The following is a 103,527-nucleotide window of genomic DNA, read 5'->3' as shown; positions in this document are numbered from 1 at the left end:
GAGATTCAGCTATCAGTCGGACTCTCTTCTCCAGTACCCTCGCATAGACCTAACCAGGAAGGCTGAGGAGTGTGATCCCCCTATAGTTGGAACACCCCCTCCGATCCCCCTTTTTAAAAAGGGGAACCACCACCCCAGTCTGCCAGGCCAGAGGCACTGGCCCCGATGTCCACACGATGTTGCAAAGATGTGTCAGCCAGCACAGCCCCACAACATCCAGAGCCTTGAGGAACCCGGGGTGGACCTCATCCACCCCCAACGCCCTACCGCCAAGAAGTTTTCCTACTATGTCAGCAGCCACCTCAGCCCCAGTGATAGAAGAGCCCTCCCCGGGATCCCCAAACTCTACTTCCTCTGCGGTGGTATTGAGAAGATCCTTGAAGTATTCCTTCCACCACCTAATGACGTACCCAGTTGAGGTCAACAACTCCCCACCCCCACCATAGACCGTGTTGGTGGAAAACTGCTTTCCCCTCCTGAGTCGCCTGACGGTTTGCCAGAATCTTCTCTGAGCCAGAGAAGCCAGGTGGGTCCACCTGGACTACCTGGAATCATTGGGTGCAAAGTGGGAACACACCCTAGAGGGGGCGCCAGTCCTTCACAGGGCCAGTAATGACACGTTCACCAGAAATTTTATTTAAATATAATGAGAGAGAGAGGAAATGTTCTGTTTTCAGTTATAGTTTTAACTTTACATTGTTGTGCAGTGAATTACAGTGGCTCTCATTGAGTGCAAACATATATATTATAAAATTAATATTTACTCATGGTTTGACGTGACGACATAAACTCTAGTTATTTTATGGAATGAACAAATGTTGAGTAAAGAAAAAAGTTCCATAATTAGATTTGTTTTGAATATCATCCATCTTAGTCACAGCAAACAGGGTGAATTTATGCTACAGTGATACATTATTTTCCTCTGAAGTACTACTTTTTCTATTTTTATAATTCTTATTTAGAGACTCATTCATATGACGACACTGGGTAAGACTAAAGTGGATCATTAAAAAACAACAATACATTTTTTCCCTCAACTTTTATTATGGCATTAAATAATAAAGAAAAAAGTTTATTTTCAAATGACATACATGTATCAACACTGAATCCAAAAATATGCCCATACAAATTATTTTTAAATAATCACTGTTTGATATTACAGAAAACTGTAAATTAGATAAATATAAATATTTTTTTCCATGGAAATTCATTACTATAAAGACTGTAGCTTTCTGTCAGTATTTATTTTCTTAATGTGATTCTAGATATAAATAAAACAAAACACAGAACACCACATTCAAACATACTTGTTCGGCCCAATCCATTTCAAAGCAGAAACACACTTCTATATGAAGTGTATTAATGGGAAGTTTGTTCCCTTTTTGCTGTAGAACCCACTTCTTTTCTTCTGGGGATTATACCAGGAAATTGAGCATTTCTGTGAGGATTTGATGGCATTCAGCCTCAAGCACATCAGTGGCATGAGGTTTTTTTGGCCTTAGATAATTAATTTCTACAACTTCACATTATCCAGGAGGTACTGGATGTACTTTATATATATTCATGCAACTTTTCCAGAGCTTCCCATTCAATTTCTCATAATTATACAAGCTGTACATTAATAATAGTAGACCACTACACTAATTATAAGGTGGGTACTTTTTAGACATACAGTGTACAGTTCTAAAAAATTAAAGAGAATAAAGTGAAACAAATTAAAAGAGAAAAATGATCCATTATAAAATTTCAGTAAGCATTTTTCCAGTGTCTGTAGTGCTTGCTGGTTCACTACAGGATACATTTGTAGTCAGCCCAAACAGTAACCAACTTCAGGAAGTCAGTTGATGTGATGCAGACAAATGAAATCAATTCACAGATAGGATCTTTATCTTTTTTCCTTTACCGCATTTGAAGTCATGTGAAATAATTCCTGGCATGATGTATTTGTTTTGGTTGTGCCTTAGCGATGCAGAGCACATGGCTCTATTTTTGTAATGTTTCTTCTCTTAAAACACATTAAATCACTTTAGAAAGTGCTTTTGGATACAACAATGACACACCGGCCTCTGGGCGTGAAGGTTTTGCAGAAACGTGACCATACATGGCTTCAGGAACAACAGGCTAGTGTTCTGTGGACAAGCAGTGCAGCATAGCATTCCATGGTAATACTTTTCTCACTATTAATCCAAGTACAGAACTAAGGCTGGATGATGTAGAGGAGGAAGCCACATTGTGATGTTTTACATTTATGTGATATAAAAAATATATTTTGAAAAATACATTTAAATTTACAAGGGATACATCTATATAAGAAATCTGCTTCAATGGCAATATTTGTCTTATTCTCAGGGTAAAAGATTAAAAAATTTTGAAATTAGGACCAGCTTCACCAAGATTGCTGCCTTTATTGGATTGGTTTGGAAATTTTAAATGGTTCCCACTCTGAATCTAATCTATTTTAACTAAGGGCAGCTGTGAAGGAGTTATCAGAATTAGCTGAAAGTTCTAGTCAGTGGCTGTGGATAAGGAGATCATAGATTAGTTAGTAAAACACAGTGTAAATGTGTAATGGCTGAGGTATACTTTAGGTACATAGAGGACAGGGCAGGCAAGTAGGGAGCCATGACATGTTATTGCGGTTGTTGGTGCTGTTTCACGTAAAGCTCACTTGGAACTGGTGACACTGAGCATACATTAACGGTGCCAGTGGGGCTAGGTACATTCTTAGTCACCATGCAGGCCAGTGTGGGTTTACAGTTGTTGATGGTTAATTATATGGTAGAAGGCTGTAAAAATAGCTTGGAAGGGGTGGGTCTGGGACACCAGACTTCATTGCTGAGCTTACTGGAGGGGTCATGGGCTTAATTCAGCGAAATAATGTTGAGGGAAGGTGCCTACCTCATGACCCTGTGAAGAGCTAATGATGCAATGAGTTGTTTGGGTACACATCGGCTGAGCCAAATGAGTAATCTTAGCTGTTAGGGGTAGCTGGCTGCTGACTGGGATTATAAATGTTCATTAATATGTAAGAAAACTAGTCAAAACAAGCCTATCATTTTGTTAGCGAACAGCTTAGTATGACTAATATTCTCACGAATAGACCAGTTTCAAAAAGCCCTGTTTCTCTTAGCTACTGTTGCTATGTCTTTCCAAGGTTGTCATAACTATGAAGAAAATTAGTGCTAATAAAGGTGCATCTTTGGATCATGTTGAAGTGCACACTGGAGTTAATCAAAGCAATGCTAGATGTTCAAGGACTCTTTGTCCCTTGCATTAAAACTTTCAGCAACCATTAAAGAAACAGCAGAAGCAACGTGAGGTCCAATTTTGCTTCATATCTGGGTTATGTCGAACTTTGTGACGCTTCTGAAGATTTACAACCTCTGTTCCAGAGTCTTTGGGTGTTGTTTGAACCTTCTAACTCCAAAGCAAAATATTTAACTTTGGAAGAAACACCCAAGAGATCGGTCAGATGCCAACTTGGCACGTGTGGCAGTTCCTCTGACCTGAAAACAAGGCACTAGAAGAAAGGGTTAAGACACATGCTTCTGTATATTCACAAGAGGCAGTCTGTCATTGCCAGAAGCACACATACAGCTTGTCAGGCTCAAGCGATTAAGACAAGAAACAGTCTTCATACACTCCTTACTGACAAACAGAGATAGAGTGTGAGTTGTTTCTGTGTATATAATTATTGGCTAATTCATCAGAAGTCCTCCAGTGCCACAGAACTTTTGGGTACATTTCCCAAAACAACCAGAGAACTGGCCAATTCATACAGCTTCCTTCCATCATGAGACCAGAAGGAAAGTCAGGGAAACATTCCCGTGGCTGGAAGGAATGTGTGGTGCACGCAATTTGCAGAACAAAGAGTATCATTTTGTACATAAACCTTGGTGTTGTTTCTATAGGTCTGTCAACATTTCCTGCTCTTTCCTGCCTAGAACACAAAGAGAGGGAAATACACACACACACACAATTTTGGGATCAACAGAACAAGCTGGTCAAAGAGACAGATGTAAAGGCAAAAGACATACACACATAGACACATTTGTATTGCAAATCACAGTTTGCAGGTGGCTTGTGCCACTTTGGAATTAGTTCTTCTGTTGAGGGAACGGCAGATGTACAAGCCAGCGTCCATCAGTTTGGGTAGATCCACTCCCTGACACACACACACACACACAAACACAGTTTAGCTCATACCAAAGGGTAAACACTTGATTAAAAAGTATAAGCAATGGAAAATCTCAGCTGATAGCGTAATTGAATTCAAAACAAAACTACATCCCTATTTGGAAACCACTTGTTTCAAACTGGCAACCCAGGAGAGACTTAGTAAACAGCATCTAATCAACTGACTGTTGACAAAATTCAGTGTCCCACAACCTTTAATTACTGTTGCTATGTCTGTCAATCTTCCGTTCAGGCTTTAGTGGTGTCTGCAACACTTGTGATTACAGATTAAAACTTCTGTTGCACAAAATTTGTAAAGGTAATGTGTAAAGTCTAGCATTAATCGATTTCAAAAGATCCATTCAATTTGTTCACAATGCATTTTGGAGCAAAACCCTTCACTGATGAATTGTAAAAGAATCAGTGCCAGCCAAATCCAACCAAAATCTGATTGAATAAGATTCAATACACATCTAACAGAATTACCACAAGTTAGATTAAAATGACTAGATCTTAAACACAGAACAGTGCAATGAGCTAAAGAATATGTCCAGAATAGTGTCCTCTCCCTAAGCTGCACATACAAACTGCTTTTATGTTCAAATAAAACAAACACGTCCACATATTTTTTCTACATATTTTGTGGGCAATTCCATTTTTTCTGTCAGAATTCTCTACAGTGTTGGTGATTGGAACCAGATGCTTCTAAAAGCACCCTCACATGTAGTTATGATATTAAATGGTTTTGAAAATGCTGTCTGATGTTTGACACACTGCAATACTGACTACATTTTGCAATGCAATGTTCATGCAAGAAATTCAGAAAACAAAAAATGATGGTAAGCTCACCGTGTGAATGCCTAGTCCATGTAGCATGTAAACTACATCTTCTGTAGCTACGTTCCCAGAAGCCCCCTGGGCATATGGGCAACCACCTAGTCCAGCCACTGAAGAGTCCACCACATTTACACCATTCTGCACCATAGCAGAAAATGTAATCATTATTAATTTCATTTTTAAGAAATAATATAATGTCTATACTTTACAAGCCTTTATTATATAATGATCCAAGAGTTCCTTCCCATAAATAAACTTTATACAGCAAATTCCATGCAGGTTGTTAAATGACTTGAAAATATCCCCAATTCCATCAAACTCCCAAATAACTCACTGACAGTAAGTGACAGCTATCATCCTGCTGCTGTTCTGCTGGCACCTGGCAAACTGTGATTAAAAGCCCCGTGTACTACAGTGGCACAGAAGCCACTTGAAAACCTTCCCAATTTTGTGAACGTTGTTATGCCTGACCTGCAGGGCTACCAGGATGTTGGCAAGCGCCTGGCCATACGTGTCATGACAGTGGACAGCCAGAGCTTGTACAGGCACCTCCTTCTTCACTGCCTCCAGCATCTCAGCCATACCGCCAGGGGTGCCCACTCCAATGGTGTCGCCTAGTGAGATCTCATAGCAACCCATAGAGTACAGTCGCTTAGCAACCTCTGCTACCTTTGCTGGGGATACCTTGCCTTCATATGGGCATCCCAGGACGCAGGAGACATACCTGTAAGAAAGGGGAACATTATGAAGTACGTTTACCTGCTACTACTTAAACAGGTCAAGAAGGTTCTGAAGACAGCCTAGCTTTTTTGATGGCCCAGAAAGAAGGCTGCATTTCCCAAAAGCATCTTAGAACAAAAAATAATCTTAAGTGGTAGAGTGAGCATCACACTGAAAATTTTTCTCCCTGTGAAGATCATCCTAAGAGTAATGGCACTTTTCCACGGTATGGAACCTACACAACTCGACTTGACTTGACTCTTTTGCTTTTCCACCAGCCAAATCTGGTCCTTGTTCCATTGAACCAGGTACTTTTTAGTCCCTGTTCACTTTAGTCGAGTAGGTATTAAATCATGATGCGTAAACCCTGCAGAGTGCTGATTGGCCAGAGAGACGTGTCAATCACCATGAAATGCAGAGCTCCAGAGCAGCTTTCATATTTGTTTTTATTCGACTCTTAATGGAATCTTGTAAGATTACCTCGAGTGTTTTTGAAGAAGTTCAAAGGTTGCTACCGTTGTTGTGGTTTTTAAAATATGCAGTTCCCATTAGAGACAGGTTTTGCAACATGACCGGCTCCACCAGAGGAGATGTGCTAGTTGAAAAACTACCAGTTAATACGAGCCAAGCCAAGTAGAATCGAGCTGATTCCATGAACTGGAAAAGCACCATAATTAGTTTTTGGGAAACTGGGTGCAGATCATATATTCCTGACAGCTTTTACACTAGATATTGAAATCTGATGGCATTCAGCCACAAGAGCATTAGGTCAGATACCGAACACACTCTGCTTACATAAGATGTCCTACCCTCTCACAGGAATTCCCTCTTGTTTTGCAGCCTCCATCACCTCCTCAAATCTCTGCAGACTCTCCTCCACGGAGCAGTTAATGTTCTTCTTACTGAAAAGCTCAGAAGCAGCACCAAATATCGCTACTTCAGTTGCACCAGCAACCCTCTGAGAATTACAGACAGAGGCAGAAAATTTCTTTCTTTTTATCCCATTTTTTAATAAACACACAGTTTCATAAACACTAGTCAATTATGACATTATACTCTCAAACTGAGAGAGTGAAGGCTAATCCCAGACATGTGCCACTGCATCTTTTCAAACTGCCACTTCAAACAATATCATTCAATCTCAACAGGCCTGGGGGAGAGTAATACCTGCCAATTCTATTACATCAGGTAACAGATGCCCATGCTGACAATACAGTGCTGAGTGATGGAGCAAGAGTGAGGATGACTGTGAAAACAGTACTTACAGCAGCTCTGTAGCCCTTCAGGTTGGGGGTCAGCACTGGGTAGTTTACCCCAGGCTTTCTGTGGATCCCACGCATCACTTCTTCTTGATCAGCCATCTGTAAATCCAAAATATCCACAGTGAATTAAAAAACAAGACTTTTGTTCTCTTAAATAAATTCAACATAATAATAATAATAATAATAATAATAATAACCAGTATAAGATAAATGCATCATCCCACCTGAGGGACCCACTTAGGTGAGACAAAACTGGTGGCCTCGATAACTGGAAGTCCTGCCTCTGACAGCATGTCAATCAAACAAATCTTTGTCTCCACCGGGACGATAGCCTAGCAGTGGGAAGAAAGTGAAGTTACTAAACTGGACACTGACATCCATTTCCTTGGGTTTCAGTTGTGATTTCTTTATTTATTTTTTTGCTGTGGCTTCCATTTTGGGGACTGAGTGTCTGGACAAGTGTAAACAGATGTAAAAATGAATATACGTATCTCACACACAAGCCCACCATCACGTTGCATCAAGGGGGCATTAAGGAGGAATCCCACTGTGTTTCATAATGAGGAGGAAAATGCTGTTATCCTCTGATAGGCATATTAGTATTTTCATAATAGAAAAACTGTTAGTACACGCCCCCATTGTATTTAGCTGCTATTGTGACAGTTTATGTTAGTTATTCATACATAGACAGATCATATACAAACGTCAGTAATCGTGTTATTACACGTGTTTATTTTAGCAGGAAAGAGACTACAAATGCAAGCCACATATTCTTTCGTCTCATTATTTCACCCTGTTAACAGGGCAAATATTCTGATCACATTGCCCCTGTGCTCTCAGAGTGTTACTGACTCTTGAAGGATAATGTTTTACTATAAACATCTGCCTAATTATTTCTCTGTTTTGGCTTAAAGCTGAATAATGTACTTCTCCTCTTCTGAAAATGTATATTGATCAGTGTTCCACTGTTTCCACTCCACAGTGAAAAAGAGGGTGATTCTCAAATGTTTTCCTCCACCCTATGTAGTGCACAGTGTTGGTCATAAAAATAACAATGGTTGCACTCATGTAGTATGTTTTATGTTGGATTGTTAAACCATTTCTATGTGGCTGTATGCTTCACATCTCCTTGTAAAACTATGTGCAATATATGGGCGCAGCAAGGCAAACGAACTACAAACATTTGAGCATTGCTAGCAAAAGATGTTAATTTTAGATGATAAATTTTTGCTCAGTGGTGATGATAAGCTTTGGGTAATAGAGCTCAATAAACCTTAATCTCTACTCCCAGTTAACACAGCCTGCTGCACGCTATCAACGTATAAACGTATGAGACCGCGCAAACGTGAAAACATAAACAAGACTATAATGGGTTTAATTCAAGTGCTTGTGTGTATGTATTAAATAAATAGATTAAATGTTACAGTCTCCTGTTCACTCTGTGTTTTGGGCTGTATTTTTTCGTTTTTGGTATGGTTACCCCCTGTCAGATCACAAGTGCAGACTGTGACTGACTTTGAACAAGGTGGATTTTTCTTCACTCAAAGTGGATTTTTCTCCCAGGAAATGTTTTCCTGCTTGCGAGAGCACTGTTAGAGTAAGGAACATTTGATGTATTCAGTCTACTGTTTTAGAATTCATTTTTAGGATTTCCTTGATCACGGTGTGACAAAATGTTAATATTATGATAGAAATTGAGATGGATTAATTATCAATTTACAATAACTTATTGTGATAAACCTTTGGCCCTAGCGCCCAGCTCTATGATAAGGTATATCTCAAAGGAAGCTCATACCAGTCACTGAAGAGATGAGGGGATTAAATGTCATTTTTCAGAGCAAATGTTCAGGTTTTAGGCTCTTTCTCTAAGGAAGCTGTTTTATAATTAATTTTTTGTGCAGGGAAGCAATAAGGGTCAAATATGTTTAACAATGATTAACTACTAAGCACAATCACTTTATTTTTGTTTTTTATCTATAAGTAGTATATTCTCATTTACAAAAGGCGGGCACGGCAGAAAATGTTTGGGAACCACTGCTCTAGTACATGGTAAAGTATGAAGAAATGTTCATATACTTAAACCTTCTCGTTCTGTAGTCCATCTCTGGGTCCGACTTCCACTATCTTCACCGTTTCTGGAAGCACCTTTGTGGCTGATAAACTGACCTATTAAATAATTGTTATAAAATCTATTAGACATACACCATCACATCAGAGATCATTAAAGTAAAAATATTTTTTAAAAAGCTTCACATATCCTACAATGATAGCAGTAGTGAGAACCATACGATTGTATAAAACACAAAACCTGCTTTTAATGATGGATCTCAAAGGTGGTGGAATATTCATAGGATGGATATATGTGGAAATTTGCACTAGCTACCAAAATGCATTCCCATAAATGCAAAAAACTAAAAATTGTTATTTATTAACTTATAAATGTACAAAGGAAATATTTTCACTCACAAGCATAACTGTATTTTGTAAAAAAAAATATATATATATATAGGCAGCATGGTGGCGCAGCAGGTAGTGCTGCACTCACACAGCTCCAGGGACCTGGAGGTTGTGGGTTCGAGGCCCGCTCTGGGTGACTGTCTGTGAGGAGTCTGGGGTACTCCAGTTTCCTCCCACAGTCCAAAAACACACGTTGGTAGGTGGATTGGCGACTGAAAAAGTGTCTGTAGGTGTGAGTGAATGTGTGAGTGTTGCCCTGTGAAGGACTGGCGCCCCCTCCAGGTGTATTCCTGCCTTGCGCACAATGATTCCAGGTTGGCTCTGGACCCACTGCGACCCTGAACTGGATAAGGGCTTACAGATAAAGAAATGGAAAAAAAAAAAGAAATATATGTATATAAAAAGTGATGCCTATAACACTAAAAAAAGTTGGGTCAGAGGCAAAAATAAGAAACACTGTTCTGGAAGGTTCCACATATAACTGTTTCACTGGTAACAGATGAAGTCATCAAGACTGAACATAAAAGGAACACTCAACAAAGGCTTAGTCTTTGAAGCAAGGATGGGTTATGTTTCACCACTTTGTGCCAAACTTTTGAAGAGAAATGTCAGTCAGTCCAAAGACACTTTCTCAGTGCAAGACTGGAAAGAATGTAGGTCTTTCTTCATCTACAGTTCATAATATCATGAAAACACTCAGGGAGTCAGGGGAAATCTCAGTGTGTAAAGGCCAAGTATGGAAACCACTGCTGAATGTCATCTGAGACCATCAAGTTCTCAGACAGTATTGGATGAGAAACCGTCATATTACTGTGATGGACATAGCCACATGGGCAAAGGAGTACTTTAGAGAATCACAGTCACAAGTGTGCCACTGTATCAAGAAATGAAACCTGAAACTGTATTATGCCAACAGGAAGTCATATAATAATTCTGTGCAGAAATGCTGGTTCGTTGGACCGGAAACCATCTGGAGATAAAGGTAATGGAAATGCATTCTGTTGTCAGACAAGTCCATGTTTCAGCTTGTTTACTGGGAAAACGGGCATCAGATTCCACGTGCCAAAGATGAAAATGACCATCAAGACTTACCAGCACAAAGTGTAAAAACTAGCATCATTGACGGCATGGGGGTGCATCAGTCCCCATAACATGGGTAATCTGCATATGTGAATGTACCATTGATGTGGAAGCTTATTATAGGTATTTTGGTGAGACATATGCTAATGGATTCAGGATGACGATTTACCCAGGATCTTCATGTCCGTTTGAGTAGGACAATGCCAGGCTTCATTCTGAACAAGTTACAACTGCATGGCTTCATAGACTTAAGAGTGTGTGTGCCTGATGCATCTGCCTGTAGACCAGACTACTACTAAAATGCTTTAAATGTACAACTCTGATTTACATTTAAATCGGACTATAAAATGACGACATGTCCGAGGTAGAAAAAGTTGCAAAGTTACATGGGTATTGTAGTTTTCAATAGATATATACATTTAAAAACTCTCATCTTTAACTTACAGCATAAATATCTCCCCACACTCATGGGGAAAAACAACTGTAGTGGTATATGATAAATTAAGACAACGGGATAATTATTGTATTTAAACAAAACGAATGTATAAATGAAGTTGCCCTGCTCAGTTTTGAGTTTCATAAAGAACGACCACAGCTCTTCAGGGTTACAGCGGGTGTAGAGGATGGTTCATGAACGCTGCATTAATGAAGTGAACAGACTCACAGCTCTGGAGCCGAAGGAGAGAGACCGCGGAGAAAGAGAGGGCATAAACCTCATCAGTGCCGCCGCCATGTTCAGAAACACTAACTTACTGTTCACCAGAGAGGGAATTAGAGAGAATGAGAGAGACATCTGCTGGACTGGAGCGAACTTATGCAAAGCTGCTCAGTAAAACACAGTCCCCATGACCGAGGTATCAAGCTTAAATTTACTGATAAAAATGAACACTATCACCAGTTTATTCTGTCATTAATAGTTTAGTTATTAGAGCATAGATATAAGAGTGACGGAAGTAATGGGGATTAAGGCATTAACGATATTAATAAAACATATATATTAGAGATAGATAGATAGATAGATACATAAAGAATGAGATTGATTGCGAATTGTATTAAGAATGTGTTTCAAGTCAGAAACATTTTTGTGAAATTGTACCAATTTTATTCAGGTTTATTACAGATATATAATAAAAGGCAATAATTAAATGTACATATTCTCTTTTAAAAAGTTCAAATATAATAAATTAACATCAATGATTTTACACAACAAGGGTAATTATTAATAGTACGAGTGTAAATTTTTTTCCACAAAACTGAAAAATAATCATGACACACAAAAATGACACTTTGATTGTTGGTGGTGTGAAGAGAATCACTTGAACATAAATATTAAAAACTTGACACTTGTTTTAAATAAGTTCCCTTTTTTGTCATATCCTTGAGAACAAGTAAAATCATTTGGCAAGGTGTGGACAGGTTTAGATAAAAGCATATACTGGTTTTTACAAAATAAAACTGCAGAAAAGGTATCAAGTATCTGTCCCATATTACCAAGATGAATATAACAAGCTGCATTTTTGAAATATTCTATTTATGTTCATTTTTATATTGCAGCTATGAAAACGTGTCATAGAACCCTTGGCCATTTACAACTGTGTTTTCCTTGATCAACGTAGGTCAGTATTTAAAGAAACTCAAGCAGTGAGGTTAAATTGACACAAACTTCTTGTTCCCCCCCACCCTCCCACTTCATTTTGTAGCAGAGTCCTCGTCACTGTCATCCACCTCCTGGATGATAAGGTCAGTTCCAGTGTCTTCGGCCAGGTCGTCATCATCTTCCACGGCCCAAGGAACGTTCCTATTCTCATCCAAATCCTCCTCCACACCCAGCAGCAGCCCTGCTTCCTCTCCATTTGTATCATTGGTGTCATTCAGAAGGCCACTCTCCTTGATGCACATCCCACACAGCCGATAACGACGAGTCCCCTCACACACTACTCGGCCAGTCAGCTCTGTCACCGGGCGCTTACACTTCCGACACACCAGCTTCCGTGCCTGGTGAATCTGAAAGGAGAACAGATATGTAGGGTGAGGTCCTGTGTATACAGTTTATATACAGATGCATGCACAAGTTTGAATGCATCTGTTCAAGGTACATATATTTAGCTGATTTTCTAAACAGAAATTTTTAACAAAAGGCATTTGCTTTTTATGGGGCAAGCTTTCAAACACAAATGAGTTAAAGAGGACATATTATGTAAAACTATTTTTTTCATTATATTAGCACATACATTTGGGCATATGGAGCTTATTAACCCATTTGTTTGTGGTCTGCCTAAGTCAGTAAACAAGGGACGGTGCTGGATTCATGAGCAAAGGTGGCGTTAAACTGTGTACAACATAGTGTGACATAACCAGAGAAGAGAAATGAGAAATCAGAGACGTCAAGAGCAGAAGAACCATGTAAGAGCCAGTAAAACTGGTGAAAATGAGTGGAGAATGAAGAGAACCGTGCAAAACCAGCAATAACGAGCAGAGAAGGAAAACAAGAGTTCAAATGGAGCTTCTGTGCTGCTGAGCCTCTCTTAACTCTGCTGCTTGGCATCGTGTGTGAGCTCACTGTGGCTCATTATGGTTTAAAGAAACTTGTGTAAAAGAAGTATACTTAGTCCACTTTAAGTTGTTCTCACAACTTTGAGTTTTTTATAGTGTTTTCTGTAGGAAGCTGGGTATTTCTCACCGTTTCGAAATGGCTGCGCAGGTGCTCAAGGCGGGTGAAGCGTTTACTGCAGGCCTGGCACGGGTATGGCCTCTCGCCTGTGTGGCAGCGCAGGTGTCTCTTCAGATCCGCCTTCCTCTTCACCGTGTGAGTGCAGAACGGACATTTAAAGCGCATAGAGGGGCTGGAGTCTGAGGGAGAGATTTTGTATGAGCAGGTGGTGATGTGGAACAGTGGCCATGACAGATGGCTAAGTCAGAAGAACCAGGAACAAGTCTAAATGATGAAATAACAAAAGTGCCCACATTTTCAGTGTTCATTGCTACTCATAAAATAACACACCACAACATCCTTTCAGACCCATAGAAGTGCGTTGTCTTCTCAGTGGAAGTAAATGTTCACAAAAAGTTTTCTTGTATATAATCTCAATGAATTGTATAAAATAAAATAAAATTATTTTGCACTGAAAATTATGAGTTATGCTCTCTAACTTACAGTAATAGAATCAATCTTTTACATTCCAATAGATAAAGGAAGGCTTGAAAATGGTTTGATTATAAATGGATATTAGATGTGGACTTAAGAGACAAAAAGAAATGTTGAGCTTCTATCTCACCTTTATTGAAAACCCCTACAATGGTGGGCATTGTAGCATAGAGTTCATCTGCCTTCTGTGAGGTGTGAGTGGATGTTGCTACCCTCTGCAGGTTGATGGGGGGACTGCTGTCAGGGGTGTAGCGATGATTAGCTGTTCTCTTTCTGTTTCCTCTTCTTCTGGGTTCTTGAAGCACTGCTGTAAACTGGACTGCCTGGTCCTCCTCTTCCTCCATTGTAGACTCCAGAACTGGCTGCGAAGAAGGGCTCTGGGAGAGGGCAGATGTTTGTGGACTGCTGATCTCTGCAGGGTACTCGTATTTAGGCTGGGCCTCGTTTTCGTGGTCCCACAGGATCTGTGAATCTGTGCCTACCTCACGGGAATCTGGGGTTTCCTGGGATCGTTCCTCACTGTCCCTTGGAGGAGTGCTGTCTGAGAGGCACAGGAAGCGACTGTCATCCTCCTTGGCGCTGATCTCCAGGGAGGATTTGATGAAAGACTTGCAGTACGCAATCACGTCGTCCATCTGCAGGTAGCTGGCGGCAGACATCACCTCAATCACATTAGCACTGTCCAGCTCCAGCCTGCCGGAATACACAAAGTCCAGGATGACATTGAATACGTCTGAGCTAAAGGCATCAAACGAGGTGCTGACAGGTTCCAGGCTGGTCTTAGCCCCCTGCGAGAGAAGCATGCGGAAGTAGCCGCTACTGCCAAACAGGATGTTGCGATGCGCCCGGAATAGCTGGCCCTCCACCAGTACGTTACAGTCGCAGAAGAGCTCCTGTCGCCGCTGCTCGTCCAACTGCTTCAGAAGGCAGCTCTGGTGATTGGCCGACATGTCCACACTTGTCCATTTGTGGACTGTTCTGAAATACATTTTTTTTAAAAATGAGCCAGACTTTTAGAGTAAGGCAATGTAATGCAATATTTGCAAACCAGATAACTTCATCCCTCTTCACAAAGGGTGGGATTTATGCCAAGAACACCACAAAAGTAAATGATGCAAGTTGTAAAATGGAAAGACCAAGTCATAGCTAAATCTTTGCATGAGACAGAACGACAGGAATGTAGACATTTAAATTTTTAGCCCTGTCCAGGGTGTATTCCTGCTTGATGATTCTGGGTATGTGCTGGATTCACCACAACCCTGAATTGGATAGGTGGTTGCAGAAAATGAATGAATGATATTCTGTAGTGCAGCACTGCATCTCTCAATTTTTGACAGAATTCAGTTTAGCATTGTCTTCATATTTTTAATCTAACAGTGTTCGTACAGAATGTGCATGGGTCAATAATAAAAACTAGGGCTGGGCAATTGATCAAAAGTGAATCAAACTCCAGAATTATTATTTCAGAATTAATAATTGACATAATCTTGCCAAAAGCAATTAAATAGATTTTTCTTTCATCCTTTCAATGTTCATTTTTTACATATGTCCCCCACTGCATGTTCATCTAATGTACCTTTAAAACCACACTACTGCGCACGTAGTTATGCGATCCTATCCTGGATTTAACATAGAAGAGAATCTAAACACTGATGGCAACCGAACAACTTGTACCAAAAATAATGCTGTGTCTGTGGTTTCGACAAGGCGACACTGAACATAAAGAAATCAAATGTAAACACAGTGACCAAAGTTAATACCACCAGTCTATTTCAACATTTTAAGCACAATCACATCACCAAATATGAACAGTGCATGGCTCAAAATAAATAAATAAATAAAAAAGAGCCCAGAGCAGCATTAGTAAAAACAAATATCCCACCTTTAGTACTTGAGCATATTCGCAGTACAAGCCTTGTCAGTTAAATATGAGGGCAAAAAAACAACAACAAAATAATTATTTGTTAATCGTAATTCTGATTTTCAGTTGCACTGCCCACTGTTCTTGTAAAAATAAATTACATCCTCTCTTGCCTGTTTATATAAGCACCAGTTTTACAAACACAAATTCAAATTGAGTGATTTTAATTCTGACCTGTGCCAAAGGATTTTGTGTCAGCTCCAAATACACTATGACCATGATCAGGATGAATGGTTACAGAGGGTGGAAGATTAAATGAATTACACTAATTAATGTACATTTCTACTAAGACCCCATAACGAATGATAACACATAAACACTAAACTGTAGTATTACAACACTGCCGTATAATTGTAAGAAACAACAGATTGGTTTTTGGTCATCAACACTTTTCTTATTCTCCTGCTATTTATATACACTGTATAATGGTATTATTATTATTATTGCCAGTGAAATTCTTCAGACATGGTACAATTTAACCAAGTATCCAATTTCTGGGCCGTCATCTACTCTCCACCAAAAACGCTGAATCCTTTGTTTTCTCACAGAATATAATCAGAGTAAAAAATAAACATCCTATGTTCTGATTGGCTGAAAGGGCTGTAAATCAAACGCTGGCCCCGAAACAGAGAGCCACACCTCGTGAAATTTGGTTTCCACCCGTATTCAGACAAAGCCCGCCCCTGCTGCCCTGCGACTATTTATTAGTCGAGGAGGAGAGGCTGTAGTAGCCAATCAGCGCAGGCGGAGAGACCTCCCGGCCAATCGTAGCGGCATTTGTCTGAAACCGAGTGGGAAAGAAAATAACTAACACCCACTCTCCCGTTTCTCCCAACGGGCAACAAGAACTGGGGTGGGGGTAGGCGAATAAGGGGTAAAAAAAAAAGCGTCAAACGACAAAAATGTTAAGCAGGATTTGTTTTTAACAAATATAAAATGTATTCATATATAAAGGTTGCCACCATATGTTGTTTCATGAGTACACAGGCAAATTCATACATTTTCCCAGTAAAATACATGAACTGGCATTAATACAAGCCATTTTTCTGGTATAATCGTCCACATAAGGGAGGTAAAAATGAGGTCGGTGTAGCAAATGAGAGAACACCACTAGAGGGGAAAAAGAGCACATATGTAACGTTACACCCGTCCGTGCGGTACACCCGGTTGAAAGCCAACAATTTACGTCCATATACATCATGAAACTGTAAAAGTGAAACATAGTGAGAAGAAATAGGCGTAGTATTTTTTAAACGCTACTGCGGAAACGGGTAACGGTAAGGTTAGCCCATGGAAGCCCTTGACGTTTGAGCCCCATCGAGCGAACGACCTTTTCTGTTCATTTCAGAGGAAAAAACAACGTTTTTCAATCACTAATGCTAACGTTTCGAGCATTATTAAAGAAATAAAGGTAAATAGATATCGAAGGTTTGAAAGATTGAAAAGGCGGATTTAGATGTATCGCCACCACGCCCGGGGTCGTGAAGCTGAAGTTGCCTTTTTTCGGACTCTCCGTTCCACCTTAAATGGTGCGGCAACTACATTGTAGTGCCTCAGGCGCCAGAAGGTAACTGCTGCACAATTTAAGGTGGAACGGCGAATTCGAACGAGTAGCAGGCGAATATGAAGCCAATTTCACCCTCATGTTTGAGGGATATAAAGTCCGCGGTTAAAACGTTAGCCCCCTGTTTGTGTTCTGTTTTATGTGTTTTTTTCATCTCAACCCTTAAAACAAAATGAAATACTCACTGACGACCCGGTGTCCGATACGGTTTAACGGTACACGTTCCACTTTCACAAACCATCTCCATGTCTTTCGACTACTTGGGGCGTTTTTAGTGAGTGGTTAAAGCCCCTTAGCTTTAACCGACCACTTCCTGCTTTAGCCCGAAAACCCGTTAGAGTGTGTGTGTGTGTCTGTGTGTGGGGAAAAAACACAAGGCTCTTGCTGACGTGGGTGTTCAGAGAACCCGTCAGCCCTTCCATACACCTACACACACACACACTCATCATACACCACACACACTCATCATACACCACACACACTCCTCACAAGACCCGTTTCCCATTTTGATTAACCACTGCCACTTCCCAAAAAGCGAGCATTTTACACCCGCACTGAAAAAAGTGAATCACCAGCACAAGAGTCAATTAGAAATGATTCGAGCACCCGATGAAGTGTTAAGTTTAATGTAGTTGAATCAAACTGATTGTCCGAAATAAACGCTGACGTGAATTCTAATCACACGGAATTAATTCATGAGAAATTCATCATCCTGATCAGAGTTGAGGTGGGTTCAGAGCCTACCCTGAGTCATTTGGTGCGAGTCAGGAACACACCCAGGGCAGGGTGTCAGTCCGTAACAGCGTCACCAGTCACTCACACCCACAAATGTGGACGATTTCATACAGCCAGTCCAACTACCAACATGTTTTTGGATCGTTGGAGGAAGTGTTTTCACCTTATAACCTTCTAATTTTGTTTATACCAACTCAGCTAACAGGAAATACCCAATACATTTGGTCACACTCCATGTTGGATGTGGGCGGCACGGTGGCGCAGCAGGTAGTGTCGCAGTCACACAGCTCCAGGGGCCTGAAGGTTGTGGGTTCGATTCCCGCTCCGGGTGACTGTCTGTGAGGAGTTGGTGTGTTCTCCCCGTGTCCGCGTGGGTTTCCTCCGGGTGCTCCGGTTTCCTCCCACAGTCCAAAAACACACGTTGCAGGTGGATTGGTGACTCGAAAGTGTCCGTAGGTTTGAGTGTGTGAGTGAATGTGTCTGTGTTGCCTTGTGAAGGACTGGCGTCCCCTCCAGGGTGTATTCCCGCCTTGCGCCCGATGATTCCAGGTAGGCTCTGGACCCCCCGCGACCCTAAATTGGATAAGCGGTTACAGATGATGGATGGATGGATGGATGTTGGATGTTCTAAAACTTTCCATTGTTTCATTTGACAACACTGTTGTTGGGGCCAGGTTTTCATACAATTATCCAAAATGCTTACAGCTCATTAAGGTCTGTAGGCACCCCGTTTTAACTGCAGATTCCTTCGTATCTGTAAGTTGTTTCTTTGTTACAAAGTAACAAAATTTGATTACAATTATTCCAAAGTTAATACAAAATAAGTCAAGTCATAAGCATCTGAATGACTTCAAGTTGAAAACACTGCATGAATTCATAAGTGCACTTTATGATCTTTCTTTTTTTTTTTTAGTTATTTACATATATGAATAGACTACCACATTTAGATCATCATCCCTTTAATTGCATAACTTTCATTATATGTGTTGCAAAAAGAGCACCTGTTTTACTTTTCTTGATTTAATTTAAATGCAATTATGACAAGGAGCATAAATGAAAATAAAGAGAAAAATCTATGAACGATTAAGTAAACCTTTATAAAGAATTCAGTTAATTTATATATTAAGGGATATATCACAGAACATGTATCACAGAACACACATTGTAAAGCTTGGTCCGGTAAAAGGAATTAGATGAGAAATTAAATTCAGGGAATCATTCATTGTCTCATGAGGTTTCTTCCAGTAAAAAAATCAAGTCTTATAACAGTGAAGGACTTCATGGCTCTGGGTTTTCTTCATCTTATCATCAAGGTCCCATGGGTGTGTGTATGTTTGTTTGTTTCAAAGTGGGCCGTTAGTGAAGCCAGTGGGATTTTGGGATTGCCAACGCCACAGGTCTTCACCTGTCACACCACAGAAATAGAAAGTGACAATCACATTTTTACACTGAGTATTGAGTCAATATAAAGATGCTCATATTATTTTATTAATTTGTACAGCTCATTAGGATTTATTAATGAATCCTAAATTAATTCTTCTATAATTATTATTTATTCTAATAACTACTTTACCAGGAAAGACATCAGATTGTATACGTACACATTCTCTCCAGGCCAAAATCAGCTTTCCAGCCGAGCTCTTTCTCTGCCAGGCGAGGGTCTGCATAGCATGACGCAATGTCTCCACTCCTCCTGGGGGCGATCTGGTAAGCAATCTGTGGCAAAAAAACTCATGTCATAAACAGATTTTATATCTAGCTACTATAAATAGAATCTGGATATGAATTATGAATGTTGTTTTGATGTTTTAATGGTACTTTGGCATGCACAATGATATTAAAACCAAGTCAGTAGCAGTAGATATACATTAAAATAAATAAATAAAATAAATAAATAAATAGCACTGGACAGATGCTATTTGATGATGCATTTGTTGTATACCCGAAGAGCAGAACGTTTCCATAGATATACTAATCTAAAACTCCTCTATTTTATTGCATTCTTAACACGTAAAATAAAAAAGTTGGGAAAATTAGTAACGCAAAATAAAAAACAGAATCTGTGATTTGTTCCTTTGCTTAAAACTGTATTTATTGGACAAGAAAACAAAGAAAAAAATACCAATGTTTTCACTGGCCAACAAAATTGTATTTATAATTTGATGCTGGTAACAAACTCAAAGTTGGGACAAAAGCATGTTTACCACTGTGATTAAACCACCTTTCCTTTTAATTATGCCTTTTGATTGTTTGGGAACTGAGGATATTAATTGCTGCCTGGATTGTTTGGTGATTTATTTGGCCTGTGGTGGTGGTTGTTGTTTTGTTTTTCCTCTTTATTATTTGTCAAACATTTTCAGTAGGATACAGATCTTGACTGCAAGTAGGCCAGTAAAACACAAGTACTGATGCTGTTGTAGCACATGCAGACTAAAGCCTGACATTGTCTTGCTGAACTAACCATGGGCTGAAATGTCTCCTTATTGGCAGCATATGTTTCTCTAAAATCCAAATAAATACCTCTGTGTCAGTGTTATCTTCACACATATAAAAGTCACTCGTGCATAGATGCATCCTCATATTATGACAGATGTTGGCTTTCACACCTATTCGTACTAGCTGGAATACAAACTCCAACCAAACACAAAACACTTTTGCAAGTCAATCGAGATAAGAGCATCTGCTAAATGTCTTAAATGTAAATGTGATAGTTTGAATAGTCTTTTTCATCTTTGTCACAGAGCAATCAATGATTGTTTCCAGAGACTTTGAGTGTTCCTGTGTAGAATTGATGCATGTCATTCTCCATGAGTAATAGTGTTTTAGGTTGCCTTTCTTGATACAGATGTGGACTGCATTAAGTGACAACTACTTTCTGAAATACAATTTCTTGTGCAATGTCATCTGAGGACTCAAAGGTCACACATTCTGCAGTGGTTTCAGGGCTTGTCCAACCTGGACAAAGATTTCTCCAGATTTCCTGAGTCTTTTCACAATATGAAGTATTACGGTACTTTCCTTGAGTGTTTTGCAGGTATCAAATCCAAAATAATATATTAACAAGATACAATAAATATGGTAATCATTTCGTTGTATTTTTTCCACTAAAATAAAAAGGTACTATTTATTGCCTTTTACAAAATGTCCTAACTTTTCCAGAAACAGTGTTTGTAAATGTAACATTTCTCCCTCATGCTAATCCAGGTAGATCAACATATTGTATACTGGCACTGGCCCACAATTCTCATTTCTGTGTTCTCTAAAAATAGTGCTACATAATAATGGACAGTATTCACACCTGTTTTCCAGAAGCCTTCTCCATAGCCTTCACCATCTGCAGCACAGAGTAACCAGTACCTGTTCCCAAATTGTACACCTGTAAAATAAAGGAGGATAAAGTAAGAGGGAGAGAGTGACACTATAGTTGAGTAAAATATGTATGAACAGAAAAGAAAATGCAACATGACATAGGATTGGAGAAGAGAGGAAAACAGAACAGAAGATTACGAGAACAATTTGAATAGAAGAGAATTTGAAAGAGAAGAAAGTTATGGCATAGAGCAGAAATGAGAGGGAGGGAAAGGACCAGAAGAGAGAGTGGAGAGAGAAAAAGTTTAAAAAAAAAAAAAAAGGGCTCCACCTTGCAGCCGCAGTTGTCCTTCAGTTTCTTGAGTGCAGCAATGTGTCCCTTTGCCAAATCCACCACATGAATGTAATCCCTCACACCTACAGAGATAGAAGACAGTGACGTACAAAACAGTTATTCTAAACATCTGAATTATGGTGTATCTGTATACACTATACATAAACATATCTCTCCACCACCTGCTGACACTGTATCCACTTTATTGGTCATTACCTGTCCCATCAGCTGTGTTGTAGTCATTACCAAACACGTTCAGATGTTTTCTTCTCCCAATAGCCACCTGGAAAACCAAGGTGTATAGAGCCATTAAAAAATCTACTCATAACTTTTGGTAACACATTACTATAATTGTTTATAAGACCACGTAACTGCTACGTAAGCCATTCATGACAACAGCATTTATAAAACCTTATTTCAACAAGAGTCATAAACACTGCTTTAGTCAGTTTTGAGCTAGAATCTTTATGTCAACTACTGATGCTTGCTGGGATTAGCATTTGTAGATGTGTATACAGGTTTTTGTCATAGGGCATAAAGGCTTATGTGAGTGTTATGTACCCTTATGAATGATGAATTAAAGTAAAAGGTTTTACGGAATCTGTAGTGTCTGCAAAGTAACTTTAATCCCAAATTTACTGCTGATTGGTCAGAGGGGTTACCTGGGCCACATATGGTAGAAGGTTATTTGGTATTCCTTGTGGGTCCTCTCCAATCTGCCCTGAGATGTGAGCACCGATTGGGTTAAAGTACCTGAGTAACACAGCATTCCAGTCCTGGAGGTTGAGTAATAAAAGTGTGGTATTTATCATCCAGCAGATGTTTTTGCAATTTACATGCTGCCACATACACCGAATGATCACTGGATTAGGAACACCTACCTGGTTCTCAGCTCTAATGAGCATACAGGAGCTCTTTGTAGTTCTACAATTACAGACTGTAGTCCATCTGTTTCTCTGCATACTTTCTTATCCCTATTTCACCCCACTCTTCAATGGTCACAACCCCCAAAGGACCACCACAGAGCAGGTACGATTTAGGTGGTGGATCATTCTCAGCACTGCAGTGACACTGACGTAGAACAACAGATGAACTACGGTCTATGACTTGACATCTACAAGGCGGACCAATGAGGTAGGTGTGTCTAACAGAGTGGACAGTGAGTCGATACAGTGTTCTCTGAGACGCTGATGTGTCTGATCCACTCATACCAGTGCAAGACTCCACCACCATGTCAATGTCACTGCAGCGCTGAGAATGAGCCACCACCCAAGTCATACCTGCTCTTTGTTGGTCCTGACCATATGTAGGATATTTCTGGACAAATATGTTATCAGTGCCAGTAATGGAGTGACCTTACAATACACCAGACACAGCTTTTTACCCACTTTTTCTGCACAGCACTGGTCCCGTATCATCTCCTCGATGAAGAACTTGGTCTTTCCGTAAGGGTTTGTGCAACCTCCAGCTGGATGCTGCTCATCGATAGGCAGTTTCTGAGGATCTCCATACACTGTCGCTGAGCTGCTGAACACCAGATTACGAACCCCTTGAGCCTGCATCACCTGACATATATAAACCAATACACTCATTCCACAGGCTGCACACACAAAAACAAACTTTTTTTTTTTCAAATTCAGATCATAATAATATTTCACATGATGCACCCACACATATTGCCAATGACACATAATTTGATACATAATCATGTCCTCTGGCTTGTATCCTAATTTCATGACAAATACATCAATACAAATGCATCCCAATTATTAGAAAGTATCCTAATAATATTAACTGTTAATATAAGGTAAGGGGTGGCGCAGTGGCACAGCAGGTAGTGTCGCAGTCACACAGCTCCTGGGACCTGGAGGTTGTGGGTTCGATTCCCGCCCGGGTGACTGTCTGTGAGGAGTTTGGTGTGTTCTCCCTGTGTCTGCGTGAGTTTCCTCCGGGTGACTGTTTGTGAGGAGTGTGGTGTTCTCCCTGTGTCTGCGTGGGTTTCTTCCGGGTGACTGTCTGTGAGGAGTGAGGTGTGTTCTCCCTGTGTCTGCGTGGGTTTCCTCCGGGTGACTGTCTGTGAGGAGTGTGGTGTGTTCTCCCTGTGTATGTGTGGGTTTCCTCCGGGTGACTGTCAGTGAGGAGTGTGGTGTGTTCTCCCTGTGTCTGCGTGGGTTTCTTCCGGGTGACTGTCTGTGAGGAGTCCTCCCACAGTCCAAAAACTGGATTTGCGACTCAAAAAAGTGACCGTAGGTGTGAGTGTGTGTGTTGCCCTGTGAAGGAATGGCGCCCCCTCCAGGGTGTATTCCCGCCTTGCGCCCAATGATTCCAGATAGGCTCTGGACCCACCGCAACCCTGAACTGGATAAGCGCTTACAGAGAATGAATTAATATAAGGTAAAGGGGTGGGGGTATTTTTAATGGACTTAGAAGGAGAAATAATCCAGTGACACATTAGGGGAAATGTTTAAAAGCCATGGGTGCCTTTAAGCATGAAAACAGATTTGTAAACATGGTGGTGGAATGAAGCTCACCTCCATTAGGTTGATGGTTCCTGTGAGGTTGACCCTGTAGTAACGTAATGGCTGGTCTACTGATTCCCCAACAGCTTTCAACCCAGCAAAGTGCATCACTGCATAGAACGAATGCTGAAGAACACAGAGTCATGCATTAACACAGTAACAACACTAGAGACCAGTAAACATTTTAACAGCAATCTAAAGTCTAGACCTTTTGCTACACTACCCAATACTTAATGCTACATTAAAATGAAACCAATATTAGCTATAGAAGAGGAGAGGGACTTGTTCCAGACCTGTTTAAAGATCTTCTCCAGGCCGGGTTTGTCCAGCAGGTCCAGTTCTTGGAAGTCAATCTTTGTGTCCAGAAACTTCTCAATCCTGCGTATGCTTTCAGGGACATCACCTTCTCCTCAATACCAAGCACATGATAACAATAAGCATCACAAATAGAAGTAACAAATAAAGACATGTACAAAAAACTAATTATCTGTGACTTAAATCAGTGGTTCCCAAGGTGGGAGGGGCAGACCTACTGGGAGTGGTGGTTTTGGGGCAGGAGGGGTGGGGCATCAATGCAAATGAATGGGGTTTGTTTGAGCACTGTGTGTCAGAGTTGAGGGGGGTGGGGTGGCAGGGTGGCAGGGGCGTAGTCCCTGGACTAAGGTGTAGCCAGTCAGCCATAGTGAATTCCTGCATGTTAATGTGTGAAGACATACTCCCTTGCACACATCCATGATTCTGAGCTGGAGTGCTGGATTGTGAAGGGAAGTAAGGGGAGCACAAGGTACATGAGACACTACTGCTGCTTTTAGTGAATCGCTCACACACCCAAATACTAAAAGATATTTAACTTATAATAAAATGAGAATGACGTTTGGAAATACAGGAGCTGTCTGGATACAGAAAGATCCCATAAGTAAACAGTTGTATCTAGCAAGGGATACTTACCTCGAACAGCATTACTGAAGTTATCGATGACTACAGGCTGATAACCGGCTTCGATCAGCTCCACCACGCAGTGACTCCCTATGTAGCCGCCGCCTCCTGTAACCAGCACCTTCTGCACCATTTCGGCAGGCTGACACACACATACACAGAGACACACACACACACAAATTAGAGCATTACATACAGAAATAGTACTAGGCTGAAGGTAGATACTACCACTTGAATCAGCCAATCCATTGTTCTGAAAACACAAGCAGATGCAAATGTTAAATTAGCTTTTCTTAGTAAAGGCTTCATGACTACATCTCATCCTTTCAGACTCAAAGGGTTGAGTTGTCTTCTTACAGAAGGAAGATGGACACAACCAGCTCTAGGTTTGTTCGGATCTGAGGCCAAATTTAAGCTTCATTTTCTTCTCTCAGAGGAAAGCTTTAATTTCTATATATCTGATTTTGGTGCTACAACTGATCTTGTAAGGTTAAGACTTCCATTTTCTCTGTGCATCTTTACAAACCTTTTCTTTTTGTTAAAGAGGAAAAAGCCTATCTAATAAAATTTTATATGTAGTGTTGTTTTTGACTGGAAATGAAATATATCCATGAGTGGTGCTCTCTGACTCTGCACAGTACTGTAGTTAACGTAATAACTGACGTAAAACAAACAAGGATGTGCGGGTGTGTCTACTCTGGAGGTGTGTCTACATTATCCCTCACTATTTAATGAGCATGAGTGTATAGTATTTGTCCCCACTGAATCATGCTCATGGCTAAACAGGTGAACTACGTGGCGTAAAGCTGTTAAAACAGCCAGACACCCAAAAGTCTTCCCATAGTAGGAGTGGCTTAGTTAAACTGCTGTATATGATCTTTTTTGTGTGCTGCAGGATTGGATTCAAGGGAAAAAAACAACATACGCTATAAAATGTGGTTTGTGTCAAGTTAATGGTAACAATATTGTGCAAAAGTCTCTAATAAAATGAATGAAATGCTAAGAGAAGAAAATGGCAGAAATGTAGACAAGTAATAAGAGTTATGTCAGTCATAAGAAATTTTTAAGCATCACCATTAAGCATTTATTCTCATAAACTTTCATATCAACATACTGACAGAACATGAAATGGTTGTATATTTTCTGCTGAAAACATTCTGTTCCTAAATCAGAAAAGTAAAGAAAATATATAAAATATTCAAATTTAAATAATTAACATAAATATATGTTTTTTTCAGGTGCTACCATCTTGTTTTGGAAATTATAGATTTTGAAAAGTGAATATTGACGTAGATTTCTTTTAATTTCTGCATTGAAAAGGTAACATATCAATGTGCAAACACCATAGTGAGTATCGTATCATGGAATGTGTATCGCTACACCTCTAAGCACAATGCCTGTCTATATACCCACTTTCAAAAACCTTGCCAGAACTAGAGCAGAGCTGCACGTACATACAATTTAATAAATGGTCCTTTATGGGCACTGAAGCAAATGTTTGAATGGATAAACAGCTCTAGGGCTGGTTAAAAGCTTTTGGTTAATAAATAGAACAATTCTGTCCAGAATGTAGAGTGCACTCATGAAAAATAACACATTTTCATGTTACAGAGACTCATTACAGTTCTGTAGAGAAGGATGTTAAACCGTCTTTCAATCAGAGAAATGCTTAACAGTGGTTATTTAAAGTATTATGTTTATGTATAATCCTCGCTTTTAATTTATAAACTATAAAACAGATTAATCCCTTAACCAACACCTATACAGCTAACATAATCACTCCATAAAAAAGTACTATGTGAAACATGCAAAAAACAAACAAACTCATCACTTCCTCCGAGATCCGCTAGCAAGGAAACACAAGTTTGTTTGAAAGTTGATAATATTTTATTGCGAAATGAAATAACGATACGTCAAACTGATAGGTGTTGGGTAGAAAGACGAGCTGATCCAACACAACACAAGATAATCATATTAAAAAATGACTGTAGGAGTTCTCACAAAATCCGTCTCAAGAGAGCTACAAATCCCTCATAATTACACTGAGGAATCTCAAAGTTAAAGACTGAGAAACTGACAAAACAGAAAACAGAACAGAAACCCTCTTTACTGCAGATAAACAACAACAAAAAGAGGCACTCACGGAAAGGAATGAAGACTTGTCGGCAGGTTAAGGCTGTGGTAAAGTGGAGAGTGTTGAGAGAAATTATATAAATGAGAGGGTTCAGCTCTTCATTGGTTACAGTAATTCATTCATATCTCTCTCTCTCTCTCTCTCTCTCTCTCTCTCTCTCAGACGTGGACCTCTGTGAAGCGCCTACAACTCCTTTCATTTAATCGCTCATTGCATCAAAATAAAAGTCCCGATTCGCTCAAACAACATAACTGAAAAATAATAATATTATTAACCATAAAAATAACTCAGCTGGTTATTAAATTATTTACAATGTAACTTAAAGATTGTCAAGTTTAAGTTATAGAATGTAAAGGGATACATTTAATTTTACATCGGAAACTTATTTTAAATTGAGATATGTGGTGATGATGCTATCTATTTGTTTGTGTGTATGTACTCAACAACCCCTCTCTCAAGAGCATGAATGCTGATACAATATTTAGTTTTGCTATTTATCACAAAACTGCATTACATTCAGACAGAACCATATCGCTATAGCATTATTGCGATTTTTATGAGCACATTTATTTTAAAAAACAAACAAGGTTTAAAGTGGATTTTGTATTAAAATTGCCGGCTTCTCTGTGTTCTGACGTTTTCAGTCAGGTGCTGTGTTTCTCTTTTTTAAACCAGGAAACCAGTCTTCACGCTCCACCTCAGGAAGATCCAATAACTTTCATTCATTCATTTATGTTTTTCCTGTAAACACTTAATCCAATTCACGTTAACATAGGGTCCGGAGTTCACCTGTAATCATGAGACGCGGAAGCAAGTCAGGATTTAGTAAAATGTGATAAAACCAGAACACACCTGAGGCTCAAGGTTGAAAAGATTAAGTGTTTTCACTGAACAATAGAATTTCATTTTGTAATAAATATAAACAAATTGACACTCCATTAAAAAAACTGGACAAAGGAAAAATAAAGAATGAAAATTTGTCAAATATTTAAGATAAATGTGTAACTTTAATCATTCTATAATAAGCAGGTGAACTATTCACAGCCGAGTGTATCATGATTGGCTAGAAATGGAGCTCATTCTTTGCAAGGACTGCTTTGTAAGAGAATTGTCAAACAATTCGGGAGCCAATATTTAATAAAAGGTTTAAATATATTTCACCAGTCACCGTTTATAATGTTAAGAGATTGAGGTAATCTGAAGAAATCCCCGAGTGTAGGTTATTACTGCTGAATTGCATGACCTTTGGGCCTTCAGATGGCATGGCATAACAAACTGTTATGGTACCGTAATAGCCAAATTGGTTTCAGAGCACTTTGGGAAAAAAGGCCACATTATAAAGTCCACTGCTATATAAAGAAATGCAAACTGCTACTCCCTTACACAAGAAGAAATCCATACATCATTTCTATGTGGAAACTGTAATGAATTCCGGGCCAAAGCTCATCTCGGATGGTCCAGAAGACAGTAGAACATTTGATGTGGTCAGAGGAGTAGGTGATTCAGCTTGTTTTAATGAAAAATGGATATGGTCTTCTGTGGAAATGATGAATTGAACCATTCTGAATGTTATCAGCAATTGGTGCAAAAGCCAACTTTTCTCATGGTTTGGGGGGTGGGTGCATCAGTGACCACAGCATGTGTGACTTACATAAGTGAGAATTTTCAATTGATGCGGAGACAAACATTGGAGTTTTAGACATTTGCTGCCCTCATAATGATGTTTGAAGTCTGTGGTTACGTCAACAAAACAATGCCAGGCCTCTGTACGTGCTTCAAAAGTGTGACTTTGTAGACACAGAGTGTTTGTGCTCGACTGGCCTGTCCGCTGTCCAGATCTGTCTGCTTTGGTCATCATGAAGATGAGAATGAGGCAGCAGGGTCCACAGACTATTTAGTGGCTAAAGTCTTGTATCAAGCAAAAATGCAAAAAGTATTCCACTTGCAAAACGTTAAAAATTGTATACCCCACAGAGCAGGTATGAGTTGGCTGGTGGATCATTCTCAATGATGCAGTGACAGGAAATAAGTTTCACAGAGATTATTTATGCATTTCTTATTATTAATACTGCATTTACTGCTGCTGTATGCAAACTGCACTGTCTTGGTGCCTTTAAAAATTAAGAACGTGCACAGAAACTGCCCATTCCTCATCTTTGACTGAGCTGCCTCTCTGCTCCAGTTGTGGATTTATTGATACAAGTAGTCCAGATTAGACCAAATAATCATAAGACACATCATTCAAACGTATTATTAATGTTGGATAGGCCTGTCTCTGAGGAGTAGAGATAGAGCTACACAAAGCCATTAAAAAAAAGAAAAAAAGAAACCACACACGCAAAGCAATACATATGCTCTGGGTCACCAAAATATGTTATACATAAGTCATACAGATGTGCATATTCTTTTTTAGCCTTGCCATTTTGTTTTTTTTATATTATTGGAAAAAAACTTAGTTTAGTCAAGACAATGAAATAAAATATTAAAATATGTTTTTAATTAATATAAAATGTAGAGGAAAATAATAAACCTAATATATATATATATATGTATATGTATAGGAGGCGATTGCTCTAAGACTGCAAGGGAAGCTCAGCTTCCCCTAAAATAAGTAATCAAATATATACTGTTGTGTGTACATGTAATTGAATAAATATGTGAAAATGAAAGTTCAGAATCAGCTTCTTATCACTGGTAAAGGCGTGGCTTTCCTCTCAATCATTCCCGCAGCTTCACAGTGATTTAAACAGTGTGGGAGTTCAATAGCAAAGCCGCTATTGAACTCCCACAGTGTTTAAATTGCAGCGAAACGAGACGAGCCATTGTATAAATGTTGGGCTTTGTCCCGCCCATCGGACGCTCACCGTCTTTGTGGGTCTATGGGGCAGTGGGCGACCAACTTTGAAGATGACCAACTTTTCAAGATGGGTGGTGACCATGGCGGCTATATTGAAGTCGGCCATTTTGGATCCAACTTTTGTTTTTTCAATGGGAAGAGGGTCATGTGACACATCAAACTTACCACAACACCGCAGGACAAATGCTAGCACAGGATTCTAGTATCTGTATATATCAGCGGCAATTGCTCTAAGACTGCAAGGGAAGCTCAGCTTACCCTAAAATGTAAAAAAATAAGTGATCAAATATATACTGTTGTGTGTACGTGTCATTGAATAAATGTGCACTACAACATGCTCAACTTTTGTTCAGAATCAGCTTCTTATCACTGGTAAAGACGTGGCTTTCCTCTCAATCATTCCCGGAGCTTCAGTGCTTTAAACAGTGAGGACGCTGAGTGTCCACAGAGTTCAATAGCGAATCAGCGAAGTGCAGCGAAACGAGACGAGTCATTGGATAAATGCTGGGCTTTGTCCCGCCCATCGGACGCTCAGCGTCTCTGGGGGTCTATGGGGCAGTGGGTTGGCCTCGGCTGGCCCGGACGCTCATCTTCTGCATGATGATTGGATGATCTGTCTGAGGCTGAATCCCTTTTTGATTGACAGCGAAATGAGCGAATCAGCGATCCTTTGGTGTAAAGATCCGGGGGAGCACAGGCGGACACACTTCACATGGGCCAAGGCCGTTTAAGCAGCCTAGCTCTGCTGGACATTGAGAGGACACTAGTCAAGTCCCTGGAAAAGACGCCTTGTTGGTACGACAGGGTCACAGATCATTTTCTTAAAAAGGAACAAAGGGTAGAATTACGTATAAATAATGGACACATTTTATGATGTAGGCCGAAATTGAACTTGCTCTCCTTGAAAGACCAGCATCCGCCACTAGTATATATATATATACTAGTTATTTATTTAGCATTTATCAAATCACTCATCTCGTTTCCCTGCACTTCGCTGCTTCGCTATTGAACTCTGTGGACGCTCAGCGTCTGCGCTGTTTAAATCACTGTGAAAGCTGCGGGAATGATTGAGAGGAAAGCCGTGTCTTTACCAGTAATAAGAAGCTGATTCTGAACAAAGGTTGAGCGCGTTGCAGTGCATGTTTATTCAATGACATGTACACACAACAGTATATATTTGATCACTTATTTTTGACATTTTAGGGGAAGCTGAGCTTCCCTTGCAGTCTTAGAGCAATCGCCTCTGATATATATATATATATATATTTGAATATTATGGGAAAGCTGATTGTCACGCCCTCGTCCTGTCATGCCTTTGTTTTCACCGCCATGTGCTCTCTCTGCACATGGCTCTGTCTGTTGTTCTTGTCTCCTCCCATGTCCCGCCTTTTTTCCGCCTCCTTGTCCTTAACCCTAGTTATCTGTTTCAGGTGTGTCTCATCTGTTCATGTATTTAAGTTCCCTTTTGTCACTTCCTTTGATCGGTCTTTTGTTTTGCTATGTTCCTAGTCAAAGTCATGTCGTTTTGTGTCTTTCTCTTTCAAAGTCATGTCGTGTTGATTCTTTCCCTCTCCAAGTCAAGTCGTTTTGTTTCCTAGTCGTTTCGTTGTGTTTTCTAGTCATGTTCCTCTTCCATAGTTGCTTGTCTTTATTTTGTTATATCTTTTGTTATTAAAGTATATGTGTTTAGCAAGTGCGTCCGCCTCCGTCAGTCCGCCCAGAGAATCCTGACAGAATGACCAATCCTAAGGACGCAGCTAACACGGACACATTACCGGAAAAGAACATAAAAATGGCAGAGGATATACTGGCCATAAGGGTGGGTAATCAATCTGCTATTTTGCAATCTTTTCTGGGAGTACCAGCGGAATATTAAGGAGGTCCCAACTGGAAAGGATTCATTTTCCAATGCAAAAATTATTTTGAATATTTAACTTGTCCTCCTCCTGCATTTCTACAAGTCATGTTCATGAAATCTCTCCTTAGAGGAGAGGCGTTACGGTGGTCAGAAACCGTAATTAAGGAAAGAACCCATGATATTAATGTAGAGACATTTTTTGAATTTTTTACTTTGAGATTCTCCCGTTCTGCTCCCGAGGATTACCCCCTCAGGTCCGGGGTAATTTTTTGGGGGGGGGGGGGGGGTTGAGGGTTGGGGCTTTTAGCCTCAAACTACTGGATACGGGAGGTTAGGCTAAGAGGGGCGCATCTCCGGGGGAATCACGGTTGAAGAAGTCCCTCAAGAGTGCGCCCATCAGCCCCCCTAAACCCGAAAAAAACTCCTACACGTGCCCGGTGAGCAGCACAAACCCCTGCCTCTGTGGACGTCTCTGCTCCTGTCTCCGTGAAAGCGGCACCCGCCGCTCCTGTCTCCGTGAAAGCGGCACCCGCCGCTCCTGTCTCCGTGAAAGCGGCACCCGCCGCTCCTGTCTCCGTGAAAGCGGCACCCGCCGCTCCTGTCTCCGTGAAAGCGGCACCCGCCGCTCCTGTCTCCGTAAAGGCAGCACCAGCCACTTGTGCTCCTGAGAGGGCGGGCTCCATGGCTGCTCCTGTCCCAGAAGGCGGCCATCCAGTCAGCTCGTGCTCCTGAGAGGGCGGCTTCCTCAGCCGCTCGTGCTCCTGAGAAGGCGGCTTCCTCAGCCGCTCGTGCTCCTGAGAAGGCGGCTTCCTCAGCCGCTCGTGCTCCTGAGAAGGCGGCTTCCTCAGCCGCTCGTGCTCCTGAGAAGGCGGCTTCCTCAGCCGCTCGTGTTCCCGAAAGGGCGGTTTCTTCTGCTGCATCTGCTCCAGAGAAAGTGGAGTCCCCCGCCACTTCTGTTCCAGCAAAGGCAGCCATCAAGACCACTTCTTTCCCTGAGAAGGCAGTCTCCCAGGCCGCTCCCGTCCCAGAGAAGGTGGCTTCCTCAGCCGCTCCTGATCCTGCGAAGGCAGTGTCCCCCGTCGTTTCTGCACCCGTGACTACGGCTACGGCGACTTCTGCCCCTGTGACTATGGCTACGGCCACTTCTGCACCCGTGACTGTGGCTCCGGCCGCTTCTGCACCCGTGACTGTGGCTCCGGCCGTAGATCGGCCCCTAGGACTTCGGGGCCGATTCCTATAACTGTGCCCAGGCTGGTTCCCCACAGACATTTGCCAGTCCTGGGCATCCCCCAGTTGCCCTCGTCCTGTCATGCCTGTTTTCACCGCCATGTGCTCTCTCTGCACATGGCTCTGTCTGTTGTTGTCCTTGTCTCCTCCCATGTCCCGCCTTTGTTCTGCCTCCTTGTCCTTAACCCTCATTATCTGTTTCAGGTGTGTCTTATTTGTTCATGTATTTAAGTTCCCTGGTGTCACTTCCTTTGATCGGTCATTTGTTTTGCTATGTTCCTAGTCAAGATCTTGTTGTTTTGTGTCTTCCTCTTTCAAAGTCTTGTCGTGTTGATTCTTTCTTGTTCCTAGTCATGTTGTGCTGATTCTTTCCCTCTCCAAGTCAAGTCGTTTTGTTTCCTAGTCATTTCGTTGTGTTTTCTAGTCATGTTCCTCTTCCGTAGTTGCTTGTCTTTGTTTTGTTATATTAAAGTATATGTGTTTAGCAAGTGCGTCTGCCTCCGTCAGTCCGCCCAGAGAATCCTGACATTGATTAATTTCTGTAATTACATTTATAAAATTAAACTTTCATAGATTATAGATTCAAGGCCCACAATTTAAACAATTTCAAGTATTTATTTGTTAATTTTCAAATAATTTGGGCTTCCAGCTCATAAAACCCACAAAAACAGGATTTCCAAAAATTAGAATACTATATATATATATATATATATATATATATATATATATATATATATATATATATATGGTATTGTAGCATATTTATAGTGTCCATTTGGGGTCGTTTGCCTCCCATCTAATTAGGATGAAGTAAATCTAAGGCTAAAGCTAATTAGAGAAATGTTATGTGTTGAGTATCATTTTATCATCTTTATTTCTTAGTGTTTTAATACCTGAAACATTTAATAAGGCATTAGATTATTATGTCATTTCACAGGTGAAATGACAGTGTGTGTTGTAGCTCAGTGTATACCACAAAGTGATAATGCTGATGTGACACAGCTTGTCGTGTCATGTAGATGCAAACGTGTTTTGTGTACCTTAGATAAGGTGAGTTTGTACTATGTTTAGAAAATATGAGAAAGAGAATATGCCATTTGTTCAAAATTAAGTTGTGAAATCTACAGCACACTCAAAAGTCAATTTAAAGAAAAGAAATGATATAATAAGGACGGGTCAGTATATTCTTTTGTGCAGTTTTATTTAAAGTTATAACTGAGAACAATCTTGATCTATAATTCTCCTCTTCCTCTCAGATTTGGTGGTGTCCTGGCATTCTTTAGAGAGGGCGTGTTTAGTAGCAGTCCCAAGGTCCAAAAGAGTTCCAATTTTTCATCGTAACAGGGCTCATCTTTTCCCTGGAGCCCCAACTCATCCTCAAGTCCTGGTCTATCAGGTCACGAGTCAGCTTCCTGCTGTCTGACTGTGCCTCTTGCATGCTTTGCTTTTTATAGACAAGAGGCACGTTCTGCTGGTTGATCTTGGTTAACTGGGTGCGATGGGCTGGAACCTCCTGGACACTTGGCTTCAAATTGTACACTATCTCTTGCTTTTTCAAAGGAGCATATTCAGCTCTTTCACAGCTTGCTGCAAACGTTGGTGCAGATCTGTCCTCCTTAGATCTGGTGGAAGTCACAAATCTCTGCTTACGTTGGGTCCTGACTTGCCTTTGGCTTAATTTTTCTGCAGGAAGCTCTGGCAATTTAAGCAAAGTTGTCTGCTTCTGACTGATCACTTCTGATGAACCACTTCTCTTTCTGTTAGCTTCATGCTTGAAGGACGTGGCTCCCTCTACTCCATAGTTCCTATTAAAAGGTTGCGGAAACTGGATAGCATGCTTTTCTTTGATGGACACTCGGGGAAGGTCTGTGTTCCTGTACAGAGCTCCAGCGATTCTTGGAAAGAAAACACTGCTCTCATTTCCACAGTGATTCCTCGGCTGAAACTCTCTCCTCAGTTCAGGGAATAAGGTTTTCTTCATGGTGTTTTCTTTAAGATCAGCACCGAAAACCTGCAGAGTAAATTCAGTGAGTGAATGTAGTAATGTGTCGTTACAGTGAGTAATGTGTCAATCCTCTGTTTGGTCTGATACAGAATGAAGAAACGTATCATGCCTCAGTGTGACATCACATGTAGAATGGAATTCAACAGAACACTCTATAGACTGAAAAAAAAACATGACATCATAAAGAACTGAGCATTAATAAAGGAGAATGATAACACTATGTCTCTCTCTCTCTCTCTCTCTCTCTCTCACCCACATTTATAACAACCAGCCATAACATTAAGACCACCTCCTTGTTTCTAACTCCAGGAGCACTGCTGTGTCTGGTCCACAGAACACACACAAATAGACCAGTTCATTGCCACTGTAAGGTTGAGAATGACCCACCACCCAAAATATACCTGTCCTCTAAAAAGTCTGAAAAGGGCAAACAAAGCATGCAGAACAACAGCCAGACTACTATTTGTAATTGTAGAACTGCTAATGGATGTTATTATGGGTATAAATAGTCATAACTATCCATCATCATGTGACAATTTATAAAAGATCAGTTGTATTTATTGTTTTTAATCTAAATCTGTGATAATATATAGAAGACTTTCAATCCCTGTCTGCAATCCGTATCATGTAATAAAAAGTAATCCTAACAGCCATTTAGGTGTACAAAAAGGACTTAATAATGTCAGTCCAGGTTTCCCTTCACCCTTTTAGCCTGCCTTATACTCCCAGTCAGGGAAAGCAGGTCTCTCCATCTGAAAGCTTTGCCAAACCACAGAATTTCACATCTCTACAGAGCAGCAGAGCCTCAGGAGCGAGAGGTAGGAGAGGGGAGAGAGGTGAGATGGAGCCAGAGAAAATGACCAAAATTCTACTCATCATTCCACAAACCTACTTCTGTATTTTCCTTCCCTCTGTTGACACTCAGCACCTTCTGTGGAGAAATCTAGCTGTCAGGGAAGTGGGTAAATGAATGAGTCTGTATTCTGGATTCTTCTGGTGTGCTTGTGGCCCCAAGGAGAGGACAAACCAGTGCAGAGCTCTTGAAATACCAGAGACAAGAAAGAGGTAAGCAGCATACGACTCTCTGTAAAGTTGTCTGTTCAGAAATGAAGTGTTTTTTAAGAACTAAATTAAGTAAAAAGTGAAACAAAAAGCAGATGTTGAGGACATTTTAAGACTAAAAGGCATCTTGTAGACAGCCCTTTACTTAATTTAGCTACTTGCAAGGGCATCCACTGTGGACACAGACATTCTGTTGTGCATTCCCAGGTTTTCTAATCTTGAGAGGAAAGCATTGCTTTTGGCCAAGAAAATGAGCTGAAGGTCACCATGCACAGTTCTAAGTGTCAGCACAAAAGATATAACACCAACTAGAGCTGTGAAGCAGTGCATATCTAGCCTTGATTTTACAGAAATGTCTTTGGCAATTATAGTAGTATAAGGCTGTAATCTTTTCAGCCTAAACTGCTATTTTATTTGAAGGATGGTCTAGGGGTGGTCTTCAGGATAAGGATCTAATAGATAAACACATCTTGTTTTTTTAGCAAAGCTTTTATGTTTCACTATTAGATGTGTTGTGCTTTCCTGAAGAAACAATCAGTCATTTTCTCCAGTGACGATTCTCCACAGCTGCTGGTCTGGATGCATCAGAGATTTCTTACTAAATTCATTTTAAACATTACCACCTCCCAAAAGTACAGAGCATAAAATAATGCCTTCAAGGAAAACAAAATAATTGGATTATTCATTTTGTGGGAGCTAAAATGTAAAAATGATTTTGTAAAACCTGTGAAAACGAAATATTTCTGCAAAGTTATCTCAGTTACGTTATCACTGTCCCCCAAAACATATAATAATTCATTGTCTGTAACCACTTATCCAGTTCAGGGTCACGGTGGGTCCGGAGCCTACCCCTAATCACTGGGCGCAAGGCAGGAACACACCCTGCAGGGGGTGCCAGTCTTTCACAGGGCGACCCCCCCCCCCAATTCACTCATATACTCACACCTATCTGTCTGTCTATCTATCTATCTATTGTTACACTTATATAGCGCCTTTCTAGACACTCAAGGACGCATTGCAATCCACACTGTTCAGAACGCTCAATCCACACACACACACTCGCGAGAAGCGGCAGCCAAACGTGCACAGCGTACTCTCGACCAGGAACAACCGTCCACCTGGAGGACTGCACCGGGCACTAGGATTTCATCCAGAATAGAGTGCCAATCAATATCTGGGCACATACATATTCACTCACACACATACAGACATTCATTCACATTCACAAACCAGGACATTTTATTAGAGAAGCCAATTCACCTACCCTCCATGTTTTTGGACTGTGGGAGGAAACCGGAGCCCCCGGAGGAAACCCATGCAGACACGGGGGAGAACACACCAAACTCCTCACGAACAGTCACAGTGTGTGGACCCAGGTAGACAGAGCTTCTGCGTCCAAAGGAGCTGCACACGTAGTCTATATGGTGCAGGCTGAAATCACACAGCCAGGCTATGTATTAAAACATAAAAGAACCAGGTCCTAAATGGTGGTTAGGAGGCAGTATTAAAAGTAAAAAAAATCCTGCTTATCCAGTTCAGGGTCACAGTGGGTCTGGAGCCTTCCCGGAATCACTGAGCACAAGGCGGGAACACACCCTGGAAGAGGCGCCAGTCCTTCACAGGGCGACACATTCACTCACACATTTATATGCATATGTACAGATATATACATATTCAGATGGCTATTAATGCACATTGCAGAGCCCAATAATGTTTTGACTGAGGCAGAAGAACAAAGATTTCTTGCTAAAATATCATTTTAGTAAGGAGTTAATACACTAGGCAGGGGTTTGAAATGTTTTTTGCTGCTTTAAGGTGGCATAGTTACTAATTTCTCATTAAAGTTTGTCAGTGGGGTGAGTAGATTTTCTTCAGAACTAATGAGTCTTTCTCTCTGTGTTGCCACAGAAACAGTCCCATGTCTGGCGTTGCAGTGTGGTGTGTGGGTATATGGGTTGGCGTTTTTGTGTGTGTATGGGCTTCACCCCCTCATCACCGTGGCTGGCTAAGACTGTGGGAAGAAGGAGAGAGCTGTGCGGAGTGTGACAGATCCCGGTGTCCTGTGGTGTCGTCCAGCTGTCCAGCAGGTTTGGTTCTGGACAGGTGTGGATGCTGTGAACACTGCGGTAATGCCGAAGGTCAGTGGTGCGATCTCAACAGCTCTCAGGAATTTTACGGTCGCTGTGGAACTGGGCTGCTCTGTCAGAGGAGAGCGACCTGGGCCAGGGGACAGCAGGGCGAACCTGAGCCCAGGTGTGTGTGTGAGAGCCAGAGTCCAGTGTGTGGCTCAGATGGACAAACACACCGTAACCTGTGCCAGCTTAGAGAGGCTGCAAGTCAGTTAAAGGTCATGCTGCACCAAACAGCAGAGGGTCCATGCAAATCTGGTAAAATCCTTTTTATTTCAACCCAAATATAAACTGAATTAGGAACTTGAATTATATCACTTTGATTCGGAACACCTACCTTTATTGTCTATTTTATCATCAGCAATGTGTAGTCCCGATGTGTCTCTGCATATATTTTTATCCTCATTTCAGCTCTGCAGTGACACTTACGTGGTGGTGACGTGTTTGTGTGTGTTGAGCTGGTCCTAGTGGATCAGGCACAGCAGTGCTGCTAAAGTTTTTAAACCCCTGTCATTGCTGGACTTAGAAGAGTCCACCAACCAAAAATATCCAGTCGACAGTGTCCTGTGCCCACTGTTGAAGAACTAGAGGACGACCGACACAAACTGTGCAACAACAGATGAGCTACTGTCTCTGACTTTACATCTACAAGGTGAACCAACGAGGTAGGTGTGTCTAACAGAGTGGACAGTGAATGGACACAGTTTAAAAACTTTAGCACCACTGCTGTGTCTGATCCACTCGTACTCTCACAGAAGCACCACATCAGTATCAAACCATACCTGCTCTGTGGGGGTCCTGTGGGTTTTCTGTGGTGGTCAGCACCTTAGTATAGTTATGTACCTTTAATTTGAAACAACATTGTGATAAACACCAACTACAGGTCCTCGCATATCCAGAGCACCCAGAGACACACAGAACTACACAGGATATGATATTGTGTTTGCGTGTGAAGTGACAGCCTACCCTCTACCAAATGTTGGCTGGAAGATGAAGGACAGTGAGGACTTTCTGCCCGGGGATGACCCCCGCATTTCTGTCCAGGTGCGGTTATATCCAGAACCTGAAATCTCTTCATTACTGTGAATGGTTAAGAGGCAGGATCATTAGCTGATGAAATGCACCACATTGTCAACGGTGTAGTTTATTTTACCAAGAATGCTTCTCTCTCCAAGGCTCGAGGTGGTCCAGAGCGCTACACTGTTTCCACCTGGCTCCAGATCCATGGGCTTCGCCTTTCAGACGCTGAGGTCTACTTCTGCATTGCACACAATCGACTGGGAGAAGTGTCTGCCTCTGCTCGGCTGTCTGTCCTCAGAAACGGTACGGTCAGGGGTGGGGGTCAGTTCTGTTCTAGTTGATCTAGACCAGTCACAGCATATTCTAATATGTGCTCCGTGTTGGAGATGTTTTTATTCACTGCAGATCTGACTTCTCTTACAGTGGACCGAGATATTGGGAGTGGACTTTTCTACGAAATAAGTGCTTCATGAAGAAGAGCTGGACAGAATGATTTAAAAATACGCTGATGAAGCCATCTGGTCGTAAACGTTTGTCTTTATGACCAGCTATGATTACTCATATTTTTTTAATTTTTATCCCAATGTTCACTCCAATTATTAACCATCACCTGTTCCATTCTGATAGTTAGGACTTTCCCAATCACAAGCAGTGCGACCAAGCCAGGAGGGTAAAACCAAGCTCATGCTTCCTCCAAGATATATGAAGCCATCCACTACTTATTTTCAAGTGGCTAACACAACACTGCTGGACAGCTCAAAGCATTGGAGAAGAACACACACTGTCCAGATCTGTCATCTCAGCTGATAGGTACCTGCATTGGCCAGCACTGTGCTTCTGTGATGTGGGAAGGAGGCATCCTGCAAAATGTGGATCTCCTGATATTTCTTTATTTTAAAGGATTTAAAACGGTGTCACAGCAGGTAGTGTCGCAGTCACACAGCTCCAGGGTCCTGGGGTTGTGGGTTCAAGTCACACTTCCGGTAATTTTCTTTGAGGAGTTTGGTGTGTTTCTGGTTTCCTCCCACAGTCCAAAAACACACGTTGGGAGGTGGATCGGCGACTCAAAAAGTGTCCGTAGGTGTGAGTGTGTGTGTCACCCTGTGAAGGACTGGTGCCCCATCCAGGGTGTTTTCCATCCTTGTGCCCAGTGATTCAACGAATAAATGAATTTATTCAGCTTCAAAATCATTGTGATGCTTCACTGACATGACACTCAGCAATGCATAAACTGCACTCTGTAAGTTTAGGAGGAGGGTAGGAAACCATCTGCTCCCACCCCTCCTCATGGATTTCAGTACACTGCTGTAAAAATAAATGAAACTGGGGGTGGGGGGAGGGGGCACAGGACTCAAATACCCAGATCTTACCTAGTGTTCCTTTAAATACCATGATCAACAAAACATGTACAAGCACAGCACATGTTAAGGAAAATATCTGTTTATTAATAATATTATTATTTGTCTTTGGCACAAGACTAAAGGCACTTGACAGCAACATTTCTCCATTTGTTAATGAACAGGGTCAGCAGAAACTGATAGCAATTTTTGAAAACTATAAAAATAGCACCTCTCAAATTCTCTCAAGTCTTTTTCTGAGGTCTGTATAATATCAAAGTTTCAGAAGATCAAGTAAACAATTTATTTTACTTAAAACTACCTTAAACTCTGCTACATGGTCATGGGTTAAAGGAAGTGGTGCCAAACACGCTCATGTGGTTAACCATAAATGGAAGTTACTAGACACCAATTAGCTTGGATTTGCTTTTGCTTACAAGCCTCAGAATGGCTATTATGTTTTAATTCAGCCAGACCAACAGTTGAGACTTCTGCATTCCTTTAAAATACGTACATTCATATTGTGACCAGCAGAGGGGGCCATGTGGCAACAGTGATAGTGGTCTGCAGTAAAAGAGCCCCTGGCTGCAACCAGAGATCCTTACTTTTTTTTTTCTGACCGTTACTCCTCTGCAACTTGGAAACAGCTTTTGTGACACTATCTAGCCAGGTGTTCAAGTACTGGAGGGGTCTAGAGAAGCTGAGTCAGTTGAAGGATACATCAGTGTACACTACCTAGGAAAATGTTACAGATTTCATAGTGACATCACTGTGTTCTCACCTGGAGAGTACGGACAATACAGAGGACTCCTACCCTGATTTAAAAATTAGGTTTTGTATTTATTTCCTACTTCATTTAAAATTTGTTTAAGGCCACACACAAATGTTGAAGTGAATGGTATGATACGTTTTGATGATGGTCGTCCTGTTTCCTTCCCATTTCAGCTTTTTTCTCCATCCTTCTGCTTGTACACTTTCCTTGACTCCTCCACTCTTCCAGGGTAGGAGAGGAGCCATGGGAACCGAGCAGTAGCAAAGCTTCCTGGAAGCAGCCCCATCCTCTGTGTCCAAACTTAAGGTCATTTTTGCTTTTGAAACTGTTACTGAAACACCTACTTTTATGCTCTGTGCACAAGTTTCTCTTTAAAGAATATGTGTCCTTTACTACTTCTGAGCAATAGTCCAAAAAGGCAGTGGGTTCATGGGCTGCAAGACACTGACAGAAAGCAGAAAATTACAGACTTAGTGGCCAATATGAGAAGTTTGGATCCATCCAAACAGAGTGGAACATGTCTGGCAAACCCAAAGGGGGTCCAACAGTGGTCCAGAGCAAACAAGGTAAATCAGGAACAGTCTGTAGAGGCCAGAGGAGGTGTCACATTTCAAAATGGCGGTATATGCTCTCCACGTATCCCAGAACTCTTTGCCAGTCTGGCCCTTCTGCTTTCAGCATCTCTTCCACTGTCTTATAGGACACACAATATTCATACTGTCAACAAAAAAGCTAATCATATTAAAAGAAGAGTAAGTGCCAGCATCCAGAGACAAGCTGCACATTTCTTAGCAGTGTGAAGAACAGATCAAGCCTTGTTTATCCTATTTTTCTTGTGTCTTTGTTTTTTTCTGTGAGCAATTTTTAATTATAAATAACACAATTAAAAAAATGTTTATAACTATTGTGGGTTTGCATTTAAATAAAGTGCAATATAATCTACCAGTCAAATGTTTAGACATTGGCTCATTAAAAGTGTAACTAATTTAGACTGATCATATATAACAGCATATCGAAGTTTAGACACCGGTGTTCAGCAGGAACAATAACGTAGTGAAAACAGAAAGATCAAAGAAGAATAATCCTACTAATAATATTTGTGGTGTTCAGAGTGTGATGAATATTGTGATGAAAGGTTTACAGGTTTTATAAGAACTTACCAGTGAGGCAGGGATTCCAATGCTCTCTCCAGTCTGAAACGCCATTAAGAGGTTTTCTTTCTGAACACAAGACCAGCATAATCGTTATCAACCAACTATTTGTTATGTAGTTATTCAGCATGTGTGTGTGTGTGTGTGTGTGTGTGTGTGTATACATGTCTGTTACCTTGTTCTCTGGGCTGAGTGATTTGTATGGTATGTGCGAGGGTAGGTATGTATGGTAAACTGCACAGAAGGCCAGACCATCGATCCAACTGCTGCTGAAATTTGTGATCTCAATGTTCTGAGAGGTAGAAGAAAAGGTTAAGAGAGAGAGAGAGAGAGAGAGAGAGAGAGAGAGAGAGAGAGGTAACCAAACAAACATTTAGGTTGATATTACCTAGCAGTTGAACTAAACTGACTTAAATTAAACTGAACAGAGGTCTCTCATCATAAAATGTTCACAAAGTGTAGTGTGCAGCTTTTTTAGTTTTCAAATAAATATATTTTTTAAAATATTTATTTGATAATTAGGTTTTTAAAAACTAGTGTTGCACCGATACCGTAGATGTGTTTGAAATGGCCCACTACTCACTATTCCCTACATGTAGTACACAGGGCACTTTTGGGGACACATCCCATGAAACAGATGCTGACGCACATTTGTGTGGAGAGAAATTAGTCTCAAAATACTTTACAAATGCGTAAATGTTAATCCACAAATAAAACACAAGTCACAAATAATTCACAATTGAATACATCCCAATCTGTGTCTCACGGTCTGCAGTTTGTACAAATACAGTTACGTTCATAAATACGTGAAAATTAATACATTTGTTTAAATTTACATTTCAAATATTTGTAAAGTCGAAGTCTCGAATTTAAAATTTATTTGTAAATTGTTGAATGTGCGTTTGTGGATCGAGTCACTAACGAGTTTTCCTTGACGTGCATTTGTTCATTTCCTCTCGCGGGTTTTTGGATTTTGAGACTTTCCTTTTGCATTTCACCCGCTCCAAATACAAATGCAGCCTGATCCACAAATGTGGCCAGCAGGCGAACAAGCCACAGCTAGCTTCCCGTTGCTGTCAGGGCCGCAGGGAAACACCCCCCCTGTGGGCGGGACTATGACTCCATTGGCTGCCGCAGTAACTATAGACAGCTAACTTTAGATTTTTAATGTGCAGTTAAATAGCAAATGTTGTTAATTCAAGCTTATTATATCTTATTAGTGATACAGAACACTGCTTTAACAAAATAAAATCTCTAAGTATAGCAATATAAAAATCTGAATTTATAGGCCTCTATATAGTAATTAACATTGATAAGGTTGGCATTGGCACTGGCAGATACTTGAACATGAAATATCGATATCGGTATCTGAATGGAAAAAGTGGTATCGGTGCTTCCCTATTAAAAACTATTTTATACCCTGTTTTACTCCCAATCATTCTCCAATTACCTGACCTTCCTCTTTGAGGTCACCGCCAACACTTGGAGGGTGAGGACAAGCATGGGCCTCCTCAGAGACATGAACTGTCAGTTACTGACTCTTTTCACACTGAACTAATGCTCTGTCACTGCATTGTGTCACTGACCACCCCACATGAAGGACTACAGCAACAATTGCCTAGGTCCATCACATCAATTGGCAGTGGCCTGAGCTGGCTGGCAATGTGCCATGTGATCCTACCCACCCAGGGAGAGTGAGGCCAATTGTGCTCTCTTAGGGCTTCTGGCCTCAGATGGCAGAGGCATCATTGGGGATTGAACAAGCAATCTCCCAAATGATAGGACCAGCATTTAGGCCCATAGGCCATAGAGCCTTTTCATAATGTGTTTAATGGTCAGCGGTTTAAATAAATTTGATGGAGCTCTGTACCGTGTATCCAATGGTACGGTTTTGGCACCAGCGCAGTAATGAGTTCCGTTTGGAGCCGCCATGACGGCGCACTAGTTTACTGAAGTCCTCTTGAGGCCTGGTCACATGGAAAAAAAATAGGATAAAATTTAGTTGTGTTAAATATGAATTCAGAAAGTGAAACAGATAATAAGAATAACATTTCATAATGAAACAAAGAAGCTACTAATGTACTCCATATATATAACCATTCAGACTGAACTCTGGAATTGGACAAACTGAAAATCAGCCTCTCAAAAAGAGGGGAATGTCAACACATTCACTTCAACTTGAGCTTGGTCAATTCTGCCGAAGAACTAATATCCAACTGCATGTCTTGAACACCAAATTCACTGCTTTGAACTGCGTTCATCTCTCAAACAGACCATAAGTTGACCTCATATCTTGTATTATATCAGATGTCCATTCTAAAGCAGAACACCAGAACTAAAGATGTCCCACAGGACCTACAGCTGCCCAGAGGCAGGAGTGATAAAGGAAAGAAATTGGCAGTTTGCTGGAATGAGTTTGTGCTTGTGAAAGCGTGGGATGCACAGTGAGACAAAAAATGACAGAGAGAGAACGATAGAGTGATTGAATGGTACAGAAACAGAAAGTGAAAAGAAAAGGAAAACAATTTATACTCACTTTGTCCTGCTGGCCTTGTTTGTAGGGAGATCTATAAGAGGAGAACTTGACAAATGGGATAAATTCTCATCCTTTTTATCTTTAAAACACATACACACACAAAACAAATCATAGAAATTAATGTGATATCATATAGAATGGACATTTTAAAAAACAACCGTCAAACTAAGCAAAGCTAATCCCTCATACCTTTAAAAGAATTGATCAAGTTGTCTTGCTGGTCCAGAGTCAGTCTCTCTCTGGCAGGGTTGTTATTCTACAATTCAAAACCATGTAAGATGTACTTTACACATATTCAGTTCACATGCATAATTATGCTGAGGGCCATTTATGAACATTTAAAAGCTCTGTGCAACTACTCACTTCACCTCATTCATATTCAGTTTTATACAAGACTGCAATACTTTTTAAGGAAAATAAAACTATTTGTAAAATATACTGGGGAAATAACCCCTTTTGTTTCAACTGAAGTCAATCCAATATAAAAAAAAGTTTTGTACGTTCATTTTTGTATTGTGTTCACTGCCACGGATGGATCAAATGCAGAAGACACATTTCGTTGTACTTTGTATAGTGATCAATAAATGCACGTTTGTAAGATCAGGAAATTACACATAAGCTTAAACACAAATATAAAATCATTATTTTTTAATATATATTTGCCCAACCTTGCATTTAATGCCAAATCCATATTTTCCATTCTACTTCTAGTTACACAATTCGTTCATTCATTCATTATCTGTAACTGCTTTTCCAGTTCAGGGTCACGGTGGGTCCAGAGCCTACCTGGAATCATTGGGCGCAAGGCAGGAATACACCCTGGAGGGGGTGCCAGTCTTTCACAGGGCAACACAGACACACACACACATTCACTCACACACTCGGACAATTTTGAGTCGCCAATCCACCTACCAACGTGTGTTTTTGGACTGTGGGAGGAAACCGGAGCACCCAGAGGAAACCCACGCAGACACGGGGAGAACACACCAACTCCTCACAGACAGTCACCCGGAGTGGGAATCGAACCCACAACCTCCAGATCCCTGGAGCTGTGTGACTGCGAAGGTTAAAGTCGCAGTATAGTGTAGGAGCAGACAGGTTACTCTTCATTTATAAACCTAGTATCTGAGGGGCTTATATGAGACTGATTATGTAGAATTAAAAATGAAACTCAAACATTCTTACCTTATTCACAGATCTTGTGGTCAGTGCTATAGACATTTGGGAAATACCATTTACAGTGCTGGAGGGGGGGTCTGAAGGAAGTCTGGATAGGCTTCTGTAAATGGAATGTACCATGAAATTAGAGGTGGGTGGTTGTTTCCACAGGCCTGATGTACCAGTTAACATTTGCCCTTCAAGAGCATGGTACCAAGACAATGAAGCTTTTAGATTCACTAAACAGTATTCTCCATGCTCCCAGAAATGTGGGAGTTAATTCAATTCCACAAAGATTACATCATGAATGTGCAATGATTGACTTCTGGTCACACTTGACTGAAGTGCTTTGGGATTCACTGTGGATTAAACAGTCCGTATGAAAACTTTTGTTTCTTTCTGTTCTATGAAACAGATGAAAAACACACCACTACATAAAGTTCACATACAGAAGCTGGAAAAACAGATAGTATCATCACATTATGCTAGTGCCACCATAAGCATATTTACATATGAACACATTCAACCTACAACAGTTCAGCTCCACACATTCTCATTTTCACACTGTTATTACAGACAATCTGTCAGTAATTAGGAGAAATGGGCAAATATAGGAAAAATAATAAATGATGTACTGTTCATAGCTGTCAGGAAGCAATGGATTCTAACAGCTTTCAAACAGATCTGCAAAGAGAGGCTTGAGTTTATATTTGCCCATGTCCCTTGGGATTAATAAACTTAACACTTTGTTCAAAACTTCAGCTTAGACTGCTTTTGAACAGGGCAGCCAATTAAGACAAATGTCATTTACATACATTAGTCTTAAAGGTACAGTACCAGAAACAATCTTGTCATGTTATGTTCATAAACTACAAAAATATTACAAATGGGATAGACAAGAGAAATAGAGAATGCTAGCCCTTTAACTTTGAGTTGCATTGAAATAAATGAAAGTACAGTGCTCTAGGATCTTCTAGTACGTACCTTGACCTTTCTGTAGAATCTTTCTGTTTCTCTGCTTTCTCCGTCTCTCCTCTCCCCCTTTCTTCCTTCCATCTCTCTCCTGCTCCCACACTCTTCACACAGCATTCCACTGGTCCCTTGCCTCCGAGCTGTGGGGGCACACCTTGCTGACCTGGAGTGTCTTTCCCTGTGCCCAGTCTTTGTCTGTTCTGCTGAAGCTCTGCCTTTAGATGCTCTACTTGACCTTCAACCTCCCTCCGTCCCTGTTGGGCTTCAGCTATTTGCCTCTCCCAGTCTAACTGGGCCTCCCTGAGCACACTTACTTCCTCCTCAGCCTCCATCCTCAGTCTGTCTGCCACAACCAGCGCCACTTGCAGGTCAGACTGGAACTGCAGCCATTCACTACGCTCTGCCTAAAAAATACAAAAACAAAGAATAAGATTAGAAAAATATTTATTTTATACAAGAAAGTTACAGAAATACCCTTGGTGATAACTATAAGTCTATGACCTGAATTTGTATGACGTTAATCTCCTCTAAGTCCTGCTTTAGTAAATCTAAGTGCTACAACCCACGGAAAACAGCTACAAATCATCATTCTCCCTATGCCAAACTTTCAGTTGGTACTAGCATTAAGCTATCACTCTCCTGGCATCTGCTAAAGCAATAAACTACACAATAGCATTTATAATTGACTGGAAAGCTTGCTATAGTCCATATAGTGTTGCTAGGGTTCAAAGACTGCACTGCTGCTTGGCTTGGTTTTATGCTCTATTTCTGCAATAGATATTTAGATGGAGTATCTCAATATTTTGGGTGGAAGCTTACTTTCAACCTAGCACTGACAGTGATCATTTTCAGTCCAAGTGTTGACCGTGGCCCCACACCCAAACTGTATCTGGACAACAGCTGATCCTCTGGTCAGAACATGACTAATGATACATGTATTTAGAGAGGGCCTGATAAATTGATTAGCAACAGATGGACTACAGCTTGTCCACTTTTGTAGAGCTATGAAGAGAAAATCTAAGCACAAAGTAAACGTTGGTTTTCATATCCAAAAATGGGATGTTTGTAATCCTTAGTTTCAGGAAAGAAAGGAACGGTACAAGGTTCTCATATCCTGCTCTAGCTCCAGTGGGACACCTCATTAATCATCAACATGTGAGTAATACTTATTGCTGGTGAGGTAACCCAGAAGAATCGTTATGACAGAAAGAGTCATAACAGGGTTCATATGGTCACATGGTAAAACTGTCAACATCGTACTCTACATGTATCTATTGTAGTGAACAAATAATTAAACTCGATTTATCCCAGAGAAGCCATTTACTTTAACAAATGGACACCTATAAGTCCTGATACCATTTTATACTTTAAATCTACACTGATAGCTATACCATTACTACCACCTCCCTGTTTCTACACTCACTGACTATTGTCTCAGCTCCACTGTCCATACAGGAGCACTCTGTAGGTCTACAATTACAGACTGCATTACAACTGCTGCTCCAGTGGTCTCTGAATGCTGCCCATAAGATGATGTTAGCTGAATATTTTTTGGTTGGTTGTGTCTGATCCACTCGTACCAGTAGAACACACACTAAAAAACACATCCAAAAATACTGTTTTTAAGGGTCTTTGCAAATATATTTCATTAAAAGTGACATTTTTGTGAGCTGTGGCTATGAGTATGGCATCCACTAAAGTGAACCCATTGTCAACCCCAAGCAGTGATTTTAAGAAACAGGTTAATACTCTTGAATACAAATTCGCCACGTCATCTCCAAATTGTTTTCGTGTGGAGCTAATGTCCTAGTCTTGACAAGTCAAAAGGTGTGAAATGACGTCTTGTGTTTATTTCCTTACACACGATGGGAAAAAGGCAACAAATCTCACTTCGCTGCATCTCTGTGACTGTTTTGATTTGCTAGTAGAGACACACCCCTTTTTTCCGAAAACGGGTTTGCTGCTTGTGCAGCTGTGGCTTTTTCGGCAAGCCATATTAACACCTTGAAATTGAATCTAGATGAGCAGAACCTGGGCCTGTGGGGAGTGCTGGGGGTCTGTATAACCTGCAGGTCCAGACAGGCCTTGAAACAGAAGAAAAGCAGTGTCTCACATCTACCATCTGCACACAAAACCATTCTTCCTGAAATCACATAATCCAGCGAGCACTTACACCGGTCTATTACTAAATATGGCACTGGGGACACACTCCACAGACTCATGCACTCTCCCACACAGCAGGAATGTGTGTTTACCCTCTGCTTGCTCCCCAAGCGTGTTCATGCAATAAGTGAGTTGCTCAATACTTATAGGAATCAGACAGGATCTGAGTCAAAGCTGAACACATACAACTCTAAACAAACACTCATTCATAAAAACCCCTAATGTAATAGATAGTGATAATAGAAGAGATCCCAGTTCCACATAATAAAGGATTGAGGGTGATTCATGTGTGTCATACTGAAAAAGAATCAGTAAATAAGTCACAGTCGTTTAAGTTAAACTGAGAGCTTTGGTTCAGCTTTCTCTTCAACACTATGGTCCAGTAAAATTTACACTACTGCAGCAGTACACCTCCTCCAGGGTGTGATCCTGCCTTGCGCCCAGTGATTCAGGGTAGGCACCGGACCCATGGTGACCCTGAACTGGTCAAGCAGTTACAGACAATGAATACATAGTTAGATTTGAAAGGGGGAAACAAACTCTTCTAAAAGCGTAGAGACTGCTAAGGGGAAGGAGAGCCCGAGGAGGGTGAGTGATAATAATGGACAGATCAAGGGACAAAAAGAGAGGGGAAGGAAACAGAGACTATCAGAGCCACACAGCCTCCTCAACTGACCCACAGCCTTCACACTACATCTGCAGCTGATTACTGTTCACTCACTCACACACACATACACACACACAAGAGTTCACAATCTATTACATACTTAATATAATGTATAATTTGTGCATGCAAGTGCTACCTGCAACAGCTGACTTTATTACATTTTTAAACCTCAGCTCAATGAAGAACCTAAGGAGTATATACACTGTCACTGTCTCATTGTGCTAGTGAGTTAATGTGTATTTAGTGTGTGTTAGTGTGTTTGCTGTTGGGTCTTGATTGATCCCTCAGAGATCAATAATGTGATCTGTTTATCTATCTATACTGTCACTGACAGTGCAAAGACCTCCAATGTTGTTGTTTTTGTACTTTTATTACTACACCAGCTGGAAATGTCGCTTGCCATTTACGTTGCTTTAATTTTTCAGGACAAAATGCATACACTTATGTTAGATGTGGACCTCACAGCCATGTGTGTGTGAATGAGTGAGAGAGAGATGATTACTTAGAGGAGAGTTCACTGACACTCTGGGAAATCTCAGGAAACACCGCACCCAAACTTACAGATAAACTCCACACACACACACACACACACACACACACACACACACACACACACACACACACTTCAAAAACAGAAATTTAAGTGTGTATTCAGGGGGACGTCTGCTGGAGATTTTATTCCTTTCCACACCCTTGCTTTTTTCTCTCTTTCTCCTTTATCCTTCTTTTTATCTTTGTCTCTCTTCCTGTTTTCCTCTATCCCCTTCTTACTCTTTCTCTAATTTGTTTCTTTCACTCTTTTTCTCCAGCTTTCTCTCATACCTATCAACACCCCCTTTCTCTCTCTCCCTCTGCTTCTTCCGTTCTCTCACTCCATCTCAGATCTAGATAATAAAATAAGTACTGAATGATTTAATATCCAAGCCCTTCACTTCTTTATTAAGCGTAATAAACACTCAGAGAACAGTGTTGCACTGAATTAACTTGATTAAATGTGTACTTAATATAGGAATAAATATAAATAATGTGCAATGTGTGAAAATCTACTGTCAAAACTATGTAAACTAAAAGACAGATGTTTGTAGATGTACATAATTTATACATGTGGAAACTGTATATGCACTTAAATATTATTTGTTCAACATACAGAGATGTACTATATGGAGAAACATACGAAGATAAACACAAATGCAAATAAATACACATGAGCAAAACACACACACATGCAAATTTTAAACAAAAGCCCAGTTCTCTTAGTAAACTTATTCCAGACAGGACCAAAGAAAAGACCTCATTCCTGGAAATCACCACAGTCCATCTGGAACTGATCCTTTGTGTGTGTGTGTGTGTGTGTATGTGTGAGTGAGAAGGTGGGTGGGTGGTCATCCACAGCCACAGAACAGTCTCACACACACTAAGTCCCTGATCCTGTGGTGTACTCAACTTAATACTACTGCTGCGAGATAACACATCCTCTATAGCCCCTCAGACAGGATGTGTGTGTGTGTGTGTGTGTGTGTGTGTGTGCGTGATATACGTTAGAATCTGAGATACAGTTAAACAGAAAACACAATACAAACATGGTTCAAAACGTTCTCTGAATGATTCTAAAATGCAGCTTGTTCATAATAGCCACATGTGTGTTATTTTTCCAAGTGTATTACATTGTGCAGGTAAATAGAACTGTCCACAAAAACATGGGCCAAATATCACAAACCAATCATCACATCTGTACTAGTATCCAGTGCCTTATCAGAACAGTAGAAGCAAATAGGGGATCAGCTGATGTTTAAAAGCCTTTGGACCTTCCTTTACTTGATAGTTATCCTTGTAGCACTAGCGCAAAACCTCAAAGAATTAAACTAAACTAACTAACACCAATCACGTCTTGGCTGATTGACTACATTTGAGGTAAAGGGTGGGAGACTGGGTAAATTTGATCTTTGGCCAAAGTTTTCCTTCAAAATGACTCTACACTTAATGTCTTCCAGACACTGAACTCACAGTGAACGAAACCATACAATTCTCAAGATTCCCGACATTTCTGTACGCTTAAATAATAGCACCTGCATAAAGGCCGTTACTCATATAGCCATTGTCACAGAGGTGTTTCTTTACAATTACAATTGCTTGTTTATTCAATGTAACAGGTTAGAGTAAAACACACAAAGTTTAACGTGGTTGTGTGCAACTCTATGGACTTTTATGAACACACTAATGCCACAAAATTTCTTCCCACCGTTTCCCTTTAAAGTATTTCAGTCAAAGACACACACTCACATGAAAAAAAAAAAGTAGAAGTCCTCCTCTCTCTGTGAGATATAATACGTGTGTAAATGTTGCAGAGTTCTGAGCCGTCCTTCTGAGCTTGTGAACTAAACAACGCTGAACTGAGGCTCTGGCCAACACCCATGGTGTTATGCCAAGCACAGCCCCAGAAACACACACAAACAGAGAGTGTTCCTGTCTTATTTCCTATTATTCAGACCCTGTCCTTTGGTTCCAGCTGGGAACAAATCTTTATGGCTCATGAACCAGTTTAACCAGTGTAAACACGCCGAACAGTTTCTTCTCGTGCGTGTGTTTCAACATCAGGAGTCAGTCAGTCAGTAAGCGAAAATACCTCTTCTAGGCCGGCCTGGTAGGAATCTTTTTTTTTTTTTAAAATATATTCAAAAACATTAGGGTTTAAAGCACTGCATGCTCAGGTAAAATTTGCTGCTAAAGACTCAAGACTACATTCCCATTAACTGAGACTCAATTTGGACTCAATAAATCAAGCCAAAGTCATGTTTTTATTGCCATCCTATTAGCTCCAATGGGTTACAATTAAGGGAGATGAAAATGAGCTCTTTAAGATATCATAAATGCTAAATATTTCAGTTTGGAAAGCATCAGATCTGAGATACAGCCACAGAAGATGTGTGTGTGTGTGCCTGTAATGTAGTGAGTGAGACAGAAAAAGAGAAATAGTGTGTGTGTGTATATTTGAGGGTGTGAGGTCATGGTTCTCTGAAAGTCTAAGAGGCATGCTGGGAAAGGGAACATCCATACACACTCATTCACACATACAAGCAGAGCTTCTTCAGTTCATCCAGAAAGGTTCAGTGGACATGGAAAAAAACCACACACACACACACACACACACACACACAGTCAGTTAGCCGGTAGGTCACTCCATGCTGACTTCCCCCTCAATTCAAACAAAAAAGTTTTGTCCTCTCAACAGCTGAAAAGAATTCTCTTCTCCCCACATATTATGTTCCTCTTTCTCTCTCTCTCTGTCTGTCTTGCTCTCTCTCTCTTTCACTCTGACTCTCACTCCCAATTCCTTTGCCAAACATTCAGTTGCCCAACCCAGCCTACATACCACTGCTATAGTGCCTATAATAAAAAGTTGCTCATTTTAAGCAAGTCAAGAGGGTGGGACACACAGGAGCAGCTGCACATTGAGTCAAACCTCACCATTCCTGAAGCCAAGTGCCGGCTAGAGGGCTATAAAACCTCCCAGCACTGGGCTATGGAGTAATGGATCTGTGATCCCTTGGGATGAGTTAGGGTGTTTTTTTAATTAAATCCATAACTAATCGCCCAACAACAGTACCTGACATCACTAATGTTTATGTGGCTGAATGTCATCAAATACACACAGATGTTCCAACATCTAGTGGGAAGTGTTCTCATAAGAGTAGAAGCTGTAACTGCAAAAAAAAAAAAAAGAGAAAAAAAATCCTCCCCTTAATAGCATGAACTGCTCTTGTATATGATGGCAGAATGTTTGTCTGAAAACAGACCAGAGGTATGAGGCCAGGGGAACAAAGAGTAGGATTTCCAGAACATTTCAGTTAGGGAATTCATAGGGATCTGGGAATAGGGAGTAATATCTTAGGTGTTTCATTAATCAAATAAAAAGCTCTGGGAACATAAGCGCCTGGGAACCTTCCCGGTTACATTTTAGCTACATTAGCCTCGTAGCTCCAGTGTGAAACTAAAGAAACATGTCTCAGCAGATTGACTACATCTGGGTTAAAGGGGGGAAATGTGTAGAGTTCAGAGAACTGTCACTTTAAACCCTGCATAGATTCCTGTGCATGAGCCAGCCATACAGGACCTGAAGAAAACCATGCACACAGACCAGGGTGATACTTCCTACCATTCTCTCCAAATCTACCCCAGATTCACTCCAGAGAGAGAGAGAGAGAGAGAGAGAGAGAAAGAGAGAGATATGGAAAACAACTGGAATTTTTACTGAACCTCTGAGGACTGAAAATGCTGTCTTTATCTCCATCTCTAATTTCTTCTCTCCACTCTCTTTTTTTGTGTAACTCTCATCCTTCTCTCTTCTTCTGTCTCTATCCACCCCCTCCTTCCTGAGATTTCTCACTAGCCAATTATTCTTCTTGTCTTGCTGTTTTGTCTCTCTTTATCTCCATTTCTCTACCTCCTTTTCTCCAACTTTACATCTCTATTTCTCTCCCCCTTCCTGTCTCCTTTTTCTAGTCATCTAAACACTACTCTTTGATCTGACTGTTTGAAGCCAGCCAGCTTCCAATCATGATAGCCTCCCCTTTTCTTTCTCTCTCTCTCTCATACACGCAATCAGTCGCACACCACTCACACACTGGGATCCTGAACACTAAACAATGAGCCGCTAATTATTTTGGACCGCGAATCCCACAAGTCCTTGCAGGAGATGACTCCCCCACTCTGACCTCTAAACTCTGATTCTTGCTGCAGTTTCCTCTACCACCAGAGCAGAACTCAAACTTTTCCGCAGGAGAAGATTGCTATACTTAGACGTCCTTATCTTTCCTGATCACTCTGCCCATCCTGTAAGCAAGTGTCCACTTGAGTTCAGCCAGTGGAGGAAAACAGTGTCCTGTATGGAGTAATGTGGGTGAAGACACTACAATTATTTCAGAGCATAGGCAAAGGTTGAAGCAGAACTAGAATTGCTGGGTTCCAGATTGGCAGAGATAGTACTCTCCTTCAAGTATGTGGAGCTCTACTGATATTTTGCTGGTAACAGTCTGAAAAGAAGGAACCGGCTGGACTGACGCCTTCTAGAAAAACATACCTTGACTCTCCCAGCTTGGTAGTACTGTGTGATTGGGAGACCCTTAGCTAACAACTGGAACTAGCAGTGACTAAATCTGGGGTTGAAATAACTCACCTCTATCTTTTCTTTAAGACTCTTCAACTCCTCCTTCATCTGCTCTCGCTCCGTCAGGAAACCCTTCAGCAGATCTAATGCAACACACATACCCATACGTGATCATGCACACACACACACAAATGTGATGAAAAGAGAGCCCTACCTCTCTAAATTACCTGCTGTTATTTAAAAGAGCCTATGATCTAGAACACTATTTATCAGTAGGCTGGGACACTATGAGTGTTTGTACGTGCTTGTGTGTATGTGAGGGTGTGTTTTATATTTACCTGTGAGTGTGTGCGTTCTCTCATCTAAAGAGCTGATGCCCAACGCGAGCACACACTCCTGCAGGATCCCCTGCTCTATCACTCCATCATACACACTGGAGCTTGTTGACAGGGCTGCAGTGGGTGGAACTACAGTGGTTGTGGGTGAAGTGGGTGGGGCTACAGTGGTTGGGGATGAAGTGGGTGGGGCTACAGTTGGTGGGGTTGCAGTGGGTGGAGCAGGAGAGGGTGGAGCTACAGTGTCCCTTGCACTGCTATCTTCTACACTCCTCTGCCTGCGTGGGATTAAAGGAAGACTGTTGGCCTTTCTGGGAGATAGAGGGGCCTTCAAGTGGTCACTTTCTGATGGAGAGCTTCCTGAGCCAATCACAGAGCGGGATGTCCCATGAGATGTGAAGGTGGAATCCGAGTGGGTCGGGCTTTGAGGTAAAATGAACGTGAGGGTTGAGCTGCGAGGAGTCTGGAATGGGTCAGATGGAGAACCTGATGTAGAAAGGACACAAAATGGGAAGAGGACCTGAAGGAAACATTCTTGGAAGAGTAAGGCTGAAAAGAAGGACTTCCAAACATTGGCGCAGATTATCAGTCAAATCAATGCATCTGTCCATTCCCAAAAAATTCTTTTGTAAGCAGAGACCTGATGATACACACCAATAATTGCATACTTGCATACTGATAATAATGTTGATACTACTGTGCATCTCTAGTTATTATTACTCATTAACCTTCTGTAACTGCTTCATCCCGATCAGGGTCGTGGTGGGTTTGGAGCCTACACTGAATCAATAGAGAATGCACACGCATTAACACACACTGAAAGGGGCGCCAACCCATCACACAGAATCACACACACACAGTTATGGGCACTTTTGCACAGCTAATCCATCTATGCATGTGTGTTCTTGGACTGTGGGAGGAAAGCTAAAAACCTAGAAGACACTCACACAGTGCCCTGTGGTGAGGATCAAACTCAGGACCCTGAGACCCTGCAGCTTTGTGGCAGTGACAATACCTGCAGTGTCACTACACTGCCCAGTTATTATAATGATAGGGATGGTTTAGGTGTATTGTGATAGCACTTAGCTACAAAAGGGCATGGAAACACAAAAAGCACAAGAGAGCAATATTAACTAATGTGTGTGTGTGTGTGTCTGTAATCAATCCCCTGCTGTGATGTGTGTGTGTGTGAGATGAGGGAGTTTGCGCTGTGTCAGCAAGGCTGAGAGGGCAGCGTTGTCCTGACCAATCGCATCGCAGCGTGAGGAGAATGCAGAATAAGACTCAATGCCAACTCTCATTTACCTTCTCTCTCTCACTCTCTCTCTCTCTCTACTTCTGCTTGCTTCACTTGTCCTCTCTCTCTTGCTCCTCTACCTAATTCACATTCCCTCGCTCTCTCTTTTCTCCTCTGCTGTCTCCTGGACCTTTACTTTCTGCTCTTCTGAAAAAAGGCTATGAGCTTAATGTAAGAGACGGATATTCACAAATGTTCTTTTTAACCTCTGTATCATTATTAGTCTCTCTTTCTCTCTCTCTCAACCACATTTAGTCTCTTTCTTTCTCATTCTCCTTGCCTTTACTTTCCTATAATTTCTTTTATCTCTCTCTCTCGTTCCACCTCTTTCCTTGCGTCTAGTCACTTCTTTTCTTTCAGTGTAGTCCTCTTTTTCATTCTTTCACTATAATTATCACATTCATTCTGTTTTTCTCTCTTTATTTTTCCCACTGTCAGCCTATTCCTTTTATACTCTATCTTTCTCTCTCTTTAATATAAAATAGTAACGGTTAAATTGCACACTAATATACCGTCTTCAAACTGTTAGGGCAATAATATGAAGGGACACTGTTTTTATTCCCAGAGAGGAAACCCAGCAACACCGACACATAACAATGCAGACACACTGAGTGTGTGTGTGTGAGAGAGAGAGAGAGGGGCGGGTGTTGGTGGGTAGAGGGGTAGGAAGTGTGTGAAAGTGTTTGTTTGAATGAGGGCCTTGATGACCTCATCTCAGGAGGGCAAATTGAGCGCTGTCCGATGGCCCACATTTCTTAGAGTGAGTGTGTTTGTAAAATTAGATTTGCTAAGCGCTGAGAGCCATATTTCTCATCCTCCTCTGAATGAGTTGATCACTGGGTGCTGAATTCCAATTGCAGGTTAAATTAGGGGACATCTACAGACTACAGTGTATCTGTGTGTGTGTGTGTGTGTGTTTGTGTGTGTGTATGTGTGTTTTGGAATATTTTCAGGACACCGCTCAGCCATAACAGTATGACCACCTCCTTGTTTCTACACTCACTGTCCTTTCTCTCAGCTCCACTGACCACACAGGAGCACATTGTAGTTCTACAATTACAGATTGTTGTTGATCTGTTGCTCTGCAAACTTTGTTTATCTCCTTTCCCCCTGTACTTCAATGGTCAAGGCCCCTACAGGACCCCCATAGAGCAGGTATGATTTGGGTGGTGCATCATTCGCTGTGCTGCAGTGATGCTGATGCAGCTGATGAAGTGGTGGTGTTGTTAGTGTGTGCTGTACGAATGGATCAGAGACAGCTGTGCTGCTGGAGTTCTTAAACACCTCAGTGTTAATGCTGGAATGAGAATAGTCCACCAGCCAAAATTATCCAGTTTCCCGTGGCCGCTGATACAAACGACGCAGCAACAGATGAGGTACTCTCTCTGACTTTACATCTACAAGGTGGACCAATGATGTGGGTATGTCTAACAAAGTAGACAGTGAGTGAACACAGTCTCTAAAAACCCTAGCAGCCCTGCTGTGCCTGATCCACTCCTTACCAGCACATCATCATGTTAGCATCACTGCAGCGCTGAGAATGATCCACAACCCAGATCATACCTGCTATTTATTGGTCCTGTGAAGGTCCTGACCACAGAAGCAGAGGGTGAGGTGGGCAAGCAAAGTAGACACAGCAACAGATAGATTACAGTGTGTAATTTGTGAACTACAATGAGCTCCTGTGTAGTCGGTAGAGCTGAGAAAACGGGCCATGAATGTGGAAACCACAAGATATTCATAATATTATGACTAGGGCTGTCAAAGATAACGTGATAGTAACGCATTAACGAGATTGCAATTTTATGTGATTTAAAAAAATAGTGCCATTAACGCAAATTCTATTTGGCCCTGCGAGTCATCCGTAGTTCATCCAGCGAGTCATCCGAGACTTGACCGTGCGAAGTGTCTCTCATTAATTATATTTAGTAGAGGAGTGAGTGAGTGATGGAGAAAGGTCTGTTAAACGGGAAGTTTCATTTCAAAAGTTTGCCAGACGGCTCACTTGACAAAAACAAAGGCTGTTTGCAGTTAGTGTCAGGCTGAGGTTAGCTATCAAGTTTGATGGAGTTTTTGTAGGCACTTTGCATTAAGTGAGATTTCAATATGCTGTAGCACTGTGGCATGACACTACATGTCTATAAAAAACTTTGTGTAATTTATTTTTGTTTGCGCAGTATTGTGAAGTCCTACAGGCTGTGACTGAATACAACTCCAGCACTATTGAAGGGTTATTTAGTTTTTATTTTCTTTTGTTACACATATCTGAACTGAGACACAGTAGTATGTCTAATCCAATTTTGTGTTTTGTAGGTTCAGTATTACTGCCTAGTATCTGAGTGAATAAAATTCGTTTTCTCTTGTCCCAGCAGTTTTTGACATAAGTATATTTAGCATAAAATACCGTTCACTCAGTTTTCTCTTGTCCCAGCAGTTTTTGACATAAGTATATTTAGCATAAAATACCGTTCACTCAGTTTTCTCTTGTCCCAGCAGTTTTTGACATAAGTATATTTAGCATAAAATACCGTTCACCATTTTAATGGTTACATTTCACAAAAAAAATCCTTATTTTCTAGTAATCTAATCCCCTTTCACAGCATTAGTAGCAATAGTCTCGACTCTGAATAATAATAATGTAATAATGTTTGTCATTGTATAACGTACAACAAAATGTTATATAGCAATATAATCCATATGGGACATAGGTGAAATGAAACATAGGTCAATGGTTATGTAGCAATATAATGAATATGGGACAGTTGAATTCACTCACATTATAATATAGGGTTCATTAAAAACAACTACATATATGTGTGGATAGACTGTAATTACCAGGAGATCCATGTCGCTCTTTGACAGAATAGTTCCCCATTCTGCACAACCTCAGATCTTTTCCCTGTGAATGAAAACATTAAGGAAATTAGTTAATTTATTAATTCATTAATTAATTTATTTATTCACATCCTGGACAAACTAACTTAATTACACTCACAGTGTTTCATTCCACAATTCAAAAACACTTGTTGAAAGTTGATCCACCAGAGGACACCCATGATGCACATAGAGAACACACCAAACTCTGTTACACCACTGCACCACCCAATAAAATTAAGCCAATTAAAAACCAAGTGAAAGTTTCAATGCTATGTTCAATATCTCTTGCAGTTGTTGGACCATCACCCAATATCTAGGCAAGAGCGGCCAGAATCTGACCACTTATGGACACGAGAAAGACCCAAACAAGCTGGCAAGCTTTCTACATGGCTTATAATGTTGAGAATACTTTGTTGAACACTGTTAAACAAAGAGTTTTTTTTTCTGGAGGAAATGTTTATAAGCAACAGAGTTGATTTAAACATAATCATATTTAAAATGGACAGTGTTTGACTCAAAAATGTAAGGAAGGTGGATGTTATGACAAAAAGCTAAAACCAGTTGCTACCAAACTGAGGCAGAATGAATTTATTCAGCTTTGACCTTAAACTGAACCCAAAGTACACTAAAGCATAACTCCCATTTTGAGTAATACCACCTGTCACTGCCTTTTACACTTTTTGCCGAAACCTTTGTGGGCACCAGCCCCTCCATTACAGCCTGAAACTAGAGGTTGGAACATTGCTGTGTGGACTTGACTGCATTTAGCCATTAAAATATTGGTGCAGTCAGACAATGATTTGTTCTGGATCACAAATAGCATTTTAGCCCATCTTCAGGTGGATGGAGCTCCATCACTTTAATATGCCAAGGTTTAACTTTACCTTTTTTTTCTTACCAAACTTAGTCAGGAATGTGACCAAACCAAATCTCTACAGTCCCAAACCAATCTTTGTATATTAAAGTGTTACTGAAATGCAGCATGACACATTCAAAATGTCATGTTACACTCTTAAAAATAAAGGTGCTACTAATGGTTCTTTGAGCGATGCCAAAGAAGAACCACTTTTGGTTCCATAAAAAACTTTTTTCGAATACATTTAAATATATTTTAATTAAATGTATGCATAATGTTTCTAATACATTTAAAAGTTAAAGAACTTTAAGACTGAGTGGTTGATTTTTAGTCCTTTAAAAGTTTTTTCACACTTTAACAAACATGATTCTTTGTGGAACCAAAAGTGGTACTTGTATGGCATCGCTCAAAGACTCCTTTGTAGTATCTTTATTTTTAAGATAGTATTCTTTCTCAGTGAAATGAATGTGTGTGTGTGTGTGTGTGTGTGAGAAGAGAGAAAATGTGACACAGAATTTTTCATTCACATGTTTGCATGCATATATAAGACTTTTTTTAAACACAGTCAGAAACCTCCGTTTTTAAACATTCTAGATACGTGTGGACGGGGCCTGAGTTTTCCAGGAGGGAATGCACGTCTCGCTCTAACAATGCGTGAAAGGATGAGGCTATTTACTAGATGACAAGGGGTTAATTACCTCTCCAGTCAATTAATGTGGGCCTGTCTAAATCAGATATCATGAGACAAAACTAGCCCTTTTTATTTTGTACTGATTCTTACCTTTCTCCAGTCACAGTACTGGACCTGTGTTTATATGAGATCGTAAGGACGAGTTAAAACATTCACAACTTGGGCAAAGAAATAAGAACGCAGATCTCATTTGGAGAAAACGAGAACAGAGAAGAAAGTGTACAAAATCAGAATATCTGTATTTCAGACATTTTTACTTTACTGTTCCTGAACATAGCTGTGGCTCATTCTCATTTAAAGAAACAGGTGCTGAAACAGGACCTTCTGAACAGGTCTGTTTGGACAAGGGAGAATGCTGCTGTGGTGTTTGATCCTTACGGTATTTTAACAACCAAAAATAAAAATCATTGTTATTGTCATTATTATTTTTAAAATGCATTTGAAAATTCATCCACACAATTTTTTTCTACTACGTCATTTATCCCCAAAGACTGGATTTAAAGGTGAATGTTTCTGACCTGAAGCTGCGACTATCTCATTTAAATCATGTATCAGCATGTCTGATCCATCAATGAAGCATGTCAGTCTCAGATATCATTGCCACGATAACAAACGCTCTCCTTCACCTGCGTTCACAAACAGACTCGCTGTTTGGCACAAAGAGGAAATGTGGTGCAGGCCGCAGTGAAAGGGATTTGAATGAGCTTCCATGCAAATGCAAAGGCTTGTGGTCATGCTTGGAAAGTGCAATGCTTCTGTATAAAGCAGAGGGACAGACAGAAAAAAAAGAAAGAGAAAGCAAACTGGTCAGTGGTAATTGTGTCCTACAGGGCTATTTGAAATGCAGTACTGGATTTAGTAATCCTGATCTCACAAAAACATGTGTAGAGTCTTTAAAGGGGGACATTCTATATCCCTTTTCCACAAGTGAACGCACAACACTCCATAAGGATCCAACACCACAGCACTGTTCTCCCCCTGTCTAAACAGCCCAGTTCACAAACATTCAGAGACGTTTCAGTGTCTTCTCCTTTACACCATCTTAAGTAATGTCAGATACGTCTCTAGGAGCGTCCTGTTAATGTTCTGATGAATCAGGTTCGCATTATGTGACAAATGTGAAATGTGTAGCTTGTCATTTTGTTCCTCACAAAATTGGATCAATTCACTGAAAATTAAGATGAGATGATATTAATAATTATAAATTGTGTTTATAAAGAATTTCAATAACACAAAGATGCTGTTTACAGTGGGATGAACATGTAAAAGACAACCACAACATAGTACAAAACAAGAAGAGGAGATATAACATGTGTCAGTCTGTTAGCACCTTCAGGAAACAGAGAGGTTGTATGCAACAGAAATCATGTGTTTTAAGGTTGGATTTGAACAGAGATTGAGAGTTTGAGTGTTGAATGTCTGGAGGGAGGGAGTTACAGAAGTCTGGAGAAGGCTCTGTGATGGGTTAATTCTTTTCATTCATTCATTCATTGTCTGTAACCGCTTATCCAGTTCAGGGTCGTGGGGTTAATTATTTTGTCACTTCCAAATAATATATCTTATCTAACATTTAAGACAGAGTTATTCACACTTTTACCTCAGAAGGTCCTCACTGACAGCTTTTGAGACCTTGCCCCCCTCATCTAGAGATACTCCTCTTTTCAGCAGATAATATAAAATCATAAGCAGATAATGCTAAAATGTTCAGGGGACACTAATATAATACTTAGAACATATTTTAACCCTCTAGATTTCTTCAAACATTCAGAAATGAAACCAGACATTAATTGTATTGTTAATCTGTTAAAAAAATAAATTAAAGAATTTACAGATATGTATTTTTCTGCCTTCAGAATCATTAGGCCTTCACAAGGCCAGGAAAGCTCTAATATTGGGTCCAGTTACACTGCTGTAAATAAAACTAAATCTAATATATACCACCCTAAAAGACATGCTGTAACATCGTGAAACATCAGTGTTTATCATTGCCGAGGCCTCACTGAAGAGACTACAAGATGGAGAGTGTGAGAGTAAGGGAGTAAACAAGAGACTGATTAAAAGACCATGTAAACAAGGGTTTTGCTAAATTGTTTCAGACCGCACAAGCACAAGGAAATTATGGCGAAATGAAATTACGGCAGTTAAATTACATTTGGAGAATGTCCCCAGAGGTGTGGTGAGAATGTAATGGAGCACATGCCATTGTGGATATGACTCAAGAAATCAAAGTACCTGTTAGACTAGTCACGTAAATGTTTTTGTTCATATTACGTAGGGCTGAAATGTTGTGGTTAATTAAGGTTAAAGTGAAGTATGTGCACATGTGGACTGATCTACCTGACAGCTGGGCTCCTCTGAAAATGTGGTCTGTAAGGGAGAGTCCAATTACAAAATTTGAATGACGAGTAAACCACCTTAAGTTAGCCACCTTAAATGTTGTTAGGGCCCTTGGCTCAGGAGAGCAGCCCATAACCATCATTCACACAGTTAAATAAAATGTAATTCTTTATAGTTAGATTAGTGAATAATGGCAGTAGTTTATAAGCTTTTTATGATTGGTTGGTAGTTTTTTTTCCTGTAATAGGACTGGACAGTGGTTTGTGCTCATATGTTAGGATTGGCTGATATCCTCTGAGTTTATTATCCTCTGTTCAGGATGTCTGGTAGTTCCTGTTAGAAATGGCTGGTAGTTTATTCATCTGGGTTAAGACGAAAGTTTAAGTTTCTGATAGCTGTTTTTACGCGTGTGTGTTTTATGATTGGCTAGTAGTTTATATGTTAGGATTCACTGGTAGTTCCTGTGGTATGATTTGGGTAGTAGTTTATTTTTCTGTGTTAGGACTGGATGCTAGTTTGTGCTCTTGTGTCTTATGAATGACTAGTAGTTCCTGTGTTAGAATTAGCTGGTATTTTATTCTTCTGTGTTAGCACTGGCGATTGATGGATTAGGGCTGTAGTTTAATATCATGTTCTATGAGTGGTTGGTAATTTGTGGTCCTGTGTTAGGATAGGCTTGTAGTTTAAATCCAACTAAAATCATATTTTCAAATCAATCACACTGGAATAAGATGAAAAATGTGGTCAGCAAGGTTGATGGGAGTCTGATACAACAACAACAACAACAATGATTAAACTCCCCAATGTTTGACACCTTGAATGTTTGACAACCTTGACTTTTTACAGCTCTTGTTTGCAGGGAGATGAGTAAGTTATACTTTAGTAATCATCATTTATAGTCCTGGTTGTTGTGTGAATAATGACAGAAGCAGTAAAAGTAGCTTTAGAAACTGAAGGGTATCTAATGGTACAGTACCACGAGAGAATTCCCTACTTTTGTTTATTGCTATATTCAAAGGCCTTCAAACATTCAGACCTGAATTAACAACTGTCCCCATCATATAAACAGCACTGAAAGCTTTCCTCTTTGAGAGAGAGAGGAGAAAATCAAGCACCAATCTCACTTCAGATCTGAGGAGCTCGTGTCCACCCTTCCAGTGTAAGAAGCCAGCTCAACCCTATGGAACTAAAGGGATGTGAATCCGTCAAGAAGCCCTCACTGACAAAAGGATAGAGAGGGGAGTGAAGGGGAGGGTAGGGGAGGGGGGGGGGCACACTTTAACACCAGTCAGTCTGTGGGAAACAGAAAATGCAACCAACATCTAAAACAGACCGCATTATACAAATACTATAAAAGAAATAGATATTCAACACGTTGGACTATACCTCTCCCCTCGTGATTTTGGCGGGAAAATATCTTTATAAAAAGAACAGCATTAAACCAAAACTAAACACTGAAGTATATAAAAGTGGTAGTTGAATGTCTCAGGACTAAACGAATACACAAACCAGAGAAATGAATGAATAAGTCAGTGTTGGAGAGCCGGAGGTTTACAGACGTCTTTAAGTCAATTCAGAGTCAGAGACCAAGTTTTTCCAGAGAGGAGTATAACATTTAAAGCACCACACGAACTCTGAGGGAATACGAGGAGAAAACACGAGCTGCAGCAAAAACATGAGACAAACCCCAGCCTCCTCTCACCGACACAGCACCAGCAACAGGCGGAAAAGTTCCAAATCAGAAAATACCTATACATTAACGAGCAGACTCAAAGAAAGTGGTGTAAAAAGGGCCACAGACCTTGCTCCAATTCGCTCCGGGGATGTACTCGGATTTATACCGTCTCCATTACTTTCTCGCGGACAGAGCTCGTGCGCATCTCTCACGCTTCGCCGCTGTTGTGGTTCACACCCGCTTTCAGACAATCCCCGCCCACTGCGCAGCGATTGGGCAGAAGTTCATACTCTTGTGCTAGGATTGGCTTGTAGTTTGTGCTCCTGTGTTATAATTGGCTAGTAGCGTGTGCTCACGTTAGGATTAGCTGGTAATTTGTGCTTTTATCTCATAGTTTTGATCAGGTTTTGTAGTTGGTGGGTATGTTTGTAGATTGGGCTTCTGTAATAGGCTTGGCTAGTGGTATGTTCTCCTGTGTTAGAAATGGCCTTTAGTAAGTGATCATGTTTTAGGAATGTCAGGTAGTTTGTGTTTCTGTGCAAGGATTAGCAAGTAGTTTGTGATCCTGTGTTAGGATTGTCTGGGAGTTTGTGTATCAGTATTGTGCCTTTAGCCAGTTCTAGGGCAAGGCCAGGACAGAAGATTTGTTCCTTGTCGGTGGCGCCCTCATCAGGAAGGAGAATAAAGATAAAACTACACAGCCCCTGATTTCAGTCCACTGTGAGGGTCAGTAGGAAACTGAAGGCTTCTTTGACCTGTTTGTACAAGTAATCAGTGGACAAAGTCTGACACACTGAGGACAGGCCATTCTCTTTTTTCATTCTTTCTGTTTGTTGCTGAATGATGCCATAATTGCACCAGGGGAACTTGGGCAGCTTGGCACCAGACACAAACATGCAAGATTACACTGGGTTATACACTTGTCTTGGTATATTCACAAAGGTTCACTGCCCACATTTAAACAAAATAATAAAAAGAAGTGTCAGCTTGTTCTTATAAACATTTTATTGTTCACTTCAGTACAGTCATTAAAGAAAATACAAAAATAATTTAGGCTATTGGGAAGAAATACAAAAATTCCCTGTGTTCAGCCATCAGTCGCTATCTCAATTTGACTTTGGCCTACAATTGACCACAGACCTTCTCCTGACCTAACCTGACCTGATTAGATGTATTTGCGACTACACTTACAGGACAGACGGTTATTCCTCTACATCTCAGGCCTAATCTCTGTAACACCGATCTTTCTATCTTTCACTCACACACACACACACACACACACACACACACACACACACCTGTTGTTGCTCAATTAGGGGGATTACAACAATCCCCAATGTAGCCTTTTGTCTTGCTATTTAATCAACTGGGAACAATTCAGCAGCTTCCAGGTCTAGATTACACTTGTCCAAAGATTTGTATACCAATGTCAGGCAAAGCCTTCAGCATTGGTCTGTGGAACTGCATTCTCTGGAGTAATGACGCTCCATTAAGTTTAGGGTAAAATCTTACTTAAAAAACATTGTGCAAATATCTATATAAATTCTTTTTATACAATTATATAATTCTTACACTGTTTTTAGCATTCTTACAAACTAGCAAAAGTCTTCACAGACAATGAGACATTACATTTTTTTGACAATGTAATTAGCACAGTCATGTTAGCATACTACAAGCTAGCAACAATTTGTCATTGAGGACTTAGCATAAGTGCGATGTTAATTCTGTCATATTAGCATACTAACAAACTAACATTCTCACTGAAACTACTGCTGCCCTCTGAGTGATTCAGCACACTCTGTCTCTTTCAAATTTGCTGCTAACGACAGGGTTGAGGAAGCATTTCTTATCCGTATTGGGTAAATTAGCTTAGAGCTTATATCCGTCATCGGGGCTGTGATAACGCTAACTCTATTACTGACTAAATAAAGACCCAGCAACAGCACTGTGACCTAAAAACCAAACATACAGTTTACATAAGTCTGTTTATATGGTGTCTGTTCAGTCTTGAGTTGGCAGCTTGGTTTTAAATGATTATTTTTAAATAAAAAAAAAATGTTTTAAATGATAACCTATTTCCAAAATCCTCATCTAAAATGTGACCGTAAAAGAGCCACACATTAAATGTGCCATACATTTTGTATTTATATTTGTCTATAAAATGAAACTCATATGAGATGTTGGATCAAATTGCATTGAGGTCCCTCTGTGAACCAGAGCAATTCTGTCCATGGGGTGGCCATGTTTAAAATGTTTAGTACAGAATCTCTGGTAAATCCAGGTCACTAAGTATCTATTTAATGGCCGTTTATCAACATGAAGAAGGACTTCTCACTAATTATATATCTGGATTGAACACATACAATATGTGACTCTCAGTAATCAAGCAATCTCATCACATCTTGTTAAAGCCTGCCTGTAAAGGCCCAACACACAACATAGAATAGTTTATGCACATATTGTTAGTGGCGTTGTACAAAGAACTTCCCTTCTTATCCATACAGGCTGGTTTTGTGGGGAAGGTATATAAAAAGACAATATAAAACATAACAATGGCTTATCATGTTATAAAATCCTCCATAAAATTTCATCTGTGGCTGTAATGTGCATCTGTCTCAAATGGTGTCCATCTTCAGAATTTCCAAAGGCACTTTATTGCATCATTTTTTGACACATTTTGAAAGATCACATTTAGTAACCCCACTGCATGTGAACAATGATTTGTCACTAAACCATTCTAAGCTTAACTTTGATATTTGTCCTAGATTCCAGGCTGTTTATAAAGCCAAGGGCTGCAATAAGAAACAGACTATTAGCAAGGAGCTGTCATTAGTTATTTAGTGTCAATATTAATTCATATGGACAGGTCTCCTACCATTGTTTTAAAATCAGTTATTGTATCAACTATTTTTTGAGTTATAATTGATCAAACCATGAGGCTTTCTGTTGTTTCTGCTTACTTTACCCAAAGTATGACTACATAAATTCCCTTTGAGAACCCTTACGGTGCAAACCAACAGAAGCACCATCACCTCTTGTGCATCTTGTAGTGCACTGCAATTTGTAAGGGTGGCTGCATCATAGGAACTTTATAGCGTACCTGTTTGTAATTAAATATCACAGTTATCTTAAAGTGTGACAATTTGAAGATATCTTCAACATTATCAATTAATGATTGCAGTCCCAACTGAATTTTGTCCATGTACATTGTTGCTCTAATGAACAAAGCCAGAAGCTGGATTTCAGTGGACTCCAATCAGCAGGATTTTCTTATTTTAAGAAAAATACAACCAGACATGATTGACTCTGAGCTACAACACCATCTGCTGGAAGAACACTCAACCTAAGGCACTTTAGGTGTGGAGCTGAGATTCAGATATTTGGCAGACAGGTCTGAAGTTGCTTGGCAAGGTGTTGTCTCCCCCCAAGGGAGCACTCGAGCAGAGGGATGGTGATGCAAAGCTAGTTGGCGAGAGCTGTAACCCGACATCCCAATACCCAGAGCACCAAGGAGGACAGCTAGCCTCGGCATCACCACATCACCAGCTCTGTGAGTGACTGTCCGTAAGGCCTGGGTCTGGGGAGAGAGCACAAGACTTTATTAGATATTGGGACGTAGTATTTTTTTGCCACAGCCTCCTCATAGTCTGCTCAGTCTCCTCTGGGGTACCAGTTGTTGAAGGTCAAATTTTTACTGCTAATACCAGAGAAAAATGCTTTAATTTATTAATACCAATGATTCATTTTACTATCCAGGAGTATGTCTATATTACATGTAGTTTTAGAGTTGTTCATTATCAAAGTTTATAAAAGGAAGTGTCAAATCAATTCCAGCGCATGTTTTTAGTCTTCTTGTACCTTAGTAAAATCATTTCAGCTGGAAAATCATCAAACCACTCTGGACTGGCACTCCCCAGTGGACGGTCTAAGCATCAGACCATCATCGATAGGCTGTAAATTGACTCCCCATTGCTCAGTGCAAAGAAAGCCAATGTGAACCTGGGTTAGCTACAGTCAGGCATTTAGTGTCCTTCTTCAGTTGTATAGTTCTAAAAGAGTCCTAGCAAGCGGATGGACGTTGCAAAGTCTGTAATTTAGTAGTAACATCTACTCAAGCGGGCATTTAACAAATATGTGTGTTCTGTATGACACTAGATTTTCATGGATGATATACTGAAGTATATATTCATATAAAGTACTCAATTTAGAGAATTTCTTTGGAAACATGAATCTGCTCAGTCCTCCATCAGTGACAGGACTCCTTGTTCTTGAGAAGACATTCACAGGTTTTGCATCATGCAGAGGTGTGTGAAAAAAATGAAAGAAAATAATTTGCACAGGCCATTTTCACTGTCATCTGAATGGGATGTGTGTGTCTTTATATGAATTAAGCTGATTGTATAGAGAACCCTCTGAGAAACATAGCGTGTCTCTAAAATTCCTTACACCAAGTTAAAACATTTCTAACATTAATTTAACACTACACTTTCTAATTTTTGTTTGGGACCAGCAAAGAAATCCTTTTGACCATACCATGTCACCAGTCAATGTCTGTGTCTGTTAGAATGGGCAGTTAATTTTCTCCTTCAAGTGTGTTGAGTTATCAACATCTTCAGAAAAGAAGATCTATTTTCCTCGTCCAGTGTGTGTGTGTGTTTATTTTCAGTACGACTGTCACTGGAACAAACTTTACACACTTTGCATGCTTTATCCAGCCCAAATACCGTTTAAGTCAATGTGCTTTGACCCAACAACTTAATCATAAAGTCACGAAGGGCCCATAAGATTCAACATGTCCACCATCATTCACACTGAGGCCAACGGCCCGAAAAGAGACGATAAACTCAACGTCTGTGAAAAATAGAGCCTTCCTCACACAGGAGGAAGGAGGACTGGATTATAGCTCCTCTGAGAGCCATCATGAGTGAAGGAGGAAGAGGAACAGCGTTCCCAGGTGACATTATGAATCAGACAGTTAAGCAGCTCCGCTCTCAATCCCAGTCCATGACGAAAATCCACTCAGAGCAGGCAAGCAGCAAACAAGACCTCATGTCTTTGTAAATAAGCAATGACCACAAAGAAATGACAATGACAGCAAAGCAGTGACACAAAAGCAATATCAAACTGGACTAGAAAGAAAACATGATTATGTCAGCGAATGTTAACTCTCTATGTTAACTCTCTCACATTTAAGATCATTTCCCAAAACTGGACACCAGTTTAACACAGATTCTATGCTTATCGCTTATGAACAAGTCCTGAAACTGCTCAGTTCTGTCATCCATCAAGAGAGTTTAGTAACACCAAGATAAAGAACTAAATCTTTACACATCAACCAGCACAATGCTAGTCTGACAGATCTAGGTGTTTAATCTTCTCCTCCAATTGTGCAGAGCTGTCCAGTGGTGTTGTTTTAGCAGTAGATAAAAAAAAGCAGTGGATGTGTTATGTCTTAAACTTTACCCACCCAGCTTGGTAGTATGTTGTGATTGGGGTGAATTAGCCAATGGGTGGAATGGGCAATGAATGAAAAGGAGCACTATAGATGGTGGACATTAATGAACACATTGTCACACAACCACACCAACTTTTTCCTAAAATGACAAAGTCAAATTCCTTGCAGTCTTGCATAGAGAGTCTGGTACATCTCCCCATATAGAGTGGCCAAGAATGGCATACAACTGCAGGAAAGTGGGTTGGTGATGACTGATTTTAGACAATGTGTAGTACCAAAAGCTAAGTAATGAATGCTAACAGTGATTTCTTAGCTGAACGACTCACCTGCAAGTAGCGAATGTATCCCGGAGTGAGGCGAGGCAGGCAGAAGAGCATCTCTGCAGAGTGTGAATGTAGCCTGTAGAATGTGAATATGTAACTCTGCCTGTATGTCGGCTTTGAAGGACAACCTGAGTCTGACTGAGCAAGTCACAGATGGCCTTAGTCTGTTCCTCAGTGGTCTCGGTCTCTCTCTCCAGCTCAAGTCAGCTCTTTCCAAAGTATTCACTGCAAATTCCTACCTGAGCCCATGGCTTATATGGGCTCCCCAGGTTACGTAAACTTTGTGTGTGCGTCTCAATAGGATTAGAGCAGGAAAGGTCCTGCCATGGACTTGGACTGAGGAGCCATGACGACAGTTGCTGAGGTAATGAATAAGGAAGGGAGTAGAGAGGGGGTGGGAACTGGATGCTGGGTAGCCATGGGGTTAAAGATGAGGTAAACAAGGCCCTGGCTGGAGCAGGAATAGGTGATGAGGTTGTGTGAGATAAATCAGGGATCAGTTGATGCTGATCAGGAGTGCAGATCCAGACAGGACTCTGAATAAAGCCCAGACAAGGTCACAATTAACATCCAAAACAAGACAGCCTGAACCATCATAACAACAGTTGGCTCTTTTTGAAATGCTATACTCCTCTTTAAAATAACACTAAGAAAAGTGTTTGCCTTAAAAGTAAAACTACGGCATATTTTTACCTCAGAATTACAGCTCCAAAATCATTGTGACCTGTAATAGGGAAACTAGAGTCTCTGTTGTTGCTACTCTGGGTTCAGCACTGCAGAAATGGCACCATGTAACTGTTGGAGGTGGGTAGGACATTACCCTCTCCCTCCCCTTCGATTTCAGAGCCCCTTTCACATATGAACTCTGGAGAAACTTTAGGTCCTGCAGTGGTCCTTTCACACATGCAGCACACAGCGAGATAAACGTGTTCTAGCAGCAGGAGAAACTCCAGAGCATTCATGGCTACAATCTCACATGCGCTGACTCTTTTGACTCTGGAGTCTCTATTAGAGGGCTAACAGAATAGAGTCTGTGTAAAGTCTGGGACAAATGCTGTGGGTGTTTTCATTCACACATACAGCTCCTCCGAGTAAACTCTGGAACATTTCTGGGTTACCCTGCATGTACGAAAGGGGCTCAGGACAGTGCTGTAAATGTGACTTACACTCTTCAACTATAGGTGGAGCCCAGGAGCAAAAATATCAAATATTACCTAGTGTTTCCTTAAGCTCCATGAGATTTTGCTCAGATGTTCTGTTTATAGCAATGAAGTACATGGAAAGGCAACTGTGGCCAATCTAAACATGCTGGATATAAAGTCAAGCTCTACCACAGAGGAAGATAAGATGATCAAGAAATGTCAATGTATGAAAACCACCAGACCTGGGCACCCAAAACAGCTGCAGAAAAACTGTTTTCTCTATCTCAGTCCCACAACTAAACCCCAACACAACTGCTGTCCCAAAATCTCTGGTCTAAAATCCTGCCTCTGGAACCTGGACCACAGAAGGCTGCTGCACTGATAACGGCCTCTTATTTCTGTGGATGTTTGCTTTAGTATTCTGCTCACTCAGCAACTTCCTAAAGGTTTAATATCCACAGGACAGTGGCTCAGCCAATGGGCTTTAATATCCCAAGACCTGGGGTCCCCACTCTGGCTTTAATAATAAAGCCAGTTTCTCCCAAGTTTGCTTCTGCATGCTAATCGGCTTGGCTCTGGGGGCCGGACCTCTGGATATTATTACGGCCAAGCTCGAGGGGGTTCTGCCTGTGAGTTTTAATACGCTCCTGTCTGGGTCTCGCCATGGGGCAATGACGATAAGGGCCAGAAATGAGGAGAATGTTTAGAATGCTCTTAGCAGAAAATGCTGAGTTTCGGTTCCTCCATGCGACTGCACAGAAGCCTGACAGACCAGGGCTGTAGCATATCATCAAAATAAGACAAAGCTCTTACACTATACAGCTATAAGTTTGTGGACTATTGCTTACTGAATATTTATTTGAAAATAGCGTGTATTAATAAGCACTTTGTCCCCACTTGGAAGCACTTTAACCCTCCTAAACCTCTGGATAAGATTTGCACTAGATGGTGGAAAACAGGCTGTGAGGATTTGACAGCATTCAAACAGTACTTTTTCCAGAGGCCCTCAAACAATGAGAAATATAGTTGCAGTTCTCCAAAACACAATGCAGGAAATCTTCATACCCCACTTTAGCCAAGCCAACTTTGTATGGGCATGGTGAGCTTAGGGACTTTTGTGAATCCTCCTTAGCATTGCAATGGATTTCATGCTATTCCACTGTATAATGGTTATGCAAGCTCTATCCGCAATGGGCTTTATTTGATAATACTGAATTCAACAATTATAAGAGATGTCTATAATCTTTTGGATGAACTCTGTTCATTTTAATGATAGGAACTGCTCAGAGACATACTTTTGATGATTTGCATTGACTTGTACTGAAATACTTACACCTTTTCTGGATGTACAAACAAGTACATCAGACATTACAAACAAGTGATGGCACTAGAGAATGTATACCCAATCATCTCATTTCTACCATCAATTCCTGGTTCCAGGAACATGTAACAGAACTATAACTGAAAATAAGGTTCTGTGAATCTGTTTTTTTTCCTTCCACTGCACAAACGCACACATAGACACACAAACAGATGGTAAGAGATGGTTTTAACAAAGCAACATGATCCAGACAAGCAGCTCTGGGCCACTCTTAAGTACTGCTCCTTCCTTCTTAAACAAGCTATTACTGGCGGTAAAGAGTCTTGCTCTCTTTCACAGTGCCAACCTTGTGCCACCTCATTAAGGCATTCTGAAGCTCTGGGATAGCTCTATATTTTGACCTCTATTTCATAAATGAAAAACTACTAAAAACATTTAACATATATGTATATCACTAATTAGAATAAAACAACAACAACATTTTCTAAGCTCCACTGACCATATAGGAGCACTTTGTTGTTCTACAATTACTTGCTGTATTTCAGCTGTTTCTCTGCATATTTTCTTATCCCCATTTGACCCTGCTTTTCAATGGTCAAGACTCTTACAGTCAACTGATGTGTTGATAGTTATTGTGTGTTGTGCTGGTACCAGTGGATCAGTCACAGCAGTGCTGCTAGAGTTTTGAAGCACTTAGTGTCATTGCTGGACTGAGAATAGTCCACCAACCAAAACATATGCAGTCAACAGGGTCCTAAGTCACTAATGAAGGACTAGACAAGCTACATCTACAAGGTGGACCTATGACACGTGTCCAACAGATTGGACACTTTAAAAAAGTTTGTGGGAGTCATGACCATTGAAGAGAAGGGTGGAATGAGGATAAGAATGTATGGACTACAGTTTGTAATTGTAAAACTACAAGGTGCTTCTGTATGGTGAGTTGAGCTGACAGAATGCAAAATGAGTGTAGATACAAGGTAGGTGATCCTAATCTAGTTATTCCTGAGTGTATAGGCATTAGTATTGGGATGCATATGAGCAGAAAAGGGCAGCATGGTGGCGCAATAATTAGTGCCGCTGTCCCACAGCTTGAGGGTCCAGGGGTTGTGGATTCCTGCTCCGTGTGTGAGGAGGTTGGTTTGTTCTCCCAGTGCCTGTGTGGGTATCCTGACTCACATTGGTAGGTGGATTGGCTACTCAAAAGTGTCCATAGGTGTGACTGAGTGTCTCTCGCCCTGTGTATGAGCAGCACCCACCTCCAGGGTGTGGTCCTGCCTTGCGCCCAGTGATTCCAGGTATGCCCTGGGCCCACCATGACCCTGAACTGGATAAGCAGTTACAGACAATAAATGAGCAGCAAATATTTTTGATCCCTAAAGAAGAATGGGCATAAGGCGTGGGATCAAATTCTGTAACAAATCTGTCCTGAAACAGCGCTCATTCACACGGACTGATGTTGTCATGTTTTCCGGTTGCTGTGAATGTATTTGCAACAATGCGCACGTCCCTCTGGTGTCCAGAGCATTTAGCAGCCATGCTTAAACACTTTGCTTAACACAGCTTTACCTCCAAATCTGACTTGGTGTCTAATGATCAGTGTTTTAGAAAAGCAGACAACTCTGCTAGACTAGATTTCCTTCCAAAAAAAAAAAAAAAGTGGCTTAATGGATTCATGGGAATTTTGAAGATTAAATACACATGGGTCTTGAGCATGTGGCCCAAGCGTGCTTCTGTCCCTGGCTCTCTCTGCATTAGATATGTAGTAAGCTTACTTACGAATTAAACACAATCAATTTGAGATGTCCTTGACTGAGCTATCCAATCAATTTCAATAGATATTCATAGCACAGAATCATCATAAATCTGTCACATAAACTGAATGGTGATGGAACACCCCCCCCCCACCCCCCCAATGATTGTCTCTAAGCTGGCTGTTAGCCGGCATATTCCACTGGTTATCTAATCAGCTAAAATCATCACGTACTAAAACATTTCCACCCCCAAACTTTTCTTGAGCCAGTACACAAATCGTTTACTTCCAATTGCACTGCAGTACTGGGGTTGGTTGTATAGTGACCTTCATTTGTGTGCGGTAGGGCCATGTGTGTGTGTGAGGAGAATAGAGATAATGAGTGCTCTGGCCTACACCGGAGCCTAAATGTCACCATCTAAACAATGAGGACAGGGATTAGTGAGGAGCTGTTGACATTTGCTGCTAAGATAATTAGCCGCTAAGAGGCTAAGCCAGAGGCTACTCATTATGAGCTGTTGACGGGAGCTTTGGAAAAAGACTGGCTTGGCAGGATCGATCCATAACAACGTTTTGGGCTGGAAGAGGTAAACACCAGGGTGCACAGATGAAGGATGAATCGACAGGTGGCTCAGATCTGAAGGTCTTGATATGAGGAGGTTTATTGTTATGATGGGAGTCTTGGTTAAGGATTTGGAAAAAATTCTATTAATTTAATAGTTCACTGGTTATTATCATGTTCCAACTGTGAAGAAAATGTACTGATATTAGCAACAGCTTTGAAGAAAATAAGCCTCTGGGAGTTAAAAAGAAACCTAGGTCTTTGATAACAGATTAAACCTGGCCTTTAAAAGAATTTCAGTTGAGAAAGGGCCTTCCCCTGCTCTTTAGATAAAAAAAAGCCTCTTTTTCTTTGGAAAATGTTTTACATGTTTTCTCGACAGTGAAACATAGCGTGATTTTGATTGAGGTTGGGACATAAAGTCCCCATTTTTTTTGCCAAATTTTCCAAATCACTTTTCGATTTGGAAAGTGAGTCTGTCCACTCTGTCTTTTCAAACTCCTGCTAATACCACTGAACAGCTTAAAACACTGAAGAGAATGCAAACTGCCCAGACCTGTCACATTAGCTGACAGATGTTAGCTATTACCAAGAGCAGACATGTCAGGGGAGGGAAGGTCAGCCAACCCAGCCAGAGAGTGAGGCCAGTTGTGTTCTCTATGACACTTGGCTTCAGATGGATAAAACATCACCAGGGAATGAACTTGTTATTTCTTATTATTAGGGTCAATGTTTAGACTGCTGTGCCACACAGGAGCCACAACATTAATTTTTATATCTGGGATACATATTTTCAAATTGCATGAGCTACAGATTTAATATACCCAATTAACAAACATTAAACGAATACCACTGAGAAACAAAAACACTCATGGCCAGTGACATCACAACCACAAATGGGTGGTAGGCTGTGACCAAAATGGCTCCCTAATCTCTCATTAATATTGTGCTATATAGTGAGACAGTGTTGAGTTCACTGAGTAATGCTAGTGCTAATGAATTCAGACATTTTCACTGTTCGTTGTCCTAAACATCACACTCACATTTTAAAGTACGGTTCAGACACTCAAAGAAACTAGCCAACATACTCAATAGCGACACATTTCTGTCATAGCCTTTATGTTTGGCATTCAAATCTCAAGCCAGAAATCATGCATAATATGGTCTATTTAAATTGCTATTTTAATACTGTTTTGGAAAGGAAAAAAATGCAATTTGATATCCCAAAATGGACAACCCTATTAGTGGCAAGCTTTTCTTTGGCGAGTTTTTTAAAACAAACTACGTTGGTCTCCAGCTTGACTTAGAACTGAACGTGCCACTGTTGACTGTGGAAGCTGTTCTGAATACTTCTGTTTCCAATGTGTTGCATTGCTGCTGGAACCCGAATGTGGGAGTGGATAAAGGTCTTTGGCTGTGGTTTACGCTTGTGTCATGATTTCTCTTCTGTCTGCATGGGGAGAACTTCTGTTATCCAGTAGTAGAAGAGGGAACAGATCAGTTGAGTTTCATCTGAGAGAGAGAGAGAGAGAGAAAGAGAGAACCATTAAAATAATTGTTTCTGTGATTACTTGAATAGAATATTTAAACAGAACATAAATGAATAGAACATTTAAAGGAAATTCACTGAGAGAAGACAACATAATGCTTTGGGTCTGAAAGAATGTTGCCCTATCAAGAGGTTCAGGAAAAAAAGAATAAAGAGACACAAAAGTTTGAGATTACTCTGTGAGGATCAGAAAATACAAGCAGTTTAAGACTTAACCCTGGAGGCGTTAACAAAAAAATTCTTGCAGATTTATTTTCGCACTGTGTTGTACATGAAAAGCCCACAGTATTCATAAAGTAGTTTTACCTATAGGTCACACTTTCTTTCACATTTATAGTCCCCACAGCAATTCACATAAAATATCAAAAGGTTTACACCACTGTTCTTATAAATGAGTCTGTGTGTGTGTGTAAAAACCCTGAACTCTGTGGGTGTGTGATAGAGTGAGCGGCTTAACGGCTCCGTCACCCTTGACTGGCGTCCCCTCTGAGGCCGAAATTAAGCTCTGAGACAGGTTTGGGAGCGGAGAATGTAGTCCATTGATTCCCGCTGTGTGGAGGAGCAGCAGCGAGCTGTGAAGAACGGCTGAAGGTCCAGAACCACACACGCCAAGAGCTCTGCCCCTGTTTATCATTCATCTTACAAGAGAAGGATGATCTAGGAGATATTTCCTTGTAAGGTACACTATAATTTAAAAATGCTTGTAGGTGACAAATGTTATTAGTGCTACTAAGATGCCACTATGATGCACACACAGATGTTCAGAGGAGCACATATACTTTGTATAACCTCTGTAAGAAAACATAAACTTAAATGAAATGCTCTGGAGTAGCTGCACATGCATTTAAGGTTACTATGTCCAATACAAAGTGTGGGCTAGAGGGTTATAATACCACACTTGTATTGAGGTCTGATTAAGCTGCATCACTCCACACACAAATGTCCCAACCATCATGTTAAAGCCTTGCAATAACAGAAGACGCTGTTACTGCAGGAAAAATTGGAACAACCCACTACTGATGTCCTTGTTTTCAAAAGAAATTGTGGATGACCACAGGAGTATAAGTGAAGTCAGGTACTGATGTTCGAGGAATAGTTCTGGAAATCAACCACTCTATCTTATTCTAAAGGTACAGGATGGAGCCTCAATCCCTTCAGAGAATGTAGCACCCATCTAGCCAGCTCTTGGCATTTAGCCTTGGAATCCTGAGCTCACACGCACTGCTCCAGAGCGTCCCATTTGATTTCATGCTTTTCTAAGCAAGGCCTTCCCTAAAACACTGGAGATGATAAAGGGATGTCACCCTTGAAGGCTCACAGTAGCAGCGCTCACATTCAAAGACACTGACAGACAAAACAGCCACATTTACAATCTCTAAACACAGTAAACCCTGGGACTGAAGTCAGGAAGTTTGTATCCACAGTGCGACAGAGGATTTCTATTTACAGAATGAGCCCTGGAAAAGATGATCTCCTTGAATCAACATGAATCACTCCGACATTTTTATCAAAGCAACTCTAGTGGCTTTACAAATCCCTGCTTTTTTAATTAAAGGAATTAACAGTAGAAAAGCCTGATTTTTGGTGCAGAACAGAAAAATAAAAATTTTGGACACTGTGTCTACAGTCACTATCTGAAATACTGTACACTATATGCCCAAACATTTGTAGGCATTCATTCATTCGTTGATTCATTGTCTGTAACCGCTTATCCAATTCAGGGTCACCGTGGGTCCGGAGCCTACCCTGAATCACTGGGCGCAAGGTGGGAATACACCCTGGAGGGGGCACCAGTCGTTTGTAGTCATTTATATTCTTTATAAAATAATTTAACTTCTATAGAGCTGAACAGTTTGGTTCCAGAAAAAAAAATCCCATTCATAATCGCCATAGGGATATTTTTAAACCAGTGTATTTCATCCAGTCAACAGACTTATGATGAGTCAGCAGACAGTAAGGGGATGATACATGCTGTAGTTAAAGCCACAAAGTTAAACTTTTTTGTGATTTAAACTGTGATTTAAACTTGTTAAGACCAAGATTATACAATGGAAATTTTAACTACACAAACTACAAAACAGAATGATAAAATAGAAACACATTATGTGTCTAAAATCTACACTTACAGTAATAATAAAAAAAAAATCTACATACACAAACACTAGAAATAAAAATACGATTGAAAAAGTTGTGAAAGTGATTGGTTGAAACCATCTGCAGTGTTTTTCGTGGGGCATCTAATTCTTTCTGACATCAAGCACGTTACAATTTAAATTTTTAAATCTTTTTGTATGAAGTCATAATTTATCTGCTGGTTGGTGCCTAGTGCTGAGTGATATGAGCGCAAATAAATATCACGATTAATTGTACATTTTACCACGATTACGATTAATGACAAGCCTTGTATTAAACATGGGATACTTTTTCTAATGTTGCTGGAAGCTTGCTCCTCTCTTGTTTTTTGAGCACTGTTTATATTTGGTGTGTGATTGTGCTTTGGTCGCAGAAGCCAAAAGTCTCAGTGTTTAGTCTCAGTGAACTTCTTTTTGTTCAGCTTCGCCTTAATTATTGTCAAAACACAGCACCTCCAAATCACAGACACAGTGTTTTTGTTTGGTGCTAGCTGTTCAAGTCGCTCGGTCGACCTCATCGTTTAGGTTCTCCACCATGTTGCAGATAGGGGCAGAATCACGCGACTACAGCGTGGTAGTGTGGTCTTAAAGGTACAGTACATGAACACACAACGGGGGCATGACAGAAGAATTAAAATTGTTCTGTTATGTCTTTAAAATAATTACAGACATGATTATGTTGATTAGATATTCTGAATGTCGATTTCAATTAATTTTCAATTCAGCCCTATTGGTGCCTAAAACATTTATATATGGACTTTTCTAAATGTCTTTGCTTACAATGAACTGGCTTTTACTTCTGGAACCCGAGTGACTGAAAAACGCTGTGAGGCTCTCTAATGTACACTAGGTGTACCCAGGCAGGGCAGTGCCGCTGCAGGTAGTGTCGCTGCCATGCAGCTATCACTATGTTCAATGCCAAGACATAGATGTGTACAAACCCCCATGCAATATGCTGTAGTGCACTGGAAATATATTCTCTGTAATGATGGAGCTCCATCCAATACAACTGAGATGATGAGAGACATCAATATCTGACCTCACTAAAGCTCTAGTGGCTGAACGCCATTACATCCTCACAGCAAATTTCTAACAAAACTAAAACTCTCTGTTGCCACTAGAGGAATGAAACCTGTGTGAGCAGCACTCATGAGCCCACTTGCATTAGTGCAGAGTGAATGGAGATTGACACAACGTCCTAATATAGACCTGTTGGAATGACATAGTTTTTGTCTTCGGGTGAGTGCACCTAAACCTCCATATCCACACTGACGCCCCGCCGAGAACAGCCATCTGTCACGCTCCGAGAGAGGGGGGAAACGCAGGCCATCCTTTCAAACCATCTCGCTTTAATGACGGCTGACCTACTTGCAAATCGCTCGGTGAGCGATTCCTGGCAGTAATGATGCGGTAATGTATGGGATGATACTCTAAATGATGCGTTCAATTGTGCGGAACATCCGTCAATTTTGGTTCCTGCGATTTAGTTAATGTGCCCGGAGTTCATGACTTTTTACTCGTCTTTGCTTTCGCGCAACAGACCGCATCTACATTGACTGAGCCTCTGAAATGAGCAATTAAAACTCTATTAGAAAAAGTTTACACTTTAATAGTTGCAGGAAAGCAATGTTGGTCTTGGGCCATTTTGCTTGAACTAACTAGAACAGATTAATTCCCACTCGTCCAACATTCCTTCTAAAATCCAGGGTATTAATATGTAATTTGTCCTCCCTTTGCTGCATTAACAGCCTCAATTCTTCTGAGGCATTCTGTAAGAATTTGATAGCATTCAGCCACAAGAACATTATTGAAGTCATTTACTCATGTCATTCCACAGTTCCACAGGTCATTCCCCAGGTTTCCACTCCTCCAGTGCGGCTGTTCTAGAATAACCATAGATAGAAAGATAGATGCCAGTTATGTGCTGATCATACCTTAGAGTAGTTGAATTCATGAATTGTAAAAAGTGTACACCTGCTTCTGGAGAAAAACAATTCACCCACAGCCTGCTGCAAGACGGCAATGGCAAAAGCAGGCAGACTAGCACCAGCCTGAATGATTTAAAGTGTAAAATAAAGGGCAGTTTACCTTCACAGTCCAAAATGCTCTGTTAATTAATTATTTACAGCAGTTCAAGGCCACGTTTGGGTATTACAATAACTTTAACTGTATAAGTCAGAGCCCTGGCAGTTTTACAGCAGATGGTTGATTTTCAAACCCGGAACAGAATGACCCATCATTCTCTGATGATAAATCTCAAAACTCCCCTGCCATCTGCTACCTGTTTTTTGATGTAGCTTGGCTGTATGTTTTCTAAATTTTCAGCAGATACACACTGATATTTGAATGTACATGTTTGATGGTCAGCACTGGGCCATTGTGCCCCTTGATGTCAGGCCCAGAATTGTCAGTCCTGTTTAGTATGCCGCTTTTATTCGGACCGGGCCTGTGCTTGGGAGGTTCTTGCGTGACAGAAATACCAGAGATATGATTAGGTAGGTGTGTAGCAGGTCCTGAGGTTGTCGTGGTGACGGGAACACTGTTCCTGACAGTGAGATGGCCACCTGCTTTGTCTGGTCTTATTCTGCAGCGAGAGAATCACTAAACACTGCTCTGCTAAGTGAACTGACAGTTTGCACACATTAGGGCTAAATGATAACAGAAGAGTAAATTAAAGTGGATAATTGATGGATAACTTAATTAAATAAATAAAAATAAATCACCATATTTAAATAATCTAAACCAAAACTTGCACATACTTTGGATACAAAATTTTGTTTTGCTGAGCATTTTCATTGATGGAACTTATAATGAATAAAATCTTCTTACTTGCCTTTTTCAAATTACTTCATTTTTAGGTTATTTTTTGTTGAATAAAGAGACAATAGTCAATTTTTAAAGAACATTATGTAGCATTTTTACCTTAAAATGGCAGCTTCAAAATAGAGAGAGAGAGAGAGAGAGAGAGAGAGAGAGAGAGAGAACCCAGAGAGGGTGTTCTCCTACAGGGAAGAGACTGATAAGCAGCCATACAAGAGTTAATACTGGACTGAACTGAGGCAGACATGACACAAGACAGATGCTTTCTTCTGTGTTGGATTAGCAAGTAATAACATGTTGATGCCCTTTCTTGATGTGTTGCTGTGTTAGTAAGTGATAGGTTTCATTGACAAAAGTGTTATAATCTGGGTTTTGAGAGTTACTGAGCAGTGAGCCAGGGTTTGCGGCTAATATTAGCTGGATTAGCTCAACTTTTAAGGTTAGACATACGTAATAAGGGCTGTTCTGTAGTTGCTGTGTGGTTGTAATGGCCATAGTTACACTTTGTGTCAGTGGACATTGTTCTAATTAGGTTTTTGACAGTTACTGATGAATGAGGTGCCTGCTAATTTTAGCGGGATTAGCTCCATTTTTAGTGTTCAGTATTGATTCTGGTAATATGTGTGAGTGTGTTTATTGCTGGAATGCCCTAAGTGTGTTTTACTAAAAGCCAAAGAGCCAGTCGTGACCAATGTGAATATCCCTTGGCTCAGAGAGAGAGAGTGTGTGTGAGACTTAATTTCATGACGGTACTGTATACGTGAATTACACTCAGCAACAAGAGGGAGTGTTTAGGAGACAAACAAGACCAATTCTTACATAGCATTCCTTCAATACAATGCAACAGTTACCATACAATGAGAAGAGAGCGGGAGATTGTTTGCATTTCCAAATACATGTACCAAACCAAAATTTACACAATATTATTTTGTAAACCAAATAATAGTTTTAGTGATATTAAGTGATTTAATTAACATTTTGAATGCAAATCTTAATTTAATATACAGAATAACTACTTTTTGGAAACTGTTTTTATATAGTGCTTTTATGTGTGTCTGATTTTACACCTTCTTAAATGCATAAACAATAAAGCACCAAAAAACAACAACAAAAAAAAACTACACAGTCACAAAGCAGTTACAGAAATGAGAAGGTATTGAGACTGAACCTGGACAGAAAATTCTCAAAATCTTTCTAGACTGCATGTTGCTTTCTGGGAAACCCCTTGTAGAGGGTGGGACTTGCTCTAACCATACCTTAGCACACTCTACTTCCTCCTCCGTATAAAGCTCACCTGTGCTCATTGTGGAGTTGTGTCTGAATTCTTGCAGTGCTGTATTTAGCTGTTCTACCTCCCTGTGGCCCAGCAGAGCCCTCAGCCTGCAGACACTGGACACATCTGCCTTGCCTTCCGAGAGATGAGTGAACAGAGACTCTGCTGTGCTTAGAGAAAGAAAGGGGCTGCCCACAGTCCTGGAATCTGGAGGTTGGAAGGAAAATCAGTCAGTGGAAAATCAACCCTGCGTTAAAGTGAGGGGTCGTAATCAGTGTCAGTAAATGGCTTTAAAAAAAAAAAAAAAAAAAAAACCACACACAAATGTGTCCTTCTATTTTTCTTGGTTTGCTTCTCTACTCACAGCAGAGAAATGGCATTTAGAGTATTTTAGACAATGGAGAGAACTCCAGATATTGAAAAGCACAAACTAAGATGAATATATTGCGCTATTCCTTCTCCATTGGTGGGCAGTATTGACTTATCTTTGCTGTTTCGTATTATAAGGCAGATATGTGGAGCAATGGAAAAAGTTCATGTGGTCTGATAAATCCTGATTTACTCTCTCCCAGATTGATGGGCACCTCAGGGTAAGAAGAGAAGCACATATAGCTTTGAGCCTTTCAAGCATAGTGCCCTCTGAAGGCAATGTGATGACCTGGAATTGCTTTAGTTGATCATATCTAGGCACAGCAAAATTATATGGCAAATATAATTAAGTACGCTGAGTACTTGAATGTACTGAATGGCCAGGTTATTTCATCGACGGACTTTTAATACCTGGTTTACATGGGTATATTGCAGGACGACAATGTTAGGATTCTTCATTGTAAGAGAAGGTCTGGAACAAATTTCACAGATGAATTGGCCACTACAATTCAGAGTCCTGATCTTAACCCCACTGAAAATCTTTTGGTTGTGCTGGAGAAGACCAAGTCATTGTACAAGAGCAACTCTAGATGGAAATAAATGTGATATCGCATAAGGTTGATGAAACTAAGGAGAATGCATGTCATAATCAAAGCTAAAGGTGGTCCAATGAAATATCACTGTGCAACTGTTTTGACCAGACAGTGTATGAAGTTAATATGACAAGTCAACATCACTGATAACAGATTTCAAATTTTTGTTAGCTATATTAGCCTTGTAGCTCTAAAGAAAAAACTAAAGAAGCAAACTTCACACACCAAATTTGTTTTGGCAAATCTTGGCAATCAAAACTAGGGGAAGGAGAATATGATCATTATTATATTTTGGCAAACGATTCCTTCATAGATATTTGCTCTATTATACTGCTAAACCGCCCTGATCAAGCTACTCAGGGTGCAGAGGAACATCTGGACTTTAGAGGCAGATCTGCTGGGCTTGAAATGCAACAGTTTGTGCTGAGTGACCAATAGTCAGCGCAACAGAACCGTTCATGCCTTCCATGACTTAAAATTCAGTGTGAAACAGCCAAATAATTCAAAAACCTTTCTTTACCATTGAGTCACACAGAAAAAAAAAGACACATATGAATCTTGGCTTTTGTAAGAACCCATGAGGGACAGCAGGACTTGCTGTACTCTTCAAAAGCCAGACCCTAAGCTCTGGAACCAAAACTTTTTCACTGTACATGACTGAAGGCTGTTTACGGACACATTACACAGCTGAAGTCAAAGAGAATGAACCCACACACACATGCATTAGGGGGGCAGTGAAAACACCCAGAGCTGGCCATCCCCAGTAATCAAGGAGCATCTGGAGTTTAGGTGCCTTGATCAAGGGCACTTCAGCTGTGGATGTTGTGAGGAGACAGCGCTGTTCTTTTACCTCCCACTGCCCTCAATTTCCTGCCTGTTTTCAGGATCAAACAGGTGACCTTCCTGTCCCAAGTTTATTTCTAATGAAAGTTAACGTAGTAAATGTTTATACAAAATCATTACGGACCTCTTTTTGCCGGACCTCCTACTGCCGATGTTCGAGCGAGAACTGTTAGTTTAGCCATATTCCACAGCGAGAACTTGAGGTGGCGCTAATTCACCGTCTGTTTTTAGTTCAGCCATATTTCATATTCCAGTTTGTAAACTGTTTCCATCAACATAAACTGGTTTGCAAACCAGAAAAAATATGTTCCCAGCTGGAACCAAAGAAGTGTACATTCCTCGGTACAAACAGTGGCTGAATAATAGGAAATAAGACAGGAACATGCTCCATTTGTGTGTGTTTCTGGGGCTGTGTTTGGCACGACACCATGGGCATTGGTCAGAGTCTCGGCTCGGCGTTGGTTAGCTCACAAGCTCAGCAGGACGGCTCAGAACTGCAACATTTACACACGTGTCTCACAGAAAGAGGAGGACTGCTGAATTTGTCTTATTTCACGCGAGTGTGTCTTTGTCCGAAATATTGTGAAGTGGTGGAGAGACATTTTGTGGCGTTAGTGTGTTTATAAAACTCCATAGAGCTGCTCATAGTCACATTAAATTTCACATGCTTTAACCTGTTACATGGAATAAATAAGTGATTGTAATTCTTAAAATCAACAATTTTAAGCTCATCTTGTATTTACTTTTAAATAAAAAAAAACAAGAAAAAGACTGATGCCGGTGTTATATATTATGAAAAAACTTTGTGCTCCTTTTTCCTTTCTGCATTTATTAGTTCTGCCCTCCATATTTTCTGTACAACACAATCACATTATAAAAACCACATGCAACAAAGACTTTGATATGAAGCATGAAAACTTCTCCAGATCTTCCAATGAGAAGGGTAAGTATTTTGGGCTTTCCTGTTTTTGAAATGCCATAAACACCTCAATGGCTATATTGTTGTCCGGCCAAATTAGGCTTGCCTAGTTTTCTTTTTTTCTTTTTATTTTATTTTCTTTATTATTTTTTTAATATAACCAAGAGAACTGGTCCATTGATTATATTAAATGAAAAAAAAAGGAGGGAAGGTTTGACAATAGCACACAGAAAGATTCATATAGAAATGAATAAGAATAAGAATAAAAATTCATATAGAAATGTAAGGACCAAGGCTACACCTGTAATCCCAAGTTTTCTCTTATTGTCAGACTTACGATCGGAACAGTAGAGGTCCCATGTGGTTCGGAGGAAGTCTAGAACCTCTTCTGTGTTTTGACTCTTTCCTTCATCATTCTCCTCCTCTTCCTCTCCTCTGTCCAGTCTGTAGGTGAACTCCAGAGCTCTGGACTGTGGTGCCAGCCCGAGTGAGTGGAGCTTCTCTTTCTGACGTTTCTTCTTTAGCTTTCTCTTCTTGCTTTTGCTGAGTCTTCCCTGGACCCCGGGGACCTGCAAGTTCGGTCTGTTTTTGTCCACAGCTTCTTCTTCTTGCCCTTGAACAGTGCCGTCTTGTGTGGAGGTGGATGTCTTCCAAGCTCTGGCATCATTAGCCCTGCTTTTCTTCTTTCGCTTCCTTCTCTTTCGGGTGTGTGCTCCTTCGTCTTCTTCTTCACTGTCATCACTGTGTTCTGGCCCTAAATGATGAAGTGGAAACAAAAAGAGAACATGAATTGTATATTCAGTGCTTTTTAATATTAAAATTATATATATATATATATATATATATATATATATATATATATATATATATATATGTACACACACACTACAGGGTGAATCAAAAAAAATCAGAAGTCTTAGGACACCCGTTTATTTCAGAAACAAAAGGGAAAATGACTGATCTGAATACCCCAGAAAGTAATGGGTGAGGGGGCATATCTTTAAGTGTACGTCAAAGAACGTGGCCACTATCTTGAAAGCTGCCATACTGGATAAAGCGCAAGTTTTTCCGCTGGAAAAGTGGTCATGTACCATATCAAATAAGACCATAACTTTCTCCGGAAGCGACGTCTCGCAGCAGAATGTGGTGTCAGCCATGTGGTCATTGGATTGGCTGTCGTGGTTCTGTGGAATGTCCGCCCAGATCACTCAACCTCAGACCAATCGACTTTTATCTCTGGGGTCATTTCAAACAAACTGTGTATGCTGAGAAAACCTGCAACATACAGTTGCCCATTGTGGAGGCTTGTAACAGCATTTCTTCAGTGATTTTCGTGCTGGTTCATAACGACTCCAACGAATCCAGCTTTATTGTTGTTTCAAATTTCTGTGTTGATAACTTTTAAACTACAAGACATATTGCAAATAAGATTGCGGCATTCGATTTCTGAGAAAATTCCGGTCTTTTTACATGACCACTTTCCCATTGGTAATATCTGCCCTTGTTCCAATATTGCGGCTTTCAAGATGGTGGCCATGTTGCAGACACAGCCTAAAAGACAAGCCCTCTCACCCATTACTTGCTGGGGTATTCAGATATGTCATTTTCCCTTTTGTTTCTGAAATAAAAGGATGTCCTGAGACTTTTGAACCCTGTATATGACAAAGGGTTTATTGGCCACTGATCATCAATCTTAAATTTCTTCTAAAATTAAGCACATTAATACATAGGTTGTTGTACTTGCTGCAGCAACATGCACTACTCTCTTATTTACACTTGATGTTGGAAAATTGCTGTGATAATTTGATGGCATTCGGCCCTGAGGGGTTTAGGAAAAACAGATGTAGGAGGATGTTAGTGTAGCACCACTGCTCCAACTCATCAGAAAGTCCTGAATGATCTACAGATCCCCAGTCAAATGCTAAGGCCTTCATATCTCTCTCCCTAATACCCAGCTTGGAGCATGGTGACCTTTAGATCATGTGTGGCTGCTCAAAGAGTCTTGTTTCTTTCTGTTCTAAGGGATTAATAAAGCTGAACATCTCATGTAAGATTCTCCCTTAAGTGTCCTTGGAAGAACGCACACAGACACACTGAGGAGCATGCACACTTTAACTGCAGTTTAGTGTCTTTGCCCCGTCTGCCCCTTGTTGCTCTGTTCTCCAGGGAGTGAGTGTGTGTGTGTGTGTGTGTGTGTGTGTGCCATATGTAGCGAACGAGAGTAGTGGAGCGTGACTGAAGTGTCCTCCAACACGCCTCGTTATTCATTAATCCACCAAGCCACAAGCCTTTTACTACAAACGTCATTATATAGAGAGGAGGGGGCCAACCGCTACTGGAGAGAGGGGAAGGAGGGACCCATGCTTAATAATATAGCTAATGGGAGTGTGTTTGATCGTGTGTGTGTGTGTGTGTGTGTGTGTGTGTTGCCACTGCAGCTGTGCAGATTCAGGCAGGTCCACTCCGATCAATAGCTCCTCATATCTATGCAGAGATCCACACTGAATTTCCCACAGTACAAAAGATTTGAACAAGGCAAAGTCACATCAATATGCAGCTTTAAAAATACAGAATTATCTGGGATTTTAAGTTAGAGATACACTATACATAATATGGCCAAAAGTTTGAAGACACTCCTAAAGTGAATTCTGCTACTCTAAGGCACATAAGCTTTGTTGTATACAATTTTGGACACTAGTAGCAGCTGCACATTACCCTAGGAATACTACACTCAATGCTTCTCATGGGCTAAGGGGGTCTGAAAGCACCCAGTGTTGCGCTGTGGAGCAGTAGGTTACCCAATACCTTTGGGGTGAGTTGAAGTTGTGTTTGGGATCAGTACCCATCCTCACTAATGCCCTCAGGGTCAAATGCCATCAGCCATCAGGCAGTGGAACATTGTTCTTTGGAAATATGGTGCTCCATCCAATGCCTTTGGGATTCGTTTCTGATTCCAAACTAATCATCCAGCGTAAGTACTTGACCTGACTGTTTTCAAATTTAAAAGAAAAAAAAAAAAAAGAAAATAAAAAATACCTCAAAACAATGTCCCAATATCTAATGTAAAGACTTCTCAAAAGAGTGGGAGTAAATAATGCGTTAGTTATACCTTTAATGTCAGAGAAAAGAAAAATATAATAATTCCACAGGTGTATTAAACATTGGGAAAAAACATTCCAATCATTACTGTTAAGTAGATCTGCATTGCCAATGAGGCAAAGCCACAGTGCGCCCTCTAGTGTTGGGAGTAGACACCTACCACAGTATTATTTCACAGTCACGCTCCATGATGGGAACCTAACAAATCACTTCCATAAATGTGTAGTGGGAAAATTCTGTCTGAAACTGTAGCTCTGAGCTGTGTTTTAGTGATACCATCATCTGCTGAAGTATGGAAATGTAATGAAGACCACTAATTAGGAGATTAATTCCTGGAGAAAATGGGCCATCCGGCAGAGAAGAGCGTCTCATCCGGAAGGAGGAAAGAAAAAGATGTCCTCAACAGCCCTCTCCATGAGAGAGAGAGAGAGAGAGAGAGAGAGAGAGAGAGAGAGAGAGAGCTGCTGCAACTACATGTACATTTATGGCAATCTCTCTATTCCAGAGTGATTTAGGGGAGTGAGGCTTTTAAAACCCAATCTACCACTTGGAAAGCAATGGTGTTACCCACTCTGCTACACCAATCAGGCAACTACAGTCTTGATACATAAGTGGGATATCATCTGCTACTTCAAATCATTGTGTCTAGCTATTAATCTCTTGCATGTGAATGAAAACAAAGTTAATGTGTGTCTAAGCACTGTAAATCCAATAACAAAATTGTGTCTCATGCCTGTCATTTTCCAATTTCACAGGGGAACACTGGAGCCGAATGGAGTCTGGCGAACCCGCTGAGAACTAAACAAAGGTGACATGTCTGACACTAGGCCCTTAGAACTGTAAAAAAAGACAAAAAGAAGTAAAAGTACATAAAAAAGCTACAATGTAACAAACAATAAGGAGCCGGCCTTTACAGAACTTTTTTGTATTTGCATTTTTAAGGCTATGGTTTGGTCAGTAATCCAATATGCACAGGTTCCACAGTATTTCAAGAGCTAATAGTCTCCATCTTGAAGACTGTCTAGACTTTTATCCATTTTAATAGAGAACAGTATGTCACACAATGTCAGAAAGCCTGAACAGGTTGAGTATTGAATTTTTAAATTAACTTTTTGTTAACACTCAATACAATTAATCAACTAACATTTGGAAAACCTACACTAAACACACAATGCATATAAAAAGTGAACTTAAGATTATAACAGGGGCCTAAATCCACACAGAAGTAGGTAGATAATGCCAAAAATTCACAAAAACAGCCAAATCATAAAACATTTTTGAGGTGGAACAGTTTGAATATCTAAATGGCGAAATGTGAATCAGTGACAGAAAAGGGTTTTTTCACATAAACTATGCTGTAAATACGTGACCATGGGCTTTTAATTGACTCCCCAGAGTCTCCTTCCTCATCTCTGCTATCCACACTTTAGGATATCACACTTTCCCATCAAAACCTTAAGAACAAGTTCTGAGTGAAATAAATGACACAAAATCTCCAACAAGTAAATATTAAATCAAGCTTTTTGGTATAAAGAGTGTTTGTGATATAAACTGCTGTAAAATTATTTTTGATCATGAAAAGAAGTTGATTTGCAAATGTGTAGCTGATAGAAACATAACTCGTTTTGCACTTATTTTTTTTGAATTCATTCATTATCTGTAACCGCTTATCCAATTCAGGGTCACGGTGGGTCCAGAGCCTACCTGGAATCATTGGGCGCAAGGCGGGAATACACCCTGGAGGGGGCGCCAATCCTTCACAGGGCAACACAGACACATTCACTCACACACTCACACCTACGGACACTTTTGAGTTGCCAATCCACCTACCAACGTGTGTTATTTGGACTGTGGGAGGAAACCGGAGCACCCAGAGGAAACCCACGCGGACACGGGGAGAACACACCAACTCCTCACAGACAGTCAACCGGAGCGGGAATCAAACCCACAACCTCCAGGCCCCTGGAAATGTGTGACTGCAAAACTACCTGCTGCGCCACCGTGCCGCCCTTATTTTTTCGAATTGCACATAACAATTGCAAAATGTCTGAATGGAAACCTGGCTAGCAACGGTATTGTTATTTGAATAGAATGATAATTTATGTAAAAATGTACGTACCATTCAAAAAACAAGCTTGACTAGAAGTATAGCAACAGCATCTTGAAAACTGAGATTCAAGCAGCACACTACTCAAATTCCCTGTGTATTTTTTTCCACCTTAGTCCAAATGTTATATATATATTTTTTTTTTCATGTATGGCTTATCTGTGTTATGACACGTCCTTTTACTCAGATTCAAGTGCTGCTCCTCACTCACTCACATTAGCATTTGCATCCTTAAGCTTCTACAATAGCCGAGACCAGTCCCAAATGCACCCTGTGGTGCTCAAAGTCTGGTTTTTCATTGATGTCAACAATGTGCAAGGTTCTAGTGCTAGAGACATCTTACGTGGCTAGTCGGATCTTCAGGGTGTTTGAGAAAACTCTCTCGTCCTTGTAATAATTTTAATGTTGTGTGGATGCATGAGTTGTATCATTAAGGAGGCATGTTAATTTTACAATACAACTACCCCCCGATGAACTCCTCCAATCCCACTGAATGTCCTGGAAGGCTTTGGAGTAAAATCTTTTGACAATGATTTCCAATAAAAGTTAAGTATATTGTTCCCTATAAATCTTCTATTCACTATTTTGGTAAATGTTTTTTTTTCTGGAGAGCAATGATTTATGGCAATTGCACTAGTGTTAGCTAAAGATCACATACCATCTACTGTTTGCTAGGGAGCAAATGTTTAAATCAATATGAGACACTCTGTATAAAGTCCTTTAGATCAAATCTTTTTAATAAACAACAAGAGATTAAGGTATAGCGAATAATTACAGAATGGACACCACAGGAATCTGGAAGCGTCAGGTTATACTGCTCAGTATTTTTGCACGAATATCACAAATAAATGCAATGATACTATACAAACCTCAAGGTATTTTATAATCATACACAAGATGTAAAATGTCCTATGCCAATCCATTAGAGCTTCACATAGGGCCCACGCCACTCTCTTCCTACCAGCAGCCACATAATTTCCATTGTTCCAATCCTACAGCTACACCCTAAGGTTGCTGTGACTGTTTATGATCCAATCAGCAACCAGCTGCCCTTAACAACTACGGTTACTCATTGAGCCCATCACATGAATATCCAAACCACACACTGCATCACTAGCTCTTCACAGGGGTCATCAGGTAGGCACCACCCCTCAATAGCGTTTCGCTGAATTAAACCCACAACACATCCAGAAGGCTCAACAGTGAAGTCTGGCGTCCCAGACCCACTCCCTCCAACCAGCTTTACAGTCCTACCTTACCCTTAAGTATCTACAACCGTAAATCCACACTGGCCTCCCTGATGTCCAAGGCTGTATATGTAACATGGTGCAGTATGAGTCTTCTGATCTTAATCTATATTATCTTATATAGCAGTCCTGTAGTAACATCAGGATTGAATTACACTTGTTAACATTTGAGCTAAGCCTCTTAAAGGATTCTTACAAAAATCTCTGTAGCATAGAACTTTATTAGAGAATGAGCAAACATTTAGTTAATGTACTTTTTGTTAATTACAGATTTGAGAGTATTCATTTCAAAGTCAATTTAAACTGAGTGTAGGTAATGCTCCATTTACCCATGACTCTTGAACTTAAGAGGAAGTTATTTAAGGTGAACATAAAGTTAAACTTGCTGTTCTGCCATGTCATGGATGAGTAAAAGAAACGAGAGGGAACGGTACAAATAATTATTAAAAAAGGTAGAGCAGAGAAAAAAATAAAACCAGGATAAAGAAAAGGAACAAAGAGAGGATAAAAGAGAAGAAAACTGAAAAAAAGATCAAAGAATAAAAATGAAGATTAATTAATGTAGGAGAGGAAAGAGCAGAAAAGGAATGAAGACACAGGGCTCAGGACACAGAGGAGAAGGATAAAAATATTGGAAATGGGACAATGATGAGATCATACAGGAGAGTAGACAAAAGGAAACCACAGAAATGGACAAGGCCAGGCAGTGAGAGGCCACAAAAGATGAACAGGTGAGTTCTGTAAAGAAAAGGACATACACTGTTTAACACGGTTGTATGCTAATGTATATATCGTTCATAAGGAGACACAAAAGTGCTAAAGAGAGGTAAGGGAGAGTTTTGTGTCTTTCAAACAATGTTTCTGTTTACTGTCTGATGGTTTTATTGGGATAACGGAAACCAAACATGGCGATCAGAGACATACATTAACATGAGACAGATGAAAAACAAAACTGGTATCTTCAAATGAGGGCGGTATTTATGACGTGTGTGGGATGTGTCAAATTTCAGTTCTGTGTCTGTGGGAGCTCAATGGCTGCTGATGTCACGGTCTGAAAATAGGTGGAGAAAATCACAAGCCCAGTAGCCCACTGCAGTTGTAAATTTTGCGCCGAGTTTGAATTAAAAGAGAAAGGAATTAAGCTGTAAACAGACATAATTCTCAGAAAAACTTTCACTCAACTTCTCACGGGTATATGGCTTTATCCTCTAAATATGTGTGTTTTGAGCCTCAGTTCCCTGAAAAATCTGCTGTGATGCGCTAAACCATAAGTGCCCATTAACACCAGCTGTGCTTCTAAACGCTGTAGAACCATATTATTTCGCTTATTTTTGAACTTTTCTGTTCATTCAGCACCAGTTGCTGAAATTTGCTCTCTCAGTAAAGGGTTTTTATCGTGAACACATGTGTGTGTGCACAAAGATATAAAGCTCAGCACAGCCCGACAGAGCACTCCGCCCGATGGTAATACTGTATACCGAGATAATATTTTGAGATGGTATTATGGTATGAAAAATGAGAATACCATTCATCCCTAGAGAAAATAATGGAGTTTTTTTCCACTGGATGTCACAGATGACTCTAAAACAGCAACCAGTGGATATCAGACACAAGATAAATGAGATAAAGTGAAGTAAAATGTCTGTGGCACTGCAGGGAATCACTTTAAAAGTCAATGATACTTATTTTTTTTTTTACTTTATTATTAATATTTATTATAATTTGTTAATGTGTCATTTACAGACCCTATTTGGAAAGTTACTGCTGGCTAATGTTTGTGTCCCAAATCTCTCCCTGCTCATTACATAATGCACTATGTGACTTATAAATTCTTGGCTTATTCACTCAAATATAGTGCTACATGTCCAGTGTGGAGTTGTCCACATGACTGATTCCCAAACATATCTTTGTTAAACAAATCTTACATTGCCTTGTGTGAGTGCACTACCCGAGAGTTGGGATGCTGCCTGAGAAACTAATTTTAGCTGGAAGGATGGTGATATCTTATCAAACAGGACTGAAAATATATATAAAACATGCTCTGAGTAATTTTAAATGTTTCTCCCAGTCATATTACAAAAGGCAATGGTTCTGGGTTTAAATTATGAACTATAAGCAGTCTATGGTGTAAGCTGATGAAATACAGGAGCTAGGTAACAACAGTAGAATTCTGCTGTAAGCAGCTCCAATAAAAATCTGACCATACTCACAAACTGTCTGGTTGTGTTTGACACGAAAGCCGTTGCTTGGGTCCATTTCCATAGGAGCAGAATATTTATTTCTCAGAGATATTAAAAACTAGGCAGAATTGACTAGCTTGCTAACTAGCAAGAAGAAGAATGAACATGTATCATATTCAGATTTCATAGACAATGACTTGCTTGTGAAGCTTTGAAAGTTGATACATTTTTAGTTCAGTGGAGCTCAGTAGGGCTACTCAGGTCACTGTGACAAATGTGTTCTCCCTGTATCTATGTGGGTCTCCTCTGGGTGTTCCAGTTTCCTTCCACGGTCCAAAATCAGATGCTGGTAGGTGGATTTGTTATATAAATGCATCCATATTTGAGAGTGTGTGAGGTCCTGTGATAGACTGGCAACTCATCCAGCCCATATCTCTTTTAAGTAACTACAGAAGGTTGTGAATTCTGTGCTGGGTTTTCAGTTTGGCATCACCACCAAAAAAGCATCTATTGTCTGCACAGCAAAAAAATCAATAAATAAAATAGGAAGAAGGAAAAGCCAAAGAAAAAAAAATCCTGTTTGATAAATTTAGACTTTGCCTTTGAGGGAGCAGCATTATTAATGCAACTGTGCCCTTCCTATTGTGAGTCATGTGATCAGTTGCGTGTTGTTGCCACCCACACGCTGAGGAGCTCTGAAATGTAAAATTCATGATGGTTTCATTTAGATATTTCCTGAATTAATTAAACATGGGATGAGTAAGTAGAAGTGGTAAATGTAGTTGGATGTAAGACTCTAAGTGTGTACTGTAAATGCACTAGACTCTGTAAATGCAGAAGTAGGCTGGTATTACTGCATGGTCAATTAACTCTCTCTCTACCTGCTAAAAATGTCACTTTTCATATGAAAATATTTTCTGATGTAACCAGTGATCCTTTTAAGACATCATGGAGTCAAGGATAAAGAAGCATGCAGGGAGGACAACTTCAGATACTTTTTCACACAGAAAAACATACATGATTTTTGTAAAGATCAAGCAGACCCAGGTCATCACCTTCTCAGGCATTCATTCATTCATTCATTGACTGAAACTGCTTATTCAGTTCAGGGTCATGGTGGGTCCAGAGCCTGTCCGGAATCACTGGGCGCAAGGCAGGAACACACCCTAGAGGGGGCGCCAGACCTTCCCAAGGTGACACACACTCACACCTATGGACACTTTTGAGTCGCCAATCCCCCTACCGACATGTGTTTTTGGACCGTGGGAGGAAACCGGAGCAACCGGAGGAAACCCATGCGAACAAGGGGGAAACACACCAAACTCCTCACAGACAGTCACCCGCAGTGGGACTTGAACCCACAACCTCCAGGTCCCTAGAGCTGTGAGGAATCTGGAGTCTATAGTTGGAATCTGGAGCAACTTCCAAACTACACACTGTAAAATAAAACAACATGGTAAGGTTAGTCTAAGTCAGAAACAGGATAAAACGAGCAGTTCTCACTTGGTGCTTCATGGAGCAAAAAACACAATGAGTTTGGAGAAATATGAGCACTGATTTAATACGGAGAAAACAAAAATGAAGAAGAAAAAACCAAGCAAAAACGTCAAATATCCAGAGCTTATGCTTCTCACTCTTGGGCTGTGGCCCATTCTCATCTAAAGGAACAGGTTTGGAAACCTGTCATTCTGAACATAGCTGTTTAGACAGGGAGAGAATGTTGCTGTGGTGTTTGACCCTTGTGGTATTTTGATCACAGACATTTCATTATTACCCCAGAGAACTGTGTTCACCGGTGGAAAAGGGGTATAGCATATCCCCTTTAAAGAGAAAAAGAAACAGACAATGAAGTAGAAAGCTGCACTTTGTTTGCATTTAAACCGGATTAAAGTGTGAGTCTGAGGGATCAGGTTGAAATTGCTCTAAGCTGAAATAGCTAATTGTGAGTGTTTGTTTACAGGAGTAAAGCCTAATCTCCTGCTCCGCTGAACAAGAATATTATTTAATTTCCCTACTCAAAATGCCACACTAACTGTAACATGGAATTAGAGTACATATCTCAGGGAGTCATTTACGATTTTAACACCTTACAGTCACCTTCTAAGTCGGAACAACTGCAAGGTCTAGCAGCACAAATACCAGGTTTAGGCTATTTAAAATAACAAATATGTACATGTCCCCATAGCCTCCAATAACATAAAAAAAAGTGTCTGCTTACATCATTAACGTAAATCTGACTATGGTGGTTATGGTGAGATGCCTAACACTGCAGACTGTCTGCAAGTGCTTTGTCGTCCGGGTTAGTGTGATTCGCACATTTTGTAATGCCCACAAAAACAGTTCAGTGCTGCATTGTTATTGTTTTGAGACTTGATTTTGCATATCAAAATTTGCAGACAAAAGCCCAGTGTGACCACAGCTTTATGTGTCCCTGCTTAACTAGTGAACCACTGCGGTTTCCGAATGATGCAGGTACAGTATCTTATTTTAGTGTGATTTATTTTGGTGTCAACTTAACATATTAAGCTAGTGTGAGTAAGAATTATCGCAGAATTCGGGTGCACACGTAGTATTAGCTTGGAGCTGTAAATTGAATTTGCAAATCCTGCCAAAAGCCAAACACTGATTAAGTATGACCTCCATTTCTAAGATGAATAACACTATATCGACTCCAGTAGATTATAACAACCGATAGAGTCTCTTCTAATAGATCGTCTGAGTGTTGCACTGCAGTGACTGCTGGTCCCACATACTCGAGTCAACCTCTCTCCGTAAATGCTTTAGCACTTAAGGACACAATCTGGGAGATGGCTTCTCCGCTCTAGCACTCAGACAAACTAAGGGAATGAGGGAGGGAATGAAGCAGAAGAGCGATAGAGAGCTTCCCAGCGGCAGCCCACGTTCGACTTGAATTGTTGAGGGGGGGCGGGGTACAATAAATTAGATAGGGTACATGTGCTTGCTACTCTCACAGCCTCTAAATGCAAGATTAGAGCCTCTTACCAGCTGTCCCATCTGCAATACTGATGGCTTCTGACTTTTCATCTCCTTGGGTAGGCCTGTACTCCTCAGGCGGAGGGAGAACAGTGTACACTTTCTTGCCTAATAAACCACAAGCTGCAACACTACCTGAAATATATACAGAAGAAGTAAAGTGTAAAATACATCAATCTGAAGGCTGTATCAATCCCCATAGAAAGCCATAAACCTGTGTGACACTGTCTGGAGGTATCACACATGTCCAAATGTACCATGCTCAATGTAAAGCCCAGGCTAAAGCAGTATATATGCCCTGCAGCACTGTGTGCGGAGCAGAGGAACTTTATTCTCTGAACTGATAAAGCATTATTCAGTATTTATGGGAAGAGCTGTAGTGGTATTTGTAGTAAAAATGTATTATGTAACAGTGGTGCTGAAACAGACATCTGAAGAGTTTAATGATTTTATTTTCTGTGTGAATTTGATTGCAGTCAGCATCAAATCATTACATTTTTATTGAGTTCAGGTACTGACGTAGCATTACTAATTTTTGGCTACAAATACCATTACAACTGTTCTTAAGTACTGAATATGTTTTTAGTTGCTTTCCCTTCTCCCAATACACCTGATTCAACTAATTAGTTAATTAATAGACCTTTCAGAGCAACAGTGGGTGTGTTAAAGCAGGGAAATCACTAAACTACACAGGATAGTATAGTGTAGTGTTGAGAAATACTATAACTACAGTAAATAATATGCTATGTCTTACCAGTCCCTATATTTGGTTTGAGCTGGACCCTTTTAGATACTGGAGCTGGGTCTGGGATGTGGACGGAGGTAGAGTCGAGCACTTTTTCTACCTGTGGGGCAGCAGGGTAGAGTCTCTGTAGCACTTTGGCTTGGAAAACTGAAAGAAAATAAAATGCTAAATGTGCATCAAAACATGAAACTCACAAATGACAAAGGCAAACGATAACAATACAGTGACTATGGGAACACAGACAGCAAAAACAAGCATAAAACAAAGCTCAAATTTGCTTCTCGTTCACCGTTTTTATTCGAATTTTCTCTTCCACCTTAAATGGCTCTGCAGGACACGTAACTTCTATGGCATTTAAGGTGGAAAGTAAAACATTGTTTATGTAAATAACGAGCTGTTAAGAAAGGGTCTTTAAAGATATTAGTTCTTACCATCTTTTCTAAACGACATATTTCCACCCGGGATTATTCCTTGCATTATTCCATTTTAAAACAATTAAAGCACATTCTCTGTAAGTTCTGCTCAGGAGACGCTATTGCGGCTAGCCATTTCAAAGGAGAACTGGAACAAACACGTTTTCAACGACCTCTGAAACACCATGTTGGTGAAGGACCCTACACAGAAAAAAGTGCTGACATTAAAATAAGAGCATATACAGACTAAAAATAAAGACAACAATGCAAAATTGCCTTAAGCCGTCAGCTCAATTGGTGAACAAGACCTTACAATGATGGCGGAACTCGTGGGACTCACTCAACGCTGCGTCTAAGCGCGCATGCGCAGAGCAAAAGCGCTGGACCGCGGCGAATGTCAGTGGTGAGACAGTGGACGAGCATCAGTGCGGGAACGCGCACTCGCACGCGCTCCTTCAGACCCAGGAAACTTCACCATGTAAAAGACGGACCCTCTCTGGACAGGAATGACCTATCATGTCAGCACTGAAGAAGGTTGGTGAGGATAAATTGTCCTTTTTTTTTTTTTTTTTTAAAAAAAAAGAAAGGCTGCTGTTTGCTTGGCAACAACCCCTCCTTTATTTCTGATTACAGGCTGCTGTTGACTGTTAACTCTTCTTGTACTTACATTTTTGTTTTAAAGGGGAATTTCTCAGATTTACTAAATTATATGGATGTTTCTGTAGTTGTGAGAGGTAAGCAAAGCCATTCAGAATGGTTTGTAGAAAAACCTACAGACTTAGATTTCTTTATTTTTTACAGTAGTGGTAATAGTAACCGGGAGTCATGACGTCAGCAATGAACGGATCCATTTTACACACTCTCCAAAATCACTAATATATATTTTTTAATCTTATGCTGAGAGCGATACAAGTTTTTGCTTTAATCACCACCATGTGTACACCCCCAAAATTAAAAAAATATGTATAGTTTTTTTTTTTTTTTTATGTTGATTGCTAACTTATAAGAGTGGTCTAGAATCAGGCTGCAGTATCCTAACCATTTCAATAAAAACTTTGTTATGGAGTTCACAAAGGTGGACCTTTGGTTCCTATCAGCACCTCTGTGAGCAATTCTGAATGTGCAAAATGTTTGACTTGGATAAAACTACTTCTCAACTGTCCTGTCCGTTTCTTTTTGGAGAGAAGGTGCAAAAGTAGTGGAGTTTTTGCGCATTATTGAAGGAACTGTCCTTTAGTGGATCTTTACTGCCTTTCTATCTGTTTTACTCTATTGTCCATAACCTACATTCATCTGAAGAAGATTCCAGGGAGTAACTGGCATGTTCTAAAATTCATAGAGTTTACATTAATCCTTTCATCTTTGGTTCCCTCAGTTCATCACTGCCAAAGCAACACCTGAGACAGCAGTCAGAAATTATATTAATGGAATGTACATTAGCAGTAAAATGCCTGAAATGACAAATTCTCACTTCTCAATCTATAGGTGCTCTTCAAAATGATCAGCAAATCTTCTCCTTATCCATCCAGTGTACAATGGATAATGTCTTTTGCATGAGAGTAATGCACAAGGAGGAATGGTCTCTGGGATTTGAGATGTGGTCTCTATCATTCTGCAGGATGATTCTGTTAAGTCAATTTAACAGTAGGTTGGTTTATAGGGCAGTGCCTCTGTTTTTTCAGCAGGTAAAACACAAGCAAAGACCTCAAGCATGGCCTCTGTAGGAAATATAAAGTTAGGAAAGTATTCAAGACTTAAGGTGTTATATTCATATTTAGGACTTCTGGAGGAAGTCTACCTTCCTGCCACAAATGCGCTTAAGTCTTAGTGGCTGCCTGCAAATCTCCGTCCCTTCTCAAGGCTGCTAAGACTTAAACACATTTGCAGTGAAAAGGATGTCTCCAGACAAGCACACACACACACACACACACACACACACACACACACACACACACACACATATATATATAAACATTTTTTGGGGGGATTTTTATGATGAATGGACCAAAAGAAATTCTTCAAAATTACTTGGGAAAACTCTTTTTACATGGATTTTCATTGTGAGTTAAGAAAGCTTTTCCTTCTCCTGTAAAGTTAATATTTTGGAGATACATGATTTTCATTGGACAGCGAAGACATAGGTAATAACCCAGTGTTTCCTAACACTTTTTTAGAATACTATAAAAATGACCATTTATTGGTCAAATCCACACATCTTTTTTATTTTTAATCCAATTACGCTGCTCTTCTGATATAGCTTTATATTTTCATACGGCCCGATAAATATCGATGAATCTGCTTTTTTGCTTAGTGTTACATTGGAGCAGTTTCCACTGCAGTGAAGCAGAATTATTCAGACAGTATCAGTCAATTTAAAGCTGAAGCAGGGGGCATTACAGTGTTCTCTACTGTGAATGCAGGAGTGTGTGTGTGTGTGTGTGTGTTGGCGGGGGGGTGGTGGTGTTGAGAGAGGGAATGGGACAAAGATAAGTGGATGCAGATCAGTGAGTGTGTGTGTGTGTGTGTGTGTGTGTGTGTGTAAATGTGTATGAGAGAAAAAGAGAGAGAGAGAAGGTAGGAACAGAAGGTGACTGACTGACAGTCTTTAGTTTACACAGCAGAGAGATAGAGAGAGTGGGAAAATGATAAAGAGAATTGGATGCAAAAGCAGTCTGTAAGTCAAGAGTGAAGGAGGGGGGAAGAGGGAGATGGCTGAAAAAAGAGATGGGTGCAAAATGGTGAGAGAGGAAAAAAATTAAAAGGCACACACAATGGGAGATGAGAGAGAGAGACAGAGAGAGAGAGAGAGAGAGAAGAAAAAGCATCAATTTCCTAAACGGTGTTAAACAGATTACATAATGCAGTGAAGATGTGCTGTAAAGCAATTGAGGAGCATGTGTGTGTGTTTGCATGTGTGTGTTTTTACAGAGTCGCAGTAAACACTCTCAGTGAAGGACTGTCTCTGACAAAATCTTTCAGAATACACTTTTGTCAAACAAATCAAAAAATATAAAGTTAGTGTGAGCAGTTGTGGAGCAGTGACACTGGTGATTTTCTTAACAAGTTTAAATGAATTCTTCCGATTTTCTGTTTACCTCTAAATGATGGGGTGATATTCTGGCCCCAGTCCAGAATGCGATCTCATCATTTTAAAGAGCAGATATTATTAGTGTGTGTTTTGCTGGTAAAGTGGATCAAACAGAGCAGTGCTGCTGGAGTTTCAAACACTATGTCCACTCACTGTCCGCTCCAATATGCACTCCTACCCCATTGGTCCACCTTGTAGATGTAAATTCATAGAGATTATCTCATCTGTTGCTACACAGTTGGTGTTGGTCATCCTTGAGTCCAGTGTTTCCCAAACTTTTCTGTAGAGTCTGCCATTTTGTAGCTGAGAATATGTTCCTACCTCCTTAGGATCTGGTTAGAAATATTTGAATTCATACAAAACTGCAACATCTTATTGAAGAAAACAAAGTGACATGTATATTGTATCTTATTATTATGTTTTGCTGCGCCACCCTGCAATAACTCGGTGACTTTTCTCCCACCCCCCACTTTGGGAACCACTACTCTAGTCCTGCATCAGTGGTCACAGGATGCTGTTGGCTGGATATTTTTGGTTGGTCCAGAAGTGACACTTAGAGCTTTAAAAACTCCAGCAGCACTTCTGTGTCTGATCCACTTGTACCAGTGCAACACATACTAACACACCACCCCAACTGTCATTGCAGCACTGAGAATAATCACTATCATCATCTTCTATTCCGCTTGTCCATTTCAGGGCCGCGGTGACTGAGAATAATCCAACATCCAAGTCATGCCTACTCTGTGGGCGTCATGACTTTTTGAAGAACAGTGTGAAAGGGGGCCTACACCTGGACTACAATCTAATTGTAGAACTACAAAGTGCTCCTCTATGATCAATGGAGCTGAGAGAATGGGCAGTGAGCTTAGAAACAAAGAGGCGGTTACAATGTTATAGCTGATCTCAGGAAGATTCCAGTTATCAGATTAAACTTGTGAACTTAGGTGATGTTCTCATTGTACATTTTCACACCAGTCATTTTTACTGCCGGTGTATATCTGCTCATGGCTGACCTTCCTGGATATGAAGGTCACTAGTAAACACTGGCAGAGAGGTTGCCAGATTGGCTTCAGAACCAAAGTGGAAATCAATACAAGGCTTGTAGGGTGGAAAGCGTCGCATTTCTAGGACCGAGTGCTGAAACCCCATAAACATTCAGCTGCGGCCTTCGCCTCACAATTCCTGAATTATACAGTGAGAAGCTTGTTTTATTTTTAGCTCATTTCATGAACATAGACCATGTTTGGTGGCAGGCGGCATGGAACCGGACTTGAGAAGGAGATTTTTCTGTCAAGCAGTGTGCAAGCAGTATGTGTTCATGGAGATATACTTTTTGTTGAAAAAACAGCAAAACACTGTTCCTCTTTTTCCAAATCTAGCCTGAT

General features: G+C 40.5%; 6 protein-coding genes across 10 annotated transcripts; 1 reads left to right on the top strand and 5 right to left on the bottom strand.

The window, feature by feature from the left end:
- Nucleotides 1-1,074: 1,074 nt before the first annotated feature.
- On the bottom strand, nucleotides 1,075-11,322 carry hmgcl (3-hydroxy-3-methylglutaryl-CoA lyase). Its single transcript, XM_066671543.1, has 8 exons — nucleotides 11,197-11,322; nucleotides 9,078-9,161; nucleotides 7,220-7,327; nucleotides 6,999-7,094; nucleotides 6,543-6,691; nucleotides 5,485-5,737; nucleotides 5,026-5,151; nucleotides 1,075-4,165 (listed from the first exon to the last, which is right to left on the bottom strand). Exons 1-8 carry the CDS (start codon nucleotides 11,263-11,265, stop codon nucleotides 4,064-4,066), a joined length of 987 nt encoding a protein of 328 aa, XP_066527640.1. The 5' UTR covers nucleotides 11,266-11,322; the 3' UTR covers nucleotides 1,075-4,063.
- Nucleotides 11,323-11,674: 352 nt separating this feature from the next.
- Nucleotides 11,675-17,672, bottom strand: zbtb8a (zinc finger and BTB domain containing 8A). 3 transcript variants are annotated; one of them, XM_066682194.1, is made up of 4 exons: nucleotides 17,348-17,672; nucleotides 13,808-14,655; nucleotides 13,213-13,382; nucleotides 11,675-12,536 (listed from the first exon to the last, which is right to left on the bottom strand). In XM_066682194.1, exons 1-4 carry the CDS (start codon nucleotides 17,407-17,409, stop codon nucleotides 12,222-12,224), a joined length of 1,395 nt encoding a protein of 464 aa, XP_066538291.1. In that variant the 5' UTR covers nucleotides 17,410-17,672; the 3' UTR covers nucleotides 11,675-12,221. The 3 variants fall into 3 exon arrangements, with proteins under 3 accessions (XP_066538291.1, XP_066538295.1, XP_066538294.1); XM_066682198.1 differs by having other exon boundaries at nucleotides 13,808-14,370; XM_066682197.1 differs by lacking the exon at nucleotides 17,348-17,672 and adding an exon at nucleotides 16,238-16,360.
- A 1,189-nt stretch (nucleotides 17,673-18,861) lies between these two features.
- Nucleotides 18,862-27,306, bottom strand: gale (UDP-galactose-4-epimerase). 3 transcript variants are annotated; one of them, XM_066682167.1, is made up of 11 exons: nucleotides 27,139-27,306; nucleotides 25,008-25,137; nucleotides 24,353-24,465; nucleotides 24,072-24,185; nucleotides 22,929-23,105; nucleotides 22,203-22,316; nucleotides 21,757-21,823; nucleotides 21,538-21,623; nucleotides 21,196-21,273; nucleotides 19,499-19,613; nucleotides 18,862-19,302 (listed from the first exon to the last, which is right to left on the bottom strand). In XM_066682167.1, the coding sequence occupies exons 2-11, from the start codon at nucleotides 25,126-25,128 to the stop codon at nucleotides 19,241-19,243; spliced, it is 1,047 nt and encodes a 348-aa protein (XP_066538264.1). In that variant the 5' UTR covers nucleotides 25,129-25,137; nucleotides 27,139-27,306; the 3' UTR covers nucleotides 18,862-19,240. The 3 variants fall into 3 exon arrangements, with proteins under 3 accessions (XP_066538264.1, XP_066538270.1, XP_066538256.1); XM_066682173.1 differs by having other exon boundaries at nucleotides 24,353-24,462; XM_066682159.1 differs by having other exon boundaries at nucleotides 18,863-19,302; nucleotides 24,353-24,468.
- Nucleotides 27,307-36,028: 8,722 nt separating this feature from the next.
- LOC136674612 (kazal-type serine protease inhibitor domain-containing protein 1-like) lies at nucleotides 36,029-39,804 on the top strand. Its single transcript, XM_066650727.1, has 5 exons — nucleotides 36,029-36,141; nucleotides 38,047-38,474; nucleotides 39,151-39,311; nucleotides 39,443-39,590; nucleotides 39,711-39,804. The coding sequence occupies exons 1-5, from the start codon at nucleotides 36,047-36,049 to the stop codon at nucleotides 39,758-39,760; spliced, it is 882 nt and encodes a 293-aa protein (XP_066506824.1). The 5' UTR covers nucleotides 36,029-36,046; the 3' UTR covers nucleotides 39,761-39,804.
- Nucleotides 39,805-40,729: 925 nt separating this feature from the next.
- Nucleotides 40,730-65,477, bottom strand: si:ch211-195o20.7 (cytospin-A). Its single transcript, XM_066671529.1, has 12 exons — nucleotides 65,342-65,477; nucleotides 59,615-59,678; nucleotides 55,486-55,968; nucleotides 55,217-55,290; nucleotides 47,226-47,617; nucleotides 46,269-46,362; nucleotides 45,273-45,339; nucleotides 45,084-45,162; nucleotides 44,418-44,514; nucleotides 42,723-42,839; nucleotides 42,557-42,616; nucleotides 40,730-42,089 (listed from the first exon to the last, which is right to left on the bottom strand). The coding sequence occupies exons 2-12, from the start codon at nucleotides 59,652-59,654 to the stop codon at nucleotides 42,000-42,002; spliced, it is 1,593 nt and encodes a 530-aa protein (XP_066527626.1). The 5' UTR covers nucleotides 59,655-59,678; nucleotides 65,342-65,477; the 3' UTR covers nucleotides 40,730-41,999.
- Nucleotides 65,478-75,519: 10,042 nt separating this feature from the next.
- erich1 (glutamate rich 1) lies at nucleotides 75,520-99,439 on the bottom strand. The gene is made up of 7 exons (XM_066682147.1): nucleotides 99,368-99,439; nucleotides 99,073-99,255; nucleotides 98,651-98,788; nucleotides 97,906-98,031; nucleotides 86,607-87,023; nucleotides 83,567-83,752; nucleotides 75,520-77,283 (listed from the first exon to the last, which is right to left on the bottom strand). The coding sequence occupies exons 2-7, from the start codon at nucleotides 99,116-99,118 to the stop codon at nucleotides 77,204-77,206; spliced, it is 993 nt and encodes a 330-aa protein (XP_066538244.1). The 5' UTR covers nucleotides 99,119-99,255; nucleotides 99,368-99,439; the 3' UTR covers nucleotides 75,520-77,203.
- Between the last annotated feature and the right edge of the window lie 4,088 nt (nucleotides 99,440-103,527).

This window comes from Hoplias malabaricus, chromosome 1 (genome assembly GCF_029633855.1).
Source record: "Hoplias malabaricus isolate fHopMal1 chromosome 1, fHopMal1.hap1, whole genome shotgun sequence".
NCBI classification, from domain to species: domain Eukaryota; kingdom Metazoa; phylum Chordata; class Actinopteri; order Characiformes; family Erythrinidae; genus Hoplias; species Hoplias malabaricus.
The sequence above is the reverse complement of the archived record's forward strand: the minus strand, read 5'-3'. Positions and strand labels throughout refer to the sequence as shown.

Coding starts and splice junctions, on each gene's coding strand:
- hmgcl (XM_066671543.1), bottom strand. CDS start 11,265: ATGGCGGCGGCACTGATGAGGTTTATGCCCTCTCTTTCTCCGCGGTCT. Junction 7,328..9,077: donor ATGGACTACAGAACGAGAAG/GTTTAAGTATAT, acceptor TCCCACTGCTAG/GCTATCGTCCCGGTGGAGAC. Junction 4,166..5,025: donor ATGGACTAGGCATTCACACG/GTGAGCTTACCA, acceptor TGTGTGTGTCAG/GGAGTGGATCTACCCAAACT.
- gale (XM_066682159.1), bottom strand. CDS start 25,128: ATGGTGCAGAAGGTGCTGGTTACAGGAGGCGGCGGCTACATAGGGAGT. Junction 24,186..24,352: donor TGGAGAAGATCTTTAAACAG/GTCTGGAACAAG, acceptor TGTGTTCTTCAG/CATTCGTTCTATGCAGTGAT. Junction 19,303..19,498: donor TTTTGGCCTGGAGAGAATGT/GTACGTATACAA, acceptor GTGGTGTGACAG/GTGAAGACCTGTGGCGTTGG.
- si:ch211-195o20.7 (XM_066671529.1), bottom strand. CDS start 59,654: ATGGGGAACTATTCTGTCAAAGAGCGACATGGATCTCCTG. Junction 55,969..59,614: donor AGAGCGACATGGATCTCCTG/GTAATTACAGTC, acceptor TTTCTACATCAG/GTTCTCCATCTGACCCATTC. Junction 42,617..42,722: donor CACTCAGCCCAGAGAACAAG/GTAACAGACATG, acceptor TCTTGTGTTCAG/AAAGAAAACCTCTTAATGGC.
- erich1 (XM_066682147.1), bottom strand. CDS start 99,118: ATGCAAGGAATAATCCCGGGTGGAAATATGTCGTTTAGAAAAGATG. Junction 98,789..99,072: donor TATGTCGTTTAGAAAAGATG/GTAAGAACTAAT, acceptor ATTTTCTTTCAG/TTTTCCAAGCCAAAGTGCTA. Junction 98,032..98,650: donor CAAACCAAATATAGGGACTG/GTAAGACATAGC, acceptor TATATATTTCAG/GTAGTGTTGCAGCTTGTGGT.
- LOC136674612 (XM_066650727.1), top strand. CDS start 36,047: ATGAGTCTGTATTCTGGATTCTTCTGGTGTGCTTGTGGCCCCAAGGAG. Junction 36,142..38,046: donor ATACCAGAGACAAGAAAGAG/GTAAGCAGCATA, acceptor GTGTTGCCACAG/AAACAGTCCCATGTCTGGCG. Junction 39,312..39,442: donor ACCCCCGCATTTCTGTCCAG/GTGCGGTTATAT, acceptor TCTCTCTCCAAG/GCTCGAGGTGGTCCAGAGCG.
- zbtb8a (XM_066682194.1), bottom strand. CDS start 17,409: ATGGAGATGGTTTGTGAAAGTGGAACGTGTACCGTTAAACCGTATCGG. Junction 13,383..13,807: donor TGTAGGGGTTTTCAATAAAG/GTGAGATAGAAG, acceptor TCTCTCCCTCAG/ACTCCAGCCCCTCTATGCGC. Junction 12,537..13,212: donor TGCGCAGCCATTTCGAAACG/GTGAGAAATACC, acceptor TTCTCCTTTCAG/ATTCACCAGGCACGGAAGCT.